At 41.2% G+C, this 144179-nt stretch overlaps 2 protein-coding genes across 3 annotated transcripts; both read left to right on the top strand.

Moving 5' to 3' along the window:
* The first annotated feature begins 29185 nt into the window (after positions 1 to 29185).
* Positions 29186 to 46583, top strand: API5 (apoptosis inhibitor 5). Its single transcript, XM_058830015.1, has 14 exons — positions 29186 to 29636; positions 33102 to 33263; positions 34041 to 34134; positions 35161 to 35226; positions 35590 to 35741; positions 37051 to 37257; positions 37781 to 37885; positions 38568 to 38657; positions 39213 to 39394; positions 40565 to 40658; positions 41152 to 41208; positions 42285 to 42361; positions 42694 to 42830; positions 44439 to 46583. The coding sequence occupies exons 1-14, from the start codon at positions 29568 to 29570 to the stop codon at positions 44516 to 44518; spliced, it is 1572 nt and encodes a 523-aa protein (XP_058685998.1). The 5' UTR covers positions 29186 to 29567; the 3' UTR covers positions 44519 to 46583.
* A 2263-nt stretch (positions 46584 to 48846) lies between these two features.
* TTC17 (tetratricopeptide repeat domain 17) lies at positions 48847 to 104126 on the top strand. Of its 2 annotated transcripts, none has more exons than XM_058830012.1 (25): positions 48847 to 49077; positions 61960 to 62049; positions 63378 to 63547; positions 64501 to 64612; positions 65690 to 65821; positions 66508 to 66617; positions 66904 to 67048; positions 67428 to 67567; positions 67802 to 67962; positions 68280 to 68392; positions 69330 to 69470; positions 69896 to 70011; positions 71109 to 71283; positions 71774 to 71851; positions 74000 to 74224; positions 76376 to 76562; positions 92815 to 92985; positions 93349 to 93599; positions 94162 to 94327; positions 96638 to 96758; positions 97076 to 97235; positions 97713 to 97796; positions 99266 to 99385; positions 101580 to 101723; positions 103070 to 104126. In XM_058830012.1, the coding sequence occupies exons 1-25, from the start codon at positions 48862 to 48864 to the stop codon at positions 103199 to 103201; spliced, it is 3660 nt and encodes a 1219-aa protein (XP_058685995.1). In that variant the 5' UTR covers positions 48847 to 48861; the 3' UTR covers positions 103202 to 104126. The 2 variants fall into 2 exon arrangements, with proteins under 2 accessions (XP_058685995.1, XP_058685996.1); XM_058830013.1 differs by having other exon boundaries at positions 67479 to 67567.
* Positions 104127 to 144179: the final 40053 nt, after the last annotated feature.

Consider the following 144179-nt stretch of genomic DNA (forward strand, 5'->3'; position numbering starts at 1 on the left):
TGTCATGAGAAAAGCCTGTACTGAATACCATGGTATGCTTTCTGCACGATTATCCAGACAGTGCTGTTTCCACATTTCTGCAGATTTTTGGTGACCATAATGGAATGGTAAATCTGACAGAACTATTTTATTTCTTATGTGTTGTAGTTGATAGCTTGAAATATATCTTTTCCCCTCTTTCAGTTGTGATTTTCCCCCCCAGCTTCTCTTTCTCCCAATTGTTTACCTGGCCTCAAGTTACCATGGTTACTGAAGTTTCTCCCCTCAGCCCCACGGCGAGAGGCCGGATAGAGCAAAGAGAGGACCCTGCTGGCATTTCCAGCTGCTTGAAGTTTCTTTAGCCCAGGAAAGCACGGGGCTGGGAGAAGAGAACCCTTCTTTCCAACACGGAAGTTTGTAACTTTGTTTTTCCTGTCCCAGAATGCCTCTGAGCTATGGAAACTGAGAGGGCATGCTTACCTTGCCTTCCCTTTCTTTCACCCCTGTGCTGCCAGGAAACCAAGCCCCCCACAGAACCAAGAAGTTGGTGTCTGTTATTTCTTATCTTGGTGTGTGTAACCTTGATTTGTAGAAAGTTTGTAAGATGTACTAACTGAGAAAAATAATTGGCTCTCTCTCTGATGTTCCCTCCCTCCGAGAAACCCTGTTAAAAGAGACCCCCAGACCCCAAATCCCGGGTCTCTTGTCCTTTGGATTCCCCTTCACAGAAATAAACTGTGGAATGCAACCCCAGGGAGAGAGTCCCCCCCCCCCCCCCCCCGATTTCTTTACTCGCTCTATAGACTTGAATTCTTGAAGAAAATCAGTGAACCCCACAAACATGCTGGCTCGAAACCCTAGTGAAGAGAAACCTCATCACTGAGCTAGCCGGGCCACACTCAAAAAGGTCGAGTCACTTATGCATTAGGAACATGGTCATTGTGCAGCCTAAGCTTCCTCTTTTCTTGTACACTTGAAGACAGCCCCTTCAACTTTATTCTGAGAAATGCAACAGAAGGGAGAACACCAGATGAATTGCCAAATGGAGAGGAATTAAACTATGCCAAGTGCTAACTGGAGTTTACTCACAGACACATACACCCGTATCACAAACTGTCTTGCTGCAATATTTTTCTACTAGAACTAAAAGTGGTGCAAGGTGCATTATTGTGCATCTCTTCACAGATCACAAGTTTCCTATGTACTCCAGTGTGCCCGGCTGCTTCTGAAATACCTCTGTACATCCCAGCCTGTCTGCTCTCTGTCAGCAGTGCAAGTGTCAATGCATCAGATACAATAAAGCTTCATAAAAAAATAGTATCCCACCAACTAAGATTTATTCCTTGGGAGGCAGACAACAATTTTCTTATTGTTTTGACTAAATTCCTCTGACTTGTCTTGAAGTGCTGCTGATTTTTTATGCCACACCCCACCACCAGCCATTCACATGCAGTGGGCATCCCTGTGTCCTGGAAATAAAGAGCATTTGCAGGTCTCCAAGTGTGTTAGAAATAGCTGGGCTTTCAAAGCTGGCCTTGTTCAAATACATAGTCCATCTTGTAATTGACTGTCAGCTTGATTTACAATGGCAGTTGTGATGGGCTTGGAGATTTCAATCCAAAAGGCTCTCTGAAATAAGTGAGGACAAAAGCCAATCCAGTGAGGCAGCTCGATTTGTTAATATCATCAAACAACATGGAATGGTTTAGGCAACACAGCAAGCCAAAACAAAATGCACTCAAGACAGAAGCAGCCCAGACAAAGGCAGTTCATAAAACAAATCACAACTCCTGTAGAAATTCTAGAAGCAGATAGAGGAATGAAGGTCAGCAAGGGGAAATTAAAAAATCATTCTATTCAGAAGAAAAGCAAGGAACAAGCAAGAATATTTAAGTTGTAAAGATTTTGATGCATCAGATGTTTTATATAATTTATTGAAAAAAGCTTCATAAGAATCTAAATTATATGTTTTGGGCCTGAATTGGTGGCATTATTATGCTTCCAGTCAGTTTGCTTCAGAAATATCGAGTTAGATCATTAATTTTTTTAAAAATCTTGAAACTCTGGTTAAACATTAGGAAGACAGGTAAAGGGTAAGGGAAAATGATGCTGATAGAGACCTCCATATTCCTTGGTTGCTCACTGGAACAACAGACTATAGCTTCAATCCCCAGGCTCTGAACACCTTGGACTTTGCAGATACTGCCTCTCTGTTTTTAAAATGAATAGAGACACTATTAACTAAGGTTAATCAGAACTCAGAGAACTGAGGGAAATCTATCTTTCACTATGGCAAGAGCTTGTCAGCAGGTGGACAATGTTAACACCTAGTTTTCCAGCCACAACTTTGTTAAGTTTTATTCCTGTGTTTAGGCTAAATTTCTTTGTTTAGTCTGACACATCCGAGATTTTCACTGAACTAGAATCAGAAATATATTGTTCAGATATAATAAACAGCAATGAAAAGCAAAGCAAAGATTGTCACTAAGGGACACGAAGTATTGCGAGGGTTTTGAGAAATCACAGCTACACAGAGGCTTTTTCGTGAGGCAAAGGAGCCTTTATTTCGGGGTTTTAGGAACCTTATATAAGCTGTTTCCATCAGGTTACCCTAATTGGTAGAAGGAATAACACCTTACTCATCCCATTGGTGGGACAAGAGAGAAAACACCCTTAGAACATATGTGTTTTGTTTTGGGAAAAAAACCCTTATTTACACAAAAAATCCTTGAGTGAGAAAAGGTTCCCAAGACTTTCCCTTGAGAACAGTCAGCCCCTGACAGCTTGAAATTCTCTCGGGTTCAGAAATCATGTCCACAAAACATGACTTAAAAATGTAGCATGTATTTTTTACAGAAACTTATATATTAAAGTAGAGCAGTTTTTGAAGGAGACACAACAAATTAAAATATGACTTATGATCTTGATTCTTCATGTAGACCCAACTGACTGATCTGGATAAATTATGACTTTGCCACTGGGATCCTTCCATCTTCTGATTTCTGTGCTTTGCTGTTAGCAAACAATTTGTTAGTCAGACAATTAGCCACATCAGCAAGCAGCTGCCTGGTAATAATACTTTATGCATGCCAGTATTGAACTTGACATTGCAAAGCACAAGTGCTGTGGTCTGTCCTTAGGTGTATCAGTCCTGCTGGTCAGGCAGATTAACCCCTCTGTAATTGAAGAATGCTCATACATACATTTGGTTCAAAACCAAAAGCTTCTCCCAAGTGAACCACAGATAAGTTTCCAGTTATCAGCAATGTAACAAAGTCACCTCTGCTTTCTTGCTGCTGAAGAACAAGGACTTTTGAGTGCTTGGTTGCAGTCAGCAAGAGGGCCATATACCTGTGGCCAACATCCAGACCAAAGTCCTACTCCTAGTGCTACAATTTCTTTCTTCCCTTGTATAGCAAAGGCACTCTTTTTCACTCCTTCAGAAGGTTTAATTATTTCTGGATTTAAAACCATTTTTTAATGTTGGGAAAATATATCCATACTGTTTTCAGTTACAATATTTACAGAAAGTTTCTTCTTTTTTTTCAGCTAAAAAAGGAGTATATTTTTTGAAGAATATAATTCTGTTCCAATTTCTGTTGAAAAATATTTTACCTTGGAAAATCTGAAGAAAACATAAACCAACATCTAAGTGAAAATATATGTTTCAAATAAACCAACATACAAAAAGACAGATGGTGCTTTTCATCAACCTTAATTCTCCTTCCCCTTAACTTCACTCCTGTTTTCCTCATCTTCAGATCTTAGTGAAAGCTTGTTCAAACACATCACCATTTTCCTTCCAGTACTTCACGTCTTCTTGATATAATAATTGGAAACTCTTTTACCTTTCCATTCACATGCATCTCCTAAATTCATCTTCATACCTCTTTCCTGTTTCCCTGTTACTGTCAGAATGGCTTTAAATCCTATATGAAGTAGTGTTCTATCTTTAAGTCTCTTTTACAGTTTCTTCACATATAACAGCTGTGCTTCCCTGTTACACAAAGTCAGATCCATTAACCAGACGTTTTCTTATGTTTTCCTTGACTTGATCTAGTGAGTTTTGTCTCTGGACATTATCACTTACCTGGAAAAGAACCTATGAGAGCTCATTAAAATTGTGATTTTTTTGCCCTTCTCCCAGAAAAGAATGTAGGACAACAATATTAATTAAAATACAGATATATCCCAAAATCTCAAAAACATTCCCTACAAGTATTGTGCCCACAAAACTCCATCCATTCACATTCTCCAGAGGGTGGGTTTATATTTCGGCTGTCAGAGGGCTGTAGCCCTCCTGGGATTGTTGGTTTAGGACTCTGTCTGGAGAAAAAGAGGAAGTGCTGCAGCTGCATAATGCTCCTGAGATAAATCACTTAGCACATTTTCATATGTGGATGGCTTTATTAAAGTCATTTAATTAGGGCCAGAAATGTTGAAGTTCAAAATCTCCAGAGAGTTTAAAAATAAACCAAACATTAATATGGGATTTGACAACAGCAGTTGTCAGGGCACTATTAGTGAAAGGGACAGTGAAAAATAGATTTAAATATGGTATTTTGGTGTGATAGAGAAACAATGAAAATAAGATATGAAGAAAAAGAATAGGAAAGATATGGCTGAAGCAGAAGATTCAAAAAATATTGGAAGTCTTTGAAAACAACCTGAAATGAGCACACACTAAATATGATATCATTGGTATGTTGTGATCAGGGAATTGCCTAAATTAGATTAAAACATAAAGAAGTAAGTGCTTCCTCCAAAGTAGCTGTTCATTGAAATGACAAAAAATACAAATTGAGAAAGTATAAAACATTGAAAGCTGGAGTTCCCTGAAAGATGAGATGCAGCAAGAGAAAGTCTCTCTGGGAAAGCTTTCTTTCTAGATTTCTGAAGAGTCACTGCTTTTCAATACAGAACTCTGCTCCACAGGAAACTCCACTCCTCAGGATGTCAAACCCATAGGCTGGGTAGAAAATGCAGTTGCTTGGAAAGTAAGTTTCACTCTAATACCAAAAGAAGAAGTGGCAATTGTTTCTACTTTGTCCTTGCTCTGTTCAAAGATGCAAGGACTACGACTTAGGCTGAGAAAAGCTCCTGTGAAACAGTGAAGTGTTTCAAAGGATGATGATAGAATACAATGTAAGAAGGAATGGATGACCAAAGCCAGCTTTCCTCAGAGTACTGGAAGCCTTTGAAATAAACTTGGAAAAGTTATTCAACAAGTTCACTAACACTTGTATGAGATCTGTACAGACAAAATCATCCTTTGAGTTCTACATCTTCTTTGGCTCCATCTGTTTCTTGACTATTACTTCCAAATTCTACTTTGAGTCTGGGATTTTACATGCTGAAAGAAAGATGAAATGAGAGATACAAAGTAATGAATACTCTCACTCAAAAGTTCCTGTGAGCATAAAGGAGAGAAGACTGAGGGCCGGAGATTCGCTCAGTATTCAGGAACAAATCCAGAATTATGTCACTGGCATCAAAACTCCTATTCAGTTTTTGCTGCTATAGCTGAGACCAGAATCCAACTTTATTTAGCTCTGGCCAAAATTCCTTCATTATAAATGTATGTGCCTATTTTGTGTGTTTTAGCAACTTCAGAGAGAAGCTCTACCTGCACTATGGGATTCCTGTCCTTGAGATGGAAAACTAAAACTAATCTGAGGCTTCTGAAGCATCAACATTCATATCCCACTACAGGAGTCATTGTTCTCCAGCTGAGGTCAGACTTCTTCTTTTCATAAATGAAGTATAAGAATAAATATGAGCCAGCATCCTGTTTTCTCACCTTCTGCTCAATCTTCCTTCTGTTAATCTGTGTAAAGTACAGTAGAAAATGCAAAATGAGAGGGCAATGCTAGAAAATACTAACAAATCAAAGTTCTCCTATGGATGCTTTGAAAGTGAGCACCTGGAAACTGAGCAAGTAATAAACGTTACCAATGTTCTGCCTCTAACATTGGAAGAAACACGGTCACAATGCACTGGATTCCTCTCTCCAGAACCTCATTGTCTCTGAAATGCCTGTGAGAATTTGCAGTTGCAAAGCAGCCAAATGTCCTGTAGCAGAGCCCTTACTTGGTCAGTATGTGGGTGCTGTTCTGCCACCCCAATGACTACCAGGGAAGCATTCCTGTAATATTTGGGGCTGCACACCTCGAGCATCCTCGGGAGGAAGCTGTTGGAGAGAGCAGGGGAAAGACACTTATATCTGCCACTCCGAAACTATATACCACATGTGAGCTTGATTTCAGACCTTTCATAGAATTATTTTTTTTTCCTAGCTGCTGAAAACATTCTTTTTCTTCTTACAAAAGTGAGTGGAGTTTATTCAGCTCTTGTGAAAATCCATTGACTCATGTTAGAGATAAATTTGCCCCCAGGACTCTAAAGAAAGCAGTCAGAGCATTCTGGCATGCAAAGAATCACGCCTGCTCCTAAAATCCATCCTGAGGCAGAATGTATTCTCACTCATGCAATGAGCAAACTCTACTGACTGGTACTGAGTAGGAAGCAGAACAATATCTGTGCAGCTTCTCCCTTTCACTTTGCTTTTTTCCAATCACTATCCCACCTGACTGTATGGGAGCTGCCTGTCAAGTGCTGCTCAGCCCTTACCAGACATAGAATGGAGGAAAACAATCTCCTGGTTTTTCCCCCCATGCTTCAGCCAGCCCTGTCTCTTGCCTGAATAACACCAGACTCAAGCTTACCACCAGACTGTAAAACTGCAAAGGTTCTCTCCAGCTGACAGAGTCTGTGGAAACATAACATCAATCTTAATGGTCTCCTATTGGCAGTGTCTGGGATCATCCCTACTTTCCTGCAAGCATTTATTGAGGTCAGTAAAACCACTCTGACATTTATGTGTTGTTTGCAAAAGGAAAGGAGTGGCTAAAGACTTACATTGGAGGTTGACTCTTCATTTTATCAGGAGCTATTTGAAGAATGCTATTTGAAGAGTCAAACTAGATTTAGTGAGACAGTTCAGAAGGGATCAATGGAGCTTTATTTCATATAGTCCTAACTTGAGAGCCAGATTTCAGGAAAATTTCCTTTTCCTGAAATTGCTGTCAAGCTGTTTTTCAGCAGAAATGTGGGGTTTATGCAGCTTGCCCCCATCTTGTCTCCTTCAAATCTTTTATTCGACATCTCAAAATTTCAACCTTTGAGGGTGCATTATTTGACTTTTACATAGCAACTTCTTTGATTCATCAGGATGCGTAGGGAAGCCTGATAGTTACCCAAAAGCCCAAAGCAACAGTACAAAGTAAGCTCAAAAGCCAGGGTTTTCTCTCACACCTCAATAAAATCTACAAAATTTCCAGAGAGAAGTTCCTATCTTTATTTACCTCCCAAGCAGCCCAGGCAATGGCAGCCTTTATCAAGTTGTCAATACCAAGAATAGCACTCTGTCATTTTGGATCATCACTGCAGAGTAGCGCAATCAGGTCAGCAGACAGGAGCATCTGGTTCCATCACGACAGCAGCAGTTCAGCCAGGCTGTTCTGCAGCTCATTGAGGCCAAAGCACCTTGCAGAGTAAGGCCCCTCCAGACTTTTTTGTTTGTCCTTTTGAACACCTCAGAGTGGCAGCCAGGCCAGCCCAGCCTCCTCACCATATTGGTGAGGTTTAATATCTTTCCTTTGCCCAAAACAAGGAAAAGGAGACAAACCGGGTCATCACAGATAAATAACATTTTCTTCATCCTTCCTCCCCCAAAGTCTCAGAGTGCAGAAACTGGGATCTAAGAGCTCCTCTGGTTCAAATTCTCCAAAAATAACAGCTGGGTTTTTATCAGGGAGCTCTAACTAACATGAGGCTTAAAATATTAACTCATTGCTGAGACCAGACTGTGATTCTCCTGATTCAGCACTATTCACTCAATATGTCTGAAAATGCTGGTAAATTTAATCACTAAGAGCCTGTGCGGATGACAGATGCAGATAGACAAAATGGTGATGACAGGGGGTGGAGGGTTCAGTATTTCCTTTCCCTATTTGTTTCTTAGTCAAATAAATGGCTCTCCAAACTCCCCCATCTCTGCAAGTTAAGGACAGCTACAGGATGTAACAATAGTATGCAATATAACTCAAGGCTCAGCTGCTATTTTTCATGTGTAATGAGGAAAGAAAATATATTTGGCAAGCTTGATGGCTGCATGATGCCTATTTCTTATTTCTCTGATTGCACCTGAGAGTTAATTGTGAAATTTTGCACTTAAAAATATGAATACATCTTATAGAAAAAAAAAAAATTACTTGACTATAGAGCTTTTGCAGAAATAGAAAGCAATGAACCCTTAGTACTTGCCTGTAGGAGTATTTCAAGTAGTCCTTTAATCTAGCTATTATTCTTGGCCACTTTTTCCAATAATTTTATTTTTGTACCAGAAAAATAACCTTGGAATCCAAAGTCCTCTAAAGAAAGAATAACTGTAGCACATGAAGCAGCAACACAATCTCTCTATGTTTCATTAATATTGCCAGCCTCTTTCTCTTGTAGCCAAAGAAGCAAAGCAACCTACATCTTTTTTTGGGCCATATATATCTTCATCCAGGCCTTTTGGTGTGGAACTAGAAATGCCAAGTTCGTTCCTAGGTTAGCACTCTTTAAAACGCTGGTTTTTATCCATGGTCCAGCTTTGCTGGTCTGCTGTCTATATCCTCTTTATTCTCTGTGTCAAAAACACTTTCTGTAGGGGCCCAAAATAGCTCCGTTTGCTTTTTCCTATTCTCCTTTGTTGTTCCATTCTTCCAGCTTCTCCCTCTGTATCTACACATTTATTATCATTGACCCTGTCATCTTCTATATTTCATTCACTGTGAACACATCCATCATACAGTTATGGCAATTGTGTCTCTTCATATCCCTCTCACCTCAGCTGCATCTCACCCTAGCAGGGTCTGCATTTTTCAATCTGTGTCTATGAAAATTCAGTAGTAATGGACTATAGGACTATATGGACTATACATAAAAATTTTGTAGCTGCCCATAGTGGTTTTCATTTTCTGTCCTTCAACTGGTTTTCTGCTCCTGAAGAAATTATTTTCTTTGCCAGCTTGGAAGCTAAAACTTTTCTGGTTTTACCAGTGTTTTTTTGCTTAGCTCAGAAATGGCATTGTTATTGTCCAGACGGGAGCCCCAGGTGGGATCTAGGCCTGAGACATCAGCTGTTTAAACAAGTGGAACTGCTGTCATTAATCTTTGCTTCTGGAGCTCATAACAGGAAAATGGAGCAAGCAGGGAATTGGTTCTCAATAAAAGAAGTGTCCTTCAGCCTTACACAGGCTCATGTCCAGCCACTAGTCAATATATATTGTTCCCATAGATCACAGTAGCAGCAGGTGAGAAATTGCTTGGACTAGAGGGTTGTGTAGACTGGACATGTGAGGATTTCCCTTGCACACTACAGACAAATCAATCTTCTAGAATAAGACTTGAAAGAAGGATCAAGAAAAGGCAAGAAATGATACCAAGGATATTTGGGAACAGATCCTTTGTGAGGAATATTTAAGACAGGAAAAAAGCCTGGTTCTTGTCAAAAGGGTTTTCTTGTACTTCAAAGACCAATACAAACATGTTAGAGGTATGTCTTTGCAAAAATACTGATAGCTGAGAGCTAACTGCAGTGTCACCTGCCTGCACACCAGGCTTTAACTTGTTTTCCAGCACCAAAAGGAAGCCTACAAAAAAAAGCCAAAAAGGCACTTGGTGAGTACCACTACAAGGTCATATAGTGATGGGGCAAGGGGGGATGGCATTTAACTAAAAGAGAGACAGTTTATATTGATTCTAAGGAAGAAATTCTTTACTGTGAGGTTGCTGAGATTTACTGGAACGGGTTGCCCAGAGCAGCTGCAAATGTCCCATTCCTCAGTGTTCAAGGGCAGGCTGGATAGGGCCCTGAGTAACCTGGTCTAATGGAAAGTGTCCCTTACAATGTCCAGGAGGTTGCCACTAAGTAATCTTTAAGATCCCTTACAAATCAAAACTTTCTGTGGTTCTGTGGTTCTTTGTTTCTAATGCCTCATTCTCAGCGTCCACATGAAAAGTCTGCAGCTTCAGAATTACGTTTCTTTTTAAAGGATTTAGCTACAAGAAAATCAGTTTTTCCTAGAAAACATCAGCAATATTTAAGTGCTGTGGTGTTCAAATCCTGTGTAAAGGCTACTTTTTCATTGTCTATCACAATTTTCTCTTTTCACTGCTGAACAGTAGGGCAGGCTAGTCCTGGCATGCACTTGACTGGGCATCTCTGAAGGAGTGCTTTATTGAGCCCAACAGATGTCTTTCCTGTTCAAAACAGAGGGTACCTGAAAGTGGGCCACAATAGAGAATAGAAAGGTTTTAATGGCTGAGACTTTGCTCAGAAGTTAATAGAGCCCCAATGTTCTCAGATGCCAGGCAGGTTAGAGCAAAAGGCATTTCAATTCCCAGAAGGAAGAAAATGCTTCTGGTTATATTACCAAGACAAATAGTGCAAGAAAATCAGTTTTGAGAGACAAGAATTGGCCCCAAAAGGTTGAATGAGTAAATTTTCAGTACAATTCAATATGTTCCTTTGGTACTTTCTATTTTTTCCTCATAAGCAGGTGGTAGGTAGTGCAGAATGCGGCAAGCTCTTTTATATGATTGATTGTTTAAACTTTTCAATTAAAAGCATGTCTGCAGGTTTGAGGAAATCTTTGGGATGAAGGAGAAAGGAGATCTCTGTGAAAAGAAAGCCTTATTTTCTCTGCCTATTCTCCATTCTTGTTTAAATTCACTTTTTATTTGACCAAGGGGACAGGGTACCAGGGCACGTTGTTGTTGGGTGAAGATGTGACACCCAGCTCCTCTCCAGTACAGTGTCCACAGCACCCTGCCAAGGCCATGGGGAAATGGAGCATGAATTAGAAGTTTTGCCATTGTTGATTGAGTCTGGGTGGCACCATCACAAGTGAACACACTGCTGTTCTTGACCCTTTCTGTCACCCATCTCATCATTCTCTAAGGGCCTGCCTGGTGAGAAATAAACTCAGGGAAGCTGTGTGTTACTCACTACAGGTCTGAGCATTTTTAAAATGTGTAAAAAAATATTTTTGCTCTGGGATATTATCATCCAGTTCCCTTTTCATCTTTGAGAACACTGGAAATGCCACCACTGGTGTACCTCCTCTTTCAAGCTGAGGAATATCCTGCTTTGGTTTGTAAGATTGGGGGCCACAATCCCCTCACTGTGTCCCTGCTGACTGCCAGGGCTGTGCATGGGCAAAGTAAATGCTGATGGGATGCTTCTGTGTGCTCCCACATGCTGGCTTATTTTACAGACTTTCTAATAAACGCTGAGACCAGACACCTTGGATTGCTCTGCTGCCTGGCTCCTGACAGATGTTTTAAAAAAAACATTTCACCTCTTTTTGCTGAATTAAAATGATTCATTGAAGATGATATGCAATGAATATGCAGATTCCCCATGATTCTTGAGATAATTAGACTTTTTTATCCTTGTAAGTGGTCATCTGTAACATGTCCTTAGCACTTGTTTTTTTTGTGGGATTTAGTATCCTTGATACTCAGATATTTATTTTGCCATCTAAGAAATAACATTTTGATTGACTCGTCTTATAAAAGACATTTTATTATGGTCATGATTGCTGAGAGTCATAACAAGCAAGTTTTTTCTTTTGTTTTCATTAATTCATGTAATTGCAAATTACATGAAGGAGCACCCCATCAAATGGCTGATACCTTCACTGCCTAAACAGTCATGGGATGAAAAATGCCTGTTGTCTGCTAGTGGAGAGAAAAGAAGACTTTTGTAGCCATGTTGCCATTAGCTGTACTTTGAGCTGGGAGTTCACTGACAGTTATTTGTAACATACTGAAGCAACATTGTAAATTGGCTTAGCTCCAGCTTTACTTTGGAAGGAGCTCATGAACACTGTATATCTTTCAAAGGCACCACATTTCACAAATTTTCTTGTTGAAAATTTGGGATACAGAGCCATGTTAATGCAACTATATTCCAGACTACAGGCGTTACTTCAGTTAGTCTTCTTGTTCTGTTAATCTAAGGGATATTAATACAAAACAACATCTGACTAGATAAATCTGAGTAATCTTCTGGAGGTGCATCTCTGTCTTTCCCTTGATTACAGATATCTTTATACCTTGATCCCCAGCAAAGTGTTTGATTTAAACATCCCAGACTAGATGGAATGAAGCCAGTCTGTGCATCCCCACCTAAAGCCATAGAAATTGATGTAATCCTGATGCCAGAAGTATAAAGACTGTGGGATTTTTAGCAAGATTGCTAAAGCAGGCAGTGTACATCGGGCTGGATCCACAGTTTGTGATGCTGAGAATATTCCCATCAGAATAAGCATTTGTGCTGGGTTGACTTTATGATGCTTGTATCCCCAGTCGCCTTGTTTATGTTTCATATTAAGTTCTGCACCTTTGAGACTGGCTCTGAGAGCAAAGCGGGGAAGAAGAAGCTGCAGTTTTTGTTCAGAACGAGCCCTCACTCCCCCGCATCCTCCTCCTGGACTGTGTTGTCTGCAGCACGGACAGACAGCAAGACAGAGCTCTCCTGTGCTGTTAGTTAGTTTTTAGCTAGCTGAGGCAGAGAAGTTCCCTGGACTGTTTTTTTTTCCTTTCCTGGATCTGTTCGAAGCTGCTCTGGACTGAAAACCCAGACAAACCCCGGAGCTCACACCTGTGGCCCACTGGGCCTGGGCCTCGGCACTTTCCGGCACCAGAGGGACTGATAAGAGATTGAGTGGGCCGAGCTACATCACATGAAAAGGACTTTTCTGGATTTGCCATCTCATCAAATAGCAAGAGGTTTTATTGTTTAATATTATTCAATTTCTGTTAAATAAACAGGTTTTTTCCACTTTTCTCCAAAGGAATCTTTTCCCAAAGCAGTTGACACAGGAGCCACTTGAATTTGTTTACTGGAATGACCCTATTTGGAGGTTGTCTCCCAGATTTGCCCTAAACCAGGGCTTATTTAACTTATATTAATTGTAAATATCTATAAAGAGCAAATCAGGTGATAAGTCCCTTGCATGGCCTTCTGTGGTACTTGGAGCAGGAGGGTGTTTTAATCAACAGAAGCTATCAGGGGAGTATAAGACTCATTATTCCACCATGTGCACCAACTCCCAGCTCCTTGCAGCTTGATGTAGTCTTTTCAGAAAGGTTTCTTTTGACCACAGACTGTGTTGTGAGACAACAAGCCTGGCCTTTCCCCCTTCTACTGTCTGCACTGACTTAGGTCTGAAACATATATGCCCAAGCCTTACCTGAGTTTCCCTCTGTGGCAGCAAAGATAAACCCTAAGATGTGCAGCAAGGATGTAGCATTAATTTTTTTTGACAGAGCTAGGATTACTTGCCCAGAGAGTCAGTTGGAAGAAAGAAAGAAGACAGCATGAGAAGTACACTGATAAGGCAGCCAAGACTGGCGTCCAGAGAAGAGTCTTGAGGTGAAAAGTCAGTAGACTGGGCTTAGAGCATTTTAGAAGAGGCAGGCCTGGTAGCAGCTGCAACACTATGCCTCGAATCCTGCAATACTGGAAAGCCCCTGTCATTTGAATGTCTATGGCTGTTGAAGATAAGCCAGACACGAGCAATGGTAATTAGTATCTGACTATCTTTTGTGTGCAGTAACTCAGTTCCCAGTGCCATGGTACAAACACCTGAAAACATTGCTGTTTAAGAATGACTAAATCAACTTTTATCTGAATTTCCATATGTTTCTTATAAATATTCATGTATTTATTTTTACAACACCCTTATTGCTCCTTTAAAACAGGGATTTAAGCACCCGAATGACTTAAAATGCCAGCAAAAAGGGGACAGGCTCTGACCCTCTGAAGATAAAGGCTAAAGCCCCAAAAATTCACTGTAATTGAAATTCTATATCAACACAGAAACGTGCAGTATGGAGAAGGGGGCTTTCATGATCTTCACTTTTTGTAATGGTTTTTAGCCAGAAAAGCATCCTTTCTGTGTATTGTCCTAGTGTAAACTATAAGACTGTATCTTTCTTTGTTTAAATGAAAACAAGTCTTAGAGGAGGGTAGTAAAGCAGCAAGTAAAAAAGTTCTACCTATGTATGGTTTGAGCTCTAACTGTGTAAATTCATTAAACTTTTCCAAAAAAGGGGATGTGGGACAGATATGTGGTGTTTTACTCAAATAACCTCACTAAGAAGACAATCTTCACTGCAGCCTGTGAAATTATTAACTGCTTACAAAATTCATCATAACTTCAAGCACAAAATCTTAGCCACGACTTTGACTGTGGCATTGTAAAAATCTATGTTAAGCCTTCAGTGCCTTGATAATCCAGTGTCTTTGTCCTTCTATGCATGGATGAGGGTGTGAAACTAAGGGACTATGAATATTTTTCACCTGTTCCTGAAAGTTGAATTCCAGTTTATAGCATTGCCACTAGAATAATTACTTACTAGATTTGTCATTAATCCTAGTTATTTTTAATGCATTAGCATAGAGGCTGTAAGAACCAAGGGAACAGAAACATTGGAAGCTACTTCTCACACAACAGTGAAATAATAAAACACTATAAACTCAAAGTGGAACATGATCTTAAAAGAACAAAATTGCATTTGGAAAATTTATTTATGTATCAAAACTAATTATTGCAAGTTCCACCTCAGTAATACTTGAGGATTTCATTACAAGATCTAATTGGACTTATATGTGCTGTAATTTTTTTTTATCTTTTAATTGGTTGCAGAGATCAAAGTAAAGAGAATGAAAGACAAACTTGGTATTTGTTTCATAAACTCATCTTCTGACTTCATTTGTATCTTTGGAGCTGCTCATAGCAGAGGCTTGTATTAGCATGCCAAAAGAGAATCTGCTCCTCTTTTTTCAGTTCAGTGCTTCAGAAATTCGTCAAAGTCATTCAGGCAGTCAGATCTTAATTACCAAAGGATGCTACTTCAAGTCAGCCCTGTGTATCCAGCCTCTCCTTATGCCTTTCTAGAACAGGTTTGGAAAAAAGACAAGAGGATCTGTTGTGCCATTTTAGTCAACTTTCCATGGTGTAGCCTCAAGCCTTTCCCAAGAGTGAGTGATTCTGTGTAATAGCTCATCTGAATTAAATTTGTGGGGCCAGACCATAGCCCTTTTAAACTTTACCCAACCTGGTAATATGAACGTTTTTGTTTGATTCTGTCTTAAATGAAGCCAAGCTGAAACAGCTCCTTCAGAGCCCATGATGTAGGAATGAGAATAACTGAATTCTGTCTGCAGCTCCCCAATGCTGTTTTATCCATTGACACCCACTAACGCCAACCTGGCTGGAACCAAATCCAGAAGCAGTATAGCTGTTGTGTGGTAATGGCATAAGTTAAAAATTAAACATATACAAAAGCTAAAAGCCACTTTTTGGAGTACCATCCAACAGTTTACTGGGGTTGAATCACTGCGAATTATGGTAAGTAAAATATCTCTTGAACCAAGAGGGAGACATGTCTGGAGTCAGTGATGAAGAAGGGACTTTAACACACTTGAGAGGTGTGCTGAGGCAAATGTCATGAAGTTCAACAATGCAAAGTGCAAGAAACTATACCTGGATAGCAGCAATCCCAGAAATGCCTACAGGTTATGTGGAGAAGTGCTTGAGGGCAGTCCTGCAGAGCACTGGGGGGCAATGGTTGATGAAAAACTCATCATGAGCTGGTACTGTGCACTCACAGCCCAGAAAGCCAAACCAATCCTGGGCTGCATCCAAGGAGTGTGACCTGCAGGCTGAAGGAGGGGATTCACCCCCTACTATGCTCTTGTCAGACTCCACATGGAGTGCTGCATCCAGCTGCGGTATCCCCAGCATAAGACAGAAATGGAACTGTTGGAGCAATTCCAGAGGACACCATGAAGTTGGAAAGAGGACTAGAGCACCTCCCCTGTGAAGATAGGCTGAGAAAGTTGGAGCTGTTCAGCCTGGAAAAGAAAAGATTGTGTGGTGAGCTCACAGCAGTATCTGATGGGGGCCTACAGGGAAGCTGAGAAGGGACTATTCATCAGAAACTGTAATGCTAGGACAAGGAGTAATGGGTACAATTTGAAAGAGGGGAAATTAGGCTAGATGTCAGAAAGAAATTCTTACTGTGAGACCGGTGCGACACTGGAACTGGTTACCCAGGGAGGTTGTGAATGCCCCAGCCCTGGCAGTGCTAAAAGCCAGGCTGGATAAAGCCTTGAGTAATCTGGTCTAGTGGGAGATGTCCCTGTCCATGGTGGCAGGAGTGGAAATAGATAATCTTTAAGGTCCCTTCCAACCCTTAACATTCTATGATTCTAAGTGGATCCTTCCAGTCCGGTGAAAAAATGGATCTCTTAAATGTTAAATATTTAAGCTGGCAAGTTAGGAGGCAGAATGAGCAACAGCTGCCAAAGAGACTGTAGAGTTCATTTTGTACTCACCACTCACATGTTCTTGACATTCTTTCAAGAATGCGACATGATTTGTTGTATTTTGCCAAAGACCAGCTTTGTTCTTTCTTTTGTTACACTTTTATTTTACATGAAAATTCAATATTTATAAGAGATGTATTGCCTGTCAAAGTTTCCATTGGGAGGTATTTAATCTTCCCAATTTTTTGTGTGCTTAAGCTGTGTGTGTTACATCTGTAAGAGGCCTATTGCAGTCCTGGCCACTCAGCCTGGGAGAACAGTTTTATGTGTCAGAAACATACCCCTTCCCAGCGCCTTTGCTTGAGACTGTGAAAGTTGCCAGTCCATCTTTCTGGTTGTCCAGCAAGAAAAAGGAAGGGTTTTTTTTCTAAATGTGAAAATACAAGTAACTGGCAAAACTGCACAAACACCACAGACAGAAGGGAGAGGATAGAGGAGCACTGCTTTCAAAGGCTCTTGACCTCCTTGCTGTGTGCCTTGCTTTGTCATTTTCCAGTGCTGCACTTTGCCAGGTAGAAAGAAGGAAACCACAACCTTTACACATAGATTTCCAGAGGGCAGAAGGCCAAACTGCCATTGCTCAATTGCTTTGGGAACCTCCAGAGAAAGTGACTCGTGAAAGATAAAATGTGATGCTGAACCAAATGACATCATGATTTTGTCTCTGTGATGGTCCTGCAATGTCTCCTCTGCTAAAAAACATCCTGTTTCTCATGGTATTTCGACATAAAGTGTCATGTATCATGGAGGATTCTTTTCAGAAAGCTGCTTTATTTATTTTCTCCAGCTAATTCTAAATCTCACCCTCTCCTTGAGACGGCCCAAGGGCTTCAGTAGTAGATCCTTCCCTTTCTTCTCCAGATATTAATTAAAGAGCTCAATCCTCAATGCATTTATTATAATAAAAGAGCTATGCAGTGCAAAGCAATCTAATTTTCCCTACCTCACAGAGGCCAACAAAATGCCTACTTTGGGGCCTTAATAAAATGAAAGAGCTGCAGAGTTATTTAGAGCCAAGCTGAAGATTCACGTGTTTGATTGGGTCACGGGTGCTTTATTATATGCTTGTCATTACAAAAAAAAATGCTTATTCTGTAATGAGTTCCAGGGTGACAGAAAGCAGGCAGAGGCTCTTGTAGGAGCAGCCAACATCTCACAGAAAGCATGTGCAGCCCTGCCTCTGAATTATCAGCTTCTCACAGCTAAACAGCTGCAGAACTGGATTTGGCCCATGATGCAGATGGGCTGCAGAGCAGCACTTTTCTTCCTGAATCTACCAGTAGTGCACTGTAACAGGTCATATAAATGGACAGGTAGGAGGAAAGGCTCCAGCTTCTTTCTGATGGTTAGTGTGCCCTAGCAACAATGCTGGGAAGTAATTCTTGCTCTTATCTGGTATTTTTGTTTCCTGTGAAAATGAAGATTTTTGAGATATGATCATCTTCACTCAGCATTAGAGTTCTGATGAAGAAACTTGTCTGAAATGCCTCACCTGCAGTGTGTGCATTACAGGATACTGGAAAATCCAACCACAATACACAAAACCATAGGAAATCAGACTTCATTAATTCATTTGGTCTCAGAACTATATGTTTATATAGTATGCAAATTCTCTTGTGAAGAAGCCTGTCATTGCATTAAAGTTCTTCTGCATTCATAATCCTCTGCCTGTACAGGTGTATCTATACTTTGAAGTGTTAAATCATTGAAAAAAAAGACAGTTCACAGACCAACAGTGCAAAAATGTCTTTGGCATTTTGGTATATCAGAATATATGGGGGGGGGGGGAAGAAGTGATCTCTCCCTGCCTAGGTAATCATTTTACATCTGGGTAAAATGAACTTCAAGCCTTTCCAGTCTGATTCAGATGAGTTCTGACATGCTTTATGGGTTATTTCAAATGACAGCATAAGCGGCAAGACAACAGAAAATCAAGCACTGTGATTTGGATATGCCGGCTCAAAATGGATAAAGCAATAATAAAAGATTAGCATTGTGGCTTTCATGCCAGAAGTCCTAATATAATTTACATCGTCTACAGGAAAATAGGGACATAGGACTGGCAGAGACTGCCTGGGTCATTGAGCTGGTCCTCTGCTATCACAGGCAACAATATCATCTAATCCCTTTCATAAATCCTGTGACTTGCCAATAAAACACAGGAAACACATGGGAGAATACTGCAGCTGTTCAGAAGAGCACAGAAAAACCCACAGCCTGTTTACAATTAAAAATGCAATTGAAGTTATACAGGGTTTTAATAGGGATGAATAAAAAATTCAGGTTAGTTCAGTTCTACTCCAATATTTTTTGCAGGTGTGCAGGTGGGAAAGGGTTACACATGAATATCTCATGCAAGAGATTCACATACCTCTTTCACATATAAAGAGGTTCTTTGACATCCGAGTTTTGATTTGACCATCAGCATCGTCAAAAAGTGCCATGGATCTTGAATAATCAAGACTGGTTCAAAATTCTTCTCTATCTATACTTGATGTATATTCAAGATGACATTTGAGTAGGTTGTCTGTTGACTCCAGGAAAGGCTAAATAAATCCAGAAGAGAGAACAGCCCAACCTAATTCTTTTTTTGCGTGGGATATCAGAGTCACTCATCTATGACATGCAGACTTCTGAGAAAACAACTGGTGTTTCCAAGAAACTTGTCTCTCTTCCATTTGTGATTCAGGCATTTAATTTTGTCTTTGGTAAGTTTTATATAAATAATCAATTGCTAGTTGAGTTGGCTGCCCAAAGGGACAAATTCAATGGCAAGAGAAAGGGAGCAGTTGGAATGCTTCACTGGGACCAATAAAACTAATGAGGAAACAGTTAGTATTGTAAACTTCTAAAGACTGCATGTCCAGAAGTTTAACCTTTTGCTTTTTCCTTGACAGTGACTGATATTTCTGTCTGTATGTAAGCCGTACATAATCAAGAAATTTGAACCCATGCCAGAAGAAAAAGTCCAGACTGTCTCTTAAGCTAAAGAGAAACAGGCTGTTCCCTCCTTGTCCTCTACATGAGACAGTTCTCAGTGCTGCATAAAACAAAGCAGAAAGGAATACATAGCTGCAGAGGATCTTCTTACCAAGTTTGTTCGGTTTGAACTGAAAAATAGATGGTTTAGGCAATACTAGGTCAAAGCTGAGAAGGTGTTTCAGTGGTCTCCTGTTGTCACAAATTCAGAATGGAAAGAGAAGTGAGTTGTTAAGGGAGAAAGTTTAGCCAGTCCACAAACTGCCACAAACTGCTGATCCTCACATATCTTCACTAATCACTCTTTCACACCACTTTAAAAAATACAGATAGAGACCAAGCCTATGCCTGTTCCAAACTGTTGTGAGATTACATGATGTCTGCAACATCATTCTAGAGTGAATTTGTGTTTTAGTTTTACTATAATTTATACTCAGCTTTCCATAGTATGTGTAAGATTGTATTGCAACTGCAGATTTCCATCATGAAAGAATATAATTATAGTACATAGCCCTTTGCTTGAGATTCTCTAAACGATGCAGAGATGAAAGAGGCACTGAATCAAGGTGTTGGTCCTCATTCAGAATATATTACAGATGAGATGTTGGGAGAGAGGAAAATGGTCAGTTTATAGAGTTGAGGGACAATTTGTCAGATAATAACAAGAGGATGTACATAATAAACACCTCTGGCTTCAGAGCCTGGGAAAAGAGGTGAGAGAAACAAGGCATGTGAGAATTCTGTCGTTTAACCACAGCCAGCAACCAAGCCCCACACATCTGGTCACTCACTGCCCACCATGGGATGGGGAAGAGAATCAGAATGGTAAAAGTGAGAAAACCCATGGGTTGAGCTAAAGATATTTTAAAAGGTAAACCAAGAGCCATGCACGCAAGCAGAGAAAAGCAAGGAATTCATTCACTGCTTCCCATGGTCAGGCAGGTGTTCAGCCATCTCCAGGACAGCAGGGAGCCATCACACCCTGGTTACTTGGGTATAAAATACCATCACTCTGAACATCCCTCTCCTTCCTTCATCTTCTTCCCCCAGATTTATAAGCTGAGCATGTTGCCATAAGGTATGGAATGTCCCTTTGGTCACTTGGGGTCAGATGTGCTGTGTCCCTGCCCAGCTCCTTGTGCACCCCCAGCTTCCCCACCTGTGGGGTGAGGAGTGAAGAAGGCCTTAAGCACTGCTCAGCAGAGCACTGTTGATAACTCCCCATTATCCACACTCTTCCCAACACAAACCCAAAACACAACCACATACTAGCTTTAGTTGTAAAATGTTATAAGTACTTTCTTAGTTTTTCATTATATCTAACTTCTACTATTAGAAATTAAGACATCCCCTTTTCTTCACTGAAGTGTATTCATCACTTACCCCCAAAAAAGTACTTTTACTCCCTGACAAATATGATATGCATATTCTCTGCACTTGCTTAGGTGCATATTTTAATTAGTTCTTTCTTTTTAAAAAAGGGGGGAAACTCAGCTAGGTAGAGTATTCAGAACAGTGTGACAAAATTTTGACACTTTCACCACAGCAGGTGCAACTAGTGAAATGAGTGTCCTAGAATTTGCATGTCCTGAAAATACCAAATGCTACTGCCCTTGGCTTTGATAAAGGAATTTTTAGACTCCTCTTTCCAGTAGGTGCTGTGCTGATTCTCCTGAACGTTACAAATACCATAAGTCCCTGCTGCCAAAATGGAAAATGAAGGTGAGGAAATAACTGCTATGGACCTGAGGCAGCACTGCTCATCCCAGGGTCTGTTCTGGGCTGAGCAGGGACTGAGCAGCTGGTCAGGTGATGAGCTGAGAAGCACTGGTCCAAGGAGTTCCTGTGGTCCCAGGGATACACAAACAGATGTGAAAGAGCATCTCTAGCACAGGGCCTTGAAGTGCAAGAGAGAGAGCAGGTAACCTACACAGCACATACAAATGAACACAGGGGTGGGCCACTCCATACATTGGGTAAAATAACATGGCATAGCCATACCAAGATGTGGCAGGGCTGATATTTCCTGAGAACAGAGGCAAGAAAATGATAATTCCTAATAAGAGCAAAAACAAGAAACAAAAGAAAGTGAGAATGGAAAGAGAAGATAAAGCAAGGAGGTCATTTAAAGGATGTCCAAGCTAAACTAATATAAGCAAACCAAAGCAGGAAAAAAAAGGACGAGGTACACTCACCCTTATGAAAAACACAAGGAAAAGCAGTTGATGCTACCACATGCTGGAGGGTAGGGAGAATAAATTAATAAAGGGTAAAAGAAAACAAAAAAAAAAAAAGAAGTAGTTAGTTATGTTGTATTTCATGTCTCTCTTATAGTTGTTAGCAACTGCAGCAGCAAATAACTTTCTGCTGTTCCTCTGTTAGGAGAGAGAAATGCTGACAAAATGCACTCAGGTAGTAAAGGGTTCCCAGGGCCTTTCCTCCAGACTAGCACTCTCTATCCATGTAAAAACACTTCCCACATCAGTGACAGATTAGACACATTAAGTTACTCCTGAGGGAATGAGATGTCACTTTGGTCTCTGGCCATTCAGTCATCCACCTCCCTGTTCAGTGATCTCCTATATGAACTGGTGGATAGTAATAGATAGGGACTGAGGAGAAGAAAATACTTATTCCTTCCCCAACTTGGAGCCTGTGCAGCAACACTCAGCTCTCCACATGATCCTAAACACAGTAGGCTGGTGGTTGTCTCAAGCCTCCTGCTGGGCAGAGTTCATTTCCATCTGAAGCACAGGAGCAGAGAGACTATGGAAATGTCACCAAATTACAGCAAGGTATTCACAAGGGAAAAAAGAAATGCTAGCCAGCAAGTGTTTTCAAGGCATGTTAACAAATCCAGTTTATCTCACATGCCAGCTTTCCCCCACCTCATTCCCATTCCTACTGAATAGATACTAATTGAAAATTATGTTTTCAATGTGAATGCTTTTTCTAATTTAGTCTTGTTTAAAAGCATTTAGGGATCTTATTGTTTGTTGTATTTCAAAGTGATTTGTGTGAGCTCCCCAGGAAAGCCAGCAAAGGGCACTACCAACATTTTGCTGGCAGACAGCAAGGGTCTCTACTCAGCACAGAATATTCATGTGCTCCAAGAAACATGGATTCTTGATGTAGAGAAGACAGCTGAAGAGTTCCAGTGCAAAACATTTAGGAAACTGTTGTAATATCTATTACTGCTCACATTTTTAGCAATCGTAGTAGACACAGCTCAATTGAAAATATAAATAATTTTAAAATATTTTTCATGGTAAAGGTAGAATTGTCTATGCAATGTGAGACATGCTCAAAAAGACGCTTTCCAGGCTTTAAGTCTCCTTATGCATCACACTGCACACTCCAAAATCTCTTCATTGAATTCTATACACACCCACATATTTATGACAAATATGTATATAAAGTATAAAACATCTTGTATTTACCAAGCAAAATATGTAATCATGCACTCAGACATGCACTACACACATGCCTATATATTTGATACATGCATGATGCCAGACATTGTGCATGTGCACATATTTGTGCACCGTGTTACTATGAGTGTCTTTGCAGATCATACAAAGTTCAGAAACAGCCACACATCACTGCAGGACCCACACACATCCAGACATGCTAATAAAGTTCAGATTACTTATATCTGTGTGCATTAACAAAACCTGTGTTTAAGACATCTTCCAATTTGTATGTATACAATACATGCCCATACATTCGTTTACTTTATAAAGTATGATATTGAGGAGAAAAAAACATTAAAGCATACAGTAAAGTCTTCAGAAGAGAATTTATTAAACAGAAAGCCCAGCTCCTATTACTATGAGTTTTCAGATTGGTATAAGACCTGGTCTGCATGCAAAAGCTTAGTTGGCACAGTTAGGTTAGGAACATAAAAAACAGCCCCATTAATTGACATCCCCATGACAACAGAAGTCTTAGAGCTATGCCAGAAAAAAAACAACTCTGGCAGTCTAATTTCTCTAGTCCAAGAAATGGGAGAAGGAAAAAGAATATTTTGCTTCTTTTTCAGAGTAATTGGAGCTTCAACTTGCCATCAAATTTTTTCCATTATAACAAAGGCCTGCATCTACTTAGGATGATTTTTCACATTAGAGTGGGCTCCAAGTGCTGGAGGAATACTATTTCAATCTAATCTAGTCAAGTTCCAAGTCGAAAAGAATCACCTGCTTAGAGATCCTATTTCAACCATGACTTGGAGCACAGCAAGCGCTGCAGACTGTGGTTTCCGTAGTCATGTTTACACTGCTTGCTACAGCCCACAGTGTGTCATCCAGGTGGCATGGACCATTATTAAGTGCTACTTGAGCTTATATTCAGAATATTCCAGGTATTTAATCCACACTGCCATGATTTTTCTGAAGTACGTCTGGATAACATTGCCAGAACCAACTAAAAACAAACCTCACTCCTCAAAATTCTTTCTCTTTTGTCACTGCCTAGCTCCTTCTGTGTAGCCACTGTCATTTTCTACTCTTATCAGCCAGCAAAGATGAAAACAGTGCTCCATGCCATTGCAAATGCCACTGCAAATACACAGAAGCTGTGGAAAAGTTTTCACAGCTTGCTGCCATGTGGCTTTAGCACTTCCAATCTGTCACTGTGCTGCAGAGCAGCTCTCACGTGTTTTCAGAAGCAGTGGCAACAGCTGTCTCACCAGCAGCAGCCTCAGGAGCAGTGGAAGGTACAGAATGTACTGCTCAGCGTGGGAGCTAGGTCAGCAACCATGGCTGAATTCATCAAGAGGCAAGTGGTGGGGAATTTCATAGAGTCATGAAATGGGTTGGAAGGGGACCTTGAAGATCGTCCAGCTCCAACCCCCCTGCCATGAGCAGGGACACCTTTCAGCAGACCAGGTTGCTCAGAGCCCCATCCAACCTGGCCTTGAACACCTCCAGGGATGGGGGAATCAACATTCCTGAGCAACCTGTTCTAGTACCTTACCACCCTCATGGTTAAGAATGTTTTTCCAATATCTAATCTAAACCTAAATTCGTTCAATTTGAACTCCGTTCACCCTTGTCTTGTCACTACACATTTTGTAAACTCTTGCCCCATCTTTCCTGTAAGTTCCCTTCAAGTACTCTAAGGCTGCAATTATCTCACCCCAAAGCCTCCTCTTTCCCACACTGAACAATCACAGCTCTCTGTGTTTCCTCACAAGAGACATGCTTCAAACTTCTGACCAACTTGGTAACCCTCCTCTGGACTCACTCCAATAGGTCAATGTCCTTCCTGTGTTGAGGACCCCAGAGCTCCAGGTGAGGTCTCACCAGAGCAGAGGAGAAGAATTCCGCACCTGCTGGCCACACCTCTTTGAATGCAGCCCAGGACATATTTGGCTTTCTGGGCTGTGAGTGCACATGGGTGAGTCATGTCCATCTTCCTATCCTCCAGCACCTCCAAGTCCTCAGCAGGGCTGCTCTCAATCTATTCATCTTCCAGACAATATTTTCACTGTGGATTGCCCCAAATTAGGCGCAGCACCTTGCACTTGGTCTTATTAAACCTCATGATATTCCCATGAAACCACATCCCAAGTTTGTCCAGCTCCCTTTGGATGGCATCCTGTCCTTCATGTGTGTCAACTGCACCACTCGGCTTGATGTCATCTGCTGAGGGTGCTCTTGATCCCATCTTCTATGTCATTAATGAAGACAATAAATAACACTCATCCTGATACAGACCCCTGAGGAACATCACTCATCACTGATGCCCATTGGGACTCTGAGCCATTGAACACCACACTCTAGAGGTGATCTTCCAAGCAATTCCTAATCCATCCAACACTCCACCCATCAAATCCATCACTCTCCAGACTGAAAAGAAGGATGTTGTGGAGGGCCGTGAACTGGCAGTGTGAAAATGCAAAAGCTTGAAAGCAAAATTCAGAGATGAATTGTCCTGAGTGAGCCCAGAGAAGCAGCAGACTCACACTGAAATGTCCAGGAGGTAGGAATCATGGCATGGCAAGTCAATGATGACTATCATAGCAGAAAGGCACAATGCATCCAAACTTCAGTCTGTAGAAAAGTAACATCCCAAGCATTTTATGTCTTTCCAACAAAGGATGCAGTACACATTATCTGTCCTATTAATTTGCCCTAGCCATTATTGTATACATGTGGAATTTTCAACGAAAGTAGAATAAACTCAGAATAAAACAGCAATGTGTCGCTCTTCCATAGATGATCTTTGAGATAACAAATTCATAGATGCCTTGTCTGCTTTTAAGTCTTCTTGCCAAATACCATATTTCACAGTCCCATTTTCTTACTCTTCAAGATGTTTTGTCTCTAATATTGATGTATGAATGTTCCACACAAACAAGACAATCAAAGACTCTGAAGAGGGCTGGGTTTTCCATCTTTACCTGGCCTTTCCCATGTGGAAAGACATGCAGAATCTTGGTCTCCAAACGAGAGCACCTATTGACCACAGTTAATGTGCACAGCACAAGCTTTGTTGGGGCTGTGAGAGCTTCTGAACTGTAGAAGAGAGGAGCATTATACCTTCACAAACCATTTAAAGGGATGTTCTACGTTTCCTACACACTGTGGCAGGGTAAGCAGTAAGAGGGATACAAACAGACTGTGTACAAAGGCAGCAACCTGAAAAAAAAAAAAAAAAAGCACAGGGTGAAAAAAACCCCGGGTCTATTTCTCTAATCCCTTTTTTCGGCTGAATTTGGCGATGTGACTTGGAACAGACTAGGCTTAAGGTTTTCTCCCGAGGGCCGTGCGGCGCGGCTCGGAGCGCGGCGGGGATGCAGCGAGGGCCGGGCGCTGCTGCCGGGAGCGGCTCCTCCGCGGGGCCCGAGCGCCGCCTGCCGGCACCGCCTGGCACCGCGGCCGTGCGGCCGGCCCAGCCACGGCGCTCCTGCAGGAACGATTTCTCGCCTTGCCAGGGAAAAATTTTGCGAGAAAACCCGATCACACGAGAAGGAATCAGTGGAAAATCTGCGCTTGTCTGAAGGGAGCAGCTAGGTGCTTACAGCTATACAGGATAGTTTTAGTGTGTGCCAATAAACATTTACATTTCCTTTACATCTGTGAAGGTATTTATGCACTCGCTGTATTCCCCTGTGATATCTGGACACCATTTTCTGAAAAATTCTCCACAGATTTTTAAGATGGATAGGGGGTTAATTGCTGTACCCCTTCACACATAAAACCTCTGCTAGTGACTCAAGCCCAATTCTAAAAAGTGAGATTAGAAGAAATCAGGATCAATTGCTCATCCAGCATAAGCCAACAAATGGACCCTATTTCAGTCACTTTATTATTCACAGAAACTTTCCAGGTTTACTTCATGGGATTAAAGCAGTATTCCAGTGTGAAGTTTTCATTAAGAATGTCTTCTCCTTCTGTCATAATGGAAGTCTTTTCTTGCCCCAGCTATGGCTTTGTCTGAACCCAGTCCTCCACCAAAGACTAGGGCACTTGTGGAATAGGAATAGTAATTTTTTTCCTCTGAGGAAAACAGAAAACTTCATTAATTTCACAAATAAATTATTTTTTCCTCTGGAGAACCTGCAGTGATTCCAGAGTACTTGATTTATGCACCGGAAAAGAAGTAAAATATCTAATGACACCACTTCATTATCAAATTTACCACAGGGTTACCTGCACTTGCTTGGGTTTGCAGAGATTGAGATGAAAAAAAAGAGAGAAAAATCCTGACTGATGGCCAGATTAACCCTGTTTTGTGAAAATATGAGATTTGCACTGCAGAGTCTGAAAAAGCTGTGTCATTCTCAAATGTGCATTTCAAGCTTCCGAGTTCCTAAAGATGCATTTTCAAAACATCACAACTTTAACAAAGAGATCAATGACTAACTTTGAAAAGTAATTTCTTCAAAACATGTAACACCTTCAGTTCTTCATTTATTTTCCTTCTGTATAAAAGCTAAAGACTAACAGTGATTAAACAGGTCCATTAAAAAATATATATATTTCATAAGTAGGTGAAAACTAAAGACTAGTAGACAGAAATTTCTGTAAGGAGAGAAAAATTGAAATGAAAGATGTAAAGAAACAAGGAAATAGTTAAGGAAATAAAATTCCAGGATCAAAGGATGGAAACAGAACAAACCTCAGAGAAAACAAATTTTTAATGTGGTTCTGTATACCCCTTTTCATTTTGTATGTTCTTTGTTAGAAAGACAATAGCAACAGCTGAATGTATCACTGCTACAGAAGTTGGAAAAGTATAATTCCAAGGCCTATAATAGATGTTATAAAAATATGACTAAAATAGTTAGTAGTAACAAAATATATAATGCTGTCATAGCATTTTGAAGTTGCTTACCATCTCACCCTATCAGTTAATCTCCCTGCCATGCAGCCAAAGTCCAACATTGGAGTTCATCTCCCATCACTCTCCAGTGTCTGAAGTACCCCCTCTGCTCTGCTGTGGAATGCAGAGCCAGTCTTTCCCAGAAGGTACACAGCCCCTCTCATAACCATTTTCATTCATGCTTGCTTCTTTTTTCTCTCCACAACTGTCATATATACATACAACAATGCAAAAATGCTGCATATTTATCCATGCTTGCTATGGAACGTAATCACAGTTTGATAGAGTGTTCTTGAGGAAAAAAGGCAAGAAAATGAGATAACAAGGCAGCTCCATCTATACAGACACTTCAGAAGGGGAAAGTAAAAAGCAGTTAAATGAGATGTTTCTCTTTCCCCCTTTCTGGCCAAGTTGTAAAAGCTTGCCGTGGAAGTGCTGATAAAGATTATTATAATGAATTTTAAAATCTGCATTCAGATGCAATGCTGCCTGTAAAATGCTAGAGGACAAGAGATTGACATCTCTTAATATCCACCAGTCTGCCTGAGGAAGCTCTCCCTTCCTAGAAAATGACAGGTTCTCCTAACAGTCTTTTGTTATATTAAAAATATTTCTTCTCTCACATTATGTTTTGTTCCCACTACTAAGATTATTCAGCATAATTTTTTAAGATTATTTTGGGTAAATGTGATGGCCACAAGCACACCAAGGGACAGGATGTGGTTAGAGCTCTCTTGGATCTGACAGCAGCCATAAGATCTCCACACCCTCAGACCCCATCACAGTATGCAGGAATGACATGAATCCACCAGTGGACAGGTAAAGGCACTGAGCCCCAATTCAGGGAAGGGGACAAAGGTGACTGATGCTGTCACTACTGCCACTGGCTGAAACACTGAATAGAGGAAAACCAGAAGGCGGCAAATGATTGATGCTGCTGTACATCCCTGCTGCATGCGGTCTACCAGCATGGACTCTGGAGACAGGCTGGAGCTTCAAATGCCTCTAACAGCATCCTTCATGCTGCTGGGAAGGATATTAAAGAAAAGTCCAGTGCTTTGCTTCATTCGACCTCAGATTCACATAAGGGGAATCCTCTTTCATTTTAAGTGCCTGTGAAATTTTCAGGACATTAAAGTGTATTGCGATATGAGGAGAAGACAGTGCTACCTTAGCCTTAAAACTTTTGCCACAATTTGTATTTGGTGACTAGAGTCTAATGAACACATGCTGCTGTCATTGGCATGAGTTGCAGATACCTTGGTTTCTAGAATTAGGGAGCATCTTCCTCTGCAGGAAAAGTCACCAAATCACAGAAAAGCAGTCTCCGTCTGGTACTAGGAGCTCAGCGTGCAACAAGCACCTCCCGAGCATCTTCCATTGTAATTGTATAGGACAGACAAAAAGGAACAGCAGTTGTATTGTAGCTGTACAGGACAGAAACGAGGCGCTGGGAGAAACCATCAGTCAGGGAAAGGATGAGTGTGAAGAAAGGCCCGGGGTGGGGAGAAACACCTGCTAGAGATGAAGTCCATGGCGCGGCTGTGAGCACAAGCGCGCACCCGAGGCTGTGTTGGATAAGGCAGGGGGCGGTGAGCAGCCGCTCGGCCCGGCCGCTCGGTGCCTCGGGCGCTCCCGCGGCTCCCGGCCCTGCGGTGCCACCTCCCACCGCCAGGGGGCGGCGCGCGGGCGGCGGCGCGCGGCCGCTCTGGGTCTGGCGCCTCGCTGGTGCTGACGACGCGGCCCGAGCGGGATCGGCGGCCGGAGCGGCGGCGGCGGCGTTAGCGGCGCGTTCGGTGTTTCGGCGGTTCTGCCCCTTCCCCGCCGCGCCATGCCCACCGTGGAGGAGCTCTACCGTAACTACGGCATCCTTGCTGACGCCACGGAGACGGCGGGCCAGGTGAGGTGTGGCTGCGGCCTGCAAGGCCTCGCTAGGCCTCGGGCTTGCGTAGCGCCGCCGCGGGGTGTTCCGGGCCGGGCCGAGGCGGGGCGGGCGGGCCGAGGCGCCGTCAGAGGGACTGCTCGCCTCGCCGCAGAGCCGGCAAGCCGCCGGGGCTGTGCTCGGGGTGGGTTTCCCCAGGCCCGCGGCGGCGCGGGGCGGGTGGAAACGAGCAGCGCGCCCGGGGACCTGCAAGGACCGCTGCAGCTCCCGTCGCTTTTGCAGCATCCGCGGCGTGTCGGCAGCTCTCCTTTAAATGTGGCGTCGCGGATATTAACCGGTTCTTGGCTAGTCAGGCTGTTTTTCGCAAGGGGGCGGGGAATTTCGACTGGTGAATTCAGGCCTTGAAGTCTTTGACACCGCACTTGCAGATCCAGCGTACTTGCAGATCCGGAGGGCGTCTGGCAGGGCTGTCTTGCTAAAAGGTTTGCTGTGGGAGGGTGAGGTCTGTTACGGTTTAAAAGCTGCCCGTAGCCTTTGGGTTTTTACTTCTTTGATGCAAGAACGTAAGGTTGACCCGTACGAATGATTTTTTTTTCTGTAAGATCTTGGCAGTGTTTGTTTATATATTTATATATTTTTTTATATATTATATTTACGTATTTATTTATATAAACATTTGTTTATATTATTACTGAATTATTCAAGAAAAGAGGATTACTTAGAATATTACCAATAGAAAATACTATGGTTAGTTACAGCTAGTTTTGGAATTGCATCAGTCCCTCATTTTCCCAAATCGCCCCCTGAAAAAGCAGAAGATACTTTTTTTTTTTTGTTTTGGTCGTAATGTCAATAAATAGGGAAGTATTTCTGCCATATCTGTATCTAACCATGCATTTTAAGCTAAATGAGAACGCTGCTATACGAGGTCATTTAGAAAGTTCTTTAAGAAAACAAATAATTTTGTGGTTGATTGGGGGCAGGGGGGTGCTGAAGTTTCTTTTTTTCATTTTAACTCATGTCCATTCACTTTGCTTGTGTGGTTATGCCCCAGTGAAACAAAGCATCCTTACAGACAGTCCAGCAGAAACCTCAGAACCAAAAACAAAGTGCAAATAAAATGTAGAGAACTACGGGGAGAGGTGCTATCACCTTGGCACTTTAGAAATGTACGGTTCATCTCACCTTGATTCTTGTGAGTAGCCATTGTGAGGAAGGAATGGCCATCTTAGATAGAGCAAACTCCAGGATGGTTAAGAAATGCAGGTGTGACAGGGATGGTGTATAAGAACCTCTGAAGGTAAGTATAAAATGAGGATTCCTAAAACACACTCCCAGCTTTGCCTCTCTGCAGCTTTTGGGTTCCCAGAGGAAGTGTCTCTGTAACCAGCATAGCTTGTGGGGTTATTCTTCAGTGAACTTTTCTGAAGCTTTGTTGAACTGAATGTGCTTCTGGCACATAAAGGTTGTGTGCTAAAACGTTTCATTACTTCGTTAACCTTTGTGACGGAGTTACGTCTTTGAATTTGTCATTTCATAATCTTCCTTGATGTCTCCCAATTTTTGCATTCTGAGAAGCCGTGAGTAATTGGCTCGTTCCATGTTCATCAGTTTTATCTCACTTAGTGCTTTATTATCTCTTAACAACCTTTATAAACATGATCTCTTTCTGCAAAAAGTCATAGTCACCCTGTCTCAAATAAAGAAACATGGAACACGGGCATGGGGACGAGTAGAAGTTATGATATCAAGAGAAGTAGTTTAAAAGACTGGAAGTATTGAGCTTTGAGTGTTTCAGTTGAGAAAGGGGTTCAGGTATGAGGTGTCCACAAGTGGAATGAAGGTAAGAAGTTGAAAAAAACTATTAGGAAGCTGGATGAAAATAAAGAGGAAGACAAATATTTTTTCATAATGCATTGTGAAACTTGTCACAGGGCACTGTAGGGTATGAATTGACTCAAGAACTAAGTTAATGGATGATTGATCAATTAACAGTTACTAGAGACAAAGGTCTGGACACTTGCCTCCAGTTTAGGACATTCCTTTGTAAAGAGGAAGGGAATGCTCAGAACAGAAGGATCACGCTGCTTCTGTAGTTGCCTGTGGTTTTTCTACAGCATTCCATGCTGCCAGGTACAGGGGAAATAAACTCCTGCCTGAACTGTATTTTGCCTACATGGTAGGAGTAATTAGCATGCAGGAACACAAATGGAGGAAACACAGGCTACTCTGTTCCATTGCTGCATGAATGCTTTTTCATATGCATTAAGTTTTATGTGTTCTACAACAGAACTCGTTCTTAACGTGCAGCCTGAGAACTCACGTCTGTAATGATGTGTGTTTTCATTGCTAGTTTGTGCTGGCATTCCTGCCTTTGCTGCTGAGTGCACTACATTGGCCCAACTACAGAGTGAACTGGGTGGTGACGTGGTTCAGCTGAAAGGCAACCGATTCTTTCACTGCTTATTTTTCATCCAGATGCATATCCCGCTCCAGATTCTGGCAACACAGAGCTATCAACAAGCTGTAGGGAGTGCTTCAGGGGCGTGAGCACTAAATTTTAAAATACAGTTTGCTTTAGAGGGCATTAATGCAGTGTACTGCTATGTAAATTAGTATCTGTATTCACTATGGGATAACTTTCATGTGGAGTAGTGGTGATGATATATGTGCCTCTGGGAAATTTAATGTAAATAAAGCAAAGAAAGTATCCTGTGCTATCAGGGTTGCAGTTCAAAGTAGGATAAGCTGTTTTAAGCATTCTTTTTCACAACCATGAGAAAAATTAATCTCAGAAGGTCCTGATTTCCACTAGTATCGTAGTAATGGTGACTTCTATTTCACAAGTACACAGCTAACCACAACAAAGACTTCAATTAATTTAAAGTTTCAGTCCTGCAGGCACAGAATCAGAAGCACCTGTGTGATTCTAGTTGGGGCAGCTAGAGAGTATGTTACTGTTGCTGAAGTGTTTGTTCCTGTATTTGGAATATATATTCCTATATTTGAAACTGGAGGTTTCTGGGATTTTTTTTTTTTTTTATCTAGTTTCCCTTAATAGTTTTTCCAAACACTGTATTTCATCCCAGGTTAACTACCTGAATAGATACCAGAGATTTCAGGTGAACTTAATTACCTGAATCAATGCAGAGATACTTTAGCACCGTATATGTTAACAAGAATGTACAGTGGCACAGTTACTGGGAAAGGTAATCTCTACTTCAAAGACAATACGTGAGCATACAAAAGGCAGAAACTCCTTGAAAAACTGGCCAAGTTCAGTGGCAGTGATCATAGAATTCCTTGCACTAATCTAATCACAGTGTGCAAGAGGTGTTACTCTTGGGGCTGGCAGCTGGAGTGGTACACGCTTGAACAGACAGGAGCCAAGCAACAGAGGTGAATATTACCAAATTGGCGTGGCTATATCAGTCTAAGAGAATATAGTTCTGTGTAAGAAATGCATTTGTTTTGTTCTTTCAGCATAAGGATGCCTATCAGGTGATCTTGGATGGTGTGAAAGGAGGTGCTAAGGAGAAGAGACTCGCAGCCCAGTTTATTCCTAAGTTTTTCAAGCATTTTCCTGAGCTAGCTGACTCAGCTATCAATGCCCAGTTGGACCTCTGCGAGGATGAAGATGTTTCTGTAAGAATAAGAACCTTGTAGCAAGTTGATACTTTGAATTTATATTTTGCTACTTTTTCTCTTTTTGTTTAATGGGCTGTGTCTTTTGGGAGGGGAGGGTTGGTCTTTGGAAATCATAAATTTAATTGTACTCTTGCATTTAATTTATTGTGTGATGGTTTGGGAAGATGCATGTTTTCATTTCTCTTTTTTAGCTCCCATCACTGATCAGAGGAATAACTCTGTAGAAAGAAACTTACAGTTTATTTGAATAGTATTTACATGTTGTCCTATGAAAAGGCACTTTGTGGTAGTTGATCCTGGTAAATACTGCTGGGAGATGGAATCTTGTTTGCACCTGAGAACCACAGGGATGTGGTTCTGACTGTTATGCTTTTTGAGATGCTTCATGCTGCTTCTGTGGTGCTGGTAGAAGCTGTACTCTTGAGGTATCCTTGCTTATCAGGTCTTAAGGGATTTGGACAGATCATTCAAAGATTTCTTTCAGTGCTGGGAACAAACCCTAGAGTTTACCGCTGTCATTTGCACAACTGTAGAACTATCCTTCCTGTTAGTAAATAAAACTCATTAACAACACAGATTCCAGCCTTTATTTTGTTGATTATCGGAATGATTTTGTGAGCAGAAGTGCTGTTTGAATTTGATTTTTTTCCAGTGCTGCCTAGATCTAAGAAAAATATTTTATTTTTTCATAAATATGTCAAGATATTGGGATGTTAACGTAATTCCTGAAATCTTTAAAATTTTAAATTCCTACATTATTGACAATTTTGACAGATCCGGCGACAAGCAATCAAGGAATTGCCTCAGTTTGCCACTGGAGATAATCTTCCTCGGGTAGCAGACATACTGACCCAGCTTCTGCAGTCAGGTAGGAGACGTATCCTGGCTGATCTCCCCATGGCACACCTAAATATGTATACAATTTTGGCTCTGTAAAACATTTTCCATTGATTCATAATTTATCCCAGTGCTTTCCATGTCTTTGTGTTCTTTTTCTCCTGCTTTATATTTGCTGTACAGTTAGGTTGCTGCTTCTGCTGAAAGGTCACTAATTATTCTAATTAGTCACTAACTATTCTAATCTAAACGTAAAATCTTTATTTTAAATAAAACAAATTTTTTTTCATTCAAGTTTTTTTTCATTCAAGTTCTCTGAAAGCATCTTAGAAAAAGGCAAGGGGTGCAACCTTCCAGTTATGGACTGCAGCAAATTGCTTTCTGAAAAAGAATTACTGAATTTCTGATCCAGTTTCTAGAACCTGAAAAGGCCTGAGGGCATTTTGTTCCATACAGTTGCATTTTTGGTGCAAAATAAATATTTTGGGGATAAATTTAGAATTTAATATACATTTAATCTCAGTGAGTTATAAAGTACTAAATATTCGGTGTTCAAGCTTCTTTTAAAACTGTATGGTTAAGACTCTGGGCATCTCAGAAGTTAGGTTTTGGTTTGGGTTTTTTGACATTTACACCGTTCTCCATTTAGTTTGAGAGAAATAGTTGCCACATAGAAATACTGTTGATTATTTAAGAGTTTAAAAATAAATAGCTGCTTATTTTACATTAATTAAGTAAAAGTTAGCTTGTTTATTAAAGTAACTCAAATATATAGATTAATAACTTCGCTTCAAGTTTTCAGTCCTATCAAGTTTCAAGGTTTACTTTTGACAGAGAGACTAAAGCGACAAATACCTTTTTTTTTTTTGCTTCCCAACTTCCATAATCATGGCTTTGAACTTCCTCAGTCTAATAGTTTTTAAAAAATACAGGCTATGTTGTTTATAGCTAAATGCTGAGGACAGAAAATTTCTTGTGCAGTATTAATAGTCTTTGTTTTTCTTCTCTTACCTTTCCGTTTCGAGTGGATGTATATTAATTGTTTTTCTCTCTCCAGATGATTCTGCAGAATTCAATTTGGTGAACAATGCCTTGCTTAGTATATTTAAGATGGATGCTAAAGGTAAGGGATACAGTTTTCTATATATGGCTTTTATGAACACTCCTCAGTCTGTGGTAGGATGACAACAGGACTTCATTTTAATTTTTAATTTAATTTTTAAGTGCAAAAGTGAGACACACTCTAATTTTTTGGTTTTGCCAACAATACTGAACTTAGTTGTGAATCTGAATCATACAGACTTATAAAAGTGTGGATTTTTATGTCAAGATACATGATAATTGTAAATTTTTTTAAAAGTTAGTAGAGCAGTTATTTTAAAATGTGTCATGAAATCTTAAAAGACGAAACTTGTTCCTTCTGCCTAAAAGGTGCAGGTCATAACTTCTAAAATAATTTGTGTTACCCAATTTATTCTTCATTCAGGGACTTTGGGAGGTTTATTCAGTCAAATTCTTCAGGGAGAAGATATTGTGAGAGAGAGAGCCATTAAGTTCCTTTCTACAAAACTGAAAACCTTACCAGAGGAAGTGATGACAAAGGAGGTGGAAGAGTTCATATTAACTGAATCAAAGAAGGTGAGTGCCTGATTTCACTTCAAATGAAGTATTATTCAACCATCCCTTATCATTGGTGTTGCTTTGGAGGTCTATTTGAGCACTGTACAAATGTGATCTTGTGCTTACCTATTCTGATATACTCCAAAGTTTGCAGCATTTTTTTGTGGTAATGTTGAAATCATGGCTCTTCTAATTTTTTAGGAATGACTTTGATTAGAATTGGACACAGTCATTCACATTGGAAAGGGTCTTCGAGAGATTGATCTGCTCAGTGAATCATGCTCAGCTGAATTCTGATCAGTCTCAGTGGTTTTTCCAGCTGGGTTTTGAAAGCCTTTAACAAAGGAGAGTTCCTATACTCTATGGGCAGCCAGCTTCAATGTTCAATTGTCCCCAACAGATTTTTTTTTCCCTCTATCCTGTTGAAAACTCCCATTTTAGTTTTGTCATTGTTTCATTCCAGCCATGTCTATCTCATCAAAGAACCTGGCTGCTATGGGTGGTGTCTTGCTCTGAAGTGTTGGAAAATTAGTTGGTTTGCTACACCCACAGCTCTCTTCCCTTAGGCTGGAAAAGCCTGATTGCTTTAGGTTCTCCTCACAGCTCATGTGCTCTTGACACAGATCACCTTGTTGATTTGCCTTCCTAAACCTTATCAAGCACTTCCTCATACAGAGGAGCCCAACACTAGGTGCAGTATTCCAGATTTGGTCAGATGAGAACCCAGCCAAGGACCTGTCAGTCTTCTGTCCCTTTGTTTCCCTTAGTCTGTGCTCTTGTCCTTAGCCCAGAACACTGCTTGTCACCCAAGGAATGCTGCTGTCACTTGTGTTAGCCTGCTGTGCCCCAGAACTCTCAGTCTTCCCAGCAGAGCAGTTCCCCAGCCAGTCAGTCCCCTACATGTGCTGATGCAGGGAAGTTAGTTCTTCCCAGGTGCAGGATTTGGCATTTGTCCTTGTGGAATCTTACGAGATTTCTGTGTATTCCCTAAGCTGAGAAAGATGTGAAAGGTTTTACAACAACCAGGAATGAGTAGATACTTGTTTAAGATTTATTCTGCCTGAAGCATTTGATTTTTGTTAGATAGGAGTTTGTTCTTAAGTTTAAAGTTAAAAAAAAACTGTTACCTATGAACAGCTTGATGACACATGCTTTTATTTGTAGGTGCATTCAATTATACTGAATGTTTTTATGTGTTCCTTCAAACTTGTGTTTTTAAATAACTAAATGCTAAATATTTGCACACTTTACCTTTTCAAATGCAGTAAGTTTGACTTGGAAGTTTGCAAATTACCACCACAGAAATGTTTTCTGGTTTTCTGTTAAGGTTCTAGAAGATGTGACAGGCGAGGAATTTGTTCTGTTCATGAAAATATTGTCTGGATTAAAAAGCTTACAGACAGTCAGTGGGAGGCAACAACTGGTGGAGCTGGTGGCTGAACAGGCTGACCTGGAGCAAACGTTCAATCCATCAGATACGGACTGTGTGGACAGACTGCTGCAGTGCACTCGGCAGGCAGTGCCATTGTTCTCAGTATGTATTTGTTTACTTTGCATGAGAGGTACTGAGGAAAGTTAATGGCTGGAGCTTGGCTTCGGTGTTCCCAATGATTATGTTTGAAAGACCACAAATCACTACTTTTCCACCTTTAACCTCTGATGTATCCAAATGTTGGAAACATCTTTAAAGTCTCCAAATGCAAAGATACCTTGTGTTTTTCTCTTCTCTTTTCAAATTTAAGATGTTACAGTGAATTAGGACAAGAGTCTCGCATTATTTTGTATTAATTTGATTATTTCAAGTCTAGTACCAGGCAAATGCAGCACTTATGGGCCTATGCTTGGGTTGCAAGCAATCTTTTCAGCTGCTGTTGTGGACATCCTCTGAATTTAGGTTACCTGCAAGGAGGTCTTTGTCTTAGGAATAAGAGGGAAGTTTAATAAAGCTTTAAGGTACAGTTGTGAGGCAGGCGTTTTTAAGGATGGAGGGGTGATGGGAAAAAATACTCAAGAGTAACATGAATAATGTGTGATGGTTTGTTTGTGATTTTTTTCAGAAAAATGTTCATTCTACAAAGTTTGTTACTTACTTCTGTGAGCATGTTCTGCCAAACCTCAGCTCTTTGACTACTCTAGTGGAAGGTCTTGATATCCAGTTAGAGGTAAGCCAAAGCTAAAACATCTTCCAAATAGTGGCTAATAACCATCCTAAAGACAGCTATTTTAAAAATCACAATCTCTTTCCTCAAGTAGTTTTCATATCTTGGCTTGTAGGAAAAGTAGCTGCCCTAGAAAAAACTTTTGCTCTAATGAGGCATGACTGAGCATTGCTTTTTAAAGCATGTATCATCTGTCCCAAGCTTTTGAAGCAAGGTAGAATAAGTAGATCAGTGTAATCATTTTTATATTACTCTCAATTTTTTTTAAGCACATAGCATTTACTGAAATGATGGCTGCATAGTTTGCGCTAATTTAGCCTCCTAAGGGAGTGGCTTAATGTCTGTAATTTTGTTGACGTTAATCAGTGCTACAGCTTCAGTTAGATCTCTGTGGCTCTTACTTGAAGGTGAGCTGAGCTGCAGATGTGGGAGATGAAGTTTTGTTTACTTGTTGACTAATGCTTGTTGGGATTAGACACACAAACCTGTGGTTCTCTTGACAGACAGGAAAAACAAATAAGGCATGTACTTCCTTGTATTCCTTCCTGCAGTTTGGGAGGGATTTGATTGTAATAGCTGGCCTCTACTGTGCCAGCCATAGTGATGTGAGAATTGATTTTAGGTTGAATGTTAAGATTGTATACTTTCAGTTCGCACACAAAAACCTGGCTATCCTTATCTGTAGGTTTTGAAGCTTCTTGCTGAAATGAGTTCATTTTGTGGTGATATGGAAAAGCTTGAGTCAAATTTGAAGAAGCTGTTTGATAAATTACTGGTAAGACTCATACAATTTTTATTCATGTTAAACACTAAGAAATTAAGTTTTCATCAAAACAAGTTATTTTTATGTATTCATCTCTTTATCCTTTTTCTGAAGTGGCTATTTCAGAGATAGTCCTGTCCACTGACAGAAGGTTGAACATAATTTTACAATTTAAAGCCTTTGTAGATAGAGTTGTTACTTGAATAATGTTTTTAGTCCTGTAAACTCGTGTGTGTTTTTTCTTTTTAAATTTCATAGTCATGAGAGACTCATGTTGATCTCATTAAACACTGTATCTGCACTGGCTATTCTAAGCAAATTCAGCACTATTCCAGAAGCATTGGTGCAGTATATTATTGCTTCCTGTGGCAGTAGTGCCACCATAGGTATTTCATTTGAGTCGAGCCACAGAAGTGTAGGCAAACCACCTGCACCAGGGCTTTATTCAATAGTATAGATGGATACTTTTCAAATTGTCAGCACAGATAAACCATCCAATTCAAACACTGTGAAAGAGAAGTCAGCATAAATGTGTCTCACGTATTTGTTTTCCTTTCTGCTCTTCAGGAGTATATGCCCCTTCCTCCAGAGGAAGCAGAAAATGGGGAAAATGCTGGCAATGAAGAGCCCAAGTTGCAATTCAGTTATGTGGAGTGTTTATTGTATAGCTTCCATCAGCTCGGTCGCAAACTTCCAGACTTCCTCACAGCCAAGCTGAATGCAGAGAAATTGAAAGACTTCAAAATCAGGTAATGATTTAGAGGCAAGTGTTGCTGTTCTGTTACAAGGTGTTCATTAAAAAGTGTTAGTGGGGTTTCCCTAAGGCACAGCACTGGGGCTTGTTCAGCGTCGTAATCGATGATTTGAATGAGGAGATTGGCTGCATCCTCAGTAAGTTTGCAGGCAACACCAAGTTGTGTGAGAGTGTTTATCAGCTGAAAGGTAGGAAGGCTCTGCAGAGGGTTTTGAACAGGCTGAATTGATGGGCTGAGGACAACTACATGATATTTAAAAAGGTGGAGTGCTGCAGTTGGGCCACAACAACCCCACATAGCACTGCAGCCTTGGGGCAGAGTGGCTTGAGAGCTGATCAGCAGAAAGGAGCTTGGGGGTGCTGGCTGATAGCCAGCTGGGTATGAGCCAGCAGTGTGACCAGGTGGCCAAGAACACCAGCAGCATCCAGATCTGTATCAAGAATAACATGGCCAGCAGGACCAGGGCAGTGATTGTCGCCCTGTACTCAGCACTGGTGAGGTCACACCTCAAGTGCTGTGTCCAGTTTTGGGCCCCTCACTACAAGAAGGTCACTGAGGTACTGGAGCATATCCAGAGAAGGGCAGTGGAGCTGAGGAAGGGTCTGGAGCACACGTCTGATGGGGGAGTAAGAACTGTTTAGTCTGGAAAAAAGGATGCTCAGGGGTGACCTGATTGCCCTCTACAACTGCCTGACTGGAGATTGTAGTGAGGTGGGCATCAGTCTCTTCTGCCATGTCTCAACTGAAAGGATGAGGAAATGGCCTTATGTTGTACCAAGAAAGGATCAGATTAGATACTAGAGAAAAAAAATTTACTGAAAGAGTTGTTGGGCACTGGAATAAGTTGCCCAGGGAGGTGGTGAAATCACTGTCTCAGGAAGTGTTCAAGAGACATCTAAATGTGCCACTGAATGTGGTGATATGGTTTAGGTGTGACAGTTGGACTAGCTGATCCTGTAGGTCTCTTCTAACCTTTATAATTCTCTGACTCTATGAAAATGTGAATTATTGTCTTGATGCTAAAGAAGCACGTATCAGATAGATGGAAGACTTATTTTGAGCATTTCTTCTAAGGGGGAAGAAACAAGATGACAGCTTCCCTTTGCTTATGCTTTTATTTCTACTATGTAAATTTTACTAAGGGATTGCTTTTAAATGTTTTAGGCTACAGTATTTTGCTCGAGGGTTGCAGGTGTACATTCGACAGCTTCGTCTGGCACTTCAAGGAAAAACAGGAGAAGCTTTGAAAACAGAGGAGGTAAGAATTGTTCAGGAATTCTGATTTTTCTCATTGCGTCTACTGAAAGAACTGTTGGGACATATTAATAGGCTGCAGTCAATTTTAAGTATGCAAATAGATTAAGGGAATAATAGTGCTAACATCATTGCAAATGCATGTTACCTTATGCTACATTTTGCAAGTGAAGATGATTTAGTTACCACTGTTAGCTGCTTGTTGCAGCCACGTGTATTTGGTTTGTGCTCTGGGCCTTGTTTTGAAGGGGAAATTTTCATATGTTGAGAAAAAAAAAAACCCAGTGGGAGCTACACTGGAGCATTAAAAGCAGCTAGTTAATATGAAACTACAAGAACCTTAAAAGCAGCTGTGATAAAAACTTGGAAGTCTACACACATTTCACTACCACTGTTACTATAGAAATTCACTAGGAAGAGCAGTTTAATGTTAGGACATGATGAAATGAGGTTGGCATAAATCTACTAGATGTTCAGTGTTTCTGTTTTTTTTACAGAACAAGATTAAAGTGGTTGCCTTGAAAATAACCAATAACATTAATGTTTTAATTAAGGTAAGTCCTCACATTATGAGGAACTAAATTCCCACAGCAGAGTAACTTATGCAGAAGAAAAGAATAGATTTGAACCAAGTTGTATTGTGTTATTGTGTATTGTATTAGTTGGTGGTAGCCAGCTCAAAGTTGATGGTGCTGCTTTATTTTCTGAAGAGGTGGATCTTGCTGATCCTACAAGCAGGTTAGATTTTGCTGCTACTGTTCTTGGGATGAGGTGTGGATACACTTTCTTGCAGCACTAGTGTCCCCAGGAAAAGATCATCTTGCTTCTTTAGGGCTCTCTGGATTTTCTTGTCATTTCCCTTTCCTACAGTGAAAGTGAAGAGTACTCTTCTCAGTGAGGAGTATGGAATAGTTCAAAGAGGTACAAGGAGATGTAAAGGAGGGAGGAGGCAAAGCAAGCTTCTGTACAGAACCTGTTTCTCCAAAAAGCCTAGAAGATATGGGCTGCAAGAAAGAGGCTTTCATCTGGAGCCCATGAAACCATTCTGATGTCTTCTAACCCCCTTTTCCTCTCTTTCTTCAATCTCACTTTCACTCACAATAAACTAAAAATTTGGTCCACCATATTGAGAAGCCTATCTCCTACCATCATAGGGATATCAGATGTCTTCCAGCAGGAGGCACTGTAGTTCGTGTTAAGATGCTTGATGTGCACAGGGAAGGAGAGGAAGCCTGTGCTTTCTCTGTAGATGCCCCATTCCTTGAAACACTCAAGGCTGGATTAGATGGGGGTCTGAGCAACCTGATCTTGTGGAAGATCTCCCTGCTCATTGCAGGGTCACTGAAGTAGATGGTATTTAAACAGCCCTTCCAACCCAAACTAGTCTATGATTCTCTATTTGGTCAATGTAAGACACTAATCTGCTAAGATAAATCCTGCTTGAATTTCCTAGTAAAGGCAGCTGGATAAGGCAGTAAACTACTGCCTTCTGTCTCTGCCATGGGACTAAAGGATTTAAAATTATTGGAAAGTAGTGGTTATTCTGGAGTCTCAGTAAGTAGCTAAAATTTTGAAGTGCAATCAACATGAATTTAACTGTAGAATAAACTGTCCAATTCTGCCTCCCTAGGATCTCTTCCACATTCCTCCTTCTTACAAAAGTACAGTTACATTGTCCTGGAAGCCCGTACAGAAGACAGATGTAAGGTAAGAGTTCTTCATGTAATAAAACCGTGGGGTTTATTTTGTAAACAGTAAAAATTAACTTCCCAAACTCTGTCTGTACAATATAGACAGCATGTGAGCTAAAGTTTCACATCAAAAATAACACCCATCCTGTGGCTGTGGAGAGATGTTCTTAGTCTTGTTTTAGGGATACTAAAAACTGAATCAACTGGAGGCTTTCTTGAGATACTACTATTCAGGGTATCATCATTGGCTGCTGCTGGCTTCCAGTGGTTAATCTTTGTGGCTGAACTGCTATTAGTGTGCTTGTCACCACAAGGGTGTAATGATATGTTTTTGTTTTCTTTTGTCAGTCAAAAAAGAGCAAGTGAAGATACAACCTCAAGTTCACCCCCAAAGAAAGCTTCAGCAGGACCAAAAAGGGATGCCAGGCAAATATATAATCCTCCCAGTGGAAAATACAGCAGTAATCTGGGTAGTTTTTCTTACGGTAAGTTAGGCAGCTTGGAAAAACTTTATCTAGTGACAGTTGTATCTTGGGGTGGGGCAAATAAATATCACACCTTAGAAGATTAAATTCTACTGTCATGAGTTTTTGTTTGTGATGGTCTCTTCCTAGCTGTTGATGTATTGCAGTGAATGTTACCAGCCTATGACTTACATAATTTGCAAGTTAGTTTTAGTAGTGTTTTAATACTCAGAGTTAGTAATTGCACTGTTGTGTTCTCTGTTATGACACATAGTGCACCAGTTTCCCATTGAACAGGCCAGTTACAACAAGTGGCAGAGCTGGGTCACCTCCTGTCATACGACTGGACCTGTGCTGCATTACTATTACAGCCATTGCTGGTGTTGCAGACCTGATCCAGAAATTCTGGGAATTGTGAGATTCACTGTGCCTGCACACAGTCATGTCTTTGTGCTCCCAGTGACACTGAATCTGCCTTTTGTGCAAGTCGTATTTTTGGGTGAAGCACAAGAGCAGTTGCAGTCTGGATGAGTAGGCCCAGCAATGGCAACAGCCTATCCCTGTCTTTCCTGTAGGCCCATTTGTCCTACCTCTGGCAAGTAAAGAATCTGCAATGACAAATTGTCACCCACACACACCCACGGGTTGAAAAACTAATATAAAGCATTTGTAGATATAGAAAGCAAAGAGAAGAGATAACCATCTGCAAATTTATTTTTCTAAACTTCAGGTAACACACCTGTGTCTTTTAAGATAAGCTTGTAATCCTGCAGGTCTAAAGATTGGGAAGTTTTCAAACAGAAATGTTTTATTGCTTGCTACTGTTTCTTGTTAGTAAGATGCTTCAGCCTCCTCTGTCAGCTTCTGATTCCTGTAGCCTTTAAAACCAGCATGCAATTCTCTCTGTAGATCTGTATAAACTGTATTTTAAGACTGTACATGAAGAGAAGTCATGAAAGGGGAATGAGGGTTTGGCACATTTTCAAACAAATCCAAAGAAACTATATAAACTGTTAGGGTTTGTGTTGTTGGGGATTTTTTTGCTGTGATTAGATTTGTTCTTAACAAAGAGAAAGGAAAAACTTTCTAGAGTATACAAATGTTTGTGTGGTATCCATCTCTAGCTAGCATTTTTAATGGAATGATGATATCAGCCCCAGGAAAAAGAATAATATGCTGGTGATAACTTAATGTTAAGGATAGGAAAGGACAGATAGAAAGACAAAGTTCTGGGTTTCCATCATTCTATAAAATCACTAGTTGCAAGTCAGACTGACACCCCAAGATTAATATTGTGTTATTGAACAGGAGGAAGAGCTAGGCAGCCAGTTTTCAATTCAGTGGTGATGGATTGGCCTAAATATAGTTCCAAATTACAGGGACAGTTATGTATCACAGCACTAGTATGCTGAAAGACTGCACTTAATTTAGATGGGCTCATTCTCCTGACCTCCTTTTAAAATTAGTGGGGTCCATTTTCCATCAGAAAATAACTCAGCAATTTCATGGTCCATAAGCAGGCATAGCTCAGAGACTGAAGTTACCCTTCAGTACCTCCAGACCCTGCTATTCAGTTTGGATCTGTGTACAGCATAAAACCTGCCTAAAAAGTTTTGACTCTTATTTCAGAGCAAAGAGGTGGTTTCCGGGGTGGACGAGGAAGAGGCTGGGGAGGACGTGGCAATCGCAGCCGAGGAAGAATCTACTGAGAAGACTGCTAAATCAATCTTCCATGCCCCTGAAGGGCTAAAGTGAAAGTGCTACTCAGCAAGTTTGCTTGGAGCATTGTTTTCTTCAAGGACTGCCTTCCATTGAGACTGACTTAAATGTTCTTTATACCTTTGTATGTATGATCTACTTTTCTAACGGACTACAACTTGTCCATAGTGAAACTACAACTGTATTTTTGGATGCTTACAGTCAGCAGTTTTGGGTTCTTTCTTTTGAAGTGTCTTCAGGATTCAAAATTGGAAAAGAGCATAGATGTTTCATCAAAAGCTGCATCTTGACAGTTTGTATATTAACCTAAAAGTCAGCTACTGCATAACTGAAACTATATAATTGAGTTTATATAATAATGGACAGGAAAGGCATGACAACAGAGATACATGTTAGATAAGCTTTGCAGCTGAAGTAATCCTTTCCTCATCTGTAACCATATTTTGCAATATGTGGAGAAGAGTACCATTGTTAAATTTGCTTTGATTTACCTTCTTTAATTGAATTGAATGAGATACATGCTGTTTTTTTAAAGTTTGCAACATGGCTGGAAATCTATTCTGCTTGTAGCATGAAGCAATCTTCTTTCTTAGAGATGTGGAGAATGTGGCGTTTTTTGGTTTGCACATCTTACTCTTCTCCGTGCATTGTAATACAAAAGTGATGTTTTGAAAATTAATTTTTAATGTTTAATATGAATATGTGCATATAGTTATGCCGTGAAATCTCAGTAAATGAATAGCATAAAATACCAAAACAATAAATGATTAATTATTTCAGGAATGGGTAAAGACTGATGCAGTGATTAAGCTTCATAGGCTGGAGCTGGACCATAGAAGTTTCTGGCTCTTTTCTGTTTTATGCAGATCTCTGGATTAGTTGGCACTTGAGGGTGGGTTGGTTGGTTGGTTGGTTTTTCTTGTTTTGTGATTTTTGTGTGTGTGTGTGTTTTGGTTCTTTTTTTTAACCAATAACTGCATTTAAAAATATATAAATAAAATTGTATTTTGGGTAACATTGAAAAATTCCAGCTACATAGTTCGATTCAGGTGGAAAAGTTAACAATTCCATGCTATTTTTTCCATAGCAACTTGAGATTTGTATTTACTGGTGTGCACCCAGAAAGTACAATGTAAGAGCACAATATTTTTTTTTTATTCTCACCACTCAAAATTTTCTCAGGTCATTTAACATTATAAAGAAATTAGTATATAGTAAAAAGAAGTCAAATCAGAAAAGAATTTTAATTAAGTGTTTCAGAGCATGTTGATGTAAAATACCTTAGGCTTTAGAAAGTGAATAATACTTCTTATCCTCCTTTTTTTTGCCCAGTGATATCCACAGGTGATGTCTCCCCACCCTAGTTCCATTTGTATTTGCTTGTAAATCTGATTCAGGTGTTTTCATTAACACCCCTTGATATTTATCACTACAATCAGAAGGCCCGGAATACCAAAATTATGTCAAAGTTGGAAACATTGTTGATGATGCTAAATTCAAAGTCTGTTTTTGCTTAATTCTGAAGCAGTAGGTAGGAAACTTTGGACATTCCAGGACACGTGAACTGACTTTGTATTTCTCATTACATGCCAGCTGCTAAACTCTGTTTTGGCATTAAAACCATGAAACTTGGCTAAAAGCTTTGAAGGAGAAATTTGTGAGGTCAAAATGTCACTCTGAAAATAGGCACTAGATATGTAAAAAGCTTCTTTTGGGAGAAAAAAAAAAAGACATTTTGCACTTGAGGCTATAATTGATATTTTGAGGGGATTTAATAATGTAATCCCAAAGCCTAAACATAGCTTGTATTTAGATTAGTAACTAGGTACTAGCTGCTTCTTTTCTCACTGAATTTTGAGTGAGTTTTCTTTGTGTGACTCCTGTATTTCAGAGGTGATGTGCAAAGTTCTTGTGGCCTCAGAAGTAGTTAGATTCTTTTTCCCCAGTTTCCTATCTATTTTAACACAGTGAGTTCTTGTGGAAACACCTGTTTACCATCTTGTTGAACTGTAAATGCTCCCTTACAGCTTTGGAATAAATTCATTTTGTAATTTTGTTTGAGTCATTGTTTCACAGTTACTCTGCAGCATTGTGTCACCTTAGTAAAAGAGGTTCTGTGGTACCTTTTTGTTGTTAGTTGAGTTACTCCTTAGATTGCTGTAGATGCAGAAAGGTGTTTGCCACTAAGTAATGGATCATAATAAGACTGCATTAACTGTTTCAAGTTTGAAGTAATTCAACTTTCAAATGTAGAATTTTGAGGGGGAATTTAAATATTCATCAAAAGCTGCATGTTATAAATCTTATTTGGAAATGCGGTGAAAAGGAATCAGTCATTGTCAAACTCCTCGATGTTGACAGTGTGATATACTTTGTTAGTACCTTATGAGAGTAAAGTTAATGTCTACAAACAATGTGATGGGTGAAGGTGTGGGTGTTAAAGTTTTTCAAATAGGTCCTAATGTCTGTACTAACTTGGGGCAGCAGGTTTGTCGAAGAGCCCGGACAGCTGGGCTCCTGAAACAGAAGGATCTGCACAAGCCTGAGTTTCTGAGCTTTGGGTTTAAATAGCAGGTTCAACGGGGAATATGGGGAAGGCTGTTCGGGAAGGCTGTACCTTCCTAGTGCCTCAGCCGGTGGGGAAGGAAGAGAGCAACATGCGGCCGGGAGTTTAGGGTAAAAGGGGGCTGCGCCCTCCGAAACCCTGAGAGAGAAAACCCCGCGGGCGTGTGCCCCGGTGGACTCTTCCTCTATTCGAATGAAGTTGCAGGACTCCTCTGTCTCCTTTTGGACATAAACCTCTGGCATTTGTGGATCTTCCTGACACTTACGATGGAGCAAGAGCCACTTGGAAGGGGAGCCTAGGGTTTTTTGTGGAATCTGTAATATACCTGATTTGAAAACTCTGGAAGCAGTAAGGAACTATCATACTTGTGCAGTATTTTCTCTAGGCGGATGGAAACCGAATCCCTTGAACCACTGGCGCACCATTTGTAAACTTGTTTCCACTTAGTGAGTTTGAGTTGGGAGTGAATGTTGCTGTTTAATGGGCGCTGGGAAGTTTGATGTTCTCAAGAAGCAAGATTGCAGAAAGATTGAACAGAACAAAATTTGAAGGGGGCAGCGTTCAGATTTCTCTCGGTACTGGGGAAACAGGCTCTCGATGATGGGTTGGTATTTACTGTCAGCTATGTTATAAATTTGTATTGTGATATTGGCTTTCGCGGATGAATCTTATATGTTAAATACTTTTAGCTATGTATGTACTTTTTTCTTACTAACAAGTCTTAAGCTTAAAAGAATTTCCTAGGTACAATGCAAGGAAACCCCAGAGGGCAAGGACAGTGGGGCCCAAGCTGTTATCAGGAGAACAATAGAGCCCAAACTGTTATCAGCGAAAGACAGGAAGACCAGCTACCCTCAAAAGAAGGATGAGGGGCCTATACCCTTATCGAACATTTCCAGAGGAAAGAAAACCAAACTCCAAAGTAATGCTGATCAGCAAGAATCATGATGACCAGCAAAAATAGTGCTGACCAGCAGAGAATAAAATTGTGCAAGAACATATTCTAAGAAGGCGGAACCAGGGAGGGAAAACGCTTTGAATATGCATTAACCCCTCACAGCAGGGGAAGATAAAAGGGAGGGTCCCTGAGATACCAGGTGTGTTCCTGGCAACTGGCCAGGGCACCCGGCCGTTTTAACCCTTTGCTTTATTTCTTTTGTCTCCTAATTGTCTTTTTATTTATATTAAATTCTTTTTATAATTTATTAAGTGAATCTCGTTTTTAAGAACTAGAACAGGAAAGGAGAAGTTCAGGTCTTGCTGTGTAACTGAAAAGCATTAGAGGGGAAAAGGCGCGATGTGTTCTTCAGAGCTCTCTTCACCCAGCTGCTGGCAGTGCTGGCATTCTCTGTGCATGGCTGCAGGGACGGCTTCGTTTGCGCTGGGCACAAAGTAGTCCCCTCGAGCCGTCGTGGCCAGTGTTCCAGTGTGCCCCGGACAAACAGCACCTCTTTAAAACTGAAGCGTTCAGCGTGTCGCCACACGGCGCTTGTTGGCATTTAACGCCGGTCTTGTGCTCGGGACAGCGGCTCCGCCGTTACCGGGGCTGCCAGGGGTGCGGGAAGCCGCCGTTGGCCGTACCCGGCTCCCCGCGCGGGGCAGTCGGTGCGCGGCGCTGTAACGGCGCTCCAGGGCCGCGGCCCCGGGGCTGCTCCGGGACTGCGAGAGCTCCGGCCGGCGGCTCCCGCTTCCTCCTCGGGCACCGCCCCCGCCCCGCCCCCGGCGCGGCCGCACCGGCCCGAGCGCGCGGCACCGCCCGCTCCCAAAATGGCGGCGGCGGCCGTTCCGCTTCCGGGGGCTGCGAGCAGGCCGGGATTGGGGAAGATGGCGGCGGCTGGAGCGTCCGGGCGGGGCGGGTTGGGGCGCGTATGGGTCTTCTCTGGTTGGGCCCTGGGTCTGTGCTCGCTGCTGGCCTCGGGGACGCGGCCCGCCGCTGCCACCACCCACTGGGTGGTCACCGAGGACGGGAAGATCCAGCAGCAGGTGAGTGGCCCTAGGAACGCTGCTGCGGAGGCACGGAGAGCCCCTGTCCGCGCCGCCGCTCTCCCATAGCCCCGCTCTGTCCCGAGCCTTGCGGCGCGGGACACGGGGCTCCTGGGGCCGGTGTCAAGCCCAGCCTGTTCCCGCGGCCGTGCAGCAGCCGGGCGGCGGTGCCGGTCTCTTCCGCGACCCCGGCACGGGGGTCTCCCGCGGCGAGCTGGCGGCGCTTGTGAAACGTGGCTTGAATCCTCCGGGGTGAGGCAACGGGGAGGGGCGGTCGGAGGGTCGGGGCGAGCCGACGATGGATGTCGGCTGGAACTCTGTTTGGAGCAGCGGCGGTTCTTGCCTAGGGGCCGCTCTCGGGGAGTCTCCGGCACGAGGCCGAGTCCCGCTTTGGTGGTGAAAGCAGCGGTACCGCAGCCCCGGCCCGCAGCCGGGACCCGAGCGGGGCCGGCCCCGGGCATCCCCGGACTCCTCGCCGCGGGGAGGAGATGTCAGTGAGTTTGCGATTTTTCACGTCCAGCTGCACCCCACCCGGGCGCTTTTCTTTCCTCCTGGAAGTAGGGAAGAAGCGGTGGCGTGTGTGCTCGGTGCAGGAGCACATGCACGCCCTGTGGGTTTGTTTAGTCAAAATGTCTTATTTTGATAGTGGGCTGTGCCTCACGTTCACTAAGCGGCTTGAAAGAGTCGATCTGTATCTCGTGTTTAGGCTTTTTCTTAGTTGCTTGCCTTCCTTTTTGTTGTAAAGGGAGCAGAAGTTTACTTTTGTGTCAGATCTGTCCGTTTCCCTGTGGAGTGGAAGAGTTGATTGCTGGAGTAAGCAATGTGGCCTTTCCTCTGTAGAAAAGAGTGGAGACATGAATGAATGTCCATTATCACCTTCCATTTGTGAAGATTTTAATCGGGTTTTCCTGTCAAAATGCATTAAGATCCTCAGACAGGTGCAGCAGACTTTTCTCTGCAGGAAACTCCTGCTTTCTTTATGCTTCTTGGACTTTTCGCCTGTCTGGGTGGATCCAGGTGCTCTAACACCCTCATTAATAATAAATTAATTAATGACAACAGTTCCAGTGCTATCTCATTTCCTTTCCTCACTTAACATAGTGAGAAAGCGGTGCAAGTATATGATAATGGTCTGGAAGCATCTGTGTGTATATACTGAGTGTATATTATAACATCTGAGTCAGGTGTTGATTTTGATTATTGCATGAAAAGCAGCTGTGACTTGGAAAAATCCAATTAGATAAAATGGCTTGAAAACCTTATTAGCTGAATTCATTACTGATTTTAAGGAATGGTGTTGCACCATGTCAGCTAACTGATGCTACGGGTAGAAGCTTCCACTGTACTGTTGCTATGCATTAGTCTTTTCTATTACAGTTCCAAATGCTTTGTAAGCAGGGGCATCCCCATGTTCCCTCTGTCAAGTTCTCAAAGCCTGTAAGTGAGGTGAGAAAACAGTATCTGTGGAATAACTTCTCTTACTTGCATGGTCAAAATTCATTCACCCATTTCCAGCAAGGAAATTCCAGTTATAATTATGTTATTACTTGGAATGTGGGGAGCCAGATTCTTCAGTACCCAGAATGTAGTGCTGGGAATTGTCGAGTGAGTTTTTTGTAATTAGATGCATTTTGGTATCTGTTACTGTCATGTCACTGGCTCTCATGAACATTAAATTTGTGGTTATTGCTATTGCCAATCCTGCATAACACCTCTGAATTTCCTTTTTTCCCCTCACTTGTGTTTTGGGGAATTGCTGGACCAGTTTTTTAGTGAACATCAATGTTGTTTTAAGTACCATAATGTAGCACTGCTTCAATAGTTAACAGCAAAAGCAAGTCTCCACATGTCCAGCAACGGGCAGGAATTGTTGTCCCACTCTACATTGCACTGGTGCAGTCACACCTTGAGTGCTGCGTGCAGTTTTGGGTGCCTCGGGATAAGGACATTAAACTCTTAGACTGCGCCCTCCCAGAGGAGAGCAACCAGAAGGATGGAAGCTCTCAAGGGTTAGACTTACAAGAAGCAGCTGAGGTCACTCAGCTTGTTCAGCTTAGTTCTGAGGAGACCTCATCCAAGCCTCAACTTCCTCAAGCGAGGCAATGGAGGGGCAAGTGCTGATCTCCTCTCTGGTGAGAGGACACAAGGAAATGGAATGAAGCTGTGCCAGAGAAAGTTCAGACTGAACATTAGGAAAGGTTCTTCACAGACAGGTCAATGGAATAGGCTCCCCAGCAAAGTGGTCACAGCACCAAATGTGTCAGAGGTCAAGCAGCATCTCGGCAGGATTCATAACATCTTGGAGAATTCATAAGTGATTTATCGGTTCATTAGTAGAACCACAATATTCCAAAATATTTAAGCTCTCCTCCTAATACCGAGGACTTATTAACAGGACAAAAGCCTCAAACTTCACTGCAGAGCATTCCTTTGCTTTAATTTTTCAGAATATTCTTCATTAAGTTGTTACACATTGTGAGAACTCACAGGTCCATTCCAACTTGAGATACTCTTATTTGTTGGCAGTGGGAACCTCTGCGTGCTGTGTGCTCCAGGGCCCTCACCACCTCAGATGGGCTGTGCTGGCCCTCCAAGTGAGGACAGAAACCTGAAGCAGGCACCTTCACATAGGTGCCTGGTGGAGGGGCACAGTCTCACCCCTTGCCCAGTTGGCTCCAGACTTGCTGCAGCAGCTCAGGGTGCAGTTGGCTGCCTCAGCTGCGAGGGCTTGCTGCTGCCTCACCACTAGCTTTCTCCCCACCAGAACCCAAATGCCATTTCTGAAAAGTGTTTTTCATTCAGCCCCAGTATTTCCTGGCGCATGGGGCTATTTCATCCCATGGGCTTGTGTTACCATTGTTGACTTCATGAGACTGGGGAATTGCTGACAGGGCCCTTTCTCCAGCACCTTGTCTTGCTGCAGCCCTGCAATGGCCACGCTACCCCACGTTTGCAGAGTACACCAAGCTTGTGGTTCTCTTTTACCCACTGTCAGTAGTAAAGACCTGTGTTAGTAATGATTGGTATTGATCACTGAGGGATATTGCTGGTGATCAGATGTTGTTGGACCTTGCACTGCTCATTGCAATGCTTCCAGCACAGCAGTCTCTGACTGGAAGTGGCTGCTGATGGCAAAGAATGGTATTTTTTGGAATTTGCATCTATATGATTTAATTTTGGAAATATTAAGTATAATAAATATTAATGTATTACTCTTAATAAAATTATTACTAATAAAAATAATAAATACTAATTCTTAAAGTCTGAAACGCGTCTTCAAAGATTACCTTTTTAGAGAGGTACAGGCTTGGTCTTCATTTGAACTACTTGAGTTTATCTGAGTGAAGCCTGTATAATTAAGATGTAGGCAAAACTTAATTGATGGTAAGACACAAACATTCCCACTGCTAAATGAGCCACTATCTGTGAAAATGCAGATGAGCACCAGTGACAACTGACTTCCTTGTAGCTTTGAGTTTGCTACTGTGAGCTTTATTTTCCTTGTTACCAATGTGCATTGTGGATGAGGAGCTGACATCAGGAGTCACAGATCCTGACCTAAATACAGAATGTAGTTGCTGGAATGTGTTTGAGGGAAGAAAGGTGAGATTATTATATGTTATTGACCTAAAATCTCTTAGCTGTTTCTCCTTACAGTGCAGCAAGGGTGCAAGCATTTAACATGAGACTACATTCAAGCATTCAAGTGAGATTGACTTTTCTGTGACGCAAGACCACAGGTATACCCTGGCTCAGACTTGATTTCCTAATGGTACAATAACCTGGCAGCAGTGACAAAATTAACACAGACTGAACAATTTTCCATATATCAGCAAGATCTCATCTAGTAAACAGGAGTACTTGCTAAGTAGTTACTGTTTTTCAAGTTTCTAGTGAGCATTTCTAAATGACAAAAGAAATTACTGGCAGTGCATGTAATACTTCCAAGTCTCAGCCATCAAGAAAAAAAACATCAAGCTGTATCTGTTGCTCTAGTAGCTGGTTTTCAGATCAAAGACATCATTCTCTGGATCAGTTCATGTCCTTCTTTTAGTCTGAGTCTACCTTCAAATGTGTGCTTGCAAAGCCAGGGACTAAATAATCGTCTCTCTTTAATGAGATTATATCTGCTCAGTGCACATGTTTATAAGCCATTTCACAACTCACAGTATAAAGTTCAGGCTAATATATAACTGATTTTAGACAGTGCTTGTAGGGAAGCTAGTCACTCTACAGAAATATTAGTGTACTTCAAGAGAAGAGAGAAACTTGGCATAAAGAGAGGACAGACAGCTGTCAAATTAAATGCAATGCAGAATATAGTCATTCATAGCTTTAATGGTGGGGACCAGCTGCTACCATGGCTCAGAGACTTGACACGAGAGCTAAGGTAGGGTCTTGCTAGAGATGCCTTGATGGAGGTAATTCAAACTGATCAAGCCAGTGGGGACTCAAAGGACTGCCTTGTTGTGGACTGCTGTAAACTCTGAAGAAGTTAGAGTAATTAAACTAAAAGAAGCACAGAGACCTTCCAGGCAGATGATCCAAAGCAGGATTGGGAAAGTGTTGTCAGGAGCAAAGAGCCCCTGGCAAGGAATCTGAGTTGGCAAAAAGTTGTTTTAGTTTTAATATGTTGTCATGTGTTTTGAGGTTCATGAGAGATGATCTGGAGAGAAGAGTCAAAGAGCAATGCTGGCTAGCTTATTTGGGACTAAGACAACCAGCTGCTCAACAAATGTGACGTCTGAATTTCCTGCAGTGCTGTAGTATGCTTCAGTCTGGCTTGGTGCAGTAGAGAGGGGAGACAGTACCTACCAGTTGTTCATTTGGTTGCAGATTTGAGTGCAAGAGCACCTCGAGCAAGGCAAGTTGATTCATGGGTGGCTTTAGAGCTAGTTAATGCATTACTCTGTCTGGCATCTGAGTGCACATGTATGCTAACAGGTTGGTATGAGAGCAGTGGTCCATGTGCTCAAGAATACAGGAAAAGCAGCCATCCAAACCCAAGGAAAGCTGTGATTCTAGTGCAGCCAAATAAAAAGTATTTGCTGCTTACAAAAGCATCTTCTGTGATACATTTAAGTAGTCAGTCCTATCTTAAAAATGACAGGTGAATGTTTGCTTTGCTCTTACTCTAAAAGTTAGTTTGCTTGGTTATGTGAACTCCTATTTGACTGAATTTCTTACCCTTCCAAGTCTATTGTGTGCGAAAAAACAGCAACAACAAGGAAACAAAAAACCCCACACACATACACCAAAAAAAGTTGTTCATTTTTACTGAAGTGTGTAAGGTGGAACCATGCCTTCCCCAAAGCAGTTGTCAGTGCCTCCTTATGAGGGTGTGCAAAGACACCTGAGCTGATTCGTTTGAATGTTCTGTTCTAGTGAACATCTAGTGAACATCTAGTTTGTAACTTTTCTCTAAAAAGTCCTTTTTCTGTTTCTCTGTTTCTGCTGCATCTCTTCTGTATTTTTCTTTTTATTCTTGGATTTCTTAGCCTCCTTTGGACTGAATTCTTTTGGGATCCTCCCTCGTGGGGAGCCTTGCTTATCTCAGTTCTTATGATTTGAAGAAAACTCTCGAGCTCGTTAGAATCTTGTTTCTCGTGTTTATTTACAGGTGATCACAAAACTTAACAGGTCTCTCCAGGCTGGCTACACAAGGTTAATCTTTGCAATTTGGTACATTTCTTTCTTCTGATGGTACAAACAAGGCCTTGTGGCACACTTCGTGTCTGATGCACAAAATGGCCCCGAACTACGCAGTTCTTTTATCTTTATACCTATTTTTACCCAATTAACAATAGACACGTATATTATTTTTCTAAATGACCCAATGACCCATCACCTCTGTGATGCACTGCGGCATTTTCTACCCAATCACTTACAATTACCCAAAAACCTCTGGGAGAAGAACATGAAGAAGAAAGAAGAAGGGATAAGGGACAACACCTTAAATCTTCCATCTTGTCTCCTGTTCTCTAAACTAACTTTTTCACCCAGTGATTTAAAAAAACTTCTTAATCTATACACCTACACTTTTAGCTTTTTTCATCTAACTTTAACATTTGTTTTCATGTATCACCATGAAAACATGCTCATGAATTTCATATTATATGAAATTCAGTGTTTTTCTAGATCTTATAACTAAGTATCTGAAACAAGGGCACACACTCTGTATTCCAGACTCCAACATAGTTCACTAGATGTTATCCAGCCTTGGGGTGAAGAGCTGCAGCAGGATGGTTCTGAGGCATAAGGTAAGGTTTTCCTCAAGGAAAGGAATACTTTTTCTGGTTTAGAACTTCTCTCTTGATCACCAGAGGAGCATAGGCCTTCATGTGGTATGAAAAAATAGTAGTTTAAAAAAAATAAATCTCTTCAAATCTTCTGCCTTTACATAAGTGTATAAGAAATTATTGAACCTGAATGCTTTGTAGTTGCCAGTATCTTTGTCCCAGGTGGGGATTTAGAGCACTGTCTGCTCCCAGGGGAGCACAGCCTATGTATTTCTGTGTCACTGTGAACATCACGACTAGATCTGAATTTATAAAAATAGGCCTTGTATGATGTATGTGGCATCAGAAATTCAAATGCTTCATTCAGTGGAGCAGCGGTGGTGAAGTTGCTTCCACTGCTCTCAACTCGGCAGTCAGAGATTTGCATCTGAGGTGGAGGAGCTAAGAGGCAGATCCCAAGGGCTGCTGAGCTGCAGCTGTTGGTGGCTGTGCCCCTCACACCTGCCACAGCCCAGCACGTAATTTTATGCCAGGTTTTGACTGCTGACAGAAAAGCTTTAGTGCAGAGATGTCTGGATTTAGCTGAGCTTGATAATACACGGCAAGGTGGTTCAGGCTGTAAGTCCAGAATGCTGTAGCAGTGTCTCTGACCGTGTGTAGGCATGTCCTGCTCATTCCTCAACTCCTGGTGTTTCCATACAGCCTTTGTCCTCTCGACACAGTGTGTTCCCAGGTCCCTTTTCTCTTAGGATCCTCACACTTGGATTTCCTGGCCTCTCATCCTGTTTATTGTCACCTTTAAAATAAGGATTGGACGATCTGAAAAGATGATATGAATCATCTGTTCAAAACTGGTTATTCTGTGGTGAGAGTTATGCTTGGTGCCTGGAATGCCTTCCCTGTATTGTGAACTTCACAGCAGAACGGTGGCCTTGGAATTGGCCCAAGCACATGTTTGCATAAAGACCCCACCAAAGCCCAAAAGAGCAAAGTCAGCAAGACTGAAATCCACTGTTATTTCATGTACCTGCTCGCTTTAAAAATACACTGCTGGAGAAAGTAATTTCCCTCAAAGTTTAACAGAAAAAAAAAAAGGGTTTTCTGTTGCTCATTTGCTGAAGGAGTTACTGCTCAGGGTTAATCTTTTTTAGGTATCTTGTAAGTAGCAATAAGTCTTAAGTAAGCAATAATTTGTCTTCCTGTCTGTATTTTCAATATTAGAAGACTTGAAATTTTTAGGATTTAGCAGTGAGCAGACATCAAGAACCAGTCTGCTTTTATAAAAAAAGTACTTGTTCATTACAGATGTATATCTGAATGATCTCTCCATCTCTTGTTTTCATTCAGCTAAGCATATGGCTACTGAAGAATATAAACCTTACCTAGAATATCAAACTTGGAAATTTATACCCTTAAGTATGACCAGCAACACATTGGGCTCATGGTGTTCCAAATAAAGTCTTGTTTTCCTTTGATGTATTTAGATCTCTGTTGAGCAGAGCTGTTCAGTAGTACTGCAATTTTGTTAGGTTTTATTTCTGAAGTGCTACAGGTGTTAAAAATTTGTGTTTTCCCTGTAGCACAGCTGGTATTAATATCAAAATATCTAGTGCTGTTTGCTAACAGGTTCTGCAGCATTAAGCTTTTAAATGGCTCAATACTTAATAAAAACTCATTTCTACATCATTTGTCTGTGTGAATTTTTCAGTGACATCCCTTGGAAATAGTAGGTATCTTCTGACACTGCCTGGTCATCATTTGGATAAGTCACGTTATTTATTTTCCAGTTTTGTAGTTTGTCTTGCACTGATACCTGTACAGATTTTTTTGCAGCTTCCTCAGAAATTTCATGTAGCATCATGTTGGAGTGTAAAGTATTTCAAGACAGCAAGAATATACCAAAAGACAGGCACCAGTTTTCAGATCCTTGGCTCCCCCTCAAGACTGCAAGAAGTTCCAACTCGTTGGAGGGGGAATTGCCTTTATTTTGTACAGTGGCAAAACATGCACTGCCTATAAAACAAATATGGAGAGTCCATTTTTCTGTACACCATCATTTGATACAGTGTGTTTTTCAGCTTCTTTCTCTAATAGTCTGCCTTCTGCATGTAGTATAATGCTTTTAGGATGTGCAGAGGCACAGAACAGCAGAACAGCTGTTTTGATTTTGATTTGCCTGTGCCTCAGTTAACAGTGGGGTTTCCACAGTATTTAAAAAGAAGTCTTATTTTAAAATAGTTGACTAAGGCATTAATCAACCCTTATTTAAAGAATTTACTTCCTAGTGCTGGATTGTTGGGAAAAATATGGTGCAAGATTTGGCAAAGCTTTCAAGTCTAATTGTTGAGAGACTTTGATATATGGAGGTAACATAGGAGATTCTGAAACTTCAGGGTTCGATTAAACTCAATGTCTTTTTTCATTACACAAATTCTTTGTGTTTCTTGCTGAATAAGGTTCTTGGTGTACTTTGTGACAGTGAATACATTTGTACTATGCTTTATAAAGAAACTTTCACCTTTGGACAAAGTTGAACAGAGAACACTTATTCTAGAAGTGTTTTTACTGGCAGGCTTTCTGCAGTCTTAACTATAGTAGCTGTCAAAATTCAAAGAAAGCTTTTCAGCACAACTGTTTTTTTCCCTGTTTACTGTATTGGAATTGAAGTCAAATTCTTGCATTTCAAGCACTTCATCTTGAATGCCGCAATTTCAGCACTTTGGAGGAGGAGTAAATGAATGTCTTTCTTTGCTATCAGCCAAACAGTTTGAGTTAAAAATGAGTAAGTTGGACAAAGCATCTGTTCTGGTGCAGGAGGCTCCACTCTCCACACCATGAGGCTGTGTTTGTTATGTAGGTTGATGTCTGTTCTGTTGCATCTCAGAGGAACCTTGTGGAAAGTTGGTTATGTTTTGAAAAAGATGATCTTAGTCACAATATCTGTGTGTTTTTCACTCATTTGACTGAATCAGGTGATGAGGCTGGATCTGAGATGAGTAAGTTTCAGTTCAAAAGCCACCTTCAAAGTCACTACAGAGAAATGCGTAATGAAAAGCTTACCAGGTGCCTACCAGAGCTGCTTTATCACTCTTCAGCTGCATAGGGGAGAGAAAACACCAGAGAAAGCTCAAGAGTTTGGATAAGGAACAGGGACAGAACACTCACCAGTTGCCACCACAGGCAGAACAGACTCAACTTGAGGAAAGTAGTTAGTTTATTACAAATCAGATCAGAGTAGAGTAATGAGAAATAAAAGAAAATCTTCAAAATACCTTCCCCCAACCCATCCTTTTATTCCTGGACTTAGCCTTATACCTGATTCCCTCTATACACTCACTCCTCCAGTGTGGCTCCTTCCCATGCGATGTCACAGGGTCCCTCCCACAAGATGCCATCTTTCAGGAGCAGGCTGCTCCAGTGTGAATCCCCTGGAGGTCTGCAGATCCTGCCAAAAATCCTGCTCCAATGTGGGCTTCCCATGGGTTCACAACCTCTTTTGGGTGTCCACCTGCTCTGATGTGAGGTTCTCCCTAGGCTGCACGTGGATCTCTGCTTGCTGGTGGACTGCAGGGGACAGCCTGCCTCATTGTGGTCTTCACAACAGTCTGTAGGGAAATCTCGGCTCTGGTGCCTGGAGCACCTTCTCCACTCCTTCTCCGGTGACCTTGGTATTTACAGAGCTGTTTCTCTTGCATATCCTCACTTCTCTCTTTTCTGGCCGCAATAACTTCTTTTACCTTCTTAAATGTGTTATCCCAGCAGTGCTACCACAGTCACTGATGGGCTTGGCCTTGGCCAGCAGCGAGTCCATCTTGGAGCCAGCTGGAGTGTTCTTTCTCGGACTTAAGGGAGGCTTTTGGCAGCTTCTCACAGAAGGCACCCATTGCCATGCAAACCCAATACAACTAAAATTCTGTGTTAGGAGCTTTGTGTTTGCACGCTAGTAAGGTTAGCTATTAGGCTGAAGGATTCTGCTGTTACTAGAAAGTACTTGCTGGTGACAAACTGAGTCAGATGTGGAAAAGAAAATCTGAAGACTGAAGAAAAATATCCTTGACTGGGATGATTTCCTGGTGGATTACCATAACTTCATTAATTAATTCAGTGATATTGCTGTTTGTTGAAACTTTGGTTTCTGCTGCCAGATAGTAGTTGATGGGAGTGTGGTACTTCCTGCATTGCTTTCCTGTCAACCCACACACACTGGGTTGATAACATACCACTCTAAATTCTCCAATACTAAATTCAGACTGAACTCTCAATGAGACTGTCTTACCAAAAGTTAAAAACAGAAGCCGACCCTGAATATCATTCTGTTTCTGAATGAATGATAAGCCAAGATCCTTCATCTTTCAGAATAAGGTTTTCTAGTTGGTGACACCTGCATAACTTTTCTCCAAAAATGTCTGTCCAGATGCTGTTTGTCACTGAAAGCAGAGCTGATAGTTGACTTTGCCTGTGTAGTATCATGCATGCAGCCTTTAGATGTCAGATGAGCAGTGCTATTTTGGAATGGGTGATGAAGTGCTTTAAATACAGTGAAACTCATTTTCTTTTCAAATTCAACTTTCATTCATTTGCACATACCATGGTTGTTTCTTCAGCAAATGAGGCATAAACCTACATAATTGCTACATTCAGTGCATAGCTCTGGCTTTGTGTGCAACCAGTTCAAAGTGAGGTGGGGCCCATAGGAGGAAATAGGAAATATGACCATGAATAAAATGCTGTAGACTTTAATACTTTGACTAACAAAATCATTAGACTTTTTTTGAAATGGTGTTTTCTATACGTCTCTGCATCATGATGGATACTTGGTCATCCTTTATTTGCAACAGTAGAATCCATTATCTCCAAATTCATAGCGTAAAAATGGACTAGTGTCAGTAGCACCCATTATTTTCTATTCACCTGGTGATATAAGAGAATGAACTTGCTAAGGGAGAAAATGAGTTATATGTAACTGCTTGGGCTGTACAGGTAGCCACTGATCAAAATGGATCCATACTAAAAGAAGCACTGCAGCTTTTGCTTTGGAAAGAAATACTTAGCCAGATTTAGCCAAAAGCATGCTTAGAGTCCAGTGAAAGGATCAAGTGTTTATATCTCAGAGGACAAGGTCCTTACTCAGTCAAGAATCTTGCAACGTGTAGACTTCACAGTCAGTAGTCCATAGAAAGTAGATCTGAACTTCTTATCTGACTCACAGCCAAGAGAATACAGCCCTAAGGCATAATCTGTTGACAGGATGCATTAGGATGACCAGAAAATATGCTGGAGATGCAGTTCTCTGCAGTAAGGGAGTGTAACAGACATTTGCTACTTGGAAAGGTGACAAAAAAGCAGGAACTGGAGCTCAGGAGCTTCTCCTGCATGTGTATATGGCAGACTTTTCCATTAAATTGTAATATCATCAAGTTTGCACAGATGTCATGGGGTGGACAGCTCATTTAGAAGTATCAGAGCTGAAAACAGATAAGTACTCACATCTTCATGCAGCAGCTGGTTCTGTATTCTGAAAGCTTGAATGGAAACTGAGCAGATCCTGGAAAAACATCTTGATGTAGACCATCTAACAGTCATGTTAAATGTGTGAGATGTTGCTATTCTTGTCACTGTGTCTTTTTATTCTGTTATCACATACTCTTATTTCTTTGTTTCTGTTCTCATGCTCCTTGAATCCTTCATGAACCAATTTAGTTTACTAGTTCAGACAAAACAACCAGGAAGGAGTTATGTTCTGTTCAGCTCCTGAGTTTGGGTTAGCTTCCAAGAGATCGTGGTGGTCACCACAGCTGGTGTGCAGCCAGTGTTGCTGCTCTTGCACTGACATATGGGAGGAAGCACTGGCTGCAAGCCTGGAAGTGAGCCTTTGCATCAGCTCAGCTGCTGCTACACCGCTGTAGGGACTTTCCTCCACCCAGTGAGACAGCAGAGCTTGGCATGAGGTGTTTCAGCCGTGGGGTGAAGTGCTGTAGTTTACAGAGCCTAGCTAGGGGCTGTCGTAGAACTGCTCTGAGTGACTTGCCTCTAATGTCCTTCTTCATGGAGCTGTGAACTCCTTTGCAGAGCTGTGGAAGCTGTAGCATAGTCTTCTGTAACAGTTTTCAGTCTTTACCTGCTTCCCTCTTGATTTTATTTATTTAATAATAATAATAATAGTTCCTTTATTTATTAGTCCTGAAGGCAGTAGATCCTAATGGTAGGCCATTGTGTTAAATTAGTTGCAGAAAGAAGTTGAAGCTGAACTACTTTATGCCCTTTGAGGGATGTGGTGGAGGAATTTTAAAGTTACAAAACAAAGTAAGTTTCTGTGATTGCAGTTTAAGGTATCTAGTATTTCAGCAGTAGGTACTCTTAGTAATATTTGTTGTGGAAATCAATTTGCCTCTTAGAACTTGTGTGTCTGATTAAATTAATATAAGTTTAAAGTTAAAGCATGGGCTGAATTGGATTCTCAAATGACAATGTTGTTTGAAGTATGGATTTTCATAATGGACATTATAATGAATGTTGGCTGGACAGAAAGCCTCTGAACAGGCAAACTGATTGAATGAACATAACTGTCTTCTTTTAAAATCACTGTAATTAGGTGAATGTCTTACATGATGGACTGTTGACTTACATGATGGATGTCTTACAGGTGGATTCACCAATGAACTTGAGAAACCCACATGATTTGGTAATACTAATGAGACAAGAAACAACAGTTAACTACCTCAAAGAACTGGAGGTAAAGCATAACATTTAATTACTAACTAATTTCTGAAAATACAGATTTTTTTTTCCCATAGACTTTATAGTGATGGTTTTAAATGGGGAAAATAATTTATTATTGGCAAAGTTCTCCTTCAGTGAAAGGATAAAAAATTTTTCAGATCTCAAGAATTTTTTGCCTGAAGTCTGCCTAACTCGTCTCCAGTTGTATCATTCCCTGTTGTTAGCCATAAATCTTAACATTTTTGCATAAAGTCACTAGATTCTATTGTACTGTATTTCAGAAGAGCATGGAACAAATCATCTCTGGTTTTCTTCAAGCTCATTTATTCTTGAGAAGGAGTGTGAGACCACCCTTTTGAAAAGGTCTTTTATGAATTTGAATTGATAAACTGAAGTTTAAATACAATAGGGGTTAGGTAAGCAAACAGCTCACAGCCCTTCTGGCCATGCACCCATTTCTTGTGCCAGCTTTGGTTTTATCAGATTGGGATGAATAAGTGGAAAGCCAGATGAACACTGGAGGTAGCTTTAGGTGAATGGGAGAAGTAGGAGAATGGAAAATAAGCAGGACTGCCCCTGGTGTGACTATATTCAGCCATTCTTTCTCATCAGGGTATACTCTTTTTTGTGGTGATGGACGTTTTAGCTGTGGATAAAATAATACTTGCAAGCTTTTTGAGGTGTGAGTTGTGGGTGTGGAAATTACAAATGTCCAACTTGTGATACACAAATGGCTTTCAGCTGAAGTTACCTATTGTAAGTTCTTGTACAAATTGCTACTAGTGTATATATATCTATTGTTTCATAGTAGCATGTAATCAAATGTGTATGGCTTTAATTAAAAATGCAGGTTTTCTCATTTCACAGGTATTCGTGTACAGTACTATTCACATGTACTCATGTTCAGCTGAACTTAGCACACTCAACAGTTAAGATGATGATGATGATGATGTTGCAATGTCTCATATTATTTCCACAAGGTCTTAGAAAAAAGGGGGCCAAATGTGAAAAATTGGATGTACTTGTAGCAACCATTTCTTCTTTTCCTACATTGCCTACCATGGATCTGGAGTGTTACTAACCCACTTTTTAGCCACAACAGAAGAAATAAGGGCTCATTCAAGTTCCATTATCTCTAATGAAAGCATTTATATGCCATCCAAATCCAAAAAAGTCCTACAGATGTTATAAAAGATAAGGAAGTATTCCCAAAATCTAATTTTTTAGATTTTTTCAAATAAACTTTGTTTTAAGGAAAAAGTTGGACTGTTGAATCATAGCAACTATAGTGTTTGCTTTCATTGGTATTACATGCTTCTGTTTCCTTTTTTTTTCCTACAGAAACAGTTAGTTGCTCAAAAGATTCACATAGAGGAAAATGAGGACAGAGACACAGGGCTGGAACAAAGGCATAATAAAGAAGATCCAGACTGCATTAAAGCAAAGGTGCCCCTGGGGGACCTTGATCTTTACGATGGCACATACATCACCTTAGAGAGCAAAGATATCCGGTAATAAGATGCTTTAATAAGGTGCTTTATATTCTAAGATTTTTACTGAATGGAAAAAAAAATAAACAGTACCATTAAATACAGCTGAAAAATTACTAGCATTGGCTTTCTTTAGATGGGAGTTTTTTGTTTTGTGTTATGCCACTAGTTGTGAACAGGTACAACATACAAATGCTGTTTCCCCCAAACTGTCTATGCTAGCCCTGCCCTGAAACTGTTCCTTTCTGTTCCCCAGTTCTACTACTGTTACTCTGTACTGATACGACCAGACACGTGAATTGAAGTGAAATACATCATGTAGTAGGGGGTTGAATTTGTTTGAGTGTGCTTTCACTGTTTAGAACTAGATACTTGCTTTAGTGGAAACTGTCTTGACTTAAATTTGAATGAAATTCCGTTGTTTACCAGGCTGTTGAACTTTCTGGTCATATTTTGTCCCCTGTGTTTAGAAAGTGAAGGATGAGCAGACAGTGTACTTGACATTCAGCATCATTGGTAATTTATCTTCAGAAGTGACTGTTTTGTTTTAGTTGGTTTTTTTTTTAATCATAATCGCATGAGTGCTTGAAGTGAGAAAAGATCCCTTTTATCATCATGCACCTTCATTTGGACTTCTCATCACCCATATTTGGGATTGGTTTGTTTGTTTCAGCTGAAGAGTCTGTATGCATTGCCATTTGCCTGGCAGATAGATCATTAATCATAGCAGTGATACACTAGGTTGACATTAATACATTTTGGAGGCTATCCAAATGTTGATATTTTCAAGCAGACAAATTTATTTTCTCTATCCTATGGTCATGACATCCTGATACAACTAAAATCTGGGAATACAACAGAAATGCGCTAATGTGCCCAAACAGGGGATTTCTGTAATGATTAAATCAGAGTACTCTCTATATCAGCTACCATACTGTCTCTCAGGAACTTGTATTGTGTCATTATGTCCTCAGCCCTGAAGACTATATAGACACAAAGTCCCCAGTGCCTCCAGACCTGCAGCAGCCAGACTGTACAAAAGTTCTAGATCTTCCATACAGTATTCATGCTTTTCAGCACTTACGGGTAAGTGAACAAATGGAATTATTTTTCCCCATGAGGAGGAGGAATAGAAAATTCCTACTAGCAGTTCTCACTCAAGGTTGAAAGGTATTGAATCTTCCAAGACTGTTTCACGCTTTTATAAAACTACAGTTGGGCCCTGATTAAAGTAGCTGTGTATCGGTATACAGTTTCTCTTTTGTTATTTTGGCCTTATTTTAGAGGACATTTTTTAGGAAAATGGAGTATTTTGTTTTCATAACAAATTTCATTAGCAAATTGGTAGCTTTCATTGGGACTACTACTAGCTTGTGAATTGTCTCAGTTGAAAGTTGGAGAGTGCTGAACAGGGTTGTTAAAATGTATGAAGATTCAGGATCAAAAAATTGTTTGCAGTTTTGTTGGTAGCCCCTAACAAATGTGAATGTCTGTTTGGTATCTGAATGCCAAGCCCTAACCCAGAGGATGAGATAATTGTCCCCTACTAGTACAAAGTTCAGCTGCTTTAGAAAAGTTACAATGGAAGAGTAGTAGGAAAATTGGTTTGGTCAACAGCATTGTATGAGCAGATTTTCTAATACAGATTCAGCTTTAGTGCTTTTATCTTGATATTTATTTTACTGCAAGTCTTTTCATCAACAAATAAGGATTTTCTTAGAGCTAAACACTAAGTGGAGTTTTTTAGCTCTGTTCCTGGGTCTGGATATATTTTTGAAAAAAGTATGTTTATGCTTGGGGAAGGAAGGAAGAGAAGAGGTGTAGGGATACTTCCCTTGTGTGCATGTCATCTGACAACCCTGACTTAAGTGCTTCAGTGGTCATTAGTGAAATCAGTAGCTGCCAGATACACAGTGCTACCAGAACTGAATATTTCCCCTGTAGAACTCACAAGCAGAGGGTGCTTTTGGCTGCTTCTACAGTTTTCCTATCTGCAGTGATATATAGTTATCTGTCAGAGGCGAGATTGTTCTATCAATTCCCAGAGATCTTGAAAGCAAGATTGTAAAATAACCAAGCCGCATTTTCCTGGGAGTCATGCTTTTGTTTTTATTTGTCTACTCTTAAGTGTCAGCAAATACCTGTATTCAATTTTTATTTTAGGGTGTCCAAGAAAGGGTTAATCTTTCTGCACCCCTGTTACCCAAAGAAGATCCAATCTTCACATACTTATCACGGAGGCTGGGAAGAAGTATAGAGGAAATAGGTCACCGTATTTATGACGGGCTCATGAAGGTATGAAACTGTAATCTTGCTGGATACACAAAAAAGACTGCTGGAAAGGTCTCACAAGTTTAGATACACCTTGTACAAGCAGTCAGATCTAGTTTTGCACGTGTATTTTTGGTTTACAGTTCAATTTCAAAAGGCAAACAGACCATTTTCTGGTAGGCAAGTAGAGGCAGGAGAAGGCATCAGCAAAGCCAGTAAATAGATACTTATTGTCACCTTTAAGGACTTGTGTAGTTATGTTGTCTGGCAAGCCACATTCACTGGTTTGTCAAGGTAATAAGAGTTTTTAAACAAAAAATGCAGGTACTTGAAGAGCAAAGAAGAAACAGCAGTACTGAAATGTGTATGTTTTTGTTAAATGTCTTCCTGCAAAATCTAGGAGCCCTCATTGAACTCCAGCTGAGATGCTGATGCCTAAACTACTGTCACCTCTCATTTCACCTCATTTTGTATTTTTACCTGCCTGAAATGCAAAAATTCTGTTTCTTTAATGCATTACTTTAATGCTAGTTCAGTGTTCCTAAACATTGACAACCGTGGCCAAATGGCAGCTTTCCAGGGGAAGAGGATAGCTTAGTGCAGCTGAGCACCAACTTTGGTGCTCCGCTTTTCATCCTATAGTAATTAAAGCCCTGATTAACCTTTTAGTTCATGTGTTAGTACAGTTCACGTGTTTCTCTTTACTGCAGAACTCTTCTTCCTGGGTACTCTATAACATGGCTTCTTTTTACTGGCGAATAAAGAATGAGCCATACCAAGTAGTAGAATGTGCCATGCGTGCCCTTCATTTTTCTTCAAGGTAAGAATTGCTAATAATGATTTCTTCTCAGATTGCTTTTCTAGTTATCCTAATTAGTAAACAGGTTTTGGTTTCTAAGACGGTATCCTAAGGAGTAATCCACGTTACTTGTTCTTGATCTCTGTGTGCTATACTAGGCATATAAATAGCTGAGACATTTTTCTAATAAGTGATATATTTAATGTGTGACTAGCAAATTAATGTATCCTTGTGCATGATTCTTACAGTCTTACCTTCCTTTAATGTTAGTTTTTAATTTTTTCCCTTTTTATATTCTTTTTTTTAGACAAAATAAAGACATTGCACTGGTAAATTTGGCAAATATTTTGCACCGGGCTCACTTCTCTGCAGATGCAGCTATTGTGGTTCATGCAGCTCTGGATTACAGTGACTTCTTTACCAGCTATTACACTTTAGGAAATATATACGCAGTAAATATAATCTTTATTTTCCAAGACTTGAAGAAAATTAAATATTACTTAATCTTTTGGGGTTGACTTGTAATGCTTTATTTTTACAGTGTGTCTTGTGCTCCACGTGCATCTCATGCTTAATGCTTAAGAGTCTGTCAAGATGCTTTTATTCAAAAGTCTGTCTTTTAGCAAAGGCTTTTATCTGCACCTGGAAATAAATTCCCGTAAAATTCTTCTGGAGCCTTTCTGTAACAGATATAGTGGCTTGAGTGTCAGAAATGACAGGCTGCTTGTTACCATAAAATAAAATTTAAGTTAATGGTGTCTTTAAGAACTGAGTATTGTTTATCAAATGTTACTACACAGTGGCTAATTCTCTCATTTGGTCATTCTTCAGATGCTTGGAGAATACAACCACTCAGTCCTGTGTTATGATCATGCTCTACAGGCCAAACCAGGATTTGAGCAAGCTGTAAAAAGGAAGCATGCTGTCCTATGTCAGCAAAAACTTGAGCAAAAATTGGAAGCCCAGCATAGGTAACTAAAGTATTCCAGTGGCAGTGCATACAATAAAACCCCTGTAGTTCTGTTGCAGCAGTTTTTTACATTTCAAGAAGAATTGTTTTTAAATTATTGTATTTCTTTGATTATGCAGTAGAATTAAGCATAAGAATACTTTAAGGAACCTAGAGTTGAAAATACGCAAGAGTGTAGGAAAAGGTGATATTCTATAAAGCATTCAAAGTAAATCTTCTCTGTTTCATTTTCAAGATCACTTCAGCGAACATTAAATGAATTAAAGGAATATCAAAAGCAGCATGACCATTACCTTAGGCAACAAGATGTTTTAGACAAGTACAAGCTCATCCAGGAGGAACAAATCTTGAGGAACATCATTCATGAGACACAGATGGCAAAAGAAGCTCAATTAGGTACAACTTTTTAGTGTTCATGCTCATTAAAGCAATGAAATATGGCACATACTCAGATCAGCGTCAGGAAATAACTTCTTCATGTATTAAGATGTCCCTCAATGGCTCTTTTGTTTTGTTTATTAAAACAAGAGATTGCAGTATGTTCTTGAACAGGGAATTCTTTTTGAGTCTTTTGAAGTTTGAGTTTCCTCTGGGCTGATGGAGTAAATAAAATGGATTGACCAAACTGGGGGTGGAGAGGTTGACTGTATGCTGTCTTTGTCTTCTCAGAAACCACACTTCTCTAGAATAAAAAAATATTTTGTGCTCTGCAGGGAACCATCAGATTTGCAGATTGGGCAACCAGCAGCATAGCTTGCACTGTCAGTGGGATCAGCCTGTTCGTTATCACCGTGGAGACATTTTTGAAAATGTGGAATATGTTCAGGTTTGTCTGTGAACTGATACCACTGCTTCAAGTTACATCCCATTTGCTTTATTAGTAAAATAGTTTCAATTTTTTCAGGGTTGACAAAAGGACTACATTTTGGGTGTGGTAATTATAGTGAGAAATCTTAGTCTCTTTCTTTTCCAGAGTGCAAAGTATTTTAATGTGCATTCCTTTTGATATTAATACAAGCTGAGAGATTGTGAACTGTAGAAATGCAGAGGGTTTCTTGTAAAAGACTTTATTTTACTTAGAAAATTACTTGAATTCAAAACCTTCATTTTAGTCCAAAGCCTTAGTTTCCTATGATTGCACCAAGAAAATTTGGTACAAGAGTACTAAGTTTTGGAAGCAAAGTGTGTACTAATACTGAAAATACTGAATTACAGCCTGATTACTTACAGTTGATTACTGATCAACTCCTCTGCTGTGTTAGAGCTACAGATAAGGATTATGATTTCAGTTATTTTGTAGTGTGGAGTCTGTTCTGAAATTTCCCCTTAACTAGTTCAAAAAATAGGAATCATTATTTTTAATTTTGCTGTTGTCTTCTTGTTGTCTTTGGTTGTTTTTCCTATTATAGTAATTATAAATTCAGATTATTGAGATAATTCTGAAAGCCTTGATCTTGAGCTGTGCAATCTAGATAAGTAGATTTTATTTGTGGTCTATTACAAGTATCTGCTTTTACCTTTTAGCATTTTTTTCCTTGATTTGCGCTTGTGTTTTCATTGTTGATCTATTTACAATATGAATATTACTCTTGCATGGTCTGAGTGGATCAAGAGGCTTAAATCCTTTTTGTTTTTTCTGCTACCCACACTTCAGCTCATCAGTGAGGCTTAACTACCTAAGTGGGGAGGGGAAATAACATGGAGGAATTCAACAAGGAATGTACCATCTCCTTAATTAAAATTTATCCTTCTGTTGTTTTTAGTTTGGTGAAGACTCTTCAACTTCTAGTATGACATCCATGAATTTGGATCTTCATGCAAGCCAAAGTGTTCACAGTCAGTCCTTGCAGTCTTCCCCTGTGGCTCGTTCTGTTGTTTCGGTGTGGAGTGTGGAGCCCAGCAGAGTGAGTGAAGAGGATGAGCTTTGCCCGTTCACAGAGGAGGGGTGAAAGTGAATCCTCTCCTTGTTTATGTGAAACTTCTTAGCATTTGGGCCACAGTTTTGATGTGTAACAGTACTGGAGAATGTTGCATTCTGAATTTCTTCCAATATACAAGCATCTGTCTAGTTTCTCTGTACGGGTTTCCCATCCTTTGAAAGTACTGCAACACAGAGGGAGTTCTGTAAACATTTGCTGCATGTAAAGCGATACAGATAAGTAAAGACAGAAACTGCAACTGCTGATGTTAAAAAAAAAAAATAGTTTTAAAGATCTCTGGTTTTGTTATTTTTCTTCAGACTATCCTTTAATATCCCTTTTATTACTTTGTTCATTAGAATATTAAAAATGTTGAGAAAATAATAAAAAATAATTATTTTCCCCCTTAGGACAAACAACATATTCTTTGGCCTCAGCGGTCAGAATGCATGAAATCTTTCCCCAAAATTCCTCATCCAGAAGAACTACCAACTTACTTCTTACCTCCAGAAAACAGGGGATTCAGGCAAGTGTTGATTTTTAAAAGCTGTATTTGTAAATCTTCAGTTTATGAGTGAGTATTTTCTTTTTGGAGAGGATGGATACAGTTAGTAATCAACAGCAGAGTTATTAAAACCTCTTCCTCTGGCTTTTCCACAGAAGGAAAGTATTTTCCTTGATTGTTGTCTTTGCTGTAAGTATAACAGCCAGATCCAATTTCATGGTGATTCTTCCCTGAGTGTTAGTCCAGGGTGAACACCTTAATTACAGACAGAATCAGGATTTAAGCACAAGTCTGAATGTCTTGTGGACTATATTAGCAGAAAAGAAAAAAACCTTGACAGAGAGAATGAGGTGAGCATCTATTTAATAACTACAGTTAACTCTTGTACATTACATACATCCTCTGAGCTTTAGTTATGATAACAGAAAATTATGAAGACCAGAAAACACTAAAAAAGGATTAGGGGTGGAAAACTCCAGCTCATGCCTTTGAGACAGAGGAAGAAAATCAGCTTAGTCATGGAAGAGTCAGTAATATTTGTTATTATATAGGATAAAACAAATCTGTCTGTACTGCAATAGCTAACTTACGTAGATCAGTGCAATGCTGTAATACCCTAGTTACTTACATTATAACTGTGGTAGTAAAAAAAGCTATTTTGTTCTACCTAGTCAGTATAATACTAGTCTTGAGCTTGTGTTAAAGGTTACCATCTACAAACATCCAGCAGCTTCCTTTGGAAAAAAACAGTGTTCATCTTAGAGTGTTCTTTGTAAGTAATTTGGCTACCTCTTGAAGATTTTGAAACCAAGTTTTAGTGCATAAAAGTTCACCTTTTTTTTGGTCACGTATCTGTGTAGTCCTAAACTTCCATATTGGCATAATATGAGAACTTTCTGTTATCTCTACTGCACTGTTTATTGTTCTTGTTATTATGTGCTTAAAAATGTAAAGACCTTACATATTACTTTTCAAGGGAAGGGTGATCCCCGAGTTTTTCATGTTTGCAGCTCATGTCTGATAGCAGTCTTCAGTACGAGGCTTAGCAGATTTTTGTATTTCTACATGATGACACGCAGCACATGCTGTTAATTTGTCTTGGTTCTCCTTATTGCTAGAATCCAGACAATACTGAATGTCCCAAGAGATACTGTTGAGCATGGAGAAGCTCAGGCACCAGATTGTTCTTCCATTACTGATGCTCGTAATAATGAATCTCTAAACATACTGGTCAAGGAACTAGACACTAATCTAGATTTGAAATTCAGGATGCCAGACGATCAAGCAAGACAAGTAAGAGATGTTTTCTTGTTGATTTTCTTTTGGTTTCAAATCCTCCTCTTTATTGCCTTAAAATGTTATTCAGATCATAAAAGATTTTGATATTTCAAGGTAATCAGTACTTCTGAAAAACATGGGCAAATTCTCTCTAACAGTAGTGGAGAAAGGGTTAATGTGTCTGACTTCTTTCAGATGCTGACCAAAAGCACACAAAATGGGAAATTTCATTTACTCTTTGAAGGCATATCTTTCTTTAAATTTAAGAGTCACTTGATGCAATTCCTTTCCAATTACTACTGCATTGTACCAAGGCCTTCGTATTGCGTTCTGGAGATTGGTTGCTTCAACTGTTACGTGTTTACATCCTCTTTTTAGTGCAATATCTTTATCTTCCCTTTGCTAAAGAGATTTAAGGAAGCAAGTGTTGAATGGCCCTTACAGATAGATCTTGACTGTAAAATTTATTCAGTAGTTTGGGGAAAAACAAATCTTTGTGTTCCAGGTTTTGCATTCTCGTATCAACAATGAAACTTTTACACTGACGAAGATAGGAGTGTTTCTAGATCATGCCATGAAAAAGGTATGTCAGACTGTCACATGAGATGAATTCAGAATTCGTACTTGAGATTTTATACTTATAAAGTAGTCAGTGACACACTAGAAAGGAGTTTATTTGCTGCCTGTAACTGAGATGAGACTGACTTAAGAATCTATGTTTACAAGTGAAGAAGAAATATATAGAGATGTATCTAATTTAGCTTAACGTGCATCAGACAGCCCTGTAGTTGTTTGTTCTTGTTGCAAGGATATGGAGCAGCAATATATTAGCTAATTCTGGCAGCCATTTACTTAATTGAGAGAAGTACCTTGGAACTACTCCTCCGTCTGCCACCCCTTCCTGCATGCCTGCCTTGTGCTCTTCCTCCTCCTTCCCACTACCCTGCTTTTCCCCCTACTCTCCCTCCAAGGAAACCAACCCTCTGTCAATCTTCTGTCAGGATAATTAGCACTCTGGGGCAAAGAATGTACCTCTGTATAGAACCCTGTGGAATGCCACCTCCATCTTGCGTGGGGCCTTTGAGAGTCAAATGACAGGAAGCATTGAGAGAGACATTGACTCTTTTTGACATGTCAAGCTGATATTTCTCAATTTAACTTTCTTGCAGAAGTTGTGTCAAGGTATTATATGTAGATTTTTTTTTTTTAGTCTAAAATCAGTACCATTTACTATGTGCATCTGTCTTAACCAGGAGAAAAATGAGCAGTAGGAGTTGATTCCTATTATTATGTTGTTCAGAACAGTCCTATACATGTCTAATATCTTGCTCTGCAGTGCATGAGTATTTTGGTTTTAACTGTAGTATTCTGTTGCTGTCATGTTAAAAGCCTGAACTTCTCTGTCTGCTGATGTAAGAACAGGCTTGTGTCTTACCTGTTCTAATGATAAACTACTTAGAGCAGGAATGCCACGGTTAACATCTTTGTATTGGGAAAGACAAAATGCTAATAACTTGCTGAGGATTTGGAAAGGTGATTGAGACCTGTGTATGGAGAGTAATTCAGTGAGGAGTTTGGAATGAAGAACATGCAAGCAATGTTGTGTATGTGCATTTCAAAACAGGGGTCATTAATAATCTTGAAATCACAGATGATGTAAGAAACTACAAACAAAGAACTTTTTATCATGTTGATCTCTTCCAGTTCATCTGGAGTCATAGTTAGAACACTTCTGTGTGAGGGGGTTTTTAAAACCTGGAACAAACATCTTTTTACTGACTAATTCAACATAGTATCACTGTTTTGCTTCTTTAATCCTAGCTGAATATTTCCTACACAGGCATGCACTTAGGCTTCAGACATGTAGGTAGGACTGGACATCCATTTCAGGTGTTGGTTTTATACTGTAAATGTTCTGTAGAATTGGGTAGTACAGAATGATGAAAATATTAAAAACTAGAACATGCTTCGAAATAATTTCTAAGTGCATCTGAAAGCGGGTGTTTTACCTACCTCTGTCAACCTGTCAGTATATTTAAATTTTTCTATTTCTCCTTTAGGCTGAGTGCTTGTTTTTGCTGTTGTAGGTTAAAGAGGAGGAAGGAACATTCAAGGTGTATTTGATACTTCCTCCATTCTTTCACCTGCCCTCACTTATTGCTTGCTATTTTATAATCTTTAAACAGTATCTAATGCATGCCAGTTGTCAACTTTCATAAGACAAATAGATAACTAAATCTAAGAAAAAACAACTATGTAACCTTAAATTGACAGGGAAAGGTAATGTTAGAGGATCTGAAAGCACATCTAACTGTAATTTAATAGCTGCCTGACTTTCAAATTCTAGCATTTTACATAGATCTGTGATCTGTGTTTGTATGATTTTAAGACTCTGAAGTGCTTGACAAGCCTTGCTTCCTCTAGTGAACTGACAATTATCACTTGTACATTTTAAGGGATTTTGTGGTCATGATAGAAAGCATTCATATGAGTAGTGTGAGCAAGAGCTGCTATTAAATTACAGTTCAGCCTGTAAATCCTTTCCATTTGAGTAGAATGGTGCAGATTGAATAATCTGCTAATAGTCACAGCAAAGTCTAATTTGTATCTAGTTAACAATGTAGTATGCAAGAGTGAGTTCTGTTTGCTTCTTATAAAAAAGCAGGCATTTCTGTCTTCCTGAGACACCTCTTTGTGGGTGTTTTTATCCTTTTCCCCGACTCTCCTATAGCCAGAAGATCCTCTATGGCTTGTGCTTAATGAAGCTGGATTGTACTGGCGTGCAGTTGGAAATAGCACCTTTGCTATCACCTGTTTGCAAAAAGCATATAATTTGGCTCCACATGAGTATCAGGACATCCCTCTGGTCAATCTTGCTAACCTCTTGTTTCATTATGGTCTTCATTCGGATGCCAGCAGGCTCCTGCTGAAGGCTTTGGCCATCAATGCCTCTGAGGTAAGATGATGTGGTTTATGTTTGCTCAGCAGTAAATGTGTTTCCCCATATTATTTTCTAAATACATGTTACTTGTGCTTACCTGTGCATGCAGTTCATCTTCCAGCTTGTGATTTGCAATGGATACTAATTTTCATATAAATTCTTGACTGCACCAGGGGTGATGCTGATTGTTGCGAATATAAACATCTAGAGAAGTTCTTGTAAATCAGTGACAGACTTTTAGCCTCCCAAAACCTATTATTATCAGCAGTGCCTCCAAGGAATTTAATCCTGCTGTTTGGCAACATTTTATCCTAAATGAAACAGAGATCTGTCAAGCTGTCAGCTTTGTATCTTGGTTCTTAAACCCTTTAAATAGCATGTGTGCCACCAAGATCTTTGACTGCATGGACATTTTTCTGACACTTGACTTTTTATCTGTACAGTTCTATTTGTCCCTAGGTTTTGTATATATGCGTAGAGGAAAATGTGTTGTTTTCTAGTTGTTTGGTGGTTTTACTTCAAACCAGATTCAAACCAGGTTTTTGTATTTCTGAACAGTAACACAATAAACATTCTGCAGGTTGTCACTTGTGTCAGATAGACACTTTCTGTATACACTGTTTGAAATACTGGACTGGCCAGAAGAGTTGTGAAAAGGAAGGGGGAGGGAATGGCATAGCAGGGAACACCTTTTCTCTAGCAGATAATTTCAGTCTCACATTAGAGACACTTCAGTAAGTCCAAGTGATTTCTTTCCTGTACTTCTGTATCTCTAGGTTAACAGCATGTAAACCTGCTAGGCCATCAGTCACCTAGCACATAAAAAAGCTAAAACCAGAATAAGTTTATTCAATGTAGCATTCAGAAACAAATTTGCAGGTGTTGGAAAGGAATGTAGTCCATTTGGGTGGTAGGTAAGTGCAAAAAGGAACTACAGGAAGAACTATGCTTGAGTGATGTGCCTTAAGAACAACACTTGAAAACACAGCCTTGGAGGGGAGGAACCTAGGAATCCTAAGGGCAAGGATGTGTAAGTGGGGCTTTTCTTCAAAAATACTAATAAATCCTGCCTCATTACAGTAATGCCTGCTCATGGTTTTTTCAGGTGTACTCAGTCCTGTAATACCTATTGTACCAGAAAAACTAGCAAGAGGCATTGTACTTGAATGGTATTTCCTGGAATATAATGGAAAGTAAATACTAATTAAAATTTATTACAGCTACTGGAAGTAAAATATGTGCTCTATCAGCAAAAGCAGTTAAAAAGAAGAAAAATCCTGTTGCTCAGCTTGCACTGTTTTCTGAATGCAGTTTAGTAATACAAGCTGAGTTGGAAAAATCTTCAGCTAGTCCTCAGTCTTCACATTTGTAGATAATCATTGTAAAAAATGTTTCAGTGAGAAAAATGACTGCTAAATTACAATGCTGTAGTTATTATTCTAGCAGTGTATGGTTAATTGCAGCAAATTACTTTGTCCAATTGAAAGACTTTTCAGTCAACCAATAAATGTTATGCTTTACTGTGTGCCTGTATTAAAGTGTAGAGTTCTACCCAGTGGAAAAGGTGTTTATAATCTTTACTTTTTAAAAAAAATACATGTTTTAGTGATAGTAGCCAAAAGCAGTAGACAAAAATACTGTTTTACAAAGAATTGAAGGCTATAAATGTGTACCCCTAGGCTAGTGTGACAGTGGCGTTTTCAGTAACCTAGGTTTGCTAAGGTAAATCTGAATTGGCAAATGCAGTGCATCTGTCCTGCTAAAACATTAGTGATACTTTTGCTTTTTTGCGGATTTCTAACGATTTTAAATTGTCTTTGCGCATTTCTGTTTAGTCCTTTGGTATTCTCTGCATTGCGTTTCTGATAGTTATAAGTAAGTACTTAATGCTTCATTTCAGTTTGTGTGTATTTAACAGCTGTTTTTTTAATTGTAGAAAGATGGAACTCCTAACACAACCCTATGACAAAACAGCTTTTGGTTACCACCAATGCATCAAACTTTTAGTTCTCCATTGTAAGAATAGGCAATGCCTGTTTAAGAAGTTTTCTGAATTCTTTCCCACCAAATTTGGGAGGGTGTGACTTAAGGGTTTTTCCTAGTTGGCTTCAATCTCAAACAACAAACATGCTTTTATGCTGCAGTGTGTTGCTTTTCTCTTCACAGCCCCTGACTTTTTTGAGCCTAGGAAACGCATACCTGGCTCAGAACAACGTTAGTGGAGCACTGCAGGCCTTCAGACACGCACTGGATTTGACAACCAAGTGCTTGGAGTGTGAAAGCAGCCTGAAGATGATCCGCTGTTTGCAGTTTTACCCTTTCCTGTACAACATCACCTCTTCTGTGTGCAGTGGTAAGCAACTGCTGAAAGATGTAGCACAAGTCAAGTAATGTCTGTTTGCCTTGGGAGTTGGAGATTTTTTTTCCAAGTTTCCACCCTTTTGCTTTACAGTGCATTCTACCTTTAAGGATCAAGGCTGAGACATTACTTTTAATGGAAAAGTTACAGTTCATTAAATAATTGCTTGAGGATGACTTCTTGAATATCTAGAGATTCCAGTGAGTGCAAATTACTTCCTGTCAAAAATACCTTAACAGCACCTCCAATATCTCTTACTGGTAAATGAGGAATGCTAGATTCAGTATTTATGGAAGTACACATCTACTGCTAGGCTGCTCAACAGCCCCTTTGCATATCCCTTCAGGTTTTACACTCAGCTGGATCTGTTTCCTTAAAGCTGAAGAAGTTAATGAAGAGCAGTTTAGTTTTAATTTATATGCTTTCAGTGTGTTCAGTACTTTGGTTATCATTTTCTAAAATTCAGTCTTCAAGGAATAGACTGTCTTGTGTCAGCATTATATTATTTCTATGGGACCTGTGATCACTGTTCTTAACACTCCAGAAATCTGTAATAATGACTAAGAATCCAATCTCTCCCCGCAAAAAATTATTTAAATCTTCTCAACAAAATGATTTATTGTCATTAATGGCTACTTATATTTTAAAAGAATAATAGCTTTTGGAGATGGATTCTTTAATTTTTTTCAATCCCACTGCATATTTTCAGTACTTTATTTGTACTTGAATAGGGCCAATATGATACACATGAGCAATCTTGAAGACAATTTATCAATGTATTTCCCAATCCCTTCTGTCTCAAATTGTTAGTAAGGTATCTTTCCGTCTATTATTTTCTTTATTTTCAAGTGTAAACCTCACCAGAGAAATGCTTGTGATTTTTAGCATTGCTAGGACTTCCTCTGAAGGGTTTTTTAAAATTCCCTCTCCAATGAAAAGACATGGACAAACCTCCTCTGATTTTAGCATCTAGAATTGTGCTGTCTAAACACAGACTGGAGGCCCTCCTATCTCCTGGTACAATATGGATGATGCTGTCATAGATGAAATTCCACGATTATGCCATTAAAATACTACTTTTTATGGCCCTGTGCATTTTGCTGTGATTGAGAGCCCATCAGCTGTGCAGAGAAATGAATGCTGTTTGGCTGAGTGGGCTGTAGTGAGTGGTGTAGCAGCCCAGCTGGTAGATCTCTTGCTGATATCCATAATGTCAACTCCTATGCTGGTACCTCACAATCAATCTCTTAACTTCAGATTGCCCTGCTTAGAAAAATCCTAGGAGATACTGTAAGCAGTAATGGAACTTGCATATTTCATCACATGAGACACTATTCTAAAAAATAAAAAACAATACAATGTTTGTTTGCTTTTAATTAAGATCTTTTAAAAGTTTGTAACTCACAAGGTTAAAGTTATTCCAGTCAAACCTTAGTAATAGCTACTCTATTTTGAAGTTAAGCAGAAAGCAATTTAAAAGTATGTTCACAGAGCAGAAACAGTAACGAGCAGTGGTTGTATCTGAATTCTGAAGTTATCGTTGACATCTTTTGTTTTATATGTTTTTCTTCCTTAAACTTGTCATAGTGTAGTTTGGTTGATTCCTGGCTTCTGCTGTCATTGGTTCTGATCCAGGATGTTCATTTTGAGGTCAGCTGTTACAGCATATGCTGTTTAGGAAGTTTGTGTTTCTTGAATGTGAGGGAAAACCCATCTCAAAAGTGCTTAAGAGAAAAGTGTTGCCCATTTTTTGCCAGCTTGGGCCACTAGTTAGCAAAGTGAGCATGAATATATTCATCTGGTACCTTGGAGTTGGGTTTTAGTCAATAGGGAATTTGTAAAGCTGGTAAATTAAGAGGGAGCTGAATATGCCTTAGCATGTTTATGAGCTCATGAAATTTCAGTATTCCATTATTTGTCTTATTCTGTATTTATATAATTTGCCTTTTTCTAGGACTCTTCTTGTCTTAATATTTTTTTATTATTATTTATAATATCCTTTAGGTCATGTTTTAGTGCAAGAAACCTAAAAATATAAAGCTGACAAATAGCGTAAAAACTCTTTGTACATTCTTGTGCAGAGTGTGAAATAAAGATACTGGTTAATTCAGCCTTGATGATGATTTGTGGTTTAAGTCCAAACTCAAAATTTAAAAATGGAAGGGTAGATTTACCTATCTTATTTGCATAAGGTTTGGGGAAGTATTTTTTCCCCCTATTGTAAACTTCAGCTGACTCAAGAGGAATATTGACAGGTTATATGAAAGTGAGGTTAAGTCTCTAAAACTAGAATGATTTCAAGAATGTGTACTCAGAAATCATATTTTGCACTTAAAAGTATCCTGAAATTTTGAGAGTCTTCCGTTGCTCCTTCAGTCCAAGGAAAGCAGTTGAAAAGATTGTTATTATTCACTTGATGGCATTTCATAAAGTATTTGTATCCTTTGAAATCAATATCTTATGCTGAAAAATTTACCAAGAATTTGGAATGTCAGATGTTTCTCTGGTTTAATATCTTGTTTTGATGAGCATTCCTTCAGTATTTCTGAAAGTAACAGCAGTAGGCTTCCTGTGCTTTGGGTTGTAGGCCCATGTGATAGCTGTGTTTTTGCTTCGCCTGTCAAAAGCCTCTGTTCATGAAAACTGAACAAAGTAGCGAGACATGGAATTCCTTGCTCTGCTGCCGTGAGCCATTGGCAGAATCCAGCACATGGTCAGTGGGAATTATATGCTAGCATGAGATGGAATATGGGATCAAAAATCTGAATTCATGGCCTGATTTTTGATTACAGTATGTGCTTGTTGTTTATTTCAAGTAAGTGAAATAGGCATTTTCTCAAGCATGTTGGGAAGTTTGCTGTTAGTACAGGACTTTGGAAGTGTGACAGACTAACGCTGACTTCTTGGATGCTTGCTTATATGTTCCTGTCTGTACTACTGCCTGGTACTGTTTTTTAGTAACTTACTTCTGGTATAGGTAAGTTATATTTCACACCCAAGTCACTTCATGCACATGAGAATGTGAATCTCAGACCAACACTTTGCCATTTAACTTCTGTGTCTTGTATTCAAGTTTATATAAACATTTGTTTTCATTGTAAAAGAATTTCTAAATCTGCAGAGGTTTTTGGTGTTTGTTTTTTTTTCTTCTCATGGAGGATGTGTGTGAAATGTCCAAAGTTTTTCCAGCCCTATCACCTGTGACATGTATTTTAGACAGCTGCAGGAGTTCAGGCAGTTGCATCTAATATAGATGCTATACAGCAAGAGCCCTCACAGTGCTTATTCCCAAATACCTGAGAAAACAATTGGAAGACTTCATTCTTCCAGCATTATGCTGTGGTGATCCTTCTAGAGGTCACTAGGCAGTGTTAAGGGTGTTGCTATCAGCTGTTAGGTTATGGGTGAGTCATTCCTGAAGCAGGTTAAGAAACTTTGTGTTGCTTGACAGATAACTTCAGCAGCCATGTCTGACACACAGCTAACAGAACCAAGAGATGTGTATTAACAAGCGTAGAAAGCTTAATGTGAAAAACAGGGTCAGCTCTCAAAGGTGCAGAAATGAAATATTTGGGTGGCTTATTAAGCTAGTAGAGAAAGCAAGCATAATTTTTGTCTGATTGCATTGCTGAGTCTGGTGCATTGCTGAGATTTATCTTGCATGCTTTATGGCTTAAAACATTGCAAGTAGCTTTTATCAGATATTAAGGTCTATAGAGGACTCTCCAGCTATGGGATTGTTCCTGTGGCACTTCACTAGTTGGCATAAACATTCAAATGTTGCCAAGCCTTATTAAAAAGATTACAGAATACAAGAAACATGCTTTTAGTGTGATGGTCAGCTGGCCATTGAAACATGTTGATTTCTTAGTTACTGGACAACACTTTTCTTTGCATGTGTAAACAGAATTGTTGCCTGGGCAAACAGAAGTAATTTGTACTCATAATATTTTTATCTGACTAAGCATCAACCTCTGACTCACATTTCCATTTGGTTATGAGCTCATGCACTTCAAATTCTTTTAGACAAGACCAAAATTCAAAATCTTACTAATAGACTGATGCTATTCAAAAACATGACACATGACTTGCTTCAGGTCTCACTGTCTTTCATCTTTGGCAGGATAGTGCTTTTACAAAAGGCTTTGTGCTGCTCTGTGGAAAGTCGAGGGAGTGTGAATTCATTGTGAGTGTATGTGCATGCCACCAAGAAACCCGAATCCTTGTATGCAGAGGGAGTGTTTGTGGAAGCAGTTCGTTCTTGTTCCTCAGAGTGAGTTCTGTAATGTGCATCCGCTTTAGGTGTGGCTTTAGTGCCCTCTTGTGGTACCAATACCCTGTACCACATGAAACCATAACTCCTGGTTTATTCCGTCTATTTCCCCTTAAAATAAAACATGGGAAAGGTGCTTCAGCTTATGTGTGTATGGATTTCCCTTTATCCCCTAGCACTTACGTTCTTGCAAGTTAAAGGAAGTTACAGTTAATAAGCTTATAACTTTAAGCAAATTGACCTAAAGGGGAGAGGTTGACCTGAAAGGAGAATCTCTGCTTGAAACTCTAATAGTAAGCTTATGACAGATTAAGTAACTTCCTTAAATCAACATCCCAGTTTAAGCCACTGACACAAGTTCGACAGCTACAATCACCTCAAGTCCCTTTAGTGATTTGAGATACAAAAACATTAAGCAAAAGCATCACATAATTTTCTTTACTATAGTATGATAAGACGCAGGGATGTGAAATACTTTGCATTTTTAAGTGCACCTATCACTTAACTCAGCTTTCCCGACCAGTTATGACTGACTTGATAGTCCCAGCAACAGAGACTGCTAAACTTTTGTTCCATTTCCTGTAGCATGAGGTCCTTTTAGACATTGTTATTGTAAAAGTAGTTTCCTCCTTCTCAAGCTGCTGTATTTTGTTCATCCAAGGAATACTTACCACTTACAGTGTTAATGGTGTTACATTAATGTTAATGGAATAAACATCCACTAAGATCTTTACTCTTGGAACAAAGGGTATTGAGCTTAGCTCAGAATTTAATTGTGTTTTAGTTGAAGCAAAAGGCCAGAATCTATACCAATTATATGGGATTCTGAACTGAGCCCTTCTGTATGTTTAAAATTCAGCTTTTTCCCACCTTGATTTGCATATTAGAAGGCAGAATTCTAAGAATAGAAGGCAGAACCTTATTGAGAATACTGCATATATTAGTACTCTTATTTGTCTTGGAGTTAGTGAAAGGGGTGAAGTCTGTGACCATTTGTTTCTCTGTTGCTTTTACTCTCTCTCTTGCTTTATGGTAAAGTTCATCTGTATGAACAGGAAAGTCAACACCAGTAGGGTTTTTAAACAACAAGCAGAATTCTGTGAAGCACATGAACAGCTTGTCATAGCTCTCAAAAACACTTCATGGCAATAATTTGCCTTGTTCATTTAGGAGTAACATGAAGTGTGTTCTGTGTGAAACAGTGGCAGTTCTAAGATCATTGTTATCCTCCAAAGTTAAATACTCAGTTGCTTATTGCTGCCCGGTACATGCACAGGAGTGCACCTGTGTGCCTGTTGTTCACCCTGCAAGTTGCACCTGGAATCTGAAAATCAAGCTGGATTCTTTCTCCCTCTGGCAGTCAGGCTTCTCTGGCAGTGAAAGGTTGTACAGTGACCATCCATGTGAAAGATCTGGTGGGTGCCACACAAGTGGACTCTAGGTCACCATATTTGGGCTCTGTATTGTTAAAGGAGTAAGAGGAGGTTAAATTGTACTTGTGTAGAGTGAAAACATCTTGGAGAATGCCAGCAGGTGGGAGATAGTGAGAAGGAGGTCTGCTTTTTGTCCTGGTGGAAGCCAACATCCCTGGGGAGTGAGGGTATTGGGAAATGCCAGATGTGCTTCTGAGTGGAAGATCATGGAGAAATCCATGTGAGAGTGTGCTCTGTGAGAAAAATGTGACCCAATTATTGTGGCTTTGTGCTACTGTTTCCACCACTAGCCCAGTAAGGGAAGAAGCAGTTCTCACAGTCCGCTTTTGCTGCAGTAAGCTTAGAATATTAGTGATGTGATCTTGAAAATACCTGACCAGATGCAGTCTTCTTGGTACTTTTCACTCCTTGGGGCCTGATTTATAAATCATACTTTTTCCTGGAAAGTCTTCATGTAATGTCTCTTGAGTGGCTGAAGGAAGTTAAAGGTCAATGACCTTTCCCTAATATCGTTGTGCCTCACTTGGAAACCTGTCTTTCCATGTATTTTTCATGTCAAAACTATGTAAAAAATGTATAGATTGAGATTAGTAAATTGAAAAATTGAAGAGTGTGGTACTACGTTGAATGTGGCACTTTTAGCTACACCAGTATCCAAAGGCTGTGTATCCACTGCTTACACACATTACTTCCAAGCTGCTGCTTGCTGGAAAGCCATTAAGAATCTTAAAGGTTTCTGTGAACAATGCATGATTCCTTAAGTATATCTCTGTTGCTCAAATGTCATTCTCTTTTGCATGTGTTAAATATGCTAATGGGTGAGTTTGTTCTGCAGCTTCTTTCATCGTGTGAAGTATGTCTTGCTATCCTATGTACATGGCCTGCTTATTTCCTGCGTGGCTGTGTACCTGACAGCTTCTCCCAACAGCCACCAGTCTCACTTTGCATCATGCTCTGTTAAGAATGATATGCCTGCAAAATTTAGTGTTCTGTATCCATTCTATCTTTTCCCAAGTTCAGAAGGCCATTGGCTAGCAGAAGAGAGAGGAGAAAATCTTGGCCTCAGCTGCTGGTTGGAATAACTAAGGAAATGAGAATTGCACTGTGGAAGGGAATTTAGAACTAGGGGAATTCAGGGAGAGTTTACTGATGCAAAACCATTCAGCATTAAGAAAAAGCAGTACAGTATTAAACTAAATGTAATATGATATTTCTCATTTTTATCTGCCTTTACAGTGCAAAAGATTCTTCTTCATATGTTACCTGGATCTTTCCTTTACTTGAGCAACAGCTACATGTTCATGTAGGACGAGGAGAAACATCAGGCATTGCATTAAGGGAAAAGACTCTCCAATTAAATTTTCAAAAGTTGATACTCCAGTTATCGGATTGACATTTCTCATGTGGTGCTTTTCTGTGACAAGAATGTAGAGAAAAATGAGAAATTTGTGACTGTCTGTGTTTTCCTTTCTGTTTGAGAGGCTGACTTTGCCTGTGGCAGTTACTTAACATGCAGCTGCTAAAATTTATTACTGAACTTTAATTGGATGCACCACCTAGAGCTGGACCTATTTAAAAAGTTCCAACAACTGCATATGTTCAACAGCCTTTTTAGGAGGAGGAGTAATTCCTCAGCTACATCTGCAGGGAGATGTAGTTTCACAGACATGTTCCTAGTTGAGCTGTACACACTGAATTAGTGAGTTGGTTAAAGCATGTTTGGAAAAGAACAAGTGGTCCCCACATATGGGAAAAGTGGCAATGTGTAGTTTAGTGTCATTAGCAGCTGGCTGAGACCTTGAAGCCTGTATTAACTTGGCTTAAATCTGAGAATTTGGAAAGTGGTGATGTGTGGCCTCAGCCTGTAATGAGTCATGTGGCAGTTGTCTCGAAGCAGCATGCAATGCCATGTGCTCAGATTAAAATGAGCACTGCACACTGAGCCATGGAGTGCCAGGCACTTAACTACCCCTGATCTGTCTGCTTTATTGATTTGTTTTTTCCCTTTTAAGGTTGGTTGCCTGGTTCATGTGAGTTTGTGTTGTGCTCTGACTGTCCTCAAAGCTTAAAATCTATCGTCTGTTCTGCTTACTAGAGACTGAAACTAGGACAGTTCAGCATTTCCCTAGAAGAAGAGATTGAAGCTTCTGAATGTAACTGTTCTGGGGAGAAAGGACATTCTTCCAAAAATTTTTATTCTTTCTGCAGTAACTATTCTATGGCTTTGTACTGTTCTGGCAGTGTGAGGAGAGTGTTTTCTTATTGAATTCTAATCTAGAGTGGCTGGCAGTATTCTTGTCAAACATAACCTTCTGCAGGTGTTCCTTACTTAAAGAAAAGGCTAAACGCGATCATCGCAACCATCAACACGAGGATTTAAATTTTTTTTAATCCTATTTACAGCAACAGTTCTGCTTTTTAATGGATTTGTGTAGAATGTGCCCTGTCAGGCAAACTGCTAAGCACTTAAAAGCCCTCTTAGATTAGTAAGGGACAAGCCTACCTGACTAGTTAACACTGGTTTGCTGTTTGAGCAACTCTTGTATTAACTCTCGTAGAGTTCAACTGTATGATGCCATTTCTTAATAGAAGGTTACTGTTGTACTTAAAGTCCTTTCTAGACTTGAGTTCATAGGTACTTAGGATCTAGCAGGATTTAAAAAATATGTGATGTTTAGCATAACAGACATGTGGAAAAGAGGAAAGACTAGAAAGAGCAAAAAAATGCAGGCCACTGTAGGCTTTGCTGATGTTAGTTGATACTTAAACTAAGCATTTTCTTCAGCTTAATCATAAACAGGTTTCAGAATAGTGTCATTACAGGGATCTAAATATTAGTAATTTAATATTCATAGCAAGCCTTATGTTGTGATCTACTGCGGGTCAGTGTTTACTGTTAGGAAATTCATAAGTAATTATTATCTACAGTAAAAAAATCTAGCCCAAGGACAAGCCACTGAGGACAAGCCTTTGTCTTCAGACTTTTATGTGCTTATTTCTCTTGCTTTTTTTCTCTCTTTCCCCAAAACAAACAAGCAGAAAAAAATCATTATCCTTACGTCACAGACTGAAATTCAGACTGAAGGGCTACTTACCTTCGTACTCTATACATAGAAACTAGGTCCTCTGAAAGAGACATTTTCTAGTCTTCTTTTATTCACTGACAGGACTGGGGGGGTTACATTTAGATATTTAGATCTTTCTATGTTTTAGGCCCTATTCCTGGCATCATAGAGTAAGTTTCTGCTTCTAGATGTGCATCATGAAAAAAATAAGCTCCTATTTTAGTGGGTGGTGAGTGAAGGCTTCAGGTAGTCAATCTCTTTGATTTTCCCCTCCCTGATGCTGGGAGGAAGATTGACATTTTCTGCTCTGTTATAGAGTAGCCTACTGAATTCTTCAGGATGTTTTGCATGCGTGTCCCTTATTAAACTCCATTATGTTCTACTTTAAATAGGTTTGTCTTTATTTTTTTTCCCATTTTTTATTTATTACGTCTTTATATTTCATAAGGAGAATTTTTGTATCTGTTCATCAGGGACTGGTCTGTTATGCAGTGCTGAGGTATTTCTCTCAATATGATCAAGAAATCTGGTTATGTATTGTTGGCATTTGTATGTTTTGAAAGGTTTAATCAGAGCTGCTGTGATGAGACAAAGAGATAAGCTTTATACCTAAGCCAATTTAGGCGCAGCTTTTTTGCTACAAATCAGATTTTAAAACTTCTAGAGTGACAACAGTGTTACCATATAAACCTCTTAACTGGGAAACTGTTGTTGGAATAAATAATAAAAAAGAAAGAACTTTTGTATGCTTCATTTTATGTGCTTCTGTCTAAATTTTGATGGCATAAATTATCTTCCTGGGTTTTGCTATGCATCAAATGAAAGCTTTTTATGTAGTGTTTTCTTTGACTATTCCTTTTTGAGCATGCCTCTCATCATTTTTGAAGAAGGGCCACTGGCTATCAAAGGGAGGAATTTATGAAAATCAGCTTTTAAAATAATTTTGCTTTGGATTATTTGTTTTCAATACTTCACTTTTTCAAATAGTAGTTTGTCCTGTCCTTTGAAAATGTTTATTTTTGTCCTGTAAGTTCTGGCTTTTTAAAGGAGGATTTATATTAAAAGAGAAAGCTAAAAATTAACAGTGTTTATGTGTAGGGAGAAAACACACTAAAAGCTTAGTTTAAAATTTGAGCACTCCACTCCTCATTCTTTTCCAGTACCCATACAGCTACTTCATCAGAGAGGGAACTTCCTGCAATCTTTTGATATCCAGAATAGACTCTGTCATGATATGTGGATTTTACATGGTAGATTTTACGTGGTTCATCCAGTGCGCTACAACTGTAAAAGGCACTGGGGGTCCACTGGTGTTCCTGTTCTGGAGCTGAGTCGTGCATGGTTGAAATCAGGAGTGGTACTGTTGGGTTCAGAGAGAGCAGGACTGACCACTGCTTGGCCTGGTTGCTTTTCAGGTCATCAGCAAGGCTGTGAAGTGTTTTATGCTTCTGCAGATATAGGTTGGTCATATGCTTTGTATCGTTCCTGGGTCCTGTAGTGCACAGTGGATATGTGGTACATCTGGTGTATTTCTCTTGAGCTAAATACAGACCTAGCAAACATTCACAGCTCTGTATTGCACAACTAACTAATTCTAATTAAAACTTCTAGTTTTCATCTCCTTTTATCTACCTGCTCTATCACTTTGGTGATAATTTTGCACTAAAAATTATCTGCATATTCTTCAGTTGTATTTTTTTTTATGCTTGTGTGTGTGGAAAGCAACAAATTCCTTTGATACTGCTTCTTCTGTTGTATATTTCAGCAGTTATGGCCAGTGACCTTTCTGTAACATTTTTGATGGCAATCCTGTTCAGTCCTAAGGGTTCTGCAGTTTCTGCTTTCAGAGCTCAATTATGGGAGTATACATTTTGAAGTATAAATATGTATTTTTTTCATTAAAACTGTAAGAAAAGGACTGCATTAATTTTAGAGCAAAATCTAAATAGAACCATGTTAACTTATGATTAAGGTAAGCAGAGCAGCAATAGCTGCTAAAGATAGATCTCTTCTGTAGTTACTGCTCATCCTATTGCTCTTAAAACTCATAAATCTCAAAATACTCAAAATAAGTGGCTTGGATTTTTTCCCTTAGCAAATGCTTTGCAATCAAATATATGTTCGTATGTGATTGGAATAACATAGTTGCTGTTGATCTCTCTGAAGTTCTTTAGGAAATTACCATGGTCACCTTGAAAGATCAAGATAATTAGAGTATGCAGTCTGTTAATCACCAGTGTTAACATTGCCATGAAAGTCAAAGTTCATGTTTTTATGTTGTCTAGAGGATGGTCTTCCAAACAGCACTTCCCTGTGACACCGCCTGGCTTAATGTCAGATTGCAACAGAGTCACTGTGGTGCAGAAAGTAAGACAGTTCTTAAGGTGCTCAGTTAGCCCAAATGTTGATGGCTGAGATCCCAGTAGTTCTAGATGCACAAAAGGTTCCAGTAGGTAAATTCTCTCATTCTAGATTATTTTTATAAACCCTGGGAAATTATATTGCCTGTGACACGAAGCACTGAACAAAACAGGTTCTGTAAAAGTGATGGGTGATGATGTGGTGGGTTTCAGTTTAATTTCTGTAATGAATATATTTTAGCCTAATTGTAAATATACAATGTCACTCAAGTAGTGAGCACACCCAAATTTTTTATGTAATCTCTGAGCAGCATCCTTGCCCTTTCGCATATGTATGGTGGTAATACACCATCCCTTTTACTTACGTGTCTCTGCATCTGTGTAAGCAGTGACTAGCAAAAGAGAAGACTCTTTATTGATGCACTGCTGCTGAGATGTCTGTAGATGAGACTGTTCATCTGCATGCAGGGATTGAAACTTATTTCCATTGAGCTCAGTGATATGTCATTCCTGCTGTAAAAAGGAGAAAAAACACCTATCTTTACTGAATCTCACTGTGGGGAATGCTAGTTTTAAGCGTTCATAAAAAATAAGTATGGAGTTAATAACTCCTGTTAGTGGCTTGGTTTCGGTTTGTTCTCTTCTCTGACAACTCAGGTATTAGGCTGACTTACATCTGTATTAAGTACTGTTCTCTGTTGGCTGTGTTTACCCATAAAGAGGCAAAACATTTAAGTGACACAGATCTCCAGATAATGTGCATTTTGCCTAACCTAATGCAAGTCACTGGCTACAGCAACAGTCCTTGACTCTTGTAATAATTCAAGAGATAATGCAGCTCTGTTTATTCCAAATGGTAGGGAAAAAAAAATCAGTACCTAAATTTAAAATTACTTGACTTTCAGTTCTGAGGCATTATTCTGCCATTGTAATTTCTAAATATGTACCAAAATTATTTTAAGGAAACTAGTCTCTATAACATTACAAGTTCGGACCCAATAATTTTCATAAACCTAGGATGTTGGAACATAGGTGGTGGTGTTAGGAATGCCATATTTTGCAGGTTCTGCAGTGACAAAGAACTAAATGTCAGTAAAAATATTGTGCTGACCAAAGACACTTGGAGATAATTTTAGGTTTTATTTCTAATGCTATTGATGACACCAAATTGTATATCTTTAGTTGGTATATAGGAATCGAACACTGAAAATATTTAATGAGGCCTCATTCTCTCTGCCAGATGTACCACAAGTAACAAACAGCTACAGTGGCAGTTAATTTATATTTTTAGAACAATCAATGCCTTATTTAATGGTGAGGTCTGATGACTTTAAAGACCTTACTTAAGGTGCAGCACTTCCATGTGATACTCTGGGGGTGTTGTTCATCTTTCCTCTTTTCCATATTTCCCACATTTTTTTCCTTGCCTTAGGTGAGTGGCTTTCAATCTGAGCATCTGGGGTCACCTAAATTGACAGAAATTTGCTCTTAGACAAAAAAAAACAGCACATAGCACCAGAAAAGTTCATAGGTAATAAGGAAAGTTCATAATGGTTTCCAGGTGTGACTTTTCTGAGAAATGTGACAACATTAAATATGGTTCAGAATTGGTTACCCATTCATAGATGGAGCAAGTCTTAAGCTTAAGTTACCGCAATGCTTCTCTCTCCTAATACTTCTTCCTTGTGACAGATGTCAAAACTGGGTACTTCCCTCCCTTTGCTAACTGGATTTCAGCTTAAGAGTTCAGAATCACCCCGTTCCTAAAGAACTTGAGCCTGAGTTTTTGTCTAGGGTTTTTCTGCCCTACCAACTGCCGTAGTTATCACAGCTTTAGTGGACATTTGAGAGGGGTCCTGAAAATCATGAAGGTGGTTGATACTAAATGGGATGGATAAACTAGCAAATCTTTCCTGTATTTAAAATTCGGTTTGTGCTAATGCTGTACGAGTGTGTTCACGTTGGCCAAAAAATTACAAGTTATAACAATATGGGAATAAAGTCCTTTAATACACAATATTGTGTTCTGCTTTTAATTTGCAAGGTCTCTCAATGCTTCAGTTTGGAGTTTGTATTTGCTTTTTTCTCCAGAATATTTCCTTTGTAAATTAGGAACTACTCCGTGGGTTTTTTCTGCCTATCTCTACCTTAACATGGTACAGACTATTTGTGTTATTTGCATCACTTAAATAAATGCCCAGACACTTGTTTGTATTATCACTATGATTTTTATTTCACTCTCTGGAATTTGGTAACCAGGTCTCATAATACATAAGATAAGGCAAACTCCGATCTGCTTCCCTCTCAGCTTTCTTAGCTCTACAGAATCAATAGGAAGAGTGGCAACAGCTGCTCTTAGAAAATAAATGAGCAAGAAAGTGATCTTTCTCTATTAAATTTTCAGGTTGGAGTAAGCTGAAGTTGGCAAGTATGATATAGAAATTTTAGACTTCCAAGTTTTGTAATATCACTGTGACAGGACTTTACACCTAAAACTCATATATGCAGATTTAGACAGCCAAAATATATGTGAAATACTAATAAGAAATAGCTGAGCATTTGTGGTCACTTTTGTCCTTAGCACAACGAAGGTGCTGGAAGCATTTCAGGGATACAGCCAAAGTTCTACTGACAGAAAATGTGCCTGGAGTTTGGAGCTGTGTTGTTCCCTTGCGGGTCTCACACTCTTCCCCACTGAACTTCCCTGGTGGGCTTCAGGCATCTGGCTGACAGAAGCTATGCAGTTCTGAGTTGCAGTGTTTCAGAACCAGCAGCTTCACAGTTCACTCACTAGATATCTTCAACTTCCATTGGTTTTTCAGCTAGCATTTTTGTCTCCAGCAACATCAGACAACCAAAAGCAGCAATTTGAAAAAATTAGGTCACTCAGGTTTCCATATATAGCAGCTCTCAGATCCCAAGAAAGCCAGCACAGTCATCTAGTCTGTTTTTAGCTGTCAGTGTTTGTAAATTAATATTAACAGAGTTGGTGCTAAGTACCATTTTAAGTGCCATCAATTTTTTTTTCCTTCTGCTTGTGCTTTCCAGCCTTTTAAATTGTTTTTGGCATTTTTATTTCAATCAAAAATAGTTGTCTGCTTCTTTCTTTATACTAACCATGAGTGGATCCTCAGCAAAGGGAATTGTGGTCATCACATTTCTGAGAAGCACCTGACTTGCACTGAAATCAGGCTGGCATGATGTCAGGTGGGGGCAGCTTAAGTGTTATAAGTGCACCATTTCTCGTAACTAAACATGAGGCTCTCCATATACTGAATGATTGGTGGGGTTTTTTTGTTATTTGTTTGGGTTTTTGTTGGTTTTGGGGTTTTTTTATGAAACCAGTAATTTTTTTATTGGCAGAATAGGAGAGGTGGGCAGGGGATTGATGAAAGAATCGACTGATGAGTAGGAAAGGCTGAATATAACTGTATAATAGATATTAGAAGAGTTCATGAAGTTAACTACTTCTGTTTTATTTATTTACTCATAACATTTATTGTCTTACATACAGCAGACAAGGTAGGGCAAGAAATAGTTTTCCAAAAGGATTTATAAATATAGTTTAATTTCTTTGATTTTGATCACACGCACAGAGAAAATACTAGTCTGTTTTCTCCTCCAGATACGACACCTCAGTGTTCCCAGATGGGGAAGCGGAGAGCTAAAAGCTGTAGTTTCACTTTGCAGAGAAGCAGTGAAACAGGTTACCTTTACATGAGAGTTAGAACCATTCTCTCATCCCACTGGACTGATAAAGGAGTAGAACCTGAGGTTATTATTTTGTAATGTGGGATCATTGTGTGAAGTAGAAAGGGGTCACTGATCTACTTTATTCACATTCTTGTTATTTTGTGCTGCTGGTTGAAAAAAATAATGCTTCCTGTAAGCATGAAGAAGTACAATTGCACTCAGAGAAGGTAGAATGGGGAATGTACTTGAGAATCTTGCATTTCATTTTTCTTTTATTCAGCTGTGCGCTTCTTAATTCATTTGCATATACTATTTTCACTCACAAGTGATTGAAATAAAGGAAGGAAGGGTGTGAGAGCAGCTCAAACTGAATGGCTGTGTATGTGGAATATGTTTATTGCAGTGGGCACGGGTTTCCCACGTGATGAGACAAGCGCCTCCGGTTCATGTCTCAGCCCCATAGGTGCACCTTGGGGTTCAGGGCAGTTCCCAGCCTCTCACACGTGTGGAGAATTGTGTCATAAGCACCTCTGGCTGTGGAAAGTAATTAGTATTAAAAAATCTGGGATCTGTAGTTAAAATGTACTTATTATCAAAAGTATTGTTGCAAAGATGCAGGTGGCCACCCTTTAAACTGCCTGAATGCTTATGTGGTACTGAAGGGTGCTCAAAGGCTACTGTTGCAAGTGTGTGCTTTTTTATTTCTGCTTATTACTGACTACCTTTGGATTTTTTCCAATGCTGTTCCTAGATCTTTGCATTTGGTGGAATATGAATTTATAATCTGAGCACAAAATTATAGATATTAAATTTTCAGCTGTTTAAACTTCTGATTTTTTGCACAGATTAGTACTCTTAGCTTTTGTCTTTCTGTTTCACGAGGTAGTTGTACCCACATGCTGTCTGTTGCTGGCATAGTGTAAGGTCAGTCTGGAAGTGCCAGATCAGTCTGCCTTGGCCCTTTTTCCCTTGCACATAACCATGGTGACCATTGTGTCTTAAGTGGAAGTTCATGAGGCAGGCAAACACCTCATATGGCGCATTGTCACTAAAACATGTTTTGGGAGTATTTATTGGAGTGACTACCAACACACAGTAATTTCTCATCTCCTGTGCAACCTTCCCTTGAAAAGTAGCTGATTTTTCGTGCATTAGTAGTTCACAGCATATACCTAACAGCATAGTTTCCTATAACTGTTTTACATGATCACCCTTGTCAATGGGCAGACAAGGTTTTTTATCACTGAATGAAGTCTTTTATCACTGAATGAATGCTTCTGGAATTATTCTTTTAATCCACAGATGCAAAACATAGAAAATCCACAGAAAACTGGAAGATGGTATCTTCCACAATACAGCTTCTGCACTTGTATCCAGGAGGAGCTTTCTCTTATGGTATATCAGTAAATTTCTCTCTTTCAGGCCACTGTCATGAGAAAAATCCAGATGGCAGTTATGGCAAGGAGAAATACTTTGACAACCACTATGAGTCAGCTACAGCAGTGACAGAAGGACACTCTGAGGGAGGTACAGAAGATCCAGAAGTCCTTACTCAGAGTTCAGCAAGAGATCCCTCCTTCCTGAGACTGGAAAGTAAGTCAGCCTTACCAAATCAGGTCTGGCAAATGAAATGGCTTCTAGATTTCTCAGAAGAGCTGTGTGTTTTCCACTGAGAATCTGTGTTTTCACCTCTCTATCCATAAAGGAAGAAGTAACCCCATAAGCCAGTTTCATTCTCTTCACCATTCTTCTCCAAGCCCAACAGGGATGCTTATTTGCAGTGGGGAGGTCTGCATTGACTAGTTCTCTCTTTTTGCAGTGTGCAGTGAATAGTCAGTGATAACCTGGGTTGTGCAAGTGGAAAAGTCAGATCACAGAAAAAAAGATTCTTTTTGTACAATTTGTGAAAGCAGAGGGAAAATAATTTTTGAAGTTTTTTATGGTATTCCCTCTTAGACACAGTCACTGCAGAGAGCAACGGTTCAGAAGGAGTGGAGGGTTTAGAAGACAATCAGATGTCTGAAGAGATGCTGGCTTTGGTGGATGAGTTTGAAAATTCTTGGCCTCAAGAAGCTTTTGAAGGTGCACTGGAAGTAAAAGGTCGTCGGATGGACTTGCAGGGAATCCGGGTCCTGAAGAAGGGATCTCAGGATGGACTTGCTAGTTCCTGTTTTGGAGACTGTGGTGATGATGATGAAGCTGAATGGGTAAGTTTGAATGAGTTTACTTAAGTCTTGTAGTAAATGTTGTGGACAAGGGAAAGATGAGAACAGTTCAGGCAGTTTAACACTGGGAGATACAGATCTGTGAACTTCCCCTATAAGCCTGAAAGATGTAGTCATTGATGGCTAGTGTGAAATTAACAAGTAGTTTCAAAGCATCACCAACTTCTTGCTCACAGTTTAAAAAAACCAAAAAAAACCAAAAAAAAAAAAAATTTACCTGTTAAGTTCTGGTTAGCATGAAAACACAGAAATCCCTCCTGTCATCATGTTGCCAGTAAAATATATAATGAAAGATGCCTTTCAGGTCTCCAGCACTTAATTTGATTTTCTCCTGTGCTGGAGGTCAGAAGTTGTATACTTGGTTTGCTCAGTGTGATGCTGTGAAAGGGAGCAGGCTTTGAGAATGAGTTGAGATGGGGAGGAAAGGAGAGAGACAAAGATCTCATCTGTAACATCTTTGGGCTAAAACAAGTAGTGCATTGGAGCTGATAAGAGTCATGGTGTTTCTTACTGTTAACCTTGCCTAATACTGTTCTTTTGGTAGATCACTTTTCAGGTCAAACGTTTAAAGAAACCAAAAGCGGAAAGCTTGGATCTCCAGGAGCCAGTTGGGAGAAATGAGGAAGAAGGGACTAATGCAGAAAATGAAAACTTTTACCAAACTGCTCTAGAGATCAGTGGACCAAAGATACCTTCTCCTGGACCAATAGGTAACCTGCTGCTTCTAGAGAAAGTAAATCATTTGCAGCTTTTGTATTACCATGATTTTTTTTTTCCTTTGTAGCCTTGAATTACACTGGTTTATTACTGAAAATAAACATGACAAAAACTACATAGTGAAATGTTCCTTATAGATGAGTACATAGAAAAATAAGAAATCTCTTCCATCTGCACCTTCTTGATGCAGTGCAGCCTAGCTTTATTTGTTGAATGAAAACTCTACATTTAATTTCCAGAATTTCTGGGGATGAGGTGGTGAGAGTGGAGAATGGAAGAGGTAGATATTGTGAGTAGAAATTGTAAAAGAGAGAGGGGACTTCGGTGATCTCTTTTGATAAATTGAATGGGCAGAGGAGTTAGTTTATCAGGATGCAGAATAAGAATTTATACTGACTTCTGCCTAAACATGAGACACACAACTGAAAGAGAAAAAGCTGAAAGCTTAGTTTAATAGAAATGAAGTAAATAAATAAAAATCAAGTGTTCTGCTATAATTGTTCAGTGATATTATAAGAGAAAACTTAGAGACTGTCTTCCAAAACACTGTAGCTACAGAAGAGTAAAGTTTTGCACCAACACAGATGAGATTTTGAGAGGCAGATGGAGTTTTTGCTTCTTGAATAAGAGGAATTGGAGAGTAATCTGTTAATATGATGCCAAAGAGTAAAACCCAAGTAACTGACCCCCATACTTCTTGTCTTACCTCTCAATGGAGCTAAAATCTTAATGTTGTGGGACTGATGTGTAAGCAAAGTTCTACAATGCATCTTAGTCCTTGACGATTTGATGACCTGGAAAGTGATTTCACATTTTGAAGGCTTTTACATTAAATCTTTAACAACCTCCTTTTTTTAGCAACTGACAAATGTAGGTTATTGAATTAAATATTTAAATTTGGCGTGGGAGGGGGAAGGAATACATGAAAATATCATTTGTGAGCACACACCTGTCCTTTCCTCAATGTTTTATCTTCTTTCCCTCTGAGTTACTTTGTGGCTTTATTACATAGCATCCCTTGATTGTAAAGTAATCTTCCCAACATTCCTGTGAGGCAGGGTCTGCTGGTAAACTCTTTGCAAGAACTAAATAATCAAAATTTGAGTAACAAATTGGAGGTCACCTGGGGAGTTCTTGGTAGAGCAAAGGAATGATGGTATATGTCTTGTGTTTCACTCCTTCCCAGACTACCGAACTGTCTCTGTAGCATTTCCATACCTCTTTATGTCCTTTGCTGTTCATGCCAATAAGAACTTGCAATCAGATAGTTCACAGTGGTGATGAGAACTGATAATTTCCCTTTGAAATGTCCCTCTCTATCTTGAAATTAATTTCCCTTTTGTCACAATACTTTACAAAATACATGGTATTGCAGACTTGTTCATTATTTGCAAAATATGATGAAGTGGTTTACTATAACATGGATGAGAAATAGGAATTGCATCCAAATGGGCAAAATTTCATGTAACTATAAATAAATACTGAAATACTGTCTACATAGCTGGTTTGAATGACTGGCATGTTGTTAAACTTGGCTTCCCACTGTGCAAATCTACTGCTATAGTAAATTTTTCTTATGTTCCAAACACTTTGGATGTTTCTGATATGAGAGAAAAATGTTTCCTAACATTTAACACAGACCAGTTTCCTAGGACTTGATACAGTATCCACTAAATTTGAGGGAAAGATTTCAGTAGGCTTTAGTTCAGGTGTGAAGACCAGGTTCACGTTTCTCTCAGTGATCTGTTTGTTAACATAAAGCAAGTTATTTAACCTTTCCCTGCCTTGCTTTGGTTCTCTGCAGAATGGGAGAGTTAAAGTGTAATTGTTAAATAGTTTCAGGAAGGTTTCTATCTTGAGTGTAAGAACACAGTAAAACCACTGACTGTCTTAGACAATACTCATTGAACAGTAGTGGCAGTATTTTTTGCCTGGAATTGTCAACAGATAGACCAGTCAACTTTTATTAGTTTTTAACTGTAGCTGTAAAATATTAATGATGACTCACAAATTTCATTTAAGAGCATTTAAGTAGAGACATTACCTGTAAACAAGATTAACAATTGTTTTTAATCTGTAGTTTTGGAAAAAGTGTAATGAAACAGGTTTTGAAACTTTATCTGATAATCTGTCATGTGCACAATCTGGTTCTGTCTGTGCAGGCTACCAGTACCATTCACTCCGTTTAGATTCAGGAATGTTGTTAAAGAAATGTGTCTGCAAGACAGTGACTTTCATAATGTAGGGGATGTATCTGCTCACCTTCCAGAAAGTTTCTTCTATGTTTGTTTTACTTTCTCAAGGAAAAAGGCGTGACTACCGTAGCCTTGGCTGGCCAAGTCCTGATGAATGCCTGAAACTCCGCAGGGTCGAGCTTACAACAGTGGCCAGCACGTGGCTTGCTGTTTCTGCTAAGAACATTGAGTGAGTATCTTGGATATGAGTCCTAAGTAAGTTGCTTACTCAAAGCAGGACAGTTACATGGTCTTCAGTGTGTGTAAACTGACTATTTTATGTTAGTAAGAAAGAACTGCCAGGATTTCTTAGCAGTTTGAAAACATCATGTGGAATTTCATTGGTTAGACTTGAAAAGTGCAAGTGCAGATAAAAGAGCCAGTTTCTCTTGCTTCCTAAGCTGTTCAAATGAGATTCTGCCAGGTTCTGGGCAGTTTACTTTCACCAGAGAGCTTTCTAATGACCTGTTCTCTTAACTAATTTTACTTGTTTTATGACATTTGTAGCATTACAGAACACATTGATTTTGCCACACAGCTGCAGGAGCCAGCCATGGAGCCCCTTTGTAACCCAAATCTCCCAGCCAGTATGCATACTTTGGACCACCTGCAAGGTGTCTCTAGTCGGGCCAGCTTACATTACACTGGAGAAAGTCAACTGAAAGAGGTATGCCAGAGCTGAAGGCTGTCACACAAAAATGGCCATACCATGGCAGATTCAAGGTGCATTTAGTTCAGTGCCTTGTTTCCAGAGGTGACTTTCAGTGATTGAATGCCTGGATAAAACTTTAAAAACAGTGCAGCATGAGATTTTACCAGAACGTTTTCCCAGCCATCAACAGTCTGGCCTGAGGGAAATCCTAAAACACCATTAGTGTCTCTGTATTTATAGCTCTTTGTGGATGAATTAGTGAAAGTAAAGTCCAACTCAGCATACTTAGATTTTCTAGTGTTCTTAGTATTCAGTACCATGGAGTTATAGCACCATGTTTTACAAATAGTATCAACTCAAGATAGACAGTGATGTTTAGGTTGAAGTAGGTTACAGCATGTGTAAAAGGCCAGGCAGAAAAGTAACCGACAAGCAAGGGGACATCTCTTACCAGGCTGCAGCATCTAAGCACTTTTACTTTCTCTTCCACAGGTCCTACAGAATCTTGGCAAAGACCACTACTCACCACAGTCACTAGAACAAGTTGGTACTCGAATAGCCAAAGCTTTGGAAAAGGTATGTGTAAAGGAGAAAATGAGAAGTCTGGGCTTACTGCTCATGACTGGCATAGTGGTCAATCCGGTCTCGAATCGTTTGTCTGAAATCCTGCTCAAGGAATGTATTAGTATTTGGACTAGGGATTTGTGTCTATTTAGCATCTGTAATGCCCTCACAGGTATTTTGTTGAGGTATAGCCTATGCTTATACAATCAAGTGTCTTCTGTATCTCTCTGCTGATACTTAAGCCTGTCAAATGTCCCAGTATTTCCTGCCCTGTAGTGAGCAGCATTGCTGATTATTGATTTATTAAACAATTTCAACAGTTCTCAGACCTCTTCTTTCACTTTATGCTACATTGACTTGGAGCTTATGGGAAGTGGAGTTAACAGTAACACTCCTGGCATGCAGCAGTCAGCTCAAACGGGCTTCCTGTTATTTCAGCCTGCTGCTTCTATCTGGTGCAGTGTTGGCCTGAAGCGTCAGATGTATTCAGGCAGAGGTGTGGTACCATGTGCAAGCCTGCACTTCCTGTTCTCCTCAGAGAAACCCAATCTTCCTAGCTAAAGGCTACTAAGGACCTCAGCTGTGAGTCCTAGAATGAGAGGATTGAGGACATAATTTTCACAGGATCCACAAAGCAGACAAGGATGCCAGGGATTGCTGTTCTGTATTTACAACTAGTAGGGACAAACTGCTAGCTATATCCCAAAATAGAGGGCTCAGTGAACATAGTTTGGTGCCCCTAGCCTGTTGGACTGAAAGCTGTCTGAGGTACTTACTGCGCTTTGAAATTAAAACCAATATAGCTTTGTCCATCCCCTGAAAGTAAAGACATTACTCTTATCCTCATGTTACAAGACTTAGTTTCCTTTCACTTTAGATGTATACTAGCTTTTTCTCTTACATGCTAGTTTCCCCTGCAGATACCAAGATTTATCAATAAACTGAATATTTAGTGCAGAAGTTAGAAATGGAATTCTCAGTATTTTCCTTTGTAACACAGGGCATGGGAGTCAGCCAGCTAGAGGCTGGATTTTGTCAGGCTTCTGGACTGAGCTGCATCCCAGGGCATCCCTTCTCTTTCCAGTGACTGCAGGGAGCCTACAAGTCCAACCAGCTAATTTAGCTAAGTTTTTTCCTTCATGTTGGGTAATGTGTATGCACATATAGATGCTCAGCATCAGAGAGCTGGTTAGAAGCTGTTGTGGCTGCTGAAACTGTTGTTGCTGTTGAAAGCTATTTAACTGCTACTCCTTTCCTAAGGAAATGATGTTGCATTTGGAATTTGTTTCATTTGGCAGACTCATTTACCTGGCTATTGCATATATGTTGTCAGAAACTTTTTGCTGCTTTGAAATAGCTTAATGCTCTTTTTAAGTGTAACATCCTCTACCTCAGTGTATCAAATAAATTGGAAGAGTGAAAGGTAGGAAGACTATTCAATACTGGTGTTTACATTACAGTTTTTTGTGTTCTTTTGCTAGAATCAGACTTCGTGGGTCCTCTCTAGCATGGCAGCTCTTTACTGGAGGGTGAAAGGCCAAGGAAAGAAGGCAATTGATTGTTTACGGCAAGCGTTGCACTATGCACCCCATCACATGAAGGTGTGTACACATGTGTGTGCCCACTACTCAGATGAAAGAATGCTTTGCTTGTCATGGCAAAGCTTTCACAGACTATTATTAAGGCAAACACTATGTCAGGTGTCTCTAATATATTAGATATTAGCTAGTAGAGGTGAAACCAAGATTTTCATCATTTGTTTAGTATGGACTGTCTCTTAAAAAAAAAAAAAAAAAAAAAGATAACTGCAGAAAATGTTCAGTGGAATTTCCTGCGGTTCAGTGGGTTTGACACCTCTCTGGGCATCCTGGACTTGAACTTCTTCCTGTTAGTTAGGACTCCGAGTCTTCATCAGCCTTTGGACAAATCTTCTAACCTAAGAGGTGGGAATATGTTTTCTGGTTATGTTTTTAGGGAGGGGAGTATGTCTTCTGGTTGTACTTTTAGAGATGATGGGAGATGATTTTCTAGAGGAATTACTTAAATGCTTGACTCGTAAGCATTTGGGCTGTGAATGTCAGTTGTACACTAGTCCTAGACTTTGTGCAGTAGTTACTTGCTCAAAAAAAAAGGTAGTACTTTGGACACAGTCTTGTCTTTAGTGTTTCAGTTGTCTGAAGTGCTCTGTACCTTTCACCTTGCCAGGTGCTGTGCTGAGCATTGTAATGTCTGCTCTTAAACACTAAGCTCCCCCTTGCAAACTGATAAATGCAATATAGGCTCCTTACTCAACATAGCAGATTTTTCTTTAGGACCTGAGCAATGAATTGTGCAGCATAGAAAAATGTAACTCCACTGGAATCATGGTCTTCAACCTTTCTCTGAAAATTTGGAGACAAAGTAATTAACACTTGCAAGATATTATTAGGATTTAGCCATTAACAGCAGAAATGCCTCAACTAAGAAATGCATATCCCCACTGCACATCCTTTGTATGTTTCCTGTAATTCTATTTCTTTGCATTATCCATTTAAAACAGGGTTGGATCCAAGACCTGAAGCATGCAGCTTTTGCTTATTTTCCTGTCTTTCTATGTAATTGATTCCTCAGGAAAGGAGTCCCTAGTTGTGTGATTCGTAAGGGTCACGCTATGGATTGGAAACTAGTTTGGCAAGATTATGGTGGAGTTGTGCTGTTTTCTAGAAGTATGATATAATGTTGCTTGAGACCATATGAGTCTCCAAATTTGTGCCTTGTTTTTATCCTCCATATTGCAGCTGCCTCCAGAGAAAACTGTGGATCTTGTTTGTAAAGAAAGAGCTGCAGCTTTTACTCAGAGTTAGCACTAAATTAAAAGCTATTTTGTGTATTTTGGTTTATCCTCCTCTTTGCTTTTATGCTACTTGGCTACTTTTCTCATGCAAATAAAAGGTAATTAATTTTCCTGTGAACTTTTCTTGTGATTCTGACTTTCATAATACCTGCTTTTGCAAACATCAATGACTTGTCCAGCACAGGTATTCTTTGACATGCGAAGGTTAAGGAATCTGTGATCACATACATCCGGAACTTTTTGTTGTCCTGTTGAAGGCACCTAAGCTTTGGTACTAAGCGGTATTTTGTGCTCTGAAGGTGTGAGGCCCAGCTCCCAGAGAGTCTGTTATGGCTGCCAGAGCTCTACAGTTTTTGCAGTCAGACAAGGTCACAGTCTGGAAATCCAGGAAATAGAGAATGTACCATCAGTGTCTAGCTGAGAAAATTTTATTTATAGCTATTACTCAGCATCAGAATAACAATTCTGTGGCACAGGCAGGACAAAAAATGATGCATCTGTTGCACTAATGGTTAGACCATGCTTTCCCTTTCCTGCTGTCCCCTTTGTTCAGATTTCCTTTCCTTTTATGCAAGAGCTGAAGGAGGGTGTTCAAACAAAGCAGCTTCTCTTATCTTTAAAGAGTGCATCTCATCTTTGGGGAGAAAAATAGCGTAAGAGCTTCTAAAAACTAAATGTACATGCACTTAAGTGAGTTAATTTTTGAGTTGTTTTTTCTATCCAAGAGTAATGTTTTTCACTATTGTGAGTGGATATGGATGTGAGGTTTTTTTGTTTTTAACTCAGGCCCAAATATAGTTTTCTGTTAAAATAGGTCTGGATCCTTACTCAGTATCAAAAGACAGGGAAGTAGGTAGGAACCAGATGAGTGCAGCTTCGTGGTGGATTCTTCTGTTTGTCTTGCTGATCCTGAGACAATTCCAATGGAAAGAAACTGTTTGTTGCTTGCTCTTCTCCTCCAGGATGTACCACTAATAAGCCTAGCAAACATCTTCCACAATGCCAGACTCTGGAATGATGCCATCATTGTGGCTACCATGGCAGTGGAAATAGCGCCGCACTTCGTGGTTAATCATTTCACGCTGGCAAATGTCTATGTAGCAATGGTGAGTGTGCTGTCGCCCAGGTATGGCTGTCTTTGGGACACTATTTACAGGCATATGAAAGTTTTTATTCCCACAAATAATTTTGAAGGAGCAACGTTCAAGAAATTGGGGTATGATCATCAAGGAGTATCTTTAGAAAGTCAAAATTTTAATTACTTATTTTACTCCTATTTCTCGTTTAGTACTTTAAAGCCAACATTTTTATAAGCTGGCTTAATGCTGTGTGCAAAGCTTTCTGAAGACAGTAGCAAACAATTGGTAACTTGGGTTGTCCACCCACCTAAATATAGGATGTCTTTATAATACTAGAAAATTAATGATGAATTTGGTCTCTATCTTGAAGAGGTAGGCTTGGAATAATAAGTAAAACCTAACTCAGTGTATGGTGAACAAACACAAGAGAAGTTAATTTTCAATATCTGTATTATCAATGCCCAACGTAATTTGCAGATTGAACTCAAATTTCTTCATACTGTCTATATATACTATTAAAATACACCTTTTCAAAAAATCAATATTTTAACTCACCTTGATGTAGTTAGTCTTTATGATATGGCCAGAGATTCATACTATTCTCTACTACTCTCTACATAACTAAAGTTACTGAGAAGAGGAGCTTAAGAGAAAAAAAGGAGTGATGAAACTGTCTGAAAACCCCAGAATGTTTTCGGTCTTTTCTCCTCTCATTTTTCCTCTAATACATTATTGGATGCTGGCATGCTTTCCTAGTTAATAAAAAAGCAGGGTGGCATAGGTAATGAGATTTCAGCTATACAAAAATAGATGCTATTTCCACATGAATGCTTCTAACTACCAGCCTGGAGTCCAGCTTATCAATTGAAATTGTCTAGCTATTGTATGCTCTTTAAGTTTTTGGGGTTTTTTTGGGGGGGGGGTGTTCAGTTTTTACTCTTTTTATTGAGTAATCTTTTAAAAATAATTTCAGGTTGTTTCTAAAAATGTTAGCTTTTCAGAAAAGTTGATGGTTTTGCATTGTCCATAATTTTAAAGCTTTGATCTACTCAAATTCTGTCTGAAATCTGTTTTTAAAAGTTACTTTCACAGCAAGAATACAGAGGTGTACTATTAAAAAGAAAAGGCGAGAACGTTGGTCAATAATTCTCAGCAATAACTCAACTCCTTTCCATGGATTATGCAGAATTGAGTCATTAACCCAAGAAAATATCAGTTATTTGTGGGAGAAGGAAAAAAATCCTTAATCACAAGGATTGGTTCCGTTACTTTTGTGCATATCATGCTGCACAACTGGTTGGGATGGGAAAGGCATAGAAATGTGTTCACTTTTTAGAATCTGACTCTTTGCACTCTGGTTTCTTTCTTCACAGGAGGAGTTTGAAAAGGCCATGAAATGGTATGAGTCAACACTAAAGCTTCAGCCGGAGTTTGCCCCAGCAAAGAATCGAATCCGCACCATTCAGTGTCATTTACTTCTGAAAAAAGAGCGACGGTCTCCTTAGAGATCAGCATCTTTCTCTTTTTTAAAAGTGTCATTATTCTCTATTCTGCTCTTAAGTGTGCTAAGATAAATTGATGAATCTAAATTTTTAACAAGACTGTTAAAAAGAGATGGGATTTGGATCAAGGGTTCTTTTATTATTTTTTTGTCAAATAGAGGATCATCTTTGGAAAATATTTCACAGACCATAATTTTAAAACATCCGTGTAAATATTAAACCAAGAAACTTCCATGAGTCCATGACCACCTGTAACAGGACCTAGGCACTGTTAGTTTTTCCGTAATGCTCAGATTGGCATCAGCATCCAAAATAACTTGCTTCATGTCGTATAATCTAAGCCACTGGAAATGCAAAGCACACAATGTACCAAATAGTAAGAGATAATCAAGTAATTCATCCATGTGAAACTCATGCTTTGTCCAGTCTTGTTCACTCCATACCACATTACCTGCTTCTTGGAAGGAGAGGAACAGACTTTTACATATTTATTAAAAAACATGAGAAACATAAAGCATTTTTGGAATTGTTTCTGTTAGGGAATGAGAAGGAGGGAACAGCAGGACCCTAAGTCAAAGTAGTTTTTAATCATACTTGCAGAAAAAAAAAAATTGGTAAAAATCCCAATAAGATGTTTTATATTTGTCTGTATATTCATAGCCCTCTGCCTCCCTGAATGGTTGATTTACTAATTCTTTGTTCACTGTATTTCTAGCCGTTTTGAAATAAGGTGCAAGTTTATGCTCACCCTGAGCCATACTTTCAGCTGCCAAGGAGGAGGAGGGACATGGTGTCAAGGTACCAACAACAAAAAAGTGAGGTGGAAGATTTCCAAATCAGTTCTGTCTTCGGTTGGTGGAGGACATGATTCTCCAGAATCAAAAAGGGCACATATTTGAAATAAAATAAATTGTTTATGAACAAGTCACAGCTTCTCCTGTACTGTGTATGTCATGCGCCACTTGCAAGAGTCCAGGTTAACCTGGAGGAGCTACAGCCTTTCCTTGGGAGCCAGGAAAGCCTTTGACACTCCTAATCAGCCAATAATTTCATGCATACCCTTGGAAAATTCCTTGCACCTCTGTGTCTGACTCTGTTTGTGGCAAAAGGAAATAAGGAAAAGTTAACTAACTCAGCAGTTACATAACCCGCTGTACAGCTTCTAGTGTTAAATATGCTTCTTAGTGATTCATTTTAAAGAACTAACAATGTTTATGAATTTACTGGGTGTTTTTTCTCCACCAATATTTTTCCCATCTTGATACAAATTAAGAATAAGTATGGCAGTGGTAGAAACTATGACATCAGTGTAATTTTCGTAATACTGGAACTTACTACTTCATAAAAGGATCCCTGAATATTTTTATATATGACTGAAAATGAGCAGTTCCAATGCAAATTTAACCTCTCTTTTATTGCAAGTAATTTCCATTTAGGTAGGAAGCCTGACAGAGGTATGAGTGAGTGCTAGTGTTGGGTAGATTTTTATTAAAAATGGGTGAACATGTTTAAATTTGTCAACAGAGTCAAGAGCATGTCAAATTTTATTCTTTTCCCAAGGTTACTGGAAGGTTGAATGTTGTTGGCTGGAGACTGGCATAGCTGCATCTCTGTATAAACTCCAAGAGGAAGATTCAGTACATGTAAAGTCTAATACCACCACAAGGATCATGGACTGGGATAATGAATTACAGAGATTTCTGACATAGAGCTGTGGGAGGGGAAAATAGCAAGGCAGGTGCAAGTAAATGGAAAGAATTTCCATTTGAGCTAGAAAAAAAGAGCAAAGGTTTTTCTTTGAATTGATGTGCAGAGCGGCTGCTTTTATTCAGTTCTCATAACTGATCTGCTTCACTTTTATAGTGGTTGATAAATGGTTGGGAGTCACTTAAATACATTTGGTAAATCTTCCATTTCATGTACTAGTTTTAAAATGCAGTATGCAAAAACTTAGCTTGGTACAGAGCACATAGCTTACAAGTTGGTTACCTGATGTATGACATGGTTAAATCAAGTGGTTGCCATGTGCTGAGCTTTTTCTACTGCCTCTGTCTCACTGCTGATGGGAGATGCCGGGATTTAAGTGAAGAGTTAGGCTGGTCCTTAAGAGAACCTAAAGCACCACCAATATGTGGAGCACAGGTGGTCATTCATGGCTTTGACAAAAGATCCAATTAAAATAGACCTTTTCTGAATCAGTAAGGATTATGCTCATAGACAGTATTGGTGGGCACTTGAAATTGGTCATTAATACTCATGCCAGCTTACATCTTGCTTACTGCAGTGTTTACTAATTTATTTCTTTAAGAAATGCAGCGAGATGCGCTGTACAGTCATCAAGCAAAATGTAGGAAGACTAAGTTTGTGTGTGGCCATACTGTAAATTGGCACCAAGGAGAGGTAGCAGGACATTGCTGTTCTTGCCATCTTCGCATTTTCAGAGAATTTGCCCATTAGAAATGGTTCTTGAAAACTGCAGTAATCTGATGATGGGGTATTTTTCTGAATCTTGGGTAAGTACTTGAATGTGTACTGCCTTAATCCCATAAAACTTCTATGTATAGATGTTCATTTGCTACTTGGCTACTGTGTGGTCTCTCTGCCATACAACAAATTTTAAAATAGCCTATGCTTCCCTCTTAACTATATTTTCTGAGATTTTAGGTAATTCCTGGATGTGTACTGCACAAGAAGTACATCCAACTGAAGCAGGGAAGTGAGATCTACTTGAGAGCATAAACTTGACCTAATGCTAGCAAGTGTGTATCTTAAAAGATTTCACCCACTGGTGAATATGCTGAGGAATGCTGGCTTCTGCCCTTGGAGAAGGCTAATGGAACACTCATCTCCATGCCTTCAACCCTCCTCTATAAATGCCAAGAAGTGGTGTGTTTCAGTGGTTTGCATTCAAATGTCAGTCAATTAAAATTAATTATGCTGATCCTATGAACAGAAACAAGTTGGACAACATACTGAAATGGAGGCCACTGAATTTTTAAGAGCAGAGGTGTGATTCTCTGCAGGGTAAGTTACCTATTTAGAGAGTGCATGCATCTCCTTCCAAATAAGCTGAGATGGTTGTGTAGGCTCTGTCTTTCATAAATGGAAAAGATTATTATCTTGAGAGGGTGATCTACCCTTCCTGTTGTAGAGTGTCACAAATTGCCTGTTCAAACTGCCTGTTCCTTTCCATTGACTCTTGAGATACTTTTGACAAACTGAACTTCAATACGATTTCTAATAATGAGGCTTGATAACTCATTTCATATTGACTGGCTCTGCTTGACATATCACCAAAGTAGTCTGATTTAGGGATGACATAACCATAGGTAAATGGCAAAATCCTCTCATCCCCCAAAAAAGGGGTTTTCTCAGTTGTTTTCAGAGCATATCCAGAAATGAAGTACAAATGGGAAAAAAGGTCTCCATTTGTTCGCAGATAGCATCCTTAAAATTCTCAGCCTCTAAAGCTCCTGGCATTCAGGGGTTTTTGAGGTAGAATGATACAGGAAAAGAGTCAGATACTTCTATCTATAAATGGTTGAATTTAATTCACTGTTGATGCCTCAATAGTACTGATCAGGACTGTACTCATGGCACACAAAAAAAGGAAACAGTGGAATACCATGTTGGCATCCAGAGTGACCATAGGATCATATTCAAACAAGAGGCTTTAAAATGCAGTGGATACTGAGATCACCTGTGGATGCCTTGCACCACCTATGGTAGAAAATGGCTTTCAGAGAAGTTTTCTGATGCAGCTTACAACCTTCTTTCCCTACTCTATAACCCTCCATCTTTCCCTCTCACAGGAAAAGAATTAAAACAACAAACCTACAATCTTTCTCTAAGAATGGTATGGTATAGTTGAAGAGGCTATTTAGTTCTACTGCAGTATTACGATGCTTTTGCTTCTACAATTTGCAGTAGCTGCCATCAACTTTTCTGGGTACCAATTTAGGAACCCCCAGATTTGGACCCAGGTCAGTCATGTTCCTATCCTTGTTGCTGTCCTCCTGTATGACTTCAGGCAACACATATCCTCTTCTTGCTGTACCTCTCCCTCCCACACGTTGTCTGGTGTCTTTTTAGAACATATTGGGGGAAGGGGGGTTGGAACTGAAATTATTGCTGTTTGTGAATTCATGTGAGAAACAGTTGTAATGTCAGAGATTACAAATAGTAGCAACCCAAATTAAAATCAGCCTATGAAACAGGGAAAAGGCCGAATTTTTAATAGTCTGTGTCAGCACTGAAAGAGTGAAAATGCATTAGAAGCACTTGCCTGGGTATTCAGGAAAATACAAGCTCCTCTTTTCCAGAGTGACTGGATGTTGTATGGCAGGTTCAGGTGATCCTCCCATCTCAAGCATTACTTAAATGTGTCTTTCTGGAGTGCTGCAGGTTATCTTGATTCTTAGAGGACCAGCTGGCCATGTTTGAGTCAATGAGACTCTCGATTTGCTGAATGTACTCAAGTGTGCCAGTATTTATTCAAACAAAACAATGTGGGTTTGTGAACAGAGGCTTAAGAAGCTTTCCTATCAATTTGTGGTCATCTTGCTGAAGTCCAATGGCTGGTCATCTGAGAGAGCCAACAGAAGGTTGTGCAAATGATTGCCACAAAGGGACAGGCAGTGAGTTTAAAGGCAATTTGTTTTCACTACCATTTTAAGGGAATCTGCACAAGAGTGGTACAGCCTATATTCCACAAAAAGAAAGTTAAGCAAATGACAGTCTGAATTAAGGGAAAGGGTTCTTGTACTTTAAGCTTTTTTCATTTTTAAGTATTGAAGAGCTCAGGATTGATTGGGAGCAGTGTTTTCATAAGGCTGACTGCTTAAAAAAGCATTCCCTCAAACTTTTGCAAGTAGCTGGGTTTTTTAAACTTTTACACCTAATGATCTACTTCTGGATTCCAGAACAAAAATAATAGTATTAAAGTTTGGTAGTCCCAGAGGAGATGCAATGACAGTGCCACAGAAGGAATGGTTTTGAATACAGGTGAGCAGGAGTTAGCTTTGTGATATTTATAATCTAGGGGTATTTTCTTAATGCAGGTGTTCTGATTTTTTGAGGTTTTTTTCTTTTATCTGGTATCAGGCTTTTACTTCTATTTTCAGTCCATCAGAATTGAGTTATTACTAGTCTAACAGAGTATTGCTGTGCATGTTTATTTTTGCCTCTGGCATGCCAGGTACTTCTCAGAAGAACCATTTTCTGCTCTGAAGGGTGTACAGCCCCAGACATTGGCCCACAGAAGAGTTTCAGTGGTTACTAGTGTCTTAGCCAGGGATCAGACACCTGTTGAGTCAAACCTTCTGGCCACAGTCCCTCCATGGTGACACCACTGTTGGTTTTAAAATCCAAGCCATACACGTCTCTGAGAATAATACTCTGACAAATCAATGATAATCATTCTATTACAATTCAATGGAAAATTTGTGCTTGTTCTGCTTGTTGATCTAAATCCAATCGTGTCCTTTCTAATAGTCTAATTCTACTGTTGGTTTAGTTTTTCTTTTTAAAAGAAATTATTTCCCAGAGCTGCAGCTGTTACAGATTAGAGTATGATAGCATGAGTTACCACTGTGTCTTAGGAGTGCATTTTGCTGTACCCTGTCTTGTGATCTATATGCTGAGGAGCAAAAATTGATACATAAAAGTTGTTAAGGGACACTAACTTGTGGGCAGATGCAATCCAAACAAACTAAATGGATGGAGGAGTCAGTCTTAACCCATTACTGTTCTAGGAGCTAATGTAGGAAAATGTTTTCCCTGTGAAAACAGAAAGTATTTCTGTTCTATATATAAATATATCAGGCTTTAGTGGTGAGACCCTTGAAGAAAGGAGAGGAAGCTCCAAGTAGAAGCAAGGAAGAGAAGGGTCCTGCCTTTTGTAGCATCAGAGACTTTCTGGTGGCAGAACTAGACAAGGTAAAAGGACAAAGCAGTGGCCTGAGTGGATGGTTCCTTCTGGTTGTCTGGAGACATCAGAAAACAAGGAGAGGGACATCTGATAAGCCATGAGTCAATGGTGCAAAGCCATTTCAGACCTGGCACTGACGTGCATTCCTTCATGGTCAGTGTGTCCGTGGAGTTTGGAGGGCCACAGCTGCTCAGCCTCCCTGGCCAAGGGACAAGTGCAGAAGTGTCCTGTAAGCCCTGGAATGGAAGTTCCCATGGTCACCTACAGCCAGGATTTCCAGAGGTCAGTTTCCAGTGAAGCAGTATCTGTTCTTTTTGAGCCTGCTGCTTCTTGTGTTATAAAAGATCATTAACAGCTTTTCTCCCTCACCTTTTCTGTGACATGCTTATCTAAGACATGCCTTCCTGACTAAACTGAGACCTGACCAGATTCAGCTTGGATTTTAGCCTAGACTTCTTTTGAGAGGGTAGAATACTTGCTTAAAAGAAATTTTAAGGTTTTTATAAGACTGTACAGCATCCATAATTTGGTCTTTTCTGCTTTTTCAGCCTAGATTCAAGTTACCTCTGGAAAAGAAAGGTCAGGATATGATTCTGGTAACTGAGGTGTTAACACCAGGGTGGCCAGTCTACACCTCACATTTGGCCTACTCATTCTTGGCCCTCTCTCTTGGGGACCGGCAAATAGTGAGTTCTGTGTCTTGTGTGACACGGGGACCTGTCTGTCGGTGGGCAGTTTTCTATGCAAGTGGATGGCATGATGGCAGCGTATGTCCCTAAGCATGGCTGGATGCACACATTTGCACAACATGATAACCCTACCTCAGTCACTGAACCATTTCTATTAACTCTTAGACTGCCATAGTGAGAATTGGGTCTAAAATCTATTTAATCCATATATTATCTCTTGATTAGAGTACAGCCTTACAGTCTTTTTCAGTGATCTGAGAGAGGTGAACGGAATGATCTTACAAACCCTACTTAATTAATTCCTGACTGTCATCATAGGACAATTTTAATTATTTGGAGCAGCTTAGTCAGCACATCAGGCTGCAAGAACTCTAAAACAGTTCTTATCCTTGTCACTGTAGGTTTACATGGGCCTTCCTTTGAATATCTATAGCAACAGCCACCCTACACCTGCATACAATAACCAACCTTAGCAGGAGAGTCACCAAAAGCTCTTAGAAAATTGTGTGGCTACAACCCAAGTGACAGCATTTCCTCAGGAGCAGATCAGATCAGGGCAGCACTGCTTCTGGTACCCTGGCAAAGAACCCTCTGTCACTTTTTGTAACAGGATATTTTGTGCCTTTAGAAGCCTAGAGTGTTTCTTATTAAACACTTGCTCCTAAAAAGTTTCAAAGACATTTTGACCAGAAGAACAAACAATTCGGTGTATTTTAGTGTAGGCAAGGTTTGCTTTCTTCAGTTGTAGGACCTGCAAGAGACAAAAATAAGTAAAAAACCCGAATGGGTGGGAGTTCCTTTAGAAACTCTTCGGAAGAGAAGCCAAGACAAACCCCTTCTATTTGCCTGTAGTTTCAACCTTCCTCAATGCTGGGCAGAGGAGTAGAGCCCATTCCATTACCAGTGTGAATCCAGGGTGTTGTGGTTTTAAAACAGTAACTAAAAAATTACTTATTTCTTGCTGTGAGATATGGATTAGAGCAAGAGCAAAACAGGCTTAAAACTTAAAAAGGAATAAAGAAAGTTTATTAACAAACTACAAGAATAAGAACACCAGAATAAACTTCCAGAAAACCCTTTTTATCCCCTACTACCCACCATTCCTTTGTTCACATGACAACATAGAGACAAAACCTTTGGAACTTTGGTGTTTAAAACAGTCCCAATTCCTGCTAGAGTCTTTTGATCAGTCTTTGTAGAGAAACAGAAGTTTTCTTCTGCTAATCTATGTAGTTTTCCACAAGAAAGCTATTTCTGTTATAGCTTTCTATTTTTCTGATGCCAGCTGCCCAGAGCTCTTGTCATCAGTTCACTCTTCCCATTTCACATCACTCTGAGGTGTGCTATGGGTCAATGAGTCTAGGGATGTTATTTTTAAGGATGAGTTATTAAAAGGCAAAAGTTCTCTTCATCTGTTTCTGTGAGCTTCTCTGGAAACAGTTTTCTCATTGGCTCTCAAGGCCTCAAATCTTCAACTATTACTCTATCTCACTCTGTTCCAGCACCTCAGTGTATCACAATTACTCCACCTTTTGCTCAAAATCCAAACTTTGAACACTCCATTCCTCCCTATATACTGTCATGAATTAAAGGAGTTTTTTCAAGACCCTACTGTCCATCTCTATAGCTTTAACAGGAAAATATTTCAGCTTATAAAGCATCTCCTTGTTCTCTACCTCTTCTGAAGCTTAATTCTTTTCTTTACTGTCTCTAATAGTTTATAAAGTCTCTTTACATGTTAATTACTCTCTTTTTCTCTCTCTTGGGATAAAAGGATTAATCTGCAAGTCTCATCTGGGTAATGAAAAGGTTAAAATCTTGCCCAGGCTTTGTAGATGGTTCTGTGATCTCTGCCGGAGCAGCAGCTGGAGTTGTCTGCGATGGAAGGTTCTTCATGGCTGCTCTGGAGAGTGTGGTCGCTGTCTCAGCCCGCCGCAGGTCAAGAGCTTTTTTTCCTTTCTTTACTCAGCAGTTTCTGGTGAATTCAGTCACAGCAAAAACTGCAGCCGAGCCAGGGACCGGCCTGGCCCGGCCAGAGCCCGGGGCAAGCCCCGCAGGCCCCATCTCCCGGCCGGGAGCCGCTGGGCCCAGCCCAGCCCCTGCCCCATGGGGCCTCATGGCCTGGGCAGGGAACGGGAGGCCAGCTGGAGCTCTGTTACCTTTCACAGCCAGGAAACAAAGAGACAAAGAAATTCCCAGGCTTAGGTCTTAAGGTGGTGTTCACAGGTTGATCCCACTTTTCAATGGTCAAAACTGCTGTCAATTCTTAGAAATGACTGATAATTGGTCAGGAGAAAAAGACTCCCATCAGTCACCAGCAGTTTCAACTTCCTTAGCTCTCAAAACTATCTTAAAGGTAAAGCCACTCCATGACACAGGGACAGGGCTTTTATTTTCTATCCATCTTTTTATTTATTGGCTTAGCCCTGAGGTTTTTGGGGTTTTTTTTATTCTTTTTGACAGACTGCATAGCACTTGCAGTTCTTTCAGTCTGGATAGCATGTCCTAGCATATCAGGTTACTGTGATTTCTTTGTTCAACCCTTCAAGTGGGTGAAAAAGAAGAACAAGACTTTCTAATATTGTCAGCATGACTCTAGGAAGTTTGAGAGGGGAATTCAAAGTGTGAATGAATTCACAATATTCATTTAAAAGTTGGTATTACTAGAACAAACAGCAAGGTCACAGCAGATAAAATGGAAATTAATTCATCTCTGTGACTCTTCAAAGTGTCACCAACAACCCTTGATTACCATCTCAAAGCCTTGCTTGCACACTACTGACAAAATCTCCAGCAAAAGGAATCCTGGATGGTATGGCTTGCCTTTTGGGGGGGAGAACCCATGATCTTTACTTTTTTTTTTTGTTTACATTAATCCTCCCTTACTTGCAGCAAAGTGACTTCTTCCCAGGGCTTCAGTAACCAGCTTTAGTTCCCAGACACCCACATTTCTCTGTGCCCCACATCATGCAGCTCAGCCACCTATGTGAGTACTGCTGCCAGCTTGGAGCAAGCGGAGGAGACAGTGAAGGTCGAAGGAAGATGGGGCTCTGGAAAGAAACCAGGCAATGGCATCTGTCAGCTTGTAAGTGCTTCCCCTGTTCCTACTGTCTCCTCCAGCCTCTTAGAGCTGCTGTGTGGGAGGAAAGAGCAGCACCAGCAGCTGGAGGGAAGTGGGAGGAGTGGGAGGAAGAAGAGGGAAGAGCACCTAGGGGCTGAGAGCCAGCCTCACTGTCTGCTCCCCTTCGCAGCCCCCTCCAGCTGTGTTTCTGTTCCTCACCTAGGAAAACATCAGAGAGGCTGAGGAGCAGGTAGTGGTGTGAGCAGTGGCTGTAGGGCAATGCCCACCACCTCCCTCCCCCTCGCCATGCTTCTGTCTTTCTCCATGCCGGGAAAAGTGCTGTCACTGATACTGAAGCACTCCAGCACTGTCATGCCTTATTCTCTCTACCTCCAAGTTAATGAATGGGCAGCTGAAGCAAAGATGAGAAGTGGCCAAGGACAAAATTAGTATTGCCTCCTCTCTGGATGTATTTGGACTTGGATGGATGGTCTATCCTACTAGGAGCAGGTAAGATTGTCCTATCCCAGTACATCTCTCCTATCCCATGCCACAGACTGTCCTAGCACCTTCCTGGGGGGAGTCAGTGTGATGTGAGGGTCTTGCAGCTCTTAGCTAGTCTGGGCACATCAGATTTGTTGAGCCTATTGTCATGCTACCTTTTCTCCTCCTCTTCCACCACAGTCCTGGTCTCCATTGACAGAATCACTTTCGCAGGGCCCAGTTTTTGCTCTGACTTTCTCTGTGTGCCAGCTTTGGCCCTGTGATTTCCTGGTAGTGCAGTTTTGTGCCTACACACCTGCAGCAGCGCTGGAGCCTCCTAGGTACACCCACATCCCCCTTCCTGCCCTCCAAAGGGTCCTCGTATTGAGCCCCTAGCTGCTGATTCATGGCAGCCCTCTGTCTGTCCCCTGTATTCCTTTCCCGGCCAGGCTTTGCCAGTGCGACGTGTGCTGGCGATGGGCACTGAGGAACGCGCCGAGGGTAACGCTGATTCCTCAGTACCCCCAGCTTGGGGATGAGCTAACACCTTGGGCGGGAGGTTTTCATGCTGGAAGGGGACGTCCGTGCCGCTGATGTCCCGGTCCGTGCCCGTCCGGCCCCTTTCGCTGCCAGGGACAAAAGCCTCTCCCGCCGCAGCTCGGCGGCCCGGCGGCGGCGGGGGGAGCCCGGGGCAGGCCGGGGGCGGTGCCTCGCCCCGCTCGGCCGGCAGGTGGCAGCCGCAGCCCGGCGTGAGGCGGCCGGGCCGGGCGGGGCAGCGCCGCCGCCGCCGCGGGGCCGGGACTCCCGTCGGGGCTCCCCCGTCGCGCTCTGCCCCCGCTCGGAGCGCGGCCCTAGCCCGGTGGGCTCGCCCCCGCCGACACCCGGCTGCTCCCCACACGGCAGCCGAGAGGGCGCTGCCTCGGAGAGCGCCGCCCCCGCTCCCCTCCGTGCCCGCGGTACGGCCGAGGGGTTCCCGCCTCGGCCCGGGTTCGCCCCTTGAGGGGCGGATGGGGGAGGCAGGGGGTGATGTGTTCTGGGTTTTTGGGGACGGAAGCCCCCACGGTAGCTCCGTGGGAGCGCCAGGTTTTGCGGGGGTGTTCCTGAGCCCCCCTACTCGGGGCCTCCCGCACTTCGCCCCGCAGCCCGGCTGGAACCCCCGGGTCCGGGACAGCCCTGGCTGCGGGGAAACCCCGTCCCCGCCTCCCCGCCCGGCGAACGGCCCCGGGGGAGGCCCGGCTTCCCCGCGGCCACCGCAGCGCCCCGGCGGCTGGGGGGGATCTTCCCTCCCGCCCACACGGTCTGAAACTCGGGGGATGCGGGTGCCGGGGGTGGAAAGGAGGAGGCGGCGCGGTGTTACCGGCGATCCCCTCCGGGGCAGGAGGAGTCCAGCACTGCACTTCTGAGGGGTTTACCCACTTCAGCTCTAGATTCTGTAAGGGGAGGGTTTGCCCGTGGAAGGTTTCTCCGGGCGATCCTCCCAGCCCACGGAATGCTCCTTTGTGCAGCCTCACGCCGATCCGCCCTTCGGGCTGCGGTGTGCGATTCCCTCGCCTGTCACTGTGGGTTGTTGTTTTGGCAAAAACTTCAGTCACAGCTGGGCTAATCTTTATTTATTTCACGAAGCTCACGATCGTTGCTTTCCAGATGACCCTCCCCAGCTTTTTTTACCAGCTCAGTGCCTCACCTCTGCGTGCCCTCCAGCTTCTCACAGCAGCCTGTCTCTCCAGAGCCCAAGGGACAGCCCATTGGCAGGGAGTTCCCTGCTCACCTTTTCTGGAGCGGGCAGAGACATCATCCAGCACTGCATCTGTCCTGAAATGTCTGTAATTCAGAACACAAAGCACCTCAGGCTCTGTCAGTTTCAAACCTTTCGGGCTGGATTCATGCTCAGAAAATGACACCACTTTCTTCCAAACTGTTTTAAATTCAGTCAAAAATCAAACAGGAGAGTCATGCTTCGAGCTGGACTTTACTTGGAACCTGGGAACAAAACATCAGGTCTTCTCACCTGATGGTCACCAATCCTGCTGGGACAGGTAAAAGCTGCTTTTTTGGAGACCGAGAAGGACAGAGCTGGAGAAGTGGTGCGAGCATCCCCACCCCAGGTCTCACCACCATTTGTTAGTCCCTGCTCAGCCCCCTGGCAGGTGATGAGAGATGAATTGGGAACTTGACCACGCAGGGTGTGGCACAGGCACTAAAGGCTGAGGTACAGAAGCCACAGCCATGGTGGGGACTTGTCCTGCCTGTGTCTATGATGTTCTTTAATATCTTAGAATACCAAGGGGATTGCAGTCCACAGGATTCTCAGACAGCCCCCCATTTTCCAGCTTGAAATGCTCTTTAAAATGTATTAAAAAAAAATAAATTCCAAACACTATTAAATGCAAAGAAATCATGAAAAACAACAAGGAACAAAAGCTCTCAATCCTAGCTGAGCACTGCACAGACAGGAACCTGCTCTGACGTACATGAGCACCCCATAGGGATTAACTCTCTCCTGCCCAACAAAGCCAGCCTTCTAGCTTCTACTTTGCAGCACATTTTGTGTGCTATAAATGTATTTAATCTAGCCAGATAGGGAGATTAAAATGTACAGGCTTAGTACCTATCTGCAGTTGTCCCAACCCAAAAAAATCCTCACAGTCCTGGTCCAGGAGTTTTCTGCCTATATGACGGGTAAAAAAAAAAAATAAAAAAAATTTCCCTGTGAAGCAGAAGCAAGAATCAGGCAGCAGAAGTCTAAAGGAAAACGAAAAGGAGAAGCACTTAGAGTAATTTTCCCCTTTGCTTTCCTATAGTCAATATGCAGAAGGGCATCTTTTGCATGTCTACTACCAGCCAGTTAATATTTTCTTACCCTCATCCCTTAACTGAGGTTCCTAAAGCCCTTTGCAGCCACTGCTTCACTCAGTCTCAGGTACCCCCAGGAGACAGCTGGTGTCACTAACCTGCTTATAAAAGGAGGGGCAGTGAGCCACATTTGTCTGTGCAAAGCCACCTAACAGACAATTCCTGGAACACAAATTAGGAGGTGGGATTCTCAGTTTTGACTTTAACCTTCAAGCTAGGTTTCCTCCTTTCCCCAGACCTGCAGTGCCAAACCACTGCAGTATCAAACATGCAACAGCATCCTCCATCTTCTCGTCATCTTTGGTACCACATCAGAGTAGAGGCTGCAAGCCCCCAGACAGTCACCTGCCTTTTGAGGAAATTTCCATTTAGGAAGCTGAACCAGGGGATTCATGCGTTTGGCTATTTGTATTATCCTTCATTTCTGTAATGGAGCATCATCATTGAGGAAGGAGTTACACAGAAATTACTTGCTTTAGGTGCTGCATCTGTCCCATGTTTAAGCACAGTGAGGAGGTCTGATGTTTTTCCCAATGTACCACCTACTTCTATTCCAATGTTTTTTCCTTGCATCTGTGGGCAATTCAAAATCTCACCATGAGACCACCTGTGCAGGGATACAGCCCACAGAAGTTCTCAGTTGTGGCTGCAGCAGGAACCAGCATAGAAGAATTTTTCCATACCCATGATAATTGAATCATAGCATTGCCTAAATATGCAAATTTTGATTTTTCTCATTTTTTTACTTTCAGGTCTGAGTGGACACAGCCAACATCTTGGGGTGCCTGTATGGGAGATGTGTAGAGACTGTCTTTCACTGGCAAGCCATTACTGTGGTACAGCACAGGACATGAGCAAGAGGCTCCACAGCATCTGAGATGGCAGTGAAAATCCCATGACAGAGGCAAGATCCTTGGAGAGACAGGTATGTTGTAACAGGTATGGTGTTTTCTCTGAGAAAGCCAAGTGTAAAATATTTGCTAGCTTACACTCTATTGCACTTTGAGAACATCTAAGAAAAAAAATTGTCCCTCAGAAGAAAGGGGGGAAACAGGTTCTTGGAAAGAAGAGATTTATAGCAGGGAATTCCTCATGTCTGTACATCTGTTCTAGAAATGGAAAATGTTCATGAGCTCTATCCAATCACTTAATTGAAATCTTCCCAAAACACCACATCTACTTTTCTTAATTCTGGGATGGTGCCATTCCGAATCTCTACTTTGAGTTCATCCTAAAATAAGATAAAACTATGCTGAGGATGCCTAGTTGGACATTGAAGGAGTGTGGTATGAGACACAACTTTTCATGCATGACATGGAAATTATGGTGGACCAGTACTGAACTCAAAAGCATGCCAGCAAGTTCCTGGATGCTGTTGCGAGTCAGTGTGCCCTGTGTTTCATGTGCTTGTGCTCTCCACATATCAGTGCAGTGTAGAAGTCCTGGGGGAAGCACCATAGATGCCAATCTAGACTTTTCCAAGCTTCTTGTCTTTCACTTGACTGTGTTGAAGGCCCTTGCCCTCTGCAAAAATCTGTCTAGAAGCAAGTGCAAAGTTTAAGTGAGATGTCTCTGAGGCTATTATGGCATGATATGGGTAAGAAAAGAAGGATAACACACTCACTGATAATCAGAATGTGAAAAAAATAATTTTGGTAATTTCAGGCTTCTGTTGCTCAAAAGCCAGCATTCATTGACATTTGAGAGGAAATGAGAACTTCTCAGTTAAGATCAAGGAGACATCAGTGTTGTTCAATGTTTCTTGAACACTACAGGGGAAGGCTTAAAATCCCTTTAGTGCTCTTAATTCCGATGTCCTAGGAATTCCTCCTTATGTCTGTCTCTAGAAAGTCCAACAATGTCTGATTTTCATACTGGTTAAAATGTCCTGAATCTTGGCTTGAAACCTAAAACCTTCCTCACCTGTGGCCCTCCTGTCAGTGATGAGACAACAGGATCACAGATCTCTTTAAGCATCTTAAGTTAAAACCCCTTTCTTCCAGTGCTGCTCTTCTTGTTTCCATTTACTAATTGTGAGCATGGGAACTTGATAGCCAGAGACCTCATGCTAGAGCCTTACAGATCTCCAGATTACATGGCCTTAATTAAATTGAGAAGAGCAGAGGGAAAGGAATTAATATCTTAAAAAAAAAAACAAAAACCACAAAACAACAAAACAGTAACAACCTAACCCCCAGAAATCAAATCCATGAGAATGACCTTAAATGTGTAGTATGTGGTCAGTGACATATGAGTCACTTGGGCCTATCTTTATAAGAGTAGCAAAATATGAATAAAACACCCAGCTGGCATGGTGCCACTGTCCCTGTAGCTATATCAGAGCATAACAGCAGCCTGCATTTTCAGGCTTTTTGTCATCAAGGCCAGTAGAAATCCTAGTCCTGAGGCTCAGCTAAGAGTATTCCTATACCTCAGCCTCCTATTGCAAGTCTTCCTTGGAGCTGTCTTCCATAGCTGTATTTCTTTTTATGCCCCCATTTCATTTTCATGATTCCAAGAGTCTCCAAAAGAAGGAGTAGAAGGTATGATGTCTCTCATCTTTTAGTTATATTGTCCACAAGATTCACAGCTCTGCAGTGCAGGTTCAACCTACGCTTGCTTAATGTTTCTGGGCTACCATGGAGGCTGTTTGCTGCCTGCCAGGTTTAACAGTCCGGTCCACTTTATGTAGTGTTACCATGGGCCTTGGCCAGGTCCATCCAGGTTCTCCGTTTGGAGGCATGAGTGTGGCCAGTGCTGAAACATTGCACTTGCTGTCTGCAGCATGGAGAGGTCCTCTGTGAAAAGGAGATTGTGTGTAAAGGATATTGGCAAAGCCTTTAAAAAGGTTGAACTGGCATCTGTCAGGAATGACGCTGGTTACGACTGACTCTGCTCCAGCTAGATGGATAAAGCAACCCAAATGCCCTCCAGCTCTGCCACTCTGTGACAACCCCCTGAGAGCAGTCTGTGCCACCATTAGCTTGATGAGCCATAACAACCAAAACATAAAGAGAAGCCAAGAGCCTATTTTGGTTTGGGAAGAGAGAGCTTAGAGTAAATTAGTGTACTTCCAAACCTGTATTAGTGTAGATACAGCTATAGTGCAATTGCAGAAGTTGGTAACCTGCCATAGTTTAAAACCAGGGTCCATCTCATCCTCTGTTGCCAAGGAGCAAGCTAGAGGGAGGCTGTAAGGGCAAGATGAGTTTTCCAGAAATGGCTGGTCTTCTATGCTATGTCACTCTTTACCAGCCTGCTGACATTGAAGAAGCCATGTTGTGCTAAAAGGTCGAATCCATTCAGTTCCCATGTTGTGGCCCCCAGTTCCCCGAGGGAGTCACACAGCACACATAGCTATTCATGCTAACTCACTTCCAGCTCCAGCCCCAGGTGAAGCAGCTATTTCCCTTGGAGAGGAAACCTAGAAGAGGGAAGGCATTCCATGCAGTGTGAGATGAACATTGGAAACACAAGCCCGGTGACGTTGCTCAGCAGCAGTCCTTAGCCCCCAGTCGCCAGAAGAAGGGGCTTCTTCTTACTGGCTCTAAATTGGAGTAACACATGAATTCCCAAATGAGTGAGGGCATTACGCAACCATGAGGCAACTGATCTCATGTTCATATCACTGAGAAGGAGAGGAGCCCTCCCCCGCATCTTACCAGAGCAGACAGTGAGCGGGGTTTCCTTGATGGGAATCCCTCCACTGCTTCTCCCCCAAATCCCGAGCTCCTGTGTGTGGGGTGTGCTGCCTGTGCATCAGATGGGCGGAATGAGGCTGTCAACTTATTTTTCATTCAAAGGTTTAGCTGAAGATAGATTTGAACTCCGCACAAGTTTTTTCAGCAAGTGTAGTAGGCTTAGCCTTAAATGTCCACCTATATCCACCCCTCTCCCCCTGGAGAAAGAAGGCAGCCCAATTTGTTGCCTTTCACTGTATCTGTTTGTAAGGAAGTTGTGAGAGAAAAGCTCAAATATGTGGGCTGAATACTCCAAGATAAAAAATAACAAAGCCCAGAAACCACCATGATCCTCTCAAGCGTTCTGACAGCTTGAGGTTTACCGTGATGTTGGTGAAGACCAGTTGAGGAAGGACCTTGTCTTTGCCCAGCAGTGTGTGGCATGTGTGTGTGTGCAGGGCAGATAAAAAAACTCTGGTTCTGAGCTCTCACACATTCCAAACTTTTCAGCGTCTTCCATCACCTAACTTTCATTTTTTCTGAGTTTACAAGTATTTACTAGTCACTGATTAATCTCACCCTGTGACTACCCCAGCTACTCCTGCGCTATGTTGCTGGGTAAAGGGACATGACTTACCCAGGTCAGGCCATGACAGAAGCAAGATAAAGCCTGAGAAACATCTGGCCCCAGTGCTTTCCTACCTGTCAGGTCATATCTGCTCTCTCTGCATTCAAGTTTGGGGAAAATTTGGTGTGAATGGGTTTTCCCAGGAGACTGGGAGTTTATTTGCATGTGCAGATCTGATAAATTAGGCAACTGCCATAGCTGGTGAAGACCAGCTCTGTCCTAGGAGGCTACAGAGGAAGATGACCTTCCTTAAGTAGCATGGCTGGGGAGAGGGGCTGAGCCCTGACCAGGAGGTGGAGATAGGAGACAAGTCATGGCCCTTCAGGAGTACATTTTCCATGTGCCAGCAGGATAGACCTCTGGGAGAAGAGCTAAAGCTCCCTGCACTAGGTATCTGAAGAGCTATGCTGGAGCCTCCTCTGGGCTCTTCTCCCCAGGAGTGAGGAAGCTTTGGGCTAGGGCTGACTCAGCTCAGCAGGGGAGAGGAGCAGGGACACCCCCCTGGGCAGGCCTACCAGCACGCGGGTCAGGTGGTAGCAGTGTCACCACAGGCAGCTGCCACCCCAAGCCCCAGGTGCCCACTGGCTACAGCCAGGCTGAGCACAGGAGAGACTCCAACATGGAAAAGCCTTGGAGGCTGCTGGGGCTGCCTTCCTGCACCGTGCTGGACACCAGATGGGAAGGGCAGCTCTGACAAGTGCTTGTCCCTCCATGAGAGAGTAATAGGAAGATTACTGGGATTTCTGCTTTTGTAAATCATCCTGCCTGTGAAATAGCTAAGCAGAAACATCTAGGAGAAAGAAAAATGGAAGTATCATCTTCATCATATGAAAGGTGTAGCCCCAAGACAAAAAAACTGGCTTTGTGTCCCATCAATGCCACAGACTATCTCCACAGCCTTGGGTAAGTCACTCAACTTCTATTTATCCGGTTATAAAGTAAGTGCAAATGTTTTTTTCCTTTTGTCTTTATAATTTTCCTTTTCTTTCTCTTTTCACATACTGAGCTCCTTGGGTAGCCTCTTAATACCCAGCATGTCTAGCTCCTCACATGTTACGGTGCAGATCTTATTTGGTTGTTTACTTCCTCCCATAACATAAACAAAAATTCAGTATTCACATATCCTTGTAGGAAAACTGAGATTGGGAGAAGCTATTTTGAGAATGACGGGATGGAGGGGGAAAAAAAAAAGGATTTTGTTAAAATGCAGTCATTGCCCTTCCTAAGCAAGACTGAGTTAGCATCCTAGAACTGGGCAATAAATGCTATGTTTTTTTCTGTGTCCATCCCTTCTTTCATCCATTCTGAGCTGAATCTTTCTGCTGCAGTGTATGTTCTGTCCTCAATTAAAAAAAAAAAAAAAGGAAAAAACCCACAAAATAAAATAAGCCCCTGATAATATAATTCCTCTTCCACTGTCTAAGTCTCTGCACCAGGGAACTGTGAACAATCTCCCAGTGCAAACAGCCCCCTGTGTAAAAATAGCAACACAACTGCAAACTTCAGGGTAATCACTGCCTGATTTCAAAATATTTGTTCTGCTCCTGCCCTGTCCTTTATCTCTCAGGCCTCTATATGTCACTAAAGCAACATTCGACAGCTCCTCGCCAGGTCTGCTTCCTCCAATGTGCTCCATCATTATTAATGGAAACAATCTCCATCTCAAAGTATTTAAAAATATACCCTTTGCTAAATATAGGCAATCTGCGTGTGCTTAACTACTACAGGGCAGAATGAGAGGGACCAAAATATTGACATGCACTGGGTGTGTATAATTTGTTTTGATTCCTGCTCCCCCCCACCCCGCAGTGCCAATCTGTATATTACCCACACACCTTGGAGGAAAATCTGACATTATTTAGCATGAGGAATGTAGCTGCTGCTTGGAGCCTGGAGTTTCCTTTGTTTATTTTTCCATCCTCTGTCCAAACGGTGTCAGTGAGAGCGGAGCTTACAGAGCTATTTATAGCCTCTCGCCACACTAGGCTGCACCTTGCCAGCAGCAGCAGCAGCCCCCCGGGGGGAACAGGACAGGGCAATCCACGGGGCAGGACACGGGGCCCCAGGCAAGGAGAGGAGGGCAGGGGAACTCCTGGAAGACAATGAGGGGCAGGGAGCAGAGCACAGGAGGTGTGCAGACTGGATGACCATGGATTGCAAGGTGGAGAGGAGCTGGAGGCAGGTGGACAAGGAGAGCTGTCTCCCCTGCTTGACAGGGGACAGAAGCTGTTTTGGAAGAGATTTGAGGAGGGAGATGTCAGGTAGCTATTTCCTGGTTAGTATGGAGGCTTTGAATGAAATCATCTCGAGGCAACCTGTGCCTTGGGGAGTACTTGGGAGCTGATCAGAGTGAGACTTGCCTTTTTGGGGGAGTGTAGAAACATCCCATGTCACCCAGTACAGCAGGAGAATCTAAAAAAAGAGGAGTTTGTCCCAAGGGTAGGGGGTGGCAAGTCCAGGGAGAGTCATAAATGGGACTGGGAACTCTGGGCTTATGTGGCCTGTTGACCCAAGGGAATGAGTGCAGAGCATGCTCCCCAACCTGCTTCTGGCATCATCCATTTCCTGGGGTGCCAAGCTCTGACCTTGGTTGGAGCAGACAGGCAGAACCATGGCATGTACGTGCCAACCCCCAAGAGGGTCCCCAAGAGGGTCTCAGTGCCTCCTCCCCAGCTCCCTCAGCTGTCACTGAGCCTTTGCTCCCCCTGCCATGCCTGGCCCCTCTCCCTGGGGATGCTGCCTGCTTCCTGTGCCCCACTGGGGACATTTTCCCTTCCCTGTTCATGGGTGGATTTGATTCATGCCTGGCTTTATATGCAGATGTGTGCTGGTGGCAGTTCCCTAAAATGGGGTGAGGGCAATGTACCACTGCCAGAAGCAGCTCTGGGGCTCAGCTTGCGGCTGTGTTCTGTTGTTGTTAGCATTAATAAGCTTGCCCTTGGTGCAGTCTGCAGGGCTTGAGGTGCTGACTAAGGAGCAAAAATCCAGGGAAGGTGGAGAGTGGGAAAGAGAGCTTGATTTGGGGGTGTCTGTGCGTGCATGCTCCCCTGAGCACATGTCCAGAGCCTAGGGCCACCCTATTTTTCTAATGGGGTGCAGGGAAAAAAAGCTGCAGTTTCTGCTTTAGGTATTGCTTGAGCTGGCAGGGAGAGCTGGGCTGGCCAGATGGAGGGATGAGAGGGAGGCAGGGAGAGAGAGGCAGGCAGGGATGGGAGGAGGGAGAAGGGAGCTAGACACCTACGCAAACACAGAGTGAGAGGAGATCCTTGGATGCAAACACAGACACAGGCGTCCTCCTCCTCCTCACATGCCCCTGATTCATTTCCACATGCCATACACGTGACATGCTAATTCAGGGCTACTACAGAACTCCAGGGCGAGAGATGAACAGGAGAGAGAAATAAAACCCAGTAAGGCATCAAACTGCAGATTTTTAAAGGGGATTCGGCGCAGCTTTAGCCGCACCCCCGCCCCGTGCTCCCTCCGCGGGGGCAGAGCCCGGGTGGCCTCGCTGGCAGCCCCCCCGCCTCCTCATGCCCCCACGCACCCCCACACCACCACCTTGCGGGAGTGGCTCCACGTGAGCCCCGCACACAGAGCCAGCACGGAGCCAGCGCACATCCCAGCCCTGGCCGGGACACACGCGGTTACATCAGCGGCACGCTCCCCTCCGCGCCCCTGCGGCACCGCCGCGCTGGGGCAGCTCAGCCTCTGCCCTCCTTCCCGGCACCGAGGGCCTGCCCAGCTCCACTCTATTTTTAGGCACAGGCACGTAAGCCCTGCGTGCTGGGGGGCGAATAACTCCAAACAACCCCCTTACAAACCCGGACGTCCCCGAGGTAAATGTAGTTACCCGGCTGCGGGGCAGGATATGTTCCCCGCCGCAACCCACTTCCCCACCACCGGCCCCTGCCCATCTCCATTCCCAAGCCACGGCAGGCTGCCTGCCCTGCCTGAGTCAAAGTCACATCCCCGCTGTGACAAGGAGCTGAAAAGGAGGAACGGTAAAATACAAAATACAGCTGTGGCTGCAGTGGGCTCAAGTAACTGGCAATATGACTGCTCTGACCCCACAGGGGTTTACACCAGGGTAATGGATAGGACACTTTTATCCTCTGTACCTCTACCTTTGCCCGGTTTATGTGGTGCTTTCTTACCATCCACTCTTCCAACTCTGGGTCCAAAATGAATGAACCACCTGGATTCATAATTTCTATCATGCAGAAATAACATCAGTACAAAGAGCTCTGCAGCCCATCACCAGCCATCTTCCTCCCACTCCCTGTTTAAGCCTGCATCGATGCAAAGACCTGAAGAGCTTCACCCTCTCAGGCACCACCAGGTGTGCCAGAGACATGGTCAGGGGAAAGCAATTTTCTTCTTCAGGGACTCCCCAGAATGGGTAGGCAAGGGCTTTCATCTCAGCCACTCCAGATGAGCCAAATAGGGAACAAAGTCCCTGGACTACACCAGAGCAAGTGTGGTGAGCAAGAATGAACATCCTCTGCACTGCACTTGGGAGTGGCGGTGGCCACAGCTGCAAGGCTGGATCTCTCCCGAGCAAACAACCAGTGGTGGCGGGGGCTCCCAGTGCCCTTTGGAGTTAGCCCTGATCACCCCCAGCTCCCATTGTATCAGGTCAGTTTGATGGGGGCACCCTGGGCATGACACAATGAATTTAGCAGAATTTATGTCTTTGTAGCACAGAGAACCAAGGATATTTTGGGCTGTATTGTATCCTTAGGATGTCTTTGCTAACTGGACTAACCCTCCAGACATTTCTAACAGGAGCTCCAAATCTAGTAAGACAAAAGCATCTTTGCTCTCCTGGGTAGAATCTTGTGTTTTACTTTTGAAAAACATATTGGAAAAACTTGGGATGCAGTCCTGGTAATTTTCTCCTGTGAACAGGTGCCAGTGACAATTTTTTCACCAAAAAACATGAGGTGTTGAGTCCCCTTCTTGTTTTGGGAGCTAAAGGAGCTGGCCCCTTGCCCCAAGAAAGATAAGTTAGCAAGCTGCTTTCTTCTGCATTTCTGAGGAGGAAAGAGAGGTCTAGTTAACTGACCTAGCTCTCCCCATGTGTGAAGGGGCTTTATTTGCTAGACTGAATATTTTGAACCAAGACCTAGGAAGGAGAATACACAGCAATTTCAGGTTTAGCTTCCATTGCTTGTATTAGAGACACTCTGCTCACTCAGGAGAAGAAACTTGTGTTGGTTCATGCAAAGTATGAGAGAAGAAGGTGGAAAGCATTCAAGTGAAATATTCCACACAAGTATTTTAAACTGACAGTCACATGAACTAAAACATCCCACAAGCTATATAAGACTGTGTAAGGCTTACTGAAAAACAAGTCTTTCTGTCTAAGGCAGAGGAAACAAAGGTCATTCATAACACCCACTACTGTTTGTATTTTTAAACTTTTATATTGTCCATTCTCAGAAGCCCTAATCATGATCGAGGTCTTTGTGTGTACAAATATAAAGGTAAGATACCAAGCCAAAAATGTTTTTAATGATGTAAGCAGACAGTTATGCTCAAAAGGGTTGCAAATATGCACATGCACAAGTGTGTATGTGTAGTTTATGTCCAGCATCCTGTCTCCTCACAATATCACCCATGGGCACCACAGTGCTAGATGCTTCCCCCCAAAATAACAAGGAAATCCTTGACCAAAGAATGTGCAACTGCAAGTCAGGACCAAGCTGCCCTTAGTTTGAGCTTAACGTGCTGCTGCATGCATGCCAGCATTGCAGTCCGGGAGTCCTGCCTCTCCCTGTCTCCAGTAACCATGAGACAGCACTCCTTCCCACATTTGCATAAACAAAGATTTTATTTTTCATAATTGTATTAATATGTGTTCTTCCCACATGCTAGCAATTTGGTTGATTTCTTGTTTATTGCTTTTCACCTTCTACCATCTATAATTCAGCCACATAGCCCCCAGGAGGTAGAGAACTAAATCCTCGTTTTACAGAGACTTGTCTAGGAAAGGAGTGATATGATAGTCGGAATTGGATGTCTGGCATTCTTAGTTCCTAACCCCAGACACAATTCCAGAGACAGCAATCCCACAACCTGTGATGCCAGGGCTCTTTCTGGCTTTTGGAGGTTTGTTCTGGCTTCTGTCTCCTTGGGTTTTGCCATGAGTAACAACTGCAGGATATGATCCTGATTGTAAATGAGGTCCATGGATGGGTTGTGCACTGTCAGCCTTGCTTCTTCTCCTCTGGTCTTTAATCTTGTATTTCCCAAATCAGTGTTGTACTTGGATCCTCTCAGGAGTCCCTCTGTGGATTAGGTCATGGGATTCATTTCAGTTCTCAGTAAAACTGGTTCTTGTGGTTAAACTGCTACCAAAGTCGACCCCAGAAAATCCTGTGTTAGGGACTGGAAGGGGTGAGGAGAGAAAAGGCTGTGAAGAATCAGCTCCACTCACGCTCTCTAGCGAGTGTCTGAGCCATATAGGTCAGGCAGAAGCCATTTGCTGTGCTGTACCTGCTCCATGGATGAGCAGGGGACTGCACTTTGCATATGTGTTAGCTGCCTTACTTTTCTGTTTGGTTCAATTAGCTAAACCCTTCTTAAAACCCTGTAGAAGTAGATATCCCTCTATTGCTCAAGCTACTGGGTTTGTTTCTTTTTTTTCCTTTTTTGAAAATTCTTTTTCTTTTCTGTGTTTTTTTGCATGCTGTCGTTCCAGCTCATCCTTCAAACGCCCCGGCCATCTCTTCGGGTGCCGTGAGCTATTTTTAACCTCTGTGCAGGTTCGAGCAAAGCCTCCCCGCGCCCGGGTCCCCCCGCCGGGGTGCGGAGGGGGCTGGCGGTGTGGAGCAGGGAGCGAAGTCAAGCCACAAGGGGGCATGTGCTCTTCTAATTCATAAAATGTGCCTTCATTGACAAAAAAAGCTGAACAATTGGTGAATGGTGTGTGCATAAGTTAATGCTGCTGGAGAACACACGGGTAGTGACGGGGGAGCTTTGGCCGGGGGGCCTGTGCCCAGGGAAACAGAGATGTTCCCAGAAGTGGTGGGGGCTAAAGGGCACCTGGGGTCTCTCTGTGCCTCTCTCCTGCTGAAGCAGGGAGCTCTGGTGAGGGAAGAGTCAGGGAGCCGAATTTCTGCTTCCAGATTCCACTGAAAGTAATGACAGCAGCAACTCTAAAGGCAGGAAGACCTTAGTGATAGTCACAGGCTCGATCTGGCTCTGGGGATGCCTTGTTGGTTTTTTTTTTAAGGTTTTGTAGCAAATGCTCTCAGCTGCCAAAGATTTTTAATTCCTTCACTAGGTGACAGTAGAGGAGACTAATGTCTAAGAAGAATATTTACAAGCAGAATATTTATTTCTAAGCAAACTTGACATCCACCTCCATCTTCTAGCCCAGTGTGGCTGAACCCATCCTCACCATGGTAATTTCCCCACCTTTTGCTGTCTCTTCCTGCCTTACAGCACTGTATTGGGACTTGGGTTGTTTCACCAAAGGGCAACGAGTATAGAAGGAAGAGAGAGGGGCTGAGCACTGAACAGGAAGCATGGACCTCTGGGGATGCTTTAGCCCAGTCCTTCTATGGTCTCAGGTGTGTGTGAATAGTCTGATGAATTAAAGCACTAGGAACTGCTAAAGACCATTGTAAAGTGTTGCTTTCAAACAAATTTCCCAATGAAATGGATTAAAGAAAATATGAGATGAACAGAGGCTTTTCTCTCTGAGGACCTCACAATAAATATTTGGTGCATTGGCTTTTCAGAGCCCTATATTCTCCATCCAAACTGGAGCCAGATGTGCTGGGAGTTAGTTCATCACTTTCCAAGATATGGAGTTCAGCCAAGGATGAATTTGACAAAAGAGAATTGATCAGGATGGTCTTAAGTGATATCAGGATGGAGGAGGCAACCCTCATTCTGCCTGCCCTGTGAGCCCATGCCCTTCTTCTGCAGCTCTTCCCCTCCAAGTGTCTGGGCAATGCTGTCAGACCTTCATCCACCATGGACTGTGACCAGCCAGCACAGTCAAGGACTCTTCCAGCAGTCATTAGAGACCGCACTGAAATAAGGGGCAGGGCTGCAGACAGTGAGTCTTCCTCTGCTCCCTGGATTATTTCCTGTTTCCCTTTACTTTCTTTGATGGGGAGGAGGAAAGCCAGGCAGTAAGGAGAAGTACCAGAGCTGTCCCTACAGCATGCAGAGGGGAGATACTGGGTTACTCCATAGTGACAAACTGGTGTGTCACAAGAAACGCCTCCTCAAGTAACCAGGCATGGGAGGACCAGGCCTACAGCCACTGTTGTTTAACTTTGATAATTCAGTCTTCAAGCCCCTTCATCTCATTTTAAAAAGGCAGAGAATACCCTCATCATGCAGGTCAGAAGGTAATGTTGCCCTTTTTGTCCGTCTCTGCCTCTGCACAGGAACAAGCAAGACGTAGGTACTGCAAGGTTTTATACAAAAAAAGATGAGGGGAAACAGGCTGGGTTTACCAGTAGTCTGAAAAAGATTAATGTCTTGAATGAGTTTCCCAAAATGGCATGTCTGGAAATTTCGAGTACAATGCAGCAGAGGTAGAAATAAACCTGCAAAGGGCTTTCTGTCATGTAAGATGCTCTGACAAAACAGTGGCATGTGTGTGTGAAAACATTTGTTGGAGAAATCAGTAGAAACAAAGAGCCTGAAGTATGCTAAAGGATATCATACCCAAGGCTGCTGCATAAGGGTCTCCTTACAGGAGCTAATTCATTATGCTGACAGCAACACAACACCATTCAACATTTTGTGTGTGGTGTGGGCAAAGCTTCAGGAAGCCTGGTTTGCTCCTGGGTCATGTTTGGTTAGGTGAGATGCAGGACAGTCACATCTCATGGTGTTACCAGTTTTTCAGACCTTTGGTGGTACTTTTTGCTTTTGCTAAATTCCAGGTAAATTCTCCATCCATCAGACTCCTTGCACTTTGTGCAGACCAGAAATTTCCCTTTGGACATCAAGTTCCGAGGCTAACCCTTCTGCACGTGTGAAAAAACACATCTTCCTTTGACTCGAGGCTAGACACAGGCACTTGCTTGTGTGCTCTCTGTAGCCTGTGGCCTCTAATACCCCTAAAGCCATGTGCCATGATGCTTATCCAGACTGAAAATCTCCTGGTTCTTCTTCCAGGACTGAAGCTCTTGCAGTAATTCCTAATAGTCTTTAAATACAGGATGCCAATTTGATTTAAAAGCTGAAAATAGCAAGATGTATCTGTCCCACCCACAGTGAAATTTAGTAACTTACTTTGTCCATCCTTCTTCCTCTCTTCTAATTGTTTTTCTTTGTACAGTTCCTCATTTAGACTGCAATCTCCTTGTGTACAGCACGCTCTCTTATACTGAACCATACAGCACTGTGTGCACTTAACTGCCTCCTTTCACTATTATTTAGTGCTTACAACATTTGCTGCTGCACAGGTGGTATGGTAACTCCCTACTCTTCTAGAAAATTCCAACAGTCATAGGACTGCAATGCCTAAGAAGTCAACAATGAAATGCTAAAAGAAATATCTCTTCCCAACACAATCCTAACTGTGAGCTGCTAGCATTAGCTCCTGGAAGTGGCATGGCAAACACTGAGGAGCCTAATAAATAGACCTGGGACACTCTCTTTGGGTGTGCTATTATTAGAATCACAGACAACAAATTGGAAATCCAGCATTTATCTGCATCTATTCTGAGTATATTAACTGTGTTGACTGTAGCTGTATTGATTGTCTGCCAGTGTAGCTTGGGAAAGCTGATATCGTGATACACTGCAAGGTCTATGTTGAGAGATGGCGTGTGGGTTATTTGGCTCACTGGCAAGTCTGGCCAATGTGTCTGCAGGAATTGTCCACAGCCTAGTGATGTGATCTGGCCACTGGAAGGGGCGAGCTAGGCCATTGCACAGAAGGAATCTGTAAAGAAAGGGAAAAGTCAATACATCTTTTTATGTGATATATGTTGGCTCAGCACTGAAACAGAGGCCAAGCCTAACTTGCACCTGTTTGCTTGTGTGACCTTGCCTTGTGTTTTGCCACAGCAAGGGAGACATTAGACTTTGTCCAGGAGTCCTCCATACTAATTTCCAGTGTGCATGCAATGGCAGGTGAGAGCCCTGCTGTGGGACAGCACCCAGAGGGCAAAGTTGAGTTCGCATTGCAAACAGCAATGTGTGCAACAGTTCTGGGTCTCTTCAGTTTCCTTGTTTGCTTTTACCGGCTCTCTGCTTCTCTACTTCCTGAAGGGAAATTAAGGAAATTTAATTCCCTCTAAGCAAAGTTTTGGATACCAAGTCATACCAAGTCTTCTTCAGTTCACACAAACATACACACACCCAGAAAAATGTAACTTTTTCCATTTTGAGAGCCCAGGTCCCCGCACTGGATTTTGTTCACTGTCTTGCACACTACTTTCCTCTTTATGTTCCTGTGTTTTCAGGTACCAGCAAGAATCTCCAAAGAGGACATTGGGAAAGACTGTGGAGTAGCCTGGGCCACTGACTACACTTTGTAGTGGAGACTGTGTGACAAATGTGAAGGGAGTGCATACAACAAGCAGGAGACCTGAAACAAAGCCTTGTGAGGTATGGGTGTTGGTTCTGAATTTGATCAACTCCTCTCATTTTTTTTCCCTGCTTTCATCTACCATATTCCTTTGTGCTCTTTTTACTTCCTACAGCGTTTCAGGTCCTCTGAAATCTCTTTCATTGCACCCACACTTTCTACCTCCATACCTTCTGACACCTTCCCCTTCCTTTCCATGCAGCTCTGTTTGCAGCTCTCCTCCCTTGTTTCCTCCTACATGTCCATCCCAGCTTTACCCTTCTGCTTCCCACATCACACTTGCAGGTTATTTGACATATCTGTGGGCAAGTAAGAGCACGGCAGTGCTTTGAGGTGTGAGTGCACCATGCACAGACTGGCAGCACAAGGGACGAGAGCCAAGGGTCAGCCCCAGGCTGCCTTGGGAAGGGGGTTGACAGCTCTGGAAATTCAGAAACTCGTTCTTGGTCAAGCAAAAGTGCCACATGAAGGAAAGCAATGTCTACACAGCACCAGGTGGCTCTGGCCAGATACAGGCTTGGTGCCCAGCAGAATTTCTCTGTACTGCATTTACACAGAGAGGAATGGGAGGTGCTTCTAATTTGTCCTCATAACTGCCTGCATAGTCTTCATTCTACACCAGGCCCCAGCTCTACTCCCTTGCCTTTTTTCCTGTTGTCTTCTAACCCACTCATTCTTATTGCTTTTGTGCTTTCAGAATCCTATCCTCTCCTTCCTGTGCTCTCCTCCAGACCCTCCTTTGTTCTGCATCCAGCCAACTCACCCTGCCCCTCTTCAGCTGGTGCACATGCCCCAAAGCCTTCCTTCTGTCCACTACCCCCAGAAGGTAAAAAATTTAGAAACTTCAGAATAGTTTGTGCTAAAGGGATTTTTTGTCAGTGACATATTGGAGTAGATGACCAAATTGCTTGTTTTTCTTTGACTGCATTCACTTTCCTTGCTCCAGGTAACCTAATCCTGTTGTTTTTAACTGTCTTCTATCTTCCCTCAGTAAGTCATTACTGATTTTTCCTGGCTACTAATGTTTCTAAAACAACATTGGACTGTTTATTTTAGAGAACTCACAAACGTTGGTTTAAACCAGAGATAGTGGGGTTTGGACAAAAGGAGCTCTTGTAAAACATGAGCAGCATGTATATCCCTCTGTTCCCAAAACTGTCAAGAAAAGTCACCTGCACAGTGCACGAGTGCTGCTCAGGTTTAGCCAACAGCCCATGGCACCCTGTGATCCACGTGGATCACTCTGTTGTTTTCCCAGCAAGCTGCCTGGAAGTCTTCTTGCCTCAGCAGGTCTTCCTTCTCACGTGCAACTCACTTTCTTTGACTCCATAGTTTGCCACAAGCTTGTGTGTGGACCTAAGGTCCAAAGGTCAATCACTTTTGCAGTAGTGTCATCACTGGTGCTGAGCAGCAGCAGAAATGAATACAAAGAGCAGACCAGTCTGAACAGGGCCAAGACATCTTTTGCAAAACCATGATGAGGATGATGATGACGACAATAATAATAGTAGTAGTAATAATAATAACAATATCAGTAGTAATACAAAGATGAATGAATGCATGAATGAATGATTCATACAATGGCCGTGCTTTTAGTCTTTCTCTATTTCTCCCTTGGAACTAAGAGTGGAGCCTCTGTGCACACAAATGACATGTGAGATGCCCATCTCAGGCAGGCTGCGCATCTGCAGCTCCTTGCTCAAATGACTCCAAATTTGCCCCAAGTGGTTTTAGCCAGGGCCTCTGGGAAGTTCATCAGTATTGCAAAAATCAGATTGAACATATGAATATTGGGGTGTGTTGCATACTTCCTCATTCAGCAGAATACGATCCTCATTCTTCACTACAGCAGAGCAATGCAAACTCTCCAGCATGGATCTGAGTGTATACAGTGCTGAAGTATTGTAAGTAATAAATGGTGTACCCAAAAGTGCCTAGCTGCAGTGGTGATTAATCACTTAGGCCCTGATCCTGCAAACATGCATGAGTTTAATGTTACTACTATGAGTAATCCCCTTGATTTCAAATTAGATTAGTCACAGTCTTAACACTTGGCACGTGAATAAATGTTTGCAGGGCTAGAGCCCTATTTATGGCCTGATCTTGCAAATTATTACTGTCTAGCGCTGTGGCTCTGTTTCTGAATATTTTCACCAGTGCAAAAAAAAAAATAAAAAAATCCTCACTTTCCTGAGTTGTGAACGTTGCAGGATTAGATTTGCTGCTTGGTACGTATATTCAGCTTTGCATCGTGTAGGTCATGAATAGATATAGCTGTATCTGGCCATGGGTGTGTGCCTTGATGCAAAGCACTCAAATGCTGATTGCCATCAATGTTTTTTACTGTCCTTTACCACTGGTTCTAAGATTTAAGTCTACCATCTACAGTGTAAATGGAATTTTTATTTTATTTATTTTTTTAAAAAAAAGGAAGAGAGAGAGAGATATTGAATCAGTTTTGCTAACTTAGAATGAAGACAATAAGGAACCCAATAAGCAGCTTGCAAATTTAAGTCACCAGTCTAATCAAATTCCTCTGGGCTGCGGTGTCCTCTCTGTGAAATCAACCTGCATTAAAGCGACTGGGTTGCTGTTTGTGAATGTACCATCTCTGCAAATTACCGCTGCTCCGTTGCATTGTGTTTGTATGAATGGGGGTGACATGTGCTTGCCCACAGGTCCACGTGAGAGAGGTGGGGTGAGGAAGGAAAGATATTTTTAAAATGAATCTAGAGGGAGAAAGTGGAAGCTGCGGCTTCATAGAATGTGAATGGTATCCTAAAATAACCCCTGTCATCTGCCCACCCACCCACTGCCAAAATCAAGGTGCAGCTCTTTCATTTAAAATTAATTCTTGGCCCCAGAGGGTATCGATAGATCAATATCTTGTGCTTCTGATCTCTTGCAGGCCACCCTTCAATGGCTCATGCAAAGGCTAAAAACAGAAAGATGCAACACAAAAGATACCGCAGTCAGCTCAAGCAAGGGGGATATTTTTAGATCAGAAAAGGGAAAGGAGGGGAGAGGGAGAGAGAAAGGAAAGAGAGGGAGAGAGGCTGGTCTAGGGTTTGCAATCTAATTTGGTCTCCCTCTTCCCCCCTCCTTTTTTTTTTTTTTTTTTTTTCTTTCTCTCTTTTTTTATTCCATCGGTGGTATTTTCCATACAATCTGATTTCTGCCCGCTTGGCTGGGGGGGGGGGGGGGGGGGGGAGGTTGGGGGGAGGGGGGTGGGCTGGCACAGCAAAGCCGGGCTGAAGATTCTGGAGTTTTATGGCTCATTCCAGCTAGTGGCTTCTCTCTGCCAGTTGAATTAATTTGATACTATTTTTGAAAGTCAGTGTTTCTAAGGGAGACCTAATGACGCAATGACGTCAATGCAGGTCAATAGCACACACTGGAGGAACTGACTGTGCTACCGGGAGCCAAGGGCTGGGAGCCCGCTCCAACACCCCGGCTCCCGCACACATACCCCCGCCGCCTCCCTGGCCACCCCACCCCCCACGCACCTCGGGGGCTGTTTGTAGTCGCCCCCGGCCCCCCCCCAAAAAAAAAAAAAAAAAAATCCGCGGTGAGAGGCAGTGTGGTGAAAAAGAAGCCCACCCCCTCGCTACCTGTGAAAGGCAGCGTTATTGTGGCGGTGCACGCACCCGGAGGGAGGGAGGGAGGCAGGCAGGGACACGCGTGTGCCCGCCCGGCCGGCCGGGACCGCGGGCTATAAATAGCGGCGGGGGCGCGGGGCGGCGGGGGCTGAACGATTCCGTCCCGCGCACTCGCTCAGGAGGTGCCGGGCTCGGCGGTGCGGGGGTGGTGCGTGGGCGGCGGGGCGGGGGGGCGGCGGGGGAGGGGAGGAGGGGGCTGCTGCTTCTCCCTGTCTCCAAGTCAGGCTCTGAACACGAACTGGCTTCTTTTTTTTTTTTTTTCTCTTCTTTTTTTTTTTTTTTGCCTTTCTCCTGGAAGAGTGCAGGCACACATTACGCGAAACCCACAGCCTTTCGCGATACACAGCTCGAAACGCTCTAGTTTATTTATATAGCCCCTCCACCCTCGGCTCTTCCCACCAGTCCCCAAATTCCCTAGAAATCCAGCTAAGGCGTGGGGAAGAGGAGAAAGCAGTTTTGGAGGGGAGGGAGTTATTTATTTTTGTTTTGTTTGGGGATTGTTTTGCTTTGTTGATTTTTTTTTCTTTGCATACAAAAATAAGTGAAGAAGATTTTGCAAGGTAGGTTTCTCTGTGCGTGTGCGTGCGTGCGTGTGTGTGTGTGTGCAGGTGTTTTCCTTTTGCTTTTTGCAAAGTTTTCTGATTTCAGTTGTTAGATGCTTTTACAAAAAGCAGACTTTTCTGATTTGTTCGACTGCCTGCCTTGGAAAAGACTGGACAGCGTTGCATTCCCCCTCCTTGTGAAGAGTTCTCTAGGCTGTCGTGTCGTATGTCCTGTGCATTTGATGTTCCTGCAGGAAAGCATGCTAGTTTGCGAGCTCAAACTGCAGACAGGGAGCTATGCATTTAAGACCCCCACACACTTTTTATAGAGGCTGCAACTTTCATTTTGTCACATTTTGGGGAGGGGGGAGAAGAAAGGCGTCAAGTCACTGGGGAAACGAGCTTGCAAATGAAATTTTAATTGCAGAAAGAGTCAAAGTCAGCAGTGCTGGAGCTTAAGGTGGATGGGAGGGAGTTGACATTTCTTGCATAGAGAATTTGCTACCACTGGGAATAGATTGAAGGTCCATAGTGGAGGGGGGGAAATAGGTAAAATAGTAACAAAGTAAATGATGAGAAAAAATACTAATTAAACTGATGCAGGAAAGTGAGAGGCTGTTACAAGCTCTAACCACCTGTAGAGGGAAATCTTTATACATAGTAATTTCTGAAAGCTCATCTATAGAGAAACTAAAAAGAATTACATGTTCCAAACTTTGCTACTTTGCAATGTGCAAGCCAAGATGCCAAAATTCTCGGTTAATTCTTGGTGGCTTGCAAATTGCAGATACTGTTAGCTCGAGAAAATGGGAGTTTAGCAGCTACTGAATCTTAGTCTCCACCTTGGCTGCAGCCATCTGTGGTGCACATCCTGCTTTTCTTTACTGCTGCTGCACTCGATGTGGTTATCAAGAGATGTCTTGCCTGAGAAGAGAGGGTTTGATTTATTACTAATTTCAAGCAGGTTTTTTAACTGGAAAAAGTTGGATGGTCTTCACTGTATGAGGGGAAGGTTTCCAAAGTAGCTGTGGGGACCAGCTACTGTAACCAGTGGAAAGCATTTTTTCCTTCAGAGGATCCTGCTCAAGTTCTGTATAACTAGAAGAATAATACCTTGTGACAACTGACACAAGGCACAATGTGAGTAATGTGTCACACCTTGGGCAGTGCCTTTTCTTCTGAGGAATCTCAGGGCACTTAGCAGAGCCATGAAGCAGCCTGACCTCAGAGGGCACACAACATGCAACTGCAGGGTGATGACCAAGTGCCTCAGAAGGGTGAGGTGGCAGTGGAAGTCAAAGGTGTTGCAGGTTGTGCAGAAAGTCAAAAGTGAGGTGGTTAGGAGGTAGCATTTTCCCTTCACACCTGCTCATACACTATTTTCACCCCTTGTCATGAAGGACAGATCTATCAAGAATGGGGTGCTGGTTACAAAGCACTCATTTCTTAGTCATGGAGTCATAGAATGGGTTGGAAGGGATCATAAAGATCATCTAGTTCCAATCTCCAGGGACACTGTCCACTTGACCATGTTGTTCAAGGCCCTATCCAACCTGGTCTTGAACATATCCAACACTTAATTTTTCTGATGCCTGGTGCATCATTGGTCCACCTCCCTTGCAGAAATTTGGAGATCTCAAGTAAACTTGGACTTGAATCACCTCTACTGCCATCTGTTGATCCCTCATCTCTCATTTGCCTGAGGAAACATGGAAATCCTATGTTTTATTCCTGTGAATATGTCATCTGAGTAATGAGACTGCAAGAGGTGAAGCATCCCAGGACAGTGCCACTCTCTTGTTTCTTCCACATAACATTACAGCAGCAGGAGTGTGTCACCTTGGGATGCTGTTTCAGGTCCAACCTGTGCCCTCATAATCTGCATTAACACCTCTGATTTTTGGTTCAATGACCTCTATCATCTTCTGCCAAAACCCCAAGCTGTTCCCAACCCTTTTTTACTGAAGTTTGTGCTTCATCTTTTCTCTGCTCCTTGTCCTATCCCCCAAATCTTTGACTGATCTGGATATCTGAATGTTTTGAAATGCCACCAGGTTTAAACAGCTTCAGGAGCTCCTCCCTTGATACTTCAAGAAAGCAGTTTGTGGCAGCATGACTCTTGGTAATGGGTTTTCATTAACTCCTTTCACTTCCTTCTCTCTGAGAACTTCTGAGGTCCTACTCAGAACACAGAGGTCTTCTCTGTATAAACTCTCTTTAACCCAGATATTCTCACATCCACTTCACCTATGAGTCACTGCACTTTTTAGCCTACAATTACATTTGCATAGCTTGTGCAATAGAGGGAATTCTCCAGCTTGCACACTGCTCATCTACCCTTCTGCAGCTTTCCAGATGCTGTGTCTTTTCATGTCAGGTTTAGAAGGATTCTCTGTATCAAAAGACCCAACCGCTACTTCTTTTTCTGCTGTGCCCTTTCTCTCTTCTACCATCTCCTCCTAGTCCAACAGTGAACAGGAGTGCATCAACGCAGGATCTTACCCTGAAAAGGCTTGTGTTGATTTAGATGCTTGTGCAGAAAGATATTCCTTATTAGGACTCCTTCTGATTTGTTTAGTCTTCTGCTACTCCTGATTTTCCCATGTTAAACTATGTCCTGTGATGCAACTTATCTCAAGGAGACTGCATAAGCTAATGCCAAAGTGAAGATTTTATTTAAGATGGTGGTCGTTTATGTCAACATATTGAGTGTCAGGTGGACAGCCATATAGATGAAAATCCTGTATTTCTTCTCACAGTACTTCTTTGAATGGTCTTACCAAGAATTGCATAGAACCTCTGGAGATCTGGATACAGTCTTCTTCATAGGAAATGGGCAATGAGAGTACCACTTTCTTATGAAAAGCCTTCAGAGAGGCAACCCCACACCACCTTATGAACTCTGGGCACAAGAAGCAAAACTCTTTCTTCTGCTAAACTGTGCATTCTGTAGACAGACTGGACAAAAGGTCAGTGCTGGTGAGGTAGAGCAAAACAGTTTATTGCATGGACTCCCTTTTAGTTTATAGAAAAATGAGCGAGAGGACACAAGGCCACAAACTGTCTGGCAGAAGAACTGCCCTCTCTCAATTCCACTGCAGACCTCTCTGAAAGACACACCAAAATTCAGTGACACCTATGTGCAGTCCCACTGCCCAGTTATTTCACCTCTACTTTCTCAACTAAAAACCTAGTATCAAGCCAAGATGAGTGGCTCTACTCATCCTCATACTCATTGGAGTATTTTTTGATATTCTATGGCATTTTTCCCCTTGAAACATCAGGATCACAAATAGGATTCAAAGGTTGTTTCAGCCCTCATATTTTCTCTGTTGCAACACATTCTTGCAGATTCTTGTTGTGTAGAACCTTCAGTTCCTCCTGCTTCTCAGGCTTAGCCACCAGCTTCCCGTTGACTCCCACTGTATGAGGCCATGCATCTTCCTCTTACTGCTTTCTTACTTTCCACTTCTCTTTGTACAACCCAAGATCTCCTGCCTATAAGCTTGTCTGTCACTTACTGTAATCCTATCAAAATTATCTGCACAATATAGTTTATATCTATGATATTTATTATATATATGTATCATAACATATGTATTTATATACAAATAATATAATTTATAATATAAATAATCTATTAACTCCATAATACCATTTATAATGTAAAAATAATATTTCTGCAAAAGATAACCATTCCAAAATACAAAACTATGCTGGGACACAAATAATTTTCCTCTGTTTTTCATGGGACTCTGTTCTGTGCCCTTCCATTTGAATTGTAACTTTATGGGCAGGTACTGAGTCTTGTTCATTATTTTGTCCAGTACCTATCACGTCACAGGTAGGTACGTAACAATGACATTGTCTGTCATTATTTTTACTTTTTGTCCCCCCTGAGTAAGGATTCAGATTTATTTTAGTGCTCCAACCTGTTTTCAAGTGTTGTTTCCCAGATAAAATGTTCCACACTGTTACTTTTTGATTCTGGGTTTTCACAGCATCCAGTAGGATGGGAGCTTAATCTGAGATTGCCAGCATATGATAATGTAGCTCACGTTTGAAAGTTTAACTTGTGACGCGTTGCTAATGTAAGGAGCAATCAGCTGATACAATATTAACGTTAACAAAAATTAACACATTTCTAAATTTAGCTAAATGCTCATTGTCAGTCTTGAGCAACAACTCAGAATAGCTTTTACATGCAAACCTTGAACTACTCAGAAAATCATTACATGGAATGTAATTCAATCTTTGTATCTCTGTTCATATAGTCCTATAATAATTGCAATTACTGCAAAAGCAGCACAAAACAGTGATCTGTGAGGCATTTGCATAAGTATATGGGTTTCATCCCCTGGCTCTGCAGCAGGCATTTATAGCAATATGATAATAGCCTACACTTCTCTGTTGCTCATCCATGGATCTCCAGATATTCTACTAATACTCTGTAAGTTATGTATGATACTTCTCCATCCAGTTCCCATCATGAGCTGGGTAAGTATTAATGCACATCTCTTGTCATTAAAAGGATGTACATACAGCCACAGCAAGGACCAGAGACAGAGCTGTTGCCCATCCTGTGCTTTAGAGGGGACAAAATGGAGAGAACCACTGCAGTTCCCCTACCCGCATTTGGCCATATACTGGCTGGTGGTAGTGGTTTGATCAGGTGTGTGCAATGCAGTGGAGTTTCTGAGGACTTTCTTAAGGGCCTATACTCTTCCAAGTAATGAAGTGTGTCCTTCTTCCTGTGAACTTCATGGCATGTCTTGTCTTCTCAGTGATAGCTGTTAGTCAGCAGCTGTCACAGTTTTCCCTAGGGGAGCTGAAGCATGTCTTAACAGTAAAAACTCATAGATGTTTCCACTCCTGTGCCCAATCACATGAATTATCTCCTCCCAATTCATGACCAAATAACACCATGTATTAATAGACATTGTCATTTATTTGGCAAAGTAAAATAATATGAAGTCTAGCATGTTTCTATTGAGAAGATTCAGCATCTGGGAAAGTAGGAGCCATTGGTGCTTGCCCAGCAGGACCTCCTGGGACTTCCACAAGTTCTGTACACACTGATGTTTTTCCAGTCACAGTCAGGGAACCAGTGGCTTGCATAGAAAACACAGCTTGGATCTGAGCACAAACAGCTTGGATCTTGGTGCCATTTATAGGGTTGAACTTGCTATTAGCACACAGTGCATAAATGTTAACTGAGGATAAAAATAGATGTTCAGACAAAAAGTCATATGTGATCTAGATCTTTTGATCCATTTGTGTTTTAATTTTCCTTCATGTTATTAGAAACTGCCAGATGTTTCTGCTTTATTGAATGTGGATTTCTGTAATTTGGGGGTCTAGAGAGATAGGAATTCCAGGACTACTGAACAGTGTGAATTTGAGACTTTTTTTTAGCCCAAAAGGTAAGTAGAGGAGTGACTGATGAAATTACCATCCTGTCCTTATTTGAATATGTGTTACATTTTCTAGCTGAGTAGAAATTTTTTATTGCAATTTTTGATAGCCACATTGAACTACATTATAAAGAAGAGCAAATCAGAAGCAACAAATTAGGGAAGAACAGTGTTACAGGAGCACCGTAGATCAGGATAAGAACTCACAAGGCCGTGTCTTCATAACCCTAGGCATCTCACCCTGTACTTCACCTCACCATCTAAGAAATGAATAAATTTTCTTTTTCCCACCTCACCGTCTTCTGCCTTGAGAGAACTTAACTTTTTTTTCTTTGATGGATCCTTTGTCTTAATGTGTTATTATCTCAGTAAATAAATTCTTCCTAAATTACTTCAATATCACCCTATCCATATCCCATTCTCTCACACTGACTGTAATACTGGATACCTTGAGGTAAAGACTGACACAGATTTCTTCATCACAGCCTTCCCTTATTTTCTACCTGTTCAAGTTCCTGTAAAATTTACCTTGAAGTGTTGTCTTATCTTTTTGGTCTTATTTATAACTCTTTCTTTAAGGTGGTTGCCAGATATGTGCGCACATTATGTTAAAGGTCATGGGTCTCATTCGTGACAGGTTCCATTTTAAAGGCTAATGAAAATCAAATCTTAGTGTAAAGACTTATCAAATTTGTAGCAGGATTCCTCAAAGGTTATGCTCCTTGTGTCTGAAGTATGATGCCTATTCACTGTATTTCTTCCATAGGTTTATCTTTTATTAAGAAGTGATATGATTTTCTTTTGATATCATCCTCAATATTGAGACCTTAGTACTCTTTTCCACCAGCTTCATTATGCTAATGCTTTTCTTCTTTTCATCCCTGTTACACAGAATTATGTCTCCAGGGCCTGATTTTGCAGCCATTGGAGGAAAATCCAGTTTCTATCCTTTTACATGTTATAGTAATGATATATATCTATAATGTAAATAGAAAAGCTAATGATGACAAAGCAACCCACATATACTGACATTTCAACCCCGAACTGTTCAAAGTGTTTATTAATACAATCTGCGTGAGATGATACTTGCACAACTTGTCTATTTTATTGGTGTCCTGGTATATGCACTCAGGTTCTCAAAATGGTAAATTGAAGTCTTAATAAGCCCTTGATCTTCTGACACAGGTGAGATTTCCTTTACTAATGTACTGCAGTTTCTCATTCTGATGTTGGAGGTAAAGTGTTCCTTACCTCCTTTTGCTTCCTTGCATGCTCTGATCTCTGATTATTTATAATATTGCTGTCTTCTTACTGATGACTTTTATTGATTATCTCAATGCTATAGATATCTTCAAGAACATCCTGTTTAGGTAAGTGAGCATTGTCTTATCTTCATTTCATGAGTAGATATGCCAAGCATAAAGTGATTGGCACTTCATCTAAAATTTGAGGAGGACTTCAAAATTGTTCAAGGAAAAAGCCTTTCCATGAAAAATTTCAGATCAACACTTGTAGCAAATTTGTGATTGAAGAGGAATATCTAGATTCTAACCCTCTGCTTTAACTAGAAATTACTCTGCTTCAGTCCTTTTGCTAGCATATACTCTACCACCTATAAGAAACAGCAAATCATTGAATAGATGTTGCTCTAATTTATTTCCATTTCAATGTGATTGCTCTTTCTTCTATGTTCTACATTTTCCTGTAACAAGACTTAACTAGCATAAGTTATTGGTTGGCCTGATACAAGGTGAATTTTATTTAAAAAGATGAGGTGAGTTTGTGAGATCCTAGTATATCCTGGTGGCATTTCACTCTGTTTCTGTTTATATTCTGTTCTCCTTATGTTTGGAACATATCACATGTCTTTCAGCTGCTTGGGTGAACTGGGCCAAGAACAGACTTGAAATGTTAGTGGGAATAAGACTGGGTTAAGATAATATTTTATAGTAGTTATGTTATTGAATGGCTCACAGTTGAGCAGAACTCCAAGGTTCTGATGTGGTAACTAAAACTACAGCAAAGCCAAATTGAGGAGGAGGTGGTACCTTGAATTTTCTGGATTAAAACCCCAAACAAATTATGAATGCCACTAAAATAGTTTTATTTTCAAAGTATACTACTTTTTAAGTGTCAAATAATAGTTGGTTTTGAGCAGCAATTTTGTGCACACTAATGTTTTACTAGTAATAATAATAGCAGTATCCCAATCTGGGGCATTATCCATCAGGGCAAAGTCTGAAAGGGAAATTTCCAAGAGTAAGGACAGTTTGATATGTGGAGCATATGTGTTAGAAGCTGGGCTGCCCCTTTGGCATCTTCAGTAGCTATGGGTGAAAGGCCACGTACCTGCAGCTGATGGGGGCTCTGCTGCTTCAATCACTGTCAGGTATCACTTTACAGTGGAGGAAAAAATACAGAATCCATTTCTTTTGTTAAGACTTCATTGGCAGGGAGGCTTAATTGTTCAAAAATGAGATGGCTAATAACTAAAATATGGAGATAGAAGAAAGATTTTCTTTTTAGTGCTTCTAAGGATCAGGAGAAATGGGAATTTCTGTTTGGTACATGGTCACCTGCCAAACATTCTTTTCAGTTTGGATAGCTTCCATTTTTATTTTTTTTTTTTCATGAAAGAGATCCTTTGGGCACTGGACCTCACTTCAACCAAGCCTTTAGCAGCAGGCAGGGAAGACAGGAGATGGTTCTGCTGAGATGGAGATGATGCATGGGGTTGGACAAGCAGGTGAGAGCAAAGAGGAAGGCAGACTGGTTTTATGAAAATGAGGCTGAAAGATGTACAACAGCTTCCATGAGAACATGTTAAACCCATTGGTAGGAAGATCTACTCTTTCATTAGAGAGCTTAGGGAAAAAAAGAACCACAAAAAAAACCCACAAAAAACCTCAACCCTCCATCCTCCAACATAAAAAACCAAACCTAAATAATCCACACATGTGGCTGCAAGGAACTGCTCAGGATGTGAAGCAGGGTGGGAGTTCCAGGCATCTTTATGGCTACAGAGGGCCTGAGGTCCAGGAGCTGCAAGGCTTGCTGGTATGCCCACTCCTGACCTATGTCAGAGATCATCCTTGGTACACTACCAGGTTGATATCCTTTTCTCTGTGACAGAGAAAAACTAAAGCTGAACAGCTTTCCTCTGTTCATGTGCATGGAGGTGAACACTACAGAGAAATGCAAAACTCTTGGGGTGTGTGTGGGAGGGGATAGAGTAGATGATCATCCCCTCCTTCCACAGTAGGCCATGGTTATCTGAAAACTCTTGGGTCTGGGTGACAGAAGATAGCTTGGGTATGCACTCCTCCATCTTCAAACTCCTGTGTGTCCTAATGTTTTTATTAACCCAGGAGGAGCTTTGTTGCAGCTCCTCAAAGAAGGTATGTTGTGTGTCTGGCTCTCTGGGCTCTTGAGGTCTCTTGATCTGTTCTTGGTATAAGGTCTTTCCCTACAGT

Source organism: Poecile atricapillus, chromosome 1 (assembly GCF_030490865.1).
Source record: "Poecile atricapillus isolate bPoeAtr1 chromosome 1, bPoeAtr1.hap1, whole genome shotgun sequence".
Classification (NCBI taxonomy): domain Eukaryota; kingdom Metazoa; phylum Chordata; class Aves; order Passeriformes; family Paridae; genus Poecile; species Poecile atricapillus.

Excerpts from the sequence above, each read along its gene's own strand:
- API5 (XM_058830015.1), top strand. The coding sequence starts at position 29,568 with ATGCCCACCGTGGAGGAGCTCTACCGTAACTACGGCATCCTTGCTGAC. Across the intron at positions 33,264-34,040 it reads GCGAGGATGAAGATGTTTCT|ATCCGGCGACAAGCAATCAA; the intron begins GTAAGAATAAGA and ends CAATTTTGACAG. Across the intron at positions 40,659-41,151 it reads AAGCTTTGAAAACAGAGGAG|AACAAGATTAAAGTGGTTGC; the intron begins GTAAGAATTGTT and ends TTTTTTTTACAG.
- TTC17 (XM_058830012.1), top strand. The coding sequence starts at position 48,862 with ATGGCGGCGGCGGCCGTTCCGCTTCCGGGGGCTGCGAGCAGGCCGGGA. Across the intron at positions 67,049-67,427 it reads CTTTAGGAAATATATACGCA|ATGCTTGGAGAATACAACCA; the intron begins GTAAATATAATC and ends GTCATTCTTCAG. Across the intron at positions 69,471-69,895 it reads GGAGTGTGGAGCCCAGCAGA|GACAAACAACATATTCTTTG; the intron begins GTGAGTGAAGAG and ends TTTCCCCCTTAG.